The sequence below is a fragment of the Meriones unguiculatus genome (assembly GCF_030254825.1).
Source record: "Meriones unguiculatus strain TT.TT164.6M chromosome 13 unlocalized genomic scaffold, Bangor_MerUng_6.1 Chr13_unordered_Scaffold_41, whole genome shotgun sequence".
NCBI classification, from domain to species: Eukaryota; Metazoa; Chordata; class Mammalia; order Rodentia; family Muridae; genus Meriones; species Meriones unguiculatus.
The window spans coordinates 33866-178044 of NW_026843650.1; the positions used below are offsets into that span (position 1 = coordinate 33866).

Genomic DNA, 144179 nt, shown 5'->3' on the forward strand with positions numbered 1-144179 from the left:
GAACACAGGGGTGGTTCAATATACAGAAAACCATCAATGTAATCCACAGTATATAAAAAAAAAACAGAAGGAAAAAATGACAACACATGATCATCTTAGATGCTGAAAAAGCATTTGACAACATCCAACATCAATGTTTAAAATTTGAAGAGATCAGGGATAAAAGGCACATACCTAAACAGTAAATGCAATACACAGCAAGCCTATACCCAACATCAAACTAAATGGAAAGAAACTTAAATCAATCCCACTGAAATCAGGGAAATGCAAGGCTGCCCACTATCTTAATATCTCTCCAACATAGTACTTGAAAGACCTCAACATAAAACTAGACACACTACATCTGTAAGAAGACAAAGTGGGAAAAGGCCTTGGAATCATTGGCACAGGAGACAAATTTCCTGAAAAGAACACCAACTGCACAGGCTCTAGGATAAACAATTAATAAATGGGATCTCATGAAACTGAAAAGCTTCTGTAAAGCAAAAAAACACTATTTTCAGGACATAAAAGCCTACAGATTGGGAAAGGATCTTCAATAACCCTCTATCTGACAGAGGGTTGGTACCCAAAATACATAAAGAATTTAAGAATTTAAACACCAACAAACCAAGTAATCCAGTTTAAAATGGGGTACAGAACTAAACAGTGAATTCTCAACAGAGGAATATTGAATGGCAGAGAAACATTTCTAAAGTGCTCAAAATCTTTAGTTATCAGAGAAATGAAAACCAAAACAACCCTGAGATTTCACCTTGTAACCATCAGAATGGCAAAGATCAAAAACTCAAGTGACAACACATGCTGGAGAGGATGTGGAGAAATGGGAACCCTCCTCCATTTCTGGTGGTAATGTAAACTTGTACAACCACTTTAGAAATCAATCTTGTGCTTTCTCAGAAAATTAGAAATAGTGTTACCTCAAGATCCGGCTATACATATCCTAGGCCTATATATAAATTATTCTCAACTATACAACAAGGATATTTGCTCAACCATGTTCTTAGCAGCTCTATTCATAATATCCAGAAGCTGGAAAAAAAAAACTAGATTTCACTTAATGGAGGATAGATACAGAAATTGTCGTATATTTACACAATGGAATACCACTCAGCAAGCAAAAACAAGGAAATCATGAAATTTGACGGCAAAAATGGCGGGAACTAGAAAGATCATCTTGAGTTACGTAACCCAGAGGAAGAAAGACACACATGACATATACGCACTCATTAGTGGTTATTAGACCTATAATATAGAATAAACATACTAAAATCTAAACTCCTAAGAAAGCTAAACAAGAAGGAAGACCCTAGGGAATATGCTCAATCCTCCTTCAGAAGAACAAATTTGACAGGCATTGGAAGCAGGAGAAGACAGGGAACATGACAGGAGTCTATCACCTAGGGACTCTGAAAGACTCTACTGATTGAGGTATCAAAGCAGAAGCTGAGAGTCATAGCCAAACTTTGAGCAGAGTGCAGGTAATCTTAGGAAAATTAGAGAATACTTCATGAAGTGTTTATTTATTCAATTAGAGTAAATAAATTTGAAACACAATACAATGAAATAATCTTCTCATCCACCATTTATAAAAGAAAATTCACATCTATTAAAGTAAAATTTTGAGATAATTGGTAGAACAATGTTGACAATGACTGTCATCAGAACTCACTTCTGCTAGACTCTGAAAAAAACCTTACAACTTTATTAAATTTTCTGAGAAAAGTGGAGCTGGGAAATACAACTGGGGCACCAGTTAAAAGAACAGTCTGGAGATGAAGAAAGATCAGTGGATACAGAAGGGCAGATACCAAAGGTGTACTTCTCTGTTAAATGAATGCAGGCCAGATACACGCTAGACCTCCATGATAGGATTTAAAGGACACTGAATGGACATTCTGACTGTGTACAAAGACTGCAATTCATGGAGATATAGAACTTAGTTATAAGGCTGAAGACAGGAGTGGAAAAATGTTCTCACTATCAAGATACAGTTAGAGATGGAACCATTTTCACTGTAAATATACAGAATGGTCAAAATGTATAAAACTTTCCAGGATTATTTTTACACTCACTTATAGAATATTCTAGAAAACTCACACACACACATAAACACACACACACATATCCACAAAAAATACTACAAACTGCTGTATATATAGTTAGAAAAACTGCTGTATATATACTTAGAAAAATGTTTTGGATAAAGAGTTTGATGATATTTTATAATAAAAATATTGTTTTCCTTTGTGAACTGCTTTGATTTTATTCTGACTATATAAAATCAAATACCTTTTACAGGTTACAATCCTTTCATTCATCATTTACAAGCAAGACACTCACAGGTCATGTAACTGAAAGTAAACTCTTTTCACATATTGACTTGTTGGTGTGCAATATTGAGAAAAGCACATAGAGATGTACACTGGGGCCTGACCTGCTGAAAGTAGAGAGCAGGGAAAAAGGAAAGTAATAATGGGTGTTAGTTATGATGAAGTAAAAGGGCTCCACCAAACATCCCAAGTCCCCAGTATTCTAAGCCTATGAGACAGATTTGTGATTTTATTTGAGAGAAAATATGACCCTTAAGAAATTATTTTCCTTGAATTGCTGATTATAATTACTGAGTTAAAAATTATTGCATTTACATATAAAATTTTGAATTTATGGCCATCTATGATGTGTTTGTTTCAAACTAAATGTGTCATCACCCCCATATATCTGATAATTTTTCACATCTGATCATATATCTTACTTCACTGTCCTTGATTTTTTACTTAACATCCCACCAAGGTTTTAATAAATATGTAATGTCACACTGAGCATAATTCACCTTCATAACTATATATAATATTGTAAATATCTACCTATTGTCTTTCTACCAAAATTCTCATACAAGTTCTATTGCTCTATTTAAGTGTCTTTTTAATTTACCCATAGAGATTTGTGATATCTGTAATAAGCACCCTTTATTTCCTCTATAAAGAGATACAATTGAATATTTGTGTAGGGAAATGTGACTTCTGACATTATTATTCCTTAAACTTGCATAGTTCTGAAAAGCTACAGTAAAAACAGTCTTAAGTGGCCACTCTCACATAATGAGCAATTATATGGTATACAACCATATAATTGAACCAAAGCATTGGAAACATATGGCAAACAGGTAAACATTTTTAAATCTGTCTGAGAATAAAAAAAATAGCAAGGAAACACTGAGATGCAAAACAAAGAATATGAGATAGAAAAAGTTATATTTTGAAAAAAAAAGTACTCCCAAATTAATGGTGACAAACATGTTGTAAAATCAACTATATAACATAGAGAATAATTGTCACTTTAGCAACATTACAGGCACTCAGGAGTCTCTACATTCAATGGCATCATCTCTTTTTACAAGAGCATATCTGGACTTAAAGAAAGCCCAGAAGCATCATGTCATACTTAGGTAAAATCCATATTCTGAAAACATATCACTGAAAATATTCAAATTATTTGCCATTACAAGCATGATAAAGAAAAATCATGAAATTCCAATAGAATATGAGGAAAGCAAAATGAATAATATGAAAATTATCATTTGAAAGAGGAAAATTAGTACACATGAACCTATACTTGAACATACTTGATAATGGAAAAGAGTGATTGTGGAAAACACAAGGAAGTTTTAATCCATACATCATTTAAGTCAGAAGAATTCTGAACTTTTAAAATGAATAATTTTACTTACTGTAGGGTAGCATCATGGAAATGGGTATCCTTTAGACTGGTTTTGGTTGTATAAACAATATGAAGAGGGAAAAAAGCACCAAGCTTCACATCTTCTTCACGGTGAAAATCTTCCTTGATTTTTCCATAGCATTCATGGTTAGTAAAGGCACACACAAAATTGGGAAAATACAGGAGACCAAAAATAAAAATCCAGATCATCCTATTAACATGTGCATATGCTCAGCCATATGACTGGTGGATACAGCTGTAACTATGTCCAGCATGTATACATTAAGCTCAAGTGTTTGGGAACACGTGTGTTTTTCACTTTGTTATTGAGTGCAGCTGTTACACTAATCAGCCCAAGTTCTTCCTGACTCTTCCTCCACTGCCATTGAGAGTTCTGAAACTCTGCCCTTTGGCTTTGCATCTGAGGTCCTGTGTTCTGGTTGAAAACAAGTTGGAAAATGTGTTTTGAATCTTCTCTAGCCACAGGCACCATGATTTCAGCAAAGAAAATAGACAGCAAGAGCTCAGGGATCAACTTCCTAATTGGAGTGTTTTGGCCAAGTTTGAAGCAAGAAACTTTTCCTATGACAAGTTTGGGTGAAGGCATCCTAGATCAGAGGAAGGCCTGAAAATACACATATTGTGCCTACACAGCAAAATAAGAGGATCATGCTTTTCCAAATCCAAAGACAGCCAGTGGAATTGACTCTTCCTACTAAGTATAAGTCTTTCAGATATTCTTCCATGATACATACATCTGTATCTGAAAATGACTGTGATGTCTGCACCCAACACAATAAGCTCATTTCTCACTCTGGAAAAGCCAATAGTCCTGCTGCTTTCTTCACTTCTAAATCATTTACTTCATTTCAGTGCAGAAATCAAGTCCCCTGTTTACATTCTGAGATTTGAACTTCCATAGTTCTACACTACTCTTTTATCCTGGGTTAGTCACTGTGTAGAGGTGTCTTCCATTCCTGCATTTTGAGCAGTGTGTTCATCCACTGCTTACCCTGATTTGAAAAAAAAATAGCGTGTATGTGAGAAATACTACTCAGTTCTGTAAAATATACACTAATTTAAAGCCATCACAGTTGGTATTTTAACATACTATACTGATGAAAGTTATTCTGTCCAGGGATCTATTCCCTAGCCCCTAGAAGTTTAGGTTAATAAATGTACTGTGTATTATGATATGGTAAGGACAGCAGGACCTCTAAAATAAATTGACTTCACTAAGAAAGGCTGGTTGAGTTTTCAGTGAACAGAAGCTCAAATGACAGCAATTTGAAAAGAACTACAATAAATGTTAGCAGGCCATACTGTAGCTTGTCATGACTTCTTTTCTGTGTCAGATTAACAATTTGCAATGACTACATAAGAGATAGAACCAATCCATTATAAGACTATATGCAATAAAAAGGCACAGGGAAACTTGCTTCCCAGTAAACCACAGTTCAGTGCAATTCTGCATAATAGCTCAAACCTATGTCTCAATCAACTCAAAGGTGATACTCGCTTAGAGCACTAACTGTGTATAATATGGAGTTCACTGACAAATTCTTCAAGAAGATTCCTTGATGCAGAATAACCATGAGACTTAAACTCATGGATTTGAGGGAATGTCCTGGTAGATGGAGTGGGCATTTATTAAGCCTTTTTGTTCTAGAGATTTTCTGACAAAAAATCATTGTTACAAGACAGGAAGAGAGTGATTTTGAAAATGTAATCGCTTTATTACTCATACAGATATCATAGTCCAAGAAGAACATAAGATACAGCAAACTAGATTCTCACAAGTATTTAGAGATGATGATTGAAGAGAAATAAGTTCTTTCGTAAACAGATGGGACTGACTCTGAAAGATGGGCTCATTTCCTGACTTTTAAGGTACAACAGTGCAGCACTGAGCACCATGTCCTCATCAGAAGTTAGGAGAGCAGGCTATGTTAAAACTAATCTTACTTTCATATCTGTCAAATTCAAGTATGAGAGTAAAGTTAAAACATTTTCATTTATACTTTTTCTCAATCTGTATTCCTCTGGGTGTCACTCAACTTTTCATATAACCACAGACACTTTAAAACTATACCTGGCAGACCCAGGGAATCTATAGGAACCACACATCACCCAGAGTCATATATACCTAAAATATGTCTTACTGTAGGAAATTCTTTGTTGATTCATTTTCCTAACCATTGGAAGCACTGTACTGTAGCCATGAAAAAGGAGACCTGAATGAAGGCTGTATCCCAAAGATCAGACAGAGTAAATCAAGGCACCAACATTGTTGTTGGAGAGATGGTTCAGAATTTAAAATTAATGGTAAGACTTCCACAATTCAGGAAGTTGTCTCCTGGGCCAATGAGTTCTAGGCTCTTCTCAAATTTTTCTTCTAACTGATTTAGTTGATCCACTTGGACTTTAGTTTTATTCAGGTTGATAAATATGGATCTATTACCATTTTTCTACATTTGGACATCCAGTTAGACCAGCACCATTTGTTGAAGATGCTTTCTTTTTTCCATTGTATGGTTTTAGTTTCTTTTGTCAAAAAAATTAAGTCTCTATAGATATGTGGGTTTATTTCTGGCTCTTCGGTTTGATTCCATTGACCCAACATTCTGTTTCTATGCCAGTACCCTGCAGTTTTTATTACTACTGTTCTGTAGTACATCTTGAGATCAGGGATGTTGTACAGGATAATTTTGGCAATTCTGGATTTTTTTGTTTTTCCATATGAAGTTGAGACTTTTTCTTTGAATTTCTGTAAAGAATTGTGTTGGTATTTTGATAGGAATTGCATTGAATCTGTAGATTGCTTTTGGCAGGATGCCCATTATCACTATGTTAATCCTACCAATCCATGAGCATGGGAGATCTTTCCAATCTGCTGAACACCAACAGCACAGGCTCTAATATCAACAAACAATAAATTGGACCTCAGGAAACAGAAAAAGCTTCTGTAAAGCAAAGGACACTGTCCTCAGAACAAAATGACAGCCTACATACAGGGAAAGGATCTTCACCAACCCTAATAGCCGGAACCTGGGAACAACCTAGATGTCCCTAAACTGAGGAATGGATACAGAAATTGTGGTACATTTATACAGCAGAACACTACTCAGCAATTAAAAACAAGGAAATCCTGAAATTTGCAGGCAAATGGTGGGAACTAGAAAAGATCAACCTGAGTGAGGTATCCCAGAAGCAGAAAGACACACATGGTATATACTCACTTATAAGTGGATACTAGACATATAATATAGGATACACCTACAAAAATCTGTGCACCTAAAGAAGCTAATCAAGAAGGAGGACCCTGGGTAACAGGACCCTCACTCAGAAAGACAAACAAGATGGACATTGAAAGAGGAAGAAAACAGGAAACAGGACAGGAACCTACCACAGAGGGCCTCTGAAAGACTCTACCTAGCAGTGTATCAAAGCAGATGCTGAGACTCATAGCTAAATTTTGGGTAAAGTGCAGGTAATCTTATTAAAGAAGGCAGAGACAGTAACACCTGGAGAGGACAGGAGCTCCACAAGGAGAGCAACAGAACCAAAATATCTGGGCACAGGGGTCTTTTCTGAGACTTATACTTCAATCAAGGTCCATTCATGTATATAACTTAGAACCCCTGCTCAGATGTAGCCCATAGCAGCTCAGCACCCAAGTGGGTACCCTAGTAAGGGGAACAGGGACTGTCTCTGACATGAAATCAGTGGCTGGTTCTTTGACCACCTCCCCCCTAAGGGGGAAGCAGCCTTACAAGTCCACAGAGGAGGACAATGCAGCTAGTCCTGATGAGACCTGATAAACTAGGGTCAGATGGAAGGGGAGGAGGACCTCCCCAATCAGTGGACTTGGAAGGGGCATGGGAGGAGATGAGGGAGGGAGGGTGGGATTTTTAGGGAATGAGGGAGGGGACTACAACTAAGATACTATGTGTATAAGCTGTAATTAATATAAAAATAAAAATTAACAAAAGGCTTCCACAATTCTAGCGATTTATTCCCAGTACTGACATAGTAGTTCACAACTTTTGATAGGCATATTTTCAGTAATTCCTTACCTATTTCTGGCCTCTGCAGGCAATAGACAACCATGTCATACAAAAAAACACATGTGGGAATAGACAAAACATATCTAAAATAGTAAAACTTTTAAATGTTGAAAGATTGCTATGACTTGCCCTATTTTGAACACTGTGAACACTTCTAGTGAAATACCAAAGGTGGTTTGAAAAAAAAAATGTTGCAAACAAGCTAACTCAGGGTGTGAAAATCCCAATGAAGAAGTTTCTTAACTAATAATTAACCAATTTTAAATACATGAAAACCCCTGGTAACGTCATCTCCACAAATTTCAGATCCCATGTACATAACACCATGTTAAAAAGAAGTGGAAGAAATTTCAAAGAATCCAAAAGCATGACTATAAGTAAGGTCAAAATACTTAAAAACACAAAGACAAAGGAAACTATATAAGGAGATCAATCCATGACATAAATATAGCTTGGACTTTTCATGAAAACTCAAAATGAAACAATGCTAAAAAAGAAAACCCAATGAAATAATTGCAAACTTCAGTGTAAATCCACACTAACAAAAAGTATCATTTTGAAAATAGAGTTGAGGAAAGAAGGCTAAATAGAGGAATTGAAACACTCAATAACAGAAAATGAGAAACTTTTTTTTAACAAGAAATGTTTATTGCCTCATGGCTGTAGAGGTCAGAAGTAATACATCAGTGTGATATAAGAGCAGTTTGCTTTATTTTTAACTTATTTTTCTTCCTTTAATTCATTTTTTATTAATTACAATTTATTCACTTTTTAAATTTTTATTTTTATATTAATTACAGTTTACTCATTTTGTATCCCAGCTGTAGTACCCCCATTCATTTCCTCCCAATCCTACCCTCCCTCATCTCCACCCATGCCCCTCTCCAAATCCACCAATAGGGGAGGCCCTCCTCCCCTTCCATCTGGCCCTAGATTATCAGGATTGGCTGCATTGTCCTCCTCTGTGCCCAGGCTTGGGGATGAGCAAAGAGGCAGCTCTCAGAGACAGTCCCTGTTCCCCTTATAGGTAATAAACTTGGATACTGAGCAGCCATGGGCTACATCTGAGCAGGGGTTCTAGGATATCTCCATTCATGGTCCTTGGTGGGAGTGTCAATCTCAGAAAAGACCCCTGTGCCAAGATATTTTGGTTCTGTTGCTCTACTTGAGGAGTTCCTGTCCCCTCCAGGTCTTACTATCTCTACCTTCTTTCATAAGATTCCCTGCACTCTGCCCAAATTTGGCTATGAGTTTCAATATCTGCCTCAATACCCTGCAGGGTACAGTCTTTCAGAGGCCTTCTGTGGTAGGGTCCTGTCTTGTTTCCTCTAATGCCCATCCCATTTGTCTTTCTGAGTGAGGATTGATCATCTTAGCCAGGGTCCTCTTTCTTGCTTAGATTCTTTAGATGTACACATTTTAGTATGTTTATCCTATATTATATAAGTAATATCCACTTATAAGTGAGTATATATTGTGTGTATCTTTCTGCTTCTGGGATATCTCAGGATGATCTTTTCTAGATACCACCATTTAGCTGAAAATTTCATGATTTCCTTGTTTTTAATTGCTGAGTAGTATTCCATTGTATAAGTGAATCACATTTTCCATATCCATTCCTCCTTTGAGGGGTGTCTGGGTTGTTTCCAGGTTCTGGCTATTACAAATAAAGCTGTTACAAACACGGTTGAGTAAATGTCTTTGTGTACTTGAGCATCTTTTGGATATATGCTAGGAGTGGTATAGCTGGATCTTGAGGAAGCACTATTCCTAATTGTCTGAGAAAAGGCCAGATTGATTTCCAAAGTGGTTGTAAATGTTTACATTCTCACCAGCAATGGAGAAGGGTTCCCCTTTCTCCACATCCTCTCCAGCATATATTGTCATTTGAGATTTTTATCTTAGCCATTCTGATGGGTGTAATGTGAAATCTCTGGGTCGTTTTGATTTGCATTTCCCTGATGAGTAAGGATATTGCATAAGGATGTTGAGTGTTTCTCTGCAATTGGGTATTCCTCAATTAAGAATGCTCTGTTTAGCTTTGCATCCCATTTTTAAATCAGATTACTTGATTTGTTGCTTTTTAACACCTTGAGTTCTTTATATATTCATGATATTAGCCCTCTGTCAGATCTATGTTAGGTGAAAATCCTTTCCCAGTCTGTAAACTGTCGTTTTGTTCTGGCAATACTGTCCTTTGCTTTACAGAAGCTTTTCAGTTTCATGAGGTCACATCTAAGAAATGTTAATCTTGGAGCCTGTGCTGTTGTTGTTCTGTTCAGGAAGTTGTAATTTATTCACATTTTAACCCAACTGGAGAACCTGTGCTTGTCCCCTCCCAATCCCACCTTTCCTCCCTCTTCTACTCCCATGCCACTCTCCTATTCCACTGGTAGGGGCAGTATTCTCCCCCTCCCTCTAATCATAGGCAATTATGTATCATCAAAACTGTCTGTATTGTTTTCCTCTGTGGCCTGGTAAGGTTTCTCCTCTCTCAGGGGGAAGTGATAGAAGAACCAGGTACTGAGCTCATGTCAGAAACAGCCCTGGTTCCCCTTACTAGAGTACCTACTTGGAGACTGAGCTGCCATGTGTTACATATGTGCATGGGTTCTAGGTTATCTCCATGCATTGTCCTTGGTTAGATTATCAGTCTCAGAGATGACCCTTGTGCCTAGAATTTTTGGTTCCGTTGCTCTCCTTGTGGAGCTCCTATTCCCTACAGGGCTTTCTAACTCCCCCTTCTTTCATAAGATTCCCTGCACTTTGCCCAAAGGTTGACTATGGGGCTCAGCATCTGCTTTTATACCCAGGAGATACTAAAGATCTCCCATGCTCATGGATTGGTAGGATTAACATAGTAAAAATGGCCATCCTGTCAAAAGCAATCTACAGATTCAATGCAATTCCCATCAAAATACCAGCACAATTCTTTACAGAACTTGAAAGAACAATTCTCAACTTCATGTGGAAAAACAAAACAAACAAACAAAAAAATTGATTTGCTAAAATAATCCTGTACAGCAACAGATCATTTGGAGGTATCTCCTTCTCTGATCTCAAGCTGTACTACAGAGCAGAATTAATAAAAACTGCGTTGTATTGGCATAGAAACAGAATGTTGGATCAATATAATTGAATAGAATACCCAGAAAGAAACCCACACACATACATATATGTGATTTTTGAGAAAGAAGTCAAAACCACACAATGGAGGAAAGACAGCATCTTAAACAAATAGTGCTGCACCAACTGGATGTCTACACTAAATGCAAGTAGATCCATATTATCACCCTGCACAAAAGTAAAGTCCAAGTGTATCAAAGACCTCAACAATAAACCAGACACACTATAACAGAAAAAGTGTTACCAGAAAAAGTGGGGAAGATCCTTGAATTTATTGGCACAAGATACAACTTCCTGAACAGAAGAGCAACTACATAGATTCTGTGATCAAAAATCAATAAATGGGACCTCATGAAACTTAAAAGTTTCTACAAAATTAATTTAAAATGACAATAGATTTTGTTTTTACTTGACAATGTTGTTATTGAAGATTCACTGCTGTGTAGGTGGATTAGTTCTTGATTATGGAATTCCTGATTTGATTCAAACAATTTTAAGGTTATATTGCTTTAGAACTTCCAAATCAATTTTAGCAAGTTTATGACTGCTATAAATACCTTTGTGCACTATGCAATAGGTATGAGGCATATCTGTGACCTCAGATAGACTTTACTCCAGATGATACCATGATTTCTGGTATACAACATAAATGTAGGTATGTTGGTTTATACTTTCCATAAACCCCAAATAAAATGGGGCTACCCATGAAATGTCTAAAATAAGAACAAATATTAAGGTCTTGAAATACAATCTATATTGTTTTAATTCCTCATACATTGTCAAGTAAAAACAAAATCTATTGTCATTTTAAATTAATTTTGTTTGTTAGAATGAAAGACAGAAAAAATTATTGTCCTGAACTCATTGTAAAATAGAGATAGCTGAAAATGTGTAGCCAGGGCAGTCCTAATTGAGAAGAAATATTCTTGTAACTTTTAGACCCTTTTCACCCTTTGTCATTCTTTTTTTTAATTTTATTTTTCTTTTTAGTTACATTTTGTTAACTCTGTGTCCCAGCTGTATCCCGCTCCCTCATTCCCTCCCCAACCCCACACTCCCTCCCAGGTCTCCTCCCTGCCCCTTTCCAAGTCCACTGATAGGGGAGGACCTCCTCCCCTTTCATTTGACCCTGTTTTTATCAGGTATCTTCAGGGCTGGCTGCATAGTCCTCCTCTGTGGCCTAACAGGACTGCTCCTCCCCTGGGGGGGGGGAGTCAAGGAGCCTGACCTTGAGATGCTGTTAGAAATAGTCCTTGTTCCCATTACTTTGGAAAATTACTTGGTTACTGAGCTACCACGGGCCACATCCGAGCAGAAGTTCTAGGTTATATCCATAGATGGTCCTTGGTTGAATGTCAGTCTCAGAAAAGACCCTGTGCCCAGATATATTTGGTCCTTGTAGAGCTCCTATCCTTTCCATATCATACTAACTCCCCTTCTTTCATATGATTCCCTGCACTCTGCCGAAGGTTTGGTAATGAGTCTTAGTGTCTGCTTTGAAACACTGATAGGTAGAGTCTTTCAAATGCCTTTTGCGGTAGACTCCTGTCATACGTTCAATGCACATCCCATTTGTCTTTCTAAATGAGGATTGATCGTCTTTGCCCGTGTCTGCTTTCTTGATTATCTTCTTTAGGTGTGTAGATTTCATTATGTTTATCATATCTTGTAGGTCTATATAAGTGAGTATATACCATGTTTGTCTTTCTCCTTCTAGGATACTTCACTCAGAATGATCTTTTCTAGATCCCACCATTTGCCTACAAACTTCATGATTTCCTCCTTTTTGATTGCTGAGTAGTATTCCATCGTATAAAAATACCACAATTGGTGTATCTATTCCTCCGTTGATGGACATCTGGGTTGTTTCCAGTTTTTTGGCTATTACAAATAAAGCTTCTACAAACATGGTTAAACAAATGTCCTTATTGTGTACTTGAGCAAATTTTGGGTATATACCTAGGAGTGGTATAGCTGGGTCTTGAGGTAGCACTACTCCTAATTGTCTGAGAAAGTGCCAGATTGACTTCCAAAGTCATTGTACCAGTTTTGCAGGTAGATAAATATGATCTATATGCATTTTTTCTGCATGTAGAGATACAGTGAGACCAGCATCATTTGTTGAAGATGCTGTCTTTTTTTAATTGTGCAGTTTTGGCTTCTTTGTAAAAAATCAGTTGACCAAAGGTATTTGGGTTTATTTTTGGGTCTTTGATTCAATTCTGTTGATCAACCAGTCTATCTCTATGCCAGTACCATGAAGTTTTTATTACTATTGCTCTGTAGTAGAGTTTGAAATCAGGGATGGAGATAACTCCAGAGGATCTTTTACTGTGTAGTATTGTTTAACCTATTCTGTTTTTTTTTTTTTCTATATGAAATTTAGAATTGTTCTTTCAAGGTTTGTATAGATCTGTGATAGGATTTTGATGGTGATTGCCTTTGGTGAGGTGGCCATTCTTACTGTGTTAATTCTACAGTTCCAGGAGAATGGGAGATTTTTCTCTTTTCTGATATCTTCTTCAGTTTCTTTCTTCAGATACAAATTTCATTTCATACAGGTCTTTCACTTGTTTGGTTAGAGTCACATCAAGATACATTATAATATTTGTGGCTATTATGAATGGTGCAGTTTCCTTAATTTCTTTCTCTGCACATTTGTTCCTTTCGTACAGGAGGGCTATTGATTTTTAAAAATCACTCCTGTGTCCAACTACTTTGCTGAAACTATCATGTCTGGGAGTTCTCTGGTGGACTGTTTTTGGTCACTTACATACACTACCATCTCATCTGCCAATAGCAGTAGTTTGGCTTCTTCCTTACTGATTTTTATACCCTTGATCTCCCTTTGTTGTCTTATTGCTCTAGGTAGACCTTAAAGTACTATATTGAAGAGGTATGGAGAGAGTGGTCATCCTAATCCTGTCCCAGATTTTAGTGGAACTGCTTTGAATTTTTCTGCATTTAGTTTGATGCTTGCAATAAGCTTGATGTATATAGCCTTAATTATGTTTGAGTATTGTCTTTGTATCCTTGATCTCTCTAAGATTTTCATCATGGTGGGGTGGTTGTATTTGGTCAAAGCCATTTTCTGCATCTAATGAGATGATCATGTAATATTTTACTTTGAGTTTGTTAAAATGGTGGATTACATTGATGATGTTTTGTATGTTGATCCATCCCTGCATCTCTGGAATGATGTATATGATGTGTTCTTGGATTCAGTTTTATTTTATTGAGTTTTATTGCATCAAAGTTCATGCATGAAATTGGTCTGGAATTCTCTTTCTTTGTTGGGTCTTTGTGTGGTTTAGGTGTCAAGGTGACTGTGGCCTCATAGAATGAATTTGGCAATGTTCCTTCTGTTTCTATTTTGTGGAAGAGTTTGAAGAATGTTCACATTAGCTCTTCTTTGAATGTCTGGCAGAACTCTGTACTAAAACCATCCAGACCAGAGCAGTCTTCACTTATCTATCTATCTATCTATCTATCTATCTATCTATCTATCTATCTATCTATCTATGTTGGGAGATTTTTGATGATTCCTTCTATTTTCTTAGTGGTTATTAGACTGTTTAAACTTTTTTCGGATCTTGATTTATCTTCGGTAGGTGAAATCTATCTAGAAAATCATTTGTTTACTTTAGATTTTTTAATTTTGTGGAATACAGGCTTTTGAAGTAAAACCTAATAATTTTTTTTAATTCCACATTGTCTGTAGTTATGTCACCCTTTTTGTTTCTGTTGTTGATCTAAATAATCTCCCTCTGCCTTTCATTTAGTGTTTCTAAGTGTTTGTTTATCTTGTTGAGTTTCTCAAAGAACCAGTTTTTTGTTTCATTGATTCTTTGTATCAATCTCTTTGTTTCCAACATATTGATTTGAGACCCAAGTTTAAATATTTGCTGTCATCTACTCCATATTGGTGTATTTACCTCTATCTGTTAGAGCTTTCATGTGTGCTGCTAAATTACTATTATGGGACCTCTCCAATTTCTTTATGAAGGCACTTCATTTTTTTTAAATGCTGTGAGCTTTTCTCTTAGCACTGCTTTCATTGTGCTTCGTAATTTTGTGTATGTTGTGCCTTCATTTTCATTAAAAACTAGAAATTATTTAATTTCTTTCTTTGTTTCTTCCCTGCCCCAGTGGTGTTTCTCTTGTTGACAGGAAAACCTCAAGGAGACCAACAAAAACAGAAAATTTGAACACATGGGTCTTTCCAGAGATTCATACTCCAACCAAGGAGTATGAGTTTTGGGTTATAAAGATAACCTAGAACCCCTGCACAGATGTAGCCCATGGCACTTCAGTGTTCAAGTGGGTTACATAGTAATGGGAAGAGGAACTGCCTGTGACATAAACAGATTAGCCTGCTCTTTGATCACTTCCTCCTGAAAGGGGAGCAGCCTTACGAGGCCACAGGATATGACAATGCAGCCACTCCTGATGAGATCTGATAGACTAAGATCAGAAGGAAGGAGAGGGGGACCTCCACTATCAGTGGACTTTGGGAAGGACATGAGTGAAGAAGAGGAAGGGAAGGTGGGATTAAGAGGGGGAAATAGAGGGGTTTATGGGGGGATACAAAGTGAATAAAGTGTAATTGATAAAATTAAAAATAAATTAATTAAGCTATGTAAAAACTAGAAATAAAAAAAAAACTGAAGAGGTCAAGCAAAAACTCAAGTGATAAGCCTCACCAATACAGTCCAAAACATGAAAAAAACATTCTCAAGACTATAAAAAATGCTATTGTGTTTAGAAAGTCTTTTTTTTTTCAGGGAGTGAGTTCAAGGCTGTTCTTAATTTCTCATCCATTCTCTGTTTACTGAGTTTACTGAGGTCTTCAACCTATTTTCGGTGAGTTTTGTGCAGAGTGATAAGTAGGGATCTATTTGAATTATTTTACATGCATACTTCCAGTTTGACCACAACAATGTGTTGAAGATGCTGTCTTTATTCCACTGTTTATTTCAAGATTTCTTATTTTAAAAATATCAGGTGTTCATAAGTATGTGAATTTCTACCTGGGTCTTCAATGTCATAATTGAGCAAAGTGTTTGTATCTCTTCCAATACCATGCTGTTTCTACTATAGTTTTTAGTTCAATTCAATCTTGGATGGGTGATCCCTCTAGCCATTCTTTTTAGGATTGTTTTAGCTGTCATAGTTTATTTGTGCTTTTATTTGAAGCTGAAAATTGTCCTTTGTTTGGAATTTTGATGAAGATTGCACTGAATGTTGATGTTGAATGTTTTTCTTGGGATGGAGAGTTTTACTCTATAAATCTTATCTATGAGCAGTGGAGAGCTTCCTAGCCCTTGCCCAGGCATAAAGATAAACAGTCTTCAGAAATACAGCAGAAAGCTGAAAATCTTCTGCATAACAAAGGACTGCCATCATTCTGAAAATGTAGCAGTGTACAGAAAACTAAAATACTTTTACTATCTACACACCCAAATAAAGGCTAATATTGAAATGCATAAATAAGTCAAAAGAAAATTTAGATATTAAGAAAATTTACAATCTAAATAAAACACACCTACAATTCTAAATAAATAATTTTTTTTATTTTTATTAATTACAGTTTATTCACTTTGGTTCCCAGCTGTAGACTCCTCCTCCAACCCCTCCCAATCCTACCCCCTCCTTCTTATTCTCCTATGACCCTCCCCCAGTCCAATGATAGGGTAGGACCCCCCTCCCCTTCACTTTGACCCTAGACTATCAGGTCTCATCAAGACTGGCTTCTTTGTATTCCTCTCTTGACTGGTAAGGCTGCTATCCCCTCAGGTGGAGGTGATCAAAGGGCCAGTCCATGAATTCATGTCAGGTCACTATTTGCAGTTGTTATGATAGTATACATGAGTGACCCCAAAAATTCTACCAGGGAACTCCTACAGCTGATAAACTCCTTCAGCCAAGTGGCTAGATACAAAATCAACTCACAAAAAATAGCAGCACTCCTGTATACAAAAGACGAAAGGGCTGAGAAAGAAATTAGGGAAACAACACCCTTCACAATAGCCACAAAGGACATAAAATACCTTGGTGTAACTAACCAGGCAAGTCAAAGACTTGCATGGAAAACAAAAACTTTCAGTCTCTGAAGAAAGAAATAGAACAAGATATCAGAAGAGAATTCTTAAAAAAATAATTCAAATGGCTGAGAAACATTTAAAGATATGTGCAAGGTCCATAGTCATCAGGGAAATGAAAACCATTTGTGATGTGGTGTGGTTTGCGATATGGTCTAAAGAAAGTCATAGGGCTAAGAATGTTCAGACATTACTAGTAGGAGTACAAACATGTTTAGCCACTAAGGACATCTCTGTGGCTCTTCCTCAGCAATAAGGGAATTGTTCTGCCTCAAGAACTAACTATAGTACTCTTGGTCATATATCCAAAAAATGTTTCATCTTTCCATGGAGACATTTTTACAAAGATGTTTATGACTGCTCTACTCAACACTTCCCAAAATTGGATATAACCCTGACATCCATCAACAGAAGAATAGATAAAGAAAATGTGGACATTTACACAACAAAATATTACTCAGTCATTTAAAAAAGTAAATCATGAAATTTCAATGGAAATGCATATCTATAGGTAAACTAGAAAAAATCAGTCTGAGTATATAGTAACACAAGTTCAAAAATACAAATATGGCATGCATCTACTTACATGATATTATTACTTGTAAAGGGAATAATAAGCAACCTACAGTACATAAAACCATGTAGGATACACAAAGAATAAGGGACTAGTGTTTGAGAAGAAGTAAATAGATCTCCCTAGGATAGGGTAATAAAATAGTTATTTATAGATTGAAGAAGGGCTCATAAAGAAGACTTGGTTGGAAGTGGGGAAGAAAGAAGACATTAAGGAAAGTACTATGAAGAGAGACAGCCAAAATTAAATGTCAGTTGAATGTCACTGTAGCAAACTAACACAGTAGAAGCTTCCTGCAATATATACATAGCTGAAGGTGATCCAAATGAAATAATATGAGAGTCCCAACAGGATGTCACTTGTCATCAAATGAAGACTGGGTTATATCTACTTGAGGTGGTGGCCAAAGGAGTCTCATTGGAATCCCCAAACAATGCACACCTTTGTCAATATTATAATTTGCCCTCCATAAATTCACTGCAAGTCTCCATTGCTGAATACAACACTTACTTAACTCACTGAATATAGAGAAATTAAGCTTGTGCCTATATAGAAATTTCACTATATAGTTATATTTATAGATAGATAGATAGATAGATAGATAGATGATAGGTAGATAGACAGACAGATGATAGATAGATAGGTAGATAGATTTGTTTGTGTATAATTAATCTGTATATATTTTTTAAATTCCATTAACCAAAATTTTGTAATATTATACATAGGAGACATCAATTAATTATTTCATTTGCTTATATATAAGAATTAACATTACACCTTTTTTTCACTTTTCTTCCTTCAAAGCCTCTTGCAGGTTTAGCTCTTTTGAAATTTCATGCCTGCGTTTTCATGAATGAATTTTACCTAAGTTAGATATCAAAATTTGATTTGCATTATATTGTATATATTATAACAATAATATATAATAATACCATGACATTTTATCAGCAGTAATTATGATAAATAGTGTTACACTAAACTAGAAAAAAGTATAGAGATGAAGTATTTTCCTTTTTGGTTGTTGTTCTGAATCCAGCCATCTCAGGACTTCTGCTGCCAGGTTCAAAACTGAATTCATATTCACAGGTCCTAAAGCCTATTCCTATCCTGATTCAGGAACCACAAAAGTAAGCATCACCAACAGAATACAAGAGATGGAAGAGAGAATCTCTGGAGCTGAAGACACACTTGCAGAAATGGATACTTCTCTCAAAGAAAAAGTAAAATCAGAAAAGTTCCAATCACAAAATATCCAAGAAATCAAGGATGCTATGAAAAGACAAAATCTAAGAATAATAGGAATTCACGAAAAAGAAGACTCCAGACTCCAAGGTCCAGAAAATATTTTCAGGAAAATCATAGAAGAAAATTTTCCCAACTTAAAGAAAGAGATGTCCATAAATATACAAGAGGCCTACAGAACTCCAAATAGACTAGACCAGAAAAGAAACACATCACGTCACATCATAGTCAAAACATTAAATCTACAGAACAAAGAAACGATATTAAAAGCAGCAAGGGAAAAAGGCCAAGTAACATATGAAGGTAGACCTATCAGAATCACACCGGACTTCTCATCAGAAACTATGAAAGCCAGAAGGGCCTGGGCAAGTATCATGGAGGCTCTAAGAGATCACAAATGTCAACCCAGACTACTATACCCTGCAAAGCTTTCAATCAACATAGATGGAGAAAACAAAATATTCCATGACAAAACTAAATTAACACAATATCTACACAGCAAACCATCCCTACAGAAGATACTAGAAGGAAAACTCCAATCCAATGAAAACAAATTCACCCAAGAAAACAGGGCATACAGATAATATCCCAACAAAAATGAAAAGACAACAAGCAATGAAACAGGGTTAGATCACCGACTCCATTACAAAAGGAACTAACATGCATTGGTCACTATTATCTATCAATATCAATGGACTCAACTCACCAATAAAAAGACACAGGCTAACAGAATGGTTACGGAAACAGGATCCAACATTCTGTTGCATCCAAGAAACACACCTATGCAACAAAGATAAACACTACCTCAGAGTAAAAGGCTGGAAAACTGTTTTTCAAGCAAATGGTTCCAGTAAACAAGCTGGAGTAGCCATCCTAATATCTAATAAAATAGACTTTCAACCCAAGTTAATCAAAAGAGATAAGGAGGGCCACTATATTCTCATCAAAGGAAAAATCCACCAAGAGGACATCACAATCTTGAATATCTATGCCCCAAATACAAGAGCACCGACATTTGTAAATGAAACATTATTAAAGCTTAAATCCTACATTGATCCTAATACCTTAATAGAGGGAGACTTCAACACTCCACTCTCACCAAGGGAGAGATCAACTAGACAGACACCAAATAGGGAAATAAAAGCACTCACAGAATCCCTAAATCAAATGGACCTACTAGACATCTACAGATCGTTTTACCCAAACTCAAAAGAGTACACCTTCTTTTCAGCACTGCATGGAACCTTCTCCAAAATAGACCATATAGTGGGTCACAAAGCAAGCCTCAACAGATACAAAAGGATTGAAACAATCCCTTGTATAATATCTGACCACCATGGACTAAAGCTAGACATCAACAACAACAGAAACAACAAAAAGCCAACACGTACATGGAAACTGAACAACTTACTACTCAATGACAGCTGGGTTAAGGAAGAAATAAAGAAATTAAATACTTCCTAGAATTCAATGAAAAGGAAGGCACAACATACCCAAATTTATGGGACACATTGAAAGCAGTGCTCAGAGGAAAATTTATAGCACTAAGTGCTTGCAAGAAGAAATTCATAACATCACATACAAACAACTTAATGGCCCAACTGAAAAACCTGGAAAAAAAAGAAGCAGATACACCCAAGAGGAGCAGACGGCTGGAAATAATCAAACTAAGGGCTGAAATGACCAAACCTTTGGCAGAGTACAGGGAATCATAAGAAAGAAGGGGAGTTAGTCTGATGGGGAAAGGATAGGAGCTCCACAAGGACCAAATATATCTGGGCACAGGGTCTTTTCTGAGACTGACATTCAACCAAGGACCATGTATGGATATAACCTAGAACTTCCACTCAGATGTAGCCTGTGGTAGCTCAGTAACCAATTGGTTTCCCAAAGTGAGGGGAACAGGGACTATTTCTAACAGGAACTCAATGACTGGCTCTTTGGTCTCCCCACCCCTGAAGGGAGGAGCAGTCCTGTTAGGCCACAGAGGAGGGCTTTGCAGCCAGTCCTGAAGATACCTGATAAAACAGGATCAGATGAATGGGGAGGAGGTCCCCCCTATCAGTGGACTTGGAAAGGGGCACGGTGGAGATGAGGGAGGGAGGGAGGGAGGGACTGGGAGGGAATGAGGGATCGGGACATGGCTGGGATACAGAGTTAATAAAATGTAACTGATAAAAATAAAATAAAATAAAAAAAAAACTATCCCAAGAATCAATGAAACAAAAAGCTGGTTCTTTGAGAAAATCAACAAGATAGGCAAACCCTTAGCAAAACTAACTAAAAAGCAGAGAGAAACTATCCAGATCAGCAAAATCAGAAATGAAAATGGGGACATAACCACAGACACTGAGGAAATCCAAACAATTATTAGGTCATACTACAAAAGCCTATATGCAACAAAATTTGAAAATCTAAATGAAATGGATAATTTTCTTGAAAGATTCCATCTACCAAAACTAAGTCAATATCAGGTAGAAAGACTGAATAGCCCTATATCTCCCAAGGAAATTGAAGCAGTCATTAACAGTCTCCCCTCCAAAAAAAGCCCTGCACCAGATGACTTCAGCGCAGAATTCTACAAGACCTTCAAAGAAGTGCTAACTCCAATTCTCCTCAAGCTATTCCACAAAATAGAAACAGAAGGAACACTACCAAACTCATTCTATGAAGCCAGGGTCACCTTAATACCTAAACCACACAAAGACCCAACAAAAAAAGAGAACTTCAGGCCTATCTCTGTTATGAACATTGATGCAAAAATACTCAATAAAATATTTGCAAACTGAATCCAAGAACATATCAAAGATATCATCCACCATGACCAAATAGGCTTCATCCCAGGCATGCAAGGGTGGTTCAACATACGGAAATCCATCAATGTAATGCACTACATAAACAAACTGAAGGAGAAAAACCACATGATCATCTCCTTAGATGCCGAAAACGCATTTGACAAAGTCCAACACCCATTCATGTTTAAAGTCTTGGAGAGATCAGGGATACAAGGCACATACCTAAAGATAGTAAAGGCAATATACAGCAAGCCTATAGCTAACATCAAACTCAATGGAGAGAAACTTAAATCAATCCCACTGAAATCAGGGACAAGACAAGGTTGCCCATTGTCTCCATATCTCTTCAACATAGTACTTGAAGTCCTAGCCAGAGTAATAAGACAACTAAAGGAGATCAAGGAGATACAAATCAGAAAGGAAGAGGTCAAAGTGTCACTATTCACAGATGATATGATAGTATACATGAGCGACCCCAAAAATTCAACCAGAGAACTCTTCAGCTGATAAGCACCTTCAGCAAAGTGGCAGGATACAAAATCAACTCAAAAAAAATTAGAAGCCCTCCTGTATACCAAAGAAAAAAGGCTGAGAAAGAAATTAGGGAAACAACACCCTTCACAATAGCCACTAATAACATAAAGTACCTTGGTGTGACTCTAATCAAGCAAGTGAAAGACCTGTTTGAGAAAAACTTCAAGTCTCTGAAGAAAGAAATCGAAGAAGATATCAGAAGATGGAAAGATCTCCAGTGCTCATGAATTGGTAGGATTAACATTGTGAAAATGGCCATCCTGACAAAAGCAATCTACAGATTCAATGCAATTCCCATCAAAATACCAACTCAATTCTTTACAGACCTTGAAAAAAAGATTCTCAACTTCATATGGAGAAACAAAAAACCCAGAATCTCCAAAACGATCCTGTACAACAACAGATCATCTGGAGGTATGTCCATTCCTGATCTCAAGCTGTACTACAGGGCAACAGTAATAAAAACTGCATGGTATTGGCATAGAAACAGAAAGGAGGATCAATGGAACCACATAGAAGACCTAGAAATGAACCCACACATCTATGAATACTCGATATTTGACAAAGAAGCCAAATCCATTCAATGGAAAAAAGACAGCATCTTCAACAAATGGTGCTGGACCAACTGGATGTCTACATGCAGAAAAATGAAAATAGATCCATATTTATCACCCTGCACAAAACTAAAGTCAAAGTGGATCAAGGACCTCAACACAAAACCAGATACTCTAAATCAATTGGAAAAAAAAGTGGGGAACAGCCTAGAAATCATTGGCACAGGAGACAACTTCCTGAACAGAACACCAACAGCACAGGCTCTAAGAGCAACAATCAATAAATGGGACCTCATGAAACTGAAAAATTTCTGTAAAGCAAAGGACACTGTCATCAAAACAAAACAACTGCCTACAGATTGGGAAATAATCTTCACTAACCCTTTATCTGACAGAGGACTAATATCTAGTATATACAAAGAACTAAAGAAGCTGAAAAGCAGCAAACCAAGTAATCCAAGTAAAAAATGGGGAACAGAGCTAAACAGAGAATTCTTGACAGAGGAATATCGAATGGCAGAGAAACACTTAAAGAAATGCTCATCCTCATTAGCCATCAGGGAAATGCAAATCAAAACGACCCTGAGATATCACCTTACACCCATCAGAATGGCCAAGATGAAAAGCTCAAGCGACAACACATGCTGGAGAGGTTGTGGAGAAAGGAGAACCCTCCTCCACTGCTGGTGGGAATGTAAACTGGTACAACCACTCTGGAAAGCTATCTGGCGCTTTCTAAGACAAATAGGAATAGTGCTTCCTCCAGACCCAGCTATACCACTGCTAGGTATATACCCAAAGTTTGTTCAAGTACACAAAAAGGACACTTGCTCAACCATGTTTATAGCAGCTCTATTTGTAATAGCTAGAACCTGGAAACAACCCAGATGTCCATCAACGGTGGAATGGGTACAGAAATTGTGGTATTTTTATACAATGGAATACTACTCAGCAATCAAAAAGGAGGAAATCATGAAATTTGCAGGCAAATGGTGGGATCTAGAAAAGATCATTCTGAGTGAAATATCCCAGAAGGAGAAAGACAAACATGGGATATACTCACTTATATAGACCTATAAGATATGATAAACATAATGAAATCTATACACCTAAAAAAGATAAGCAATTGAGTGGACATGGGGTAAGATGATCAATCCTCATTTAGAAAGACAGAGGGGATGTGCATTGAACATATGACAGGAGTCTACTGAGCGCATCTGAAAGACTCTAACTAGCAGTGTTTTCAAAGCAAAGACTCATGACCAAACCTTTGGCAGAGTACAGGGAATCATAAGAAAGAAGGGGAGTTAGTCTGATGGGGAAAGGATAGGAGCTCCACAAGGACCAAATATATCTGGGCACAGGGTCTTTTCTGAGACTGACATTCAACCAAGGACCATGTATGGATATAACCTAGAACCTCCACTCAGATGTAGCCTGTGTTAGCTCAGTAACCAATTGGTTTCCCAAAGTGAGGGGAACAAGGACTATTTCTAACAGGAACTCAATGACTGGCTCTTTGGTCTCCCCACCCCCGAAGGGAGGAGCAGTCCTGTTAGGCCACAGAGGAGGGCTTTGCAGCCAGTCCTGAAGATACCTGATAAAACAGGATCAGATGAATGGGGAGGAGGTCCCCCTTATCAGCGGACTTGGAAAGGGGCAAGGTGGAGATGAGGGAGGGAGGGAGAGAGGGAGGGACTGGGAGGGAATGAGGGATCGGGACACGGCTGGGATACAGAGTTAATAAAATGTAACTGATAATAATAAAATAAAAGAAAAAAAAAGATTTAAAGTACAGGTTCCAGTACCATGCCACTTTTTATTACTACTGCCCTATAGTACTACTTGAGGTCTGGGATGAAGATGCCTTCAGAAAATCTCTTATTGTAAAGGCATGTTTATTTTTATCTATTCTGCATTTTTTGTTTTTCTATATGAAACTGAGAATTGTTCTTTCAAAGTCTGTACAGAGTTGTGTTGATATTTTGATTGGAAATGCATTGAGTCTGTAGATTTCTTTTCATAGAGTGGCCATTTTTCCTATGTTAATCCTATCAATCCTGGAGTATGGGAGATCTTTCCATCCTCTGATATCTTCCTTGAAGTTTTTTTTTTTTCATACAAGTCTCTCATTTACTTGATTAGAGTCACACCAAGGTAAATTATGTTATTTGTGGCAATTGTGAAGGGGTGTTGTTTCCCTGATTTCTTTCTGAGCCTGTTTGTCTTTTGTATACAGGAGGGCTTCATATTTTTTAATTAATTTTGTATCCAGCCACTTTGCTGAAGATGTTTATCATCTGTAGAGTTCCTTGGTTGAATTTTTAGGGTCATTCATGTGTACTATCACATCATCTGCAACACAAGCTGGACTGGATGTGGAGAAAAAGGAACACGCTTCATTGCTGGTGGGAATGTAAACTTGTACAACCACTTTGGAAATTAATCTGGTGCTTTCTCAAAAAAAATTATGAACAGTGTTTCTTCAAGATTCAGCTATACAACCCCTGGGCATATATTCAGAAGATGCTCAACCATACAACAAGGACTTTTTTTCAACTATACTCATAGCAGCTTTTCTCATAATAGCCAGAATCTGGAACCAACCTAGATGTCCCACAATTGAGGAATGGATTCAGAAATTGAGATATATTTATGTTGGGCCTGATAAGACCTGCCTCATATACCTGAGCCTAGCTCAAGTTTGGAGACCTGCCTTTATCTTCTGATTTAAGAGGTGCCACTTCTGGACAAAAGCGATTTAGCATATCCACCTTAAAATTAACCCTGCCTGTTAACTGTTATATGGAGTTTTGTCACTGGCCCACCTCTCCTTGCACCACTTATCCTCACTCTCTACTTCACTTACTTAATCCTGCACCTTGACCAAAACTTATAAAAAAGACCACTAAATTCAATAAACCGAGATCCTGGTTCTACAGATCTCCCAGCTCAGTAGTGTTTTATTCCCTGGGACATCTGGGGAGATTCAGGCCATTGACATTCATCATCCACGGAGGTCATTCAGCTGGACTGGCCACCCTCCTCTCAGCTCTACCTGCCAGATACTGACCCAGCACATGGGGCCCCCTGTGAGTATTCTGCTCGAGGGAAGAATGCTGACAGGCCAACTGGTCTGCGGGTGAGTGTAACCCCATTGAATATGGGGCAGTCCTCTGGAATCTTTACAACTTTTGCTTAAAAGTAGGGGTTTCAATATGGTTTGTACTCAAGCCCTTCAAGTATGGAAGTGTTATAAAGGTTGCTCCATGGCTGCAGATGAGGGCGCCCTGTTTGACTGGATACCTGGGAAAGAGTAGAAAGGGTGGTCAACAGAGCACAGGTTCAGTATGGGGACATCCCCCTCTGGGAGTCATTCCTCTAGTCACAGCCCTTAAGGACTGCTTTCCTCTGAAACTGCCCAAAGAACATAAAGATAAAGGTACAAAACAAGAAAGTGAACCTTGAGGAGGAACTTCCCCCCCAAAAAAGGAGGAAGGTGCTGGAGCCAAAAGCAGCATTAAGTCAGATGATGAGCCCACTCCCCAGAGACAGAATATATATCCTTCTTTAGATCCATTTGAGAATGGTCCCTGGCCAGCTCCTACCCCTCCGGCTGTACCACTGAAACAGGGCTCGCTTACTAACCCCTTCCCTGACTCCTCTATACCCCCTCCATATTTGGAGTGACCCATGGAACGTTTTCTTGTCACCACCGCTCCTGAGGATGCATAATATGGAGATAGGTAAGTGCATTGTCACCACTCAAGATGTAGGGACCACCTCCTTTTAGGCTAGGGCAATGGCTACCGCCATGCCAGGAGGAAGTGACTGTCTTAGTCAACACCCTTCAGCAGGTCACAAGGACTCAGGGTCAGACATGCTTTGGCTGTGGACATAACAGCCATTTTAAATGAGAATGCCTCAACAGTTCTCAAAATGCTCCTGGTGCCAGCACAGCAGGCACCTTACCAGGCAATCCCTGTCCCAAGTGCAAAAAGGGTTTTCACTGGGCCAAGGATTATAGATCCCGATTTAACCTTAAAGGTGAACCTTTACACTCCTCTTGGGGCCATCCCCAGCCCCATTAAATAAGGAGAAGAGAAGGAGCAAAGTTTATTGGACTGTCGCACTGGTTCCTGGTATGAGAACTAAAATGACACTCACAATCGGGGACAGGAGCTTTCAATTCCTAATTGATATGGGGGCAGACTGTACTGTGAGAAGAAAGGAGACCCCTCATTCCTGGCAGCTTGTCCATGGCCCTTCCCTAATGGGTGTGGGCGGACAATCAAGTCATAGGAGACTGTCCACTGGTGGCCTTGGGTGGATCCTGATGGCAACCAAGGAGAAGCCCCAAGGTGGTTCCTGGTCTTACTCCTAACCTTTTGGGGCAGGGTGTTCTTGGTGAAGTCAAGGCCTATATTACCACTGATCATAAGGCCCTCTACCAAGACATATTAGACCATGAAGAATATGAACAGCAATTTGAGCAGGGACGAAATGTTCATTCTAACTACCGGGATGATCCTTATCTTGAGCAACTAAGAAACAAACATTCTCGGGTTCACCCCCAATTCTAAAGGCCACTGCTTGCCCTTCTGTCCCAAAAATCTGATGGACCCCTGGGGACCCAGTCTGGGTTGAGCAGTGGCCTCTACCTTTTGCTAAGATAATGCAACAGCAACTCAATGTGGGACATATAAGGCCCTCTACTAGCCCTTGGAATTCACCTGTTTTTGTGATTAAAAAAAGGCCAAAGGCTCTTGGAGACTTTTCATGATCTAAGAAAGATTAATGGGAAGATGCTATCCTTTGGGACTCCTCAAAGGGGATTGCTCTGGACACCTGCCATTCCTTGTGGTCTCCATTTGACTGGAATTGATATTAAGAATTGTTTCTTCTTTATCCCAAGGATACAGAAAAGTTTGACTTTTCATTACCCTCAATAAATTTTCAGAGCCCAGATCAGAGGTTTGAGTGGACAGTGTTGCCTCAGAGCATCGCCAATAGTCCTGCTATGTGCCAATATTATATGCTGCACCTTTTTACTCCTTTAATAAATCAAACAGATGCCTTATTTTATATCTATATCGACGATATTATTTCTGGGAGTTCCAGCCCTGCCGGGTTGCAAGACTTGATGACTAAGTGTCTTACTATCCTTAAAGACAGTAACTTTAAGGTGGACCCTGAAAAAATTCAGACACTCTCTCCCCTTTTAAGATCTTGGGATCCACATTGTTTCTTGAGGGGGTTTCCCTGATGAAGCCACAGTTACATTTTCAAGATTCTTACTCCTTAACTCAATTCCAAAAATTGAGAGATTAATTGGATGCGGCCATGGATTCCCATTTCCACAGAGGACCTGTCCCCACTTTTTAACATTTTAACGGGCTCTGATCTTACTACAAAATTTGTTTTATCCTCATGACATCAACAAATTTTGTGAAAGGTTCAATAAGCTATAGATATGGCAACTTTAAAGAGGTTTGAGTCTGACATTCCTGTCACCCTGTATCTTTTTCTCGGGGTCACACTGCACTGCTTTATTAGCCCAAGCTGGAAAACCCATCAATTGGATTCATATTTCAGTTGGAGGGACCCCACAGGTTTATCCCATGACTCACCAAATAGCAGATTACATTATTAAAGGAAGAGATATTTCAGTAAGAGTGTTTGGCATGGAACCACTCTCTGACAATTCCCTACAAAATAGCTGACTTTACATGGCTTCAGAGAAACAATCCCAGGATTGCCTTAGTCTTGGAAGGGTTGGGGGTACTATTAATTGTCACTATGGTCACCATAAGTGTATGAGCTCCTTTTCACGTTTATCCTGGAGACCACCAAGACTTTTTCTCCCCCAACCTAATCCCAAATTTCTAACAATATTTATGGATGGTGGAAATAGGGGAGCCTCATTAGTGGTTTATCCATCCCATGGGCCCAATGTCAAAATGACTCCTGTCCAAGCCATTTCCCAGGAAGTTGAATGCTCGGCCCAGTTCAAGGAGCTTATCCTGACAGTCAAGTACTTGCCTTGGATAAGGTATGGGAGCCCTTTAATTTGTTTTCAGATAGACTTTATATTGTAAATCTGCTACCTTCCTTAGCTGAGGCCCATATTAAATTAGATGCAAATCCCATAACTCCTCTTTTGATTCAGGCCCATTTTGTGCTCCAACAGTGAGCTTACTCCCTATACCTACAACATCTCAGAGGACATCAAAACCTTCCCAAATTCCTGTCAGAGGGAAATGAGCAGCTGATAGTTTGGCACCTGGGACACAACTAAATACAGTGACTGAGGCTTCAGACTTCCATTCTTGACTCATACTAATTGAAGAGGCCTCAAAAATAAATTCACACAAGTCCCTGTTAAAGATCTTAAAAAGATTATCAGAACTTGCAGGTCATGCCAACCCTTCCTTCAATTGCCACCCCTGCAAAAGTCAGGTATCAATCCTAGAGGATTGTGTCCCAATAATCATGGCAGATAGATGTGACTAACTATTCCCCATTTGGCAAAATAAAATACATTTTTCTTTTAGTGGATACATTCTCCCATACATGTTGGGCCTCAGCTCATGCTGGAGAGAAGTCCAAACATGCTGTTAGTCATATGCTTCAGTGTTTTGTCACCTTGGGTCTACCTGACAATATTAAGAGAGACAATGGTCCATGCTTTATAAGCAAACCATTTCTGGAATTCTTGCAAACATGGAAAATTTCTCATACTACTGACATTCCTTATAACCCAAAGGGCCAAACCATAACAAAAAGTGATAATCATACTTTAAAGATTCAACTACAAAAACAAAAGGGGGAATCATTACCCCCTCACAATCAATTGAAAAATGCATTATTTACTTTAAATATTTTAAAATTTTCAAAAGATAATCAGTCACCATTTGAAAAACATTGGTCTATATCTACTCCATATAGTTCCATAAGAGCCAGATGGAGAGATTCATTGACAGGAGCTTGGAGAGGACCCAACCCTCTTCTCACAGCAGGAAGAGGATTTTGATGTATATTCCCCAAAGATGAGAAGAGGCTCATATGGGTTCCAGCCAGAAATATAAAATATTTGCCACCACTAAAAGATGAGGATGACAATGATGACCCCTCCAGGGGGCTATCTACCCCTGAGAAGCATTCTTTTATTCCCCCAGAAACCAATGAAAATGTGGAAAACAATCCTTTTCCTGGTGACCCTTATGATCAGTGAAGGGGGATTAGGAGATCTTGCCAAGGCCCAAGAGATTATAGAAGAATGGGGCCTAGATCAGTCTCCCTGCTTTGGCATGGAAGGACAGAGGGTCTGTTAGAACTATGAGGCCCCCATTGGCTATACAGACGGTGAGGGTATTCAAGACTTAATTACCATTCACTGGTTTTATTTGAACATTTAATATTAAATATTTTAAATGTTTTAAATATTTAACATATTTTAAATTACTCCCCTGTTCCCTTTTCCCCAACCCTTCCACAGGGGACTGCTTTCAGGTACTACCTCATCCTGATAACGGCAGCATTGATGTTGGGAGTGTCCACCCCTCCCACTGTCACTCCAACTCCTTCCTGGAGAAATTCCTTCCTTGCCTCCCCACCCCTCAATGATGTTTTGCTGTGGGGAAGGAATGGCCTTTAGACTACCTGTCAGAGGTTGGTAGTGCTTCAAAACAGAAGGGGTTTGGACCCACTAACTGCCAAAAAAGGTGACATCTACTTATTTTTGCAGGAAAAATGCTGCTTCTACGCCAACAAATGGGGCATTGTCAGAGATCAAATAAAAATCCTCCAAGAAGACTTGGACAGATGACGCTGAGAACATCAAGAAAAACCCCTGTGGATTGGCTTTCATGGCTTCCTGCCTTATATTCTTCCTCTACTTGGACTCTTATTTTTTCTCCTTCTCCTACTTACCCTTCGGCCATGCATTTTTAACAAGCTCGTGCAGTTTATCCAGACAGTCAAGTCTACCTGAAGGCCCTGATTGGCCAATTTGTCTTGAGTGATATGAACACTTTTGTTAGGGTTAGAATATTCTGAAGGTACATAGCCTATTGGTTCCTGATTCAGGTTATCCTTTACAGGGACAAAACATTTCTAGGTATGCAGAGATTTGTAATTCAATAACATTTGGTGCCTTATCTAATAGCCTTCCTGTTTGTCTTTCCATCCAGTCCAGGGAGTACCCACTACTATACCTAGTGATGCACACCATCCTGTGCCTCCCATCTGTGAACAATGACCCTCCCATCACCATTTGGGGCCTTCGGAATGTCCTCGAGCTTGCCTCAAAATCTGTGGTGTACACTCTCAAATCTCAGAACACTGGGGCTTTCAAGCTTGCTCAGAAACAGAGCAGAACCTAGAGTGCTGCCTCTAGAAGGACCTGCCTTCTCTTCTGCATGGAGGCCCTGATTGGCCCTTTAATCTTGAGTGATATTAACACCTCTGTTAGGGTTAAAATGTGCTTAAGGTACATAGCATATTGGTTCTTGGTTCAGGCTTCCTATCCAAGGACAAAACTTTTCCAGGTCACCCACGAATACTTCCCCTTCTTCTTACTGGAATCAAGGTGGATAACTAGTATAATGAAATTGAAGTGGAGTTATCAGTCTGTCCCACAATTACAGAAAGAGAGTTTAGGAAACAAGGGTTTGAGTTTTTTCTTATGTTGGGTTCAGGTAAACTGCAGCTACTTTTTAAATGGTAGGCATGAGACAAACCTAACAGAATAGCAAGAAAGTAATGATAAACACTGAAGTTCATTATTGTTAGCCTGCACATCTTCCTCAGTGAGGAATGGAAAATGAAACAGATATACACATATATATCCTTTAACGTTCCATAGATGAACAGAACTCATAGAATAAATCTCTATGTATATAGAAAGTTTATTCATTTGAATATCTCACAAGCTGTAGTCCAACTAGTCCAAACAATGGCTGACTATCAATGGAAAGTTGAAGAAGCAAATAGTTATTCAGTGCAGGTAGCTGAATATCTCAGATGGTCTTCAGTATATAACAGAATTCCAAGGAGTAGCAAAAAAATGAACTGGGTCGCCAGAGGTAGGGCAAGCAGAAAAAGAGAAAAAGCTAATACTTTCAATGTCCTTTACATAGACAGGATATAATCAGACTAGACAGAGCTGTGGATGAGACTAAAGGTGAATTTTATCACCTTAAAACACTCAGATTAAAGAAAGGTTTTTCCACTTCAAAAGCTGTATGAAAAATTCCCCACAGTACCCAACTCTTTGTGTTTGCCGTAGGTCCAGATATAGTCAAAATGACTGCCTAGACTAGCCAACACACTAGGCAATGCAGAAGAACTGAGAAAGAGTTTTTTGCTGGGGCAGGCAATAAGAGCATGTGAGCCATTTCCAAAGCAATGGTTTTCTTCAACAAAGCAAGCACTGGGATTTCACTTTGGGAATATGGATAGGACCAAATGTGGGTTCAACTACTCTGAGCCATGCTAAATAATATCTATGCTAAAGTAAATCCTATTCTGAATGTAATCACAATGTAAAATCAGAGCTTTAAGGGCACTTTTTGCACAAAATCATGCTGAAATATATGCAATTTCAAAGAATGATGGACAGAAATGCCTTTGGAACTTTTATTTTGGACCACAATTTCTTACCTGAAAATCAAGTAAATGACTCCACTAAAGTAGATTGCTCAGGAGGTAATGCCTTTTAGTAATCATGATTTCTGATCTATCAGATTGATGTTTTAATGCAACATTTCCCACTTATACAAAGGACAGAGAGCACCAATTCAGAAAACTTCAATTCAAAATACATCTGTCAGCACTGTAGACAGTATCCTTGAGGGGAAACAAACCTATAAATTGCAATATACTGTTTATTTTTAAAATCATTTTGATACATGATACTTCCACGTAGCAATGGATATTTTAGAATTTGATCTGTGGATATTGGCATGGCGGCACACACCAACAATAACAGCACTCAGGAAGAATGAGGCCCAAATTTGCTGCCAACCCAGTCTACAAATTGAGAACAGGACAGCCAAGGCTAGACAAGAAAATTCTGTCTGAAAAACAAACAAACAAGCAAACAAAAGAATTCACTCTGTGGACCAAGCTGACCACAATCTCAGAGAGATTAGCCTACCATGGACTCCCAGGTCTAGAATGACAGGGATGCACTTCTGAGCCAAATGGAGATATGTTTATAAAATGACCTATCCTTGAATCAAGGAACAAAATGATAAAATAAGATGTACAAAGGAACCATTTTTCTTTTAATGAACAGTACTAAATCTTCAAATGCTAGAATTATTTACACCTGAAAAACATTTCTGTCATCAATAAGTGGTTTTTTGCTTTAATATTATCTATTTAAAAATGTTTGTGTGTATACAACTATGCTACGGTATATATGTGCCAGTGAGAAGACAACTTGTTATTTATTATCTACATCCCATATGTGAGTTCTCAAAATGGAACCCAAAGAGTCTTAGCCAGTGACCACAATGGCCCTCATTTAGGTTGAAAAAAATTATGTATGTGCTAGTGTGTGAGTTTGCATATACAGCAGCAAACTGTAAAATTTATAATTAAAAATTATAAATTTTTTAATATTTATACAAATATTAAAAAAAATTGTAGGAGTGATAATTGCTACCCAGAGGTTGAGCTCAAATCATCAAGGTTAGCAACAACCAACTTTACCCACTAAGACAATTCTCTGACATTCACTTGTAGTTCTGAGAAAGTGTTAAGAATTAGTATTTACTGCAAAGAATGAAGTAACACATTTCAAACCAGGAAATTAGTAAATTATTTTCATTTGTTAAGAGCATTTATTATTCAAATCACATCATTTTCTTCCATCCTCAGATGACAATTTGTTTATAATCTGAATAGAAGATAATATTGTATGAATATACTGTTTCAACTAAGTTTGAGTACCAATGAGTTCAGGGGGAAAGTTTGTGGTATGTAAAACTGGCAAAGTAACCTTGAAGATCATGTAACAATGACAAAAATAATCCCCAGTGTCACACACCCTTCATATATCTGCCATGACCTAAGATCCCTTACTTACATTACAGACACATAACATGCTTTTTTTTGAAATAAATCTCGTTTCTGTTACATTATCTAATATCTCTAGATAATTCTCTTAGAAGGCAGTTCTTCAAGATGTGACATCTAGTAAATATGGGAACATAAAGAAACATGGGACGTCAAACAATATGTACATACATAAACACATACTATTGAACATTTTAACATTAATTAATTACTGACATTTAAGCAAGGCTGAAAGCAAAGGAATTTATGAAAACATTAAAAAAGTACCACGCTTTCTCAGAGACCCTTCCTTGAAAACTATGATCACACACTACCCAACAGAAATAAGCAATGGACCACATAGATGATGATGGAGATCCCATTCTATACATTCCAGCAGAAAAATACCTATCACGAAGTAAATGCATTAGAACATGAACAGCCGCCACAGAAAGAATACCAGAACAACCTAATAAACTTCTGTGAATGGATTTGCTACACATACAAAAAACTTCAATACCTACTCCAATGTCTCAAATTACTAACTATAACCACTGTTGGTGATCTCCTCCATTACATTTAAGCGAACATGGTAAATCATTTAATTCCTCCAAGGCTATTGTAAAAACAAATTTAAAAGTTTATTTTCTCAAAATTGAATACATTTACTAAATCCAAAGTCATCAAATCTTATATACAAATAGGGTCGCTCTCTTCTATGAGTTCTTTTCTACTTCTCGATCTCAAGATATATAAAGATTTAAGATATTTACAATACTAGAGACATGGCTTGTCAGTGAAGTTCATTCCCAGAACCTAGGTCAGGTTTTTACAATGTTCTATAATTCCTGTTACAAGAAGTTCATAAGGTCTGTTCTTCATGGAAACCAGAATGGACAGGAACATAAACTCAAAAAGACATACTGAGATCACATAACAGAAATTAAAGCAAATTCTTAAACTAATATGTTTACTCATGAGTGTGTTGTGTAGGCATTCATTCCTGGAACTCAGGTGTTGAGGCATCTACAAGTTTCTACAGAGTTTTTCTTCATAAAGTCCTTCATGTAATAGAAATCAAACATGTAGTTTTGAAGTCAGAGAAATGAATCCTCATTGTTGGAATCATTTGTGAATGTTTAGGAAAAGCAGCACTCTTGAAGAAGTATGTTACTTGGCATGGGATTGATAGTTTCAACTGCATAGCATCTATAATTCCCACTCTCTGCTTCATGCTGCAGGTTGAGGATGTGAGCTCTGAGCTTCCTGCTTTAGCCACCATGTATGACACTTGTGATTCCCATTTCACAGAGATCCCATATCCCACTGGAACCGTAAGGCAAAACCAACACATTTGGAAGTTGACATTGTGTTTTGTTACAGAAATAGCACTAATACACACACATAAATTTTATAACTGGATGATTTATTTCAAGTAATTGAAGAGAATTGAGAAATCTAAGAAGGTTACCTTACGGTTTGAATTCCTAGGCCTTTTTTCCATATTGACTTTTAATTGGAAACAAAAGAAGGATGGAATGTCATAATGCATGAATACATTGTTGACACTTGTTAGAATTTTCCTCCCAAAAATAATCTCCTGTAATTGAATGCAAGTTAGTTGATCAAAGACCTTCACAAATCTTTTATCCTAACAGATTTTCTTGAGAATGAGTTCTTTCAGGTTCTCAAAGACTACTGTGATATGCAAAGGCCTTAAGAGGTTGCTCACACACCAAAACTTTTACTCTTCTATAATGGTACAATGAAGTGCAAAAGTGTACCATACTGACTACGTTCATAAGGTTTCTCTAGAGCATGACTTTTTCTTCTGATTTCAAAGACAACTCCATGAAAAGGATTTACCACATTGCTTATCCAGAGGGTCTTAGTGCAGTATGTGTTCTTCTATGTATGTGGAGATAACTGCATTAAGAAAAGGTTTTATCACATTGCTTACATGTGTAAGGTTTCTCTCTACTATCCCTTTATAGACTTTGACTTTCAAGTTGACTTTGACATGCAAAACATGCAAAATTAATTTGCATGTTGGAACATGGTAAAAAAATTAATTCCTATTTATTGCTTTTTAGGTACCAGCCTCCACTAAATTTTAGAGTGACATTTTACATCAGGTGACACCTTCAATGACATAAACAAATCCAATATCCCTAAATCATGACTGATTAAAAAATTAGTTGTAAAACAGCACAGATATTATGATTTTCAAGCTCAGAACCTCTATAACTTTCTGGTTCACTGGGTGGGTATGTATCACAGATCAGTTCCCAAGAGTGTTATGTTACTAATCATTAAGTAGTTACTGGTGACAATAAATTTTTGTTATTTGCATTGAGCTAGTGTTTGAGTTATTTTGGATTCAGCAGACCAAAGTATACAAAGGCCTTACCATATTTCTTATATTTTGAGAATTTCTCTCCAGTATAAACTTATGATAATGAAGAATGTAGATATGTACAAAACCCTCATATTTTAACACATTTATAATGTTTCTCTCGAGTAGGAATTCTTTCATGATGAAGAGTATACAAATGTGGAATAGCTTCACCATGTTAAACGCACTCATAGTCTTTCTGTCCAATATCAATTCTTTCATGAATTTCAAGATGATTTTGAAGAGCAAGTTTTACCACATTGGTTACATTTGTAAGGCTTCTTCCCAGTATGTGTTCTTTATCTTATAGGACATTAATATTACATCGAAAGGCTTTATCACATTGGTTTCTCTCCAGTGTTTACTCTCCAATGTACATGAATATTATTATGGCATTTAAAGGCTTGACACATTAGTTACATTAATAGGGTTTCACTGCATGAGGTGTTCTTGTTCAAGATGACTCTTACATGAAAAGCCTTTATGATATTGGTTATATTCATAGAGATTTCCTGCAACATGCATTTTTTATACTTAAGAGATGACTATGTTGTACAAAGGAGATGCCACACTGATTACATTAATAAAGTGTTTTTTTTTTTTTTCTCCAGGGTAAGTTATGTTTTCATAAATTACTCTGAAATGCATACACATTATCACGTTATGTAATTCAAAAAATTTCTCTCCAATATGTGTTCTTTTATGGACTACCAGATGACTGTTCAGTGCAAAGGCTTTACCACGTTGGTTACGTTCAAAAGGTTTCTTTCCAGTGTGGGTTCCTTTAAGTATTAGGAGATCACTGTTACGTGCAAAGGCTTTACCACATCATTTATGTTCATAAGTTTTCTCTCCAGTATGAGTTCTTTTATGTACTAAGAGATGACTCTTACCTGCAAAGCCTTTACCACATTGGTTACATTCATAAGGTTTCTCTCTAGTGTGAGTTCTTTTATGTAATAGGAGATTACTGGTAGCTGCAAAGGCTTTACCACATTGGTTACATTCATAGGGTTTTTCTCCAGTGTGAGTTCTGTTATGTAATAGGAGAGCACTCCTCTGTGCAAAGGCTTTACCACACTGGTTACATTCATAAGGTTTCTCTCCAGTGTGAGTTCTTTTATGTATTAGAAGAACACTGTTATTTGCAAAGGCTTTACCACACTGGTTACATTCATAAGGTTTCTCTCTAGTGTGAGATCTTTTATGTCTTAAGAGATGACTGTTATTTGCAAAGGCTTTACAACACTGGTTACATTTATAAGGTTTCTCTCCAGTGTGAGTTCTTTTATGAATTATGAAAACATTCTTGTATGCAAAGGTTTTACCACACTGGTTACATTCATAGGGTTTTTCTCCAGTGTGAGTTCTGTTATGTGATAGGAGAGTACTCCTCTGTGCAAAGGCTTTACCACATTGGTCACATTCATGCGGTTTCTCTCCCATGTGAGTTCTTTTATGTAGATGGAGATTACCGTTAGTTGAAAACGCTTTACCACATTCATTGCATTCATAAGATTTCTCTCCCGTGTGAGTTCTTTTGTGTTTTTGAAGATTACTATTACATGCAAAGGCTTTTCCACATCGTTTACATTCATAAGGTTTCTCTCCAGTGTGACTTCTTTTATGTATTAAGAGATCACTACTATGTGCACAGGCTTTACCACACTGGTTACATTCATGGGGTTTTTCTCCAGTGTGAGTTCTGTTATGTAATAGGAGACCACTCCTCCGTGCAAAGGCTTTATCACACTGGTTACATTCATAAGGTTTCTCTCCAGTGTGAGTTCTTTTATGTCTTAGGAGATGACTGTTGTGTGCAAAGGCTTTATCGCACTGGTTACATTCATAAGGTTTCTCTCCCGTGTGAGTTCTTTTATGTATTAGAAGAACACTGTTATCTGCAAAGGCTTTACCACACTGGTTACATTCATAAGGTTTCTCTCTAGTGTGAGATCTTTTATGTCTTAAGAGATGACTGTTATTTGCAAAGGCTTTACAACACTGGTTACATTTATAAGGTTTCTCTCCAGTGTGAGTTCTTTTATGAATTATGAAAACATTCTTGTATGCAAAGGCTTTACCACACTGGTTACATTCATAGGGTTTTTCTCCAGTGTGAGTTCTGTCATGTGATAGGAGAGTACTCCTCTGTGCAAAGGCTTTACCACATTGGTCACATTCATGCGATTTCTCTCCCGTGTGAGTTCTTTTATGTCTTAGGAGATGACTGTTGTGTGCAAAGGCTTTACCACACTGGTTACATTTATGGGGTTTGTCCTCTATATGTGACCTTTTATGTCTTAGGAGATAACTGTTATTTGCAAAAGCGTTACCATATTGTTTTGATTCATAGCAATCCTCACCAGTATGCATACTTTCATATGTGTGGGCATTCCTGTGATGTGTAAAGACTTCATCATATTGAGTATCTTCAGGGGGTTTGTGTCCACTATGACTGTTTTCATACCTGCAAAGATAATTGGCACATATGAAAGCTTTACCACATTCATTACACTGATGAATCTAATTGTCCATGTCACATAATTTTACATTTTGGTTTAAAGGTAAATAGGAATTACATCTTGAGTTTTCATCATTATTTTTACGTTCATGGTGTTCTCCTTCTCTAGGGATTGTTTTGCATATTTGAAAATACTTGTTATGGTAAAAATATTCACCTGGCTCACATTTATATCATACTATTTTCTATAAGATATTTTTCCACAGATTTGTAGAAAACTGCAAGACCTCAAAGCTTTAACACAGTGGCTAGATTAATAAATTTCCCTATACTGTGCACCATGGTAAATTGGCAAAGATAAATGTGACAAGCAGAATTTTATATTCTTAAAACTACATTTTCTGAAGTGTGATTTTGTGAGAATTCCTAATGAAGTTGAATGACTAGTTAATTGATGTTGGTGTATATTGTGTGAAAATGTGTCAGTGTGTGTGAATGCTGATTGCTGAGTCAGCAGAGAGCTAAGTGCTTACCAGATTGCAGAATTGCTCTTTTTATGGCTCATCACCTGCCCTATATTTTGTAGATATTTGTCCATCCTTACTTATCTTTTTAAATAATAAAGAGCTGATAACTGATAGCAGGGCACAAAATGGAGGCCAGAGCTTCTGAGAGAGGATTGCTGGGAAGAAGAAATCAAATGACAGGTGATTCACCGGCAGGGCACTGAGTGTAACAGATGGACATGAAATTGAACAAAGAGGTACAGCTGGACATGTATTGGGACACTGTGCTAGGTTCATTTGAGTTAGGGAAAAAGAGGGTTCAGAATCTGCCTAAATTGCCTAAGCTGTAAAATATTAAAAAAGCCTCTGTGTCATTATTTGTACTGCTTGCATCTCTGAATATCCCATATAAAGCATAATAGGTATCACCTTATAAACAGCTACTCAAAATGGGGAATACTATATATTTTATTTGTTCTTGGTGGTACATTGTTTCTTTCAATAAGCCTATACTAATATGACTTGTATTCAGTGTGATATATAATAGACCTATTAAAAGAAAATTAATAAATGACATGGTTGTATGTTGCATTTACACATTTGATTTTTGTTTATTATAGACATGTGCTATAGGGATTATGGTTTTTCCACAATATTCTTGACTCTAAAAAAAACTGCACTTCTCACAAAACTTAGCAACATTACTATAAGTACATGAGTAATCCCAGCTTTACTATGGACTAGTTTATTAGTATAATGTTTTGGACATACTTTCATCACCTATTTAATGTGAATACCTTTGGCAATATCTAAGTTATAGGAGATTAAACAAATTGCAGATTGTACCTTACAGCGCTAACAGGTCTATGATTTAAACATTGATCTTGCATAAGGTATGATTTCCTTGTATTCTTTGTTAGAGGAGTGCCTTGCAAACACACATCAAATACCTAACATGAAGGTACATGGTTTAGTAACAAGTTAGTAATCCTCAATATATGCACTTAAAGCAGTTCATTGACACTGTTCCTTCTCTTTCAAATATGTCTTCCAGGACATATTAAAATTTTCACAGAACCATATTCACATCAGTTTACAGATGAAAATTACCTTGAATGTCTTCTAGAACTTTGACAATGCTCTTCAACATTATGACCTTCCCAATTATAACCTAAAATAGAGTAAAAGAAAATGTATAATTTATTATTGGAAATAAGGCTAAATTTAGGTCATGGTATTGGTTCAATCAAAGAACCATTGACCTCCTTCTTCATCCCTCCTTTCTTCATTCAGAAGAAATTACAGACGCGTACCAATAATGAATAAAGAGTTTCCCCATATATTAAAAAGTAAAGAAAATTCATTGTTCTACCTATAGCAGTGAGGTTCCTGTACGTCTCCAGCATCACATCTTTGTAGAGACTCCTTTGGGAAGGATCCAGCAAAGCCCACTCTTCTCGAGTGAAGTTCACATACACATCATTGTAGGTCAATGTACTCTGAAATATCCATACATGTGTACAACAGAAAGCATGATACTTAGAATACTGAAAACGTATACTTCATTTACAACATTTTCACGGAATCCTGGTGTTTCTTCTGCTTATTTTCTGACACACAGTTTCTAATGTGTGTCTAATACCTAACTCCATTCAGTAGGAAACTGTATAATGAGGTTCACCTCTCTAATTTCTGCATCCTTTAATAAGGATATATATTTTCAAGAAAAATGCCAATTAAGAAAGAGAGAGAGCATAAAGATCAACAGTAGTAGGCCCACATAAGAGAAAGAGTATAAATGATTCCTGACTCTAAAAATAATGAACAAGCTGGGTGTATTTTCTGATGTCTTTAATCACAAAATCACTTAGGAGACAGAGGCAGCGTTATCTCATAAAGCTAGATGCTAGCCTGCTTTATGCAATAAGTTCCAGGACACTCAGAGGTACATAATAAGACCCTGAATATTATGCAAAAATTGATCAAACAAAAAAGAAAGAACTTAAAAATCTTTCTCAAGTTTCTACAAAGTTATACATTCTTTCCAGTTCAGTATATATGTCTAGAAACCTGAAGTGCCTCATTTTAAACTGTAACATTAGTATGATCTTGCTAAAATGAAATATATCTTTGAACACTTACAAAGGACAGATGAAAATTTTAGCAATGTAAATGTTGGTAATAATAAGCAACATGGGGGATGGAGGTATGGCTCAGTGATTAAGAACACTGTCTGCTCTTCCAGAGGACCCAGAGTAAATTCCCAGCACCCACGTGACAGCTCATAGCTGTTTGTAACACAAATATACTCAATAAAATACTAAAAAAACAAATCCAAGAACAGATTAAAGATATATACGATGAACCAATAGGCTTTATCTCAGGGATATAGGGATGGTTCAACATTCATGGTTCCATCAATGTAATCCACCATATAAACAAAGTGAAAGTATCAAAATCATATCATCTCATTAGATGAGAAAAAGCCTTTGCAAAAATCCAACATTCCTTCCTGTTAAAAGACTTGGAGAAATCAGACATACAAGGAATCAGGCACATACATAACATAACAAAGGCAGTAAAATGCAAGCTGATATTCAACATCAAATTATTTGAAGAGAAACTTTAATAACTCCACTCATAGGAGGTACAGGACAAGGATGCATACCCTCTCTTTATCTCTTTCATATATTCCTTAATTCCTAGTTAGAGCAATAAGACAACTGAAGGTTATCAAGGAGATGCAAAGCAGAAAGAAAGAAGTATCACTATTGAAAGATGATTTACTTTAAATACATAGGTGACCCAAGAAATTCTACCAGAGAATTCTTACTGTTGATATACACTTTCCACAAAGTGGCTGAGAACACAATAAACTAAAATTTCACTAGCCCTTCTGTATACAAATGGAAAAAAAAATGGACTGAGAATGAAATTTGGGAAACAACACCCTGAACAGTAGCCACAAACAGTATAAAATATTTTGTTGTAACTCTAACCAAGCAAGTGAAAGTCTTCTATGACTAGAATTTCAAGTATTTAAAGAAAGAAACTGAAGATATCAGAAGATGGTAAGATCTCCCAAAATCATGGATATATAGGATTAACATAGTAAAAGAGCATTCTTTAAAAAACTGCGGTCTACAGGTTCAATCCATTTCCCAAAAACATTCCAACATAATTCTTTACAGACCTTGAAAAAGCAAACCAACTTCATATGGAAAAATAAAATACCCTTGATAGCAGACCAATCCTGTAAAACTGGAATAAGGACACGGAAATAAACCCACATTCCTACTGGAACTTTACTTTCAACAAAGATAAAATCATACAATGGGAAAAAAAAGACAGCATCTTCAACAAATGGTGGTGGTACAACTATATGTCTACATGTAGAAAAATGAAAATAGACCCTTTGTATCACTCTGCAGAAACTCAAGTCCAAGGGGATCAAAGACCTTGACGTAAAACCAGAAACTCTAAATCATTTAGAAGACAAGGTGGAGAAAAATTTGGAACTCATTAACACAGGAGATAATAGAACAAGAACAGCACAAGATCTAAGATCAACAATTAATAAATGGGATCTCAAGAAACTGAAAAGCTTCTATAAGTCAAAGGACACTATCACTCAAACAAACAGCAGTCAACAGTTAGGGAAAATATCTACACCAACCCTACATCAGACAGAAAGGTAATGTCAAATATATACAAAGAACTTAGGATATTAAACACCAACAAATCAAATAATCCAATTTAAAAATGGGGTTCAGAGCTAAACTGAGAAGCCACAAGAGAGGAATCTCAAAAGGCATAGAAGCACTTAAAAAATGATTGAAGTCCTTGGACATCACACAAATGGAAATCAAAATGACTCTAAGATTCCATCTTACACCACTCAAATGACTAAGATAAAAAACTCAAGTAACAACACATTCTGGTGAGGATGTGGAGAAAAGGGAACAAAAAAGGGAACTTTTCTCCACTGCTGATGGGAGTGTAAACTTGTACAACTTCTCTGAAATCAATCTGGTGTATTCTCAGAAAGCTGGGAGGAGTTCTACCTCAATACCCAGCTATACCACTCCAGGGAATATATTCAAAAGATGGCCCATTATAGAACAAGGACATTTGTTCTACTATGGTCAGACCTGTTTTATTGATAACAGTCAGAAACTAAGGAATGGATAAAGAAGTTCTAGTACATTTACACATGGAATACTACTCTGGTATTAAAAATAAGAAATCATGGAAATTGCAGGCAAATGGATTGAACTAGAAAAGATCATCCTGAGATAGTTAACCTAGACATAGAAACACATAGTTTATAAACTGATATTAGACCTATAGTACAGGATAACAATACTACAATCCATCCACCCGAAGAAGCTAAGAAACAAGAAGGGTCCATGGTAGGTTGCCAGAATGTCACTCAGAATAGAAAACAGAAGAGACAGCAGAAGGGGATAAAAAGAGAGAACTCGGCAGAAGTTGAAATGGGGAGGGAAACAAATGTGGGCATCAGATGTAGGGAGAATTGTAGTAGGAGGTGAGAGGGCTGAGAACAAGAAGGGAAACTGAGAGGGGCATCTCTTTGACAAGCTGGAGTCATTTGACAGGGAAGGTTCCTGAGAGGATATTGGTGTGACTCTCACTGAGACTCCTAATGGAGGGGCGGAGGAAAGAGACATGGAAACTGAAGTAACCACCTGCTAGCAGACAGGACTAGTGGAGAGAGGAAACAAAAACTGAATCACAAAAATCGTGATCCAAAAATTACCCTGCCTACAAGAAGTTTAGGGTGGGGAGAAAGAAGGATGAGGGTGGGCTGAGAGGAGAGGAAGGAGGGATTACCCTATGGATGTGAAGTCAAAAAACAAAGTAATTTCTTAAAAAAATTAATACAGTCGGAGAGGGACAGTGGGCTTGAGAGGGGATAAGGGAGGGGGCTATAGCTGGGATATAAAATGAAAGTAATAAATAAAAGAGAAAAAAAATATTTACACATTCTCTGAAAAATGCAGTGAAAACTGGCAACATGAACTTGACCATCAAATTAGAATGTTCAAAATGAACCCCCAAAAGTGTCATCACGTCTTCATATATGTCACAGCCTAAGAAAAATATTACACACTTACATGTTTTTTTAAAAATAAATTTCATTGTTGTTGCATTATCTAGAACCTGTAGAAAATTCTCTCACAAGGCAGACCTTCAGCATGATGTGCCATATAGTAACAAATGAGGACATAAAGACGCATGTAACTTCAAACCATACATGCATACATAAATTGTATTGAGCATTTTAATATTAACATTGGTAAAATATGCTGACAAAACAGAACACATTGGGGGTACATCTTCCATCCATGCACTTGTACTCAGAAAGCTGACACATGTAGCCTTGACTAATTATTAACATCCAAACCAGGTTTGAAAACAAACATCACCATCTAAGAAATCAGTCCCGAATTTTTAATTCTACCTTACTTAATTTTTTAGATCATGAGCAGGATAAGAAATATCTGAGGCCAAATTACAACACAAATGACCTCTAGCTTAATTTTTCATAGAGCCTATTTTCCATTGAAATCCTATCACCTCCACTTCCTATGTATGTACATAGGCATAATTTTTTTTCTCCTAACCTACTACTGTGTTGCTGTGATTGAATACCCTAACCACCAACATCTCCAGTCATGAATGAGTTTACTTGTTTGGTCCTGTCAGACCACAGTCCATCATTTTGGAAACCTAGGATAGAAACTGAAGTTTCAAGAAAACTTAAGCAAAAACCATGGCAAATATTGTTTCCTGCCTTGCTCTCTTGTTTCTTCATCGTCTCATGCTCAGCTAGCTTTTTTGTCGAGCTAAGGGCTGCCTGCTTAAGGATACTGCCACCCTCAATTGACTATCCTTCTATAAAAATCATGAGTCAACACAGTCTCTCACTTTCATAGAAACCAACCATTTTCTCATTACTTTATTTATTTTTTCACTTTATATCCTTCTTACAGCTCGTAGTCCTCTTTTCCAGGTATCATCCTCCCACCCACTTCGCCTACTCCTCCTCCCTTTCTTCTCAGGCAAGGGAAGCCTCCCCACACCAACTCTACTCATCACGTCAAGTTGCATGCAAAATAAGTGCATCTTCTTCCACTGAAGCCAGACAACACAGCCCAACTAGGGCAAAGTGATTCATAAACAGACAACTGTGTCCATGTCACACACAGTGCCCATTTCAAATGCTAGGTGACAGACATGAACACAAAGCTGCCCATCAGCTAAATATGTGTAGGGTGCCTAGGTCCAGTCCATGCATGCTCTTTGGATGCCATTTTATGATGGCATGCTGCCAACTGAATTTACCATGTGAAAAAAATTCAGAATTCTCAGCAGAATTATGAAGATGTATTTAACACAGAGACAAAATATGACTTCTGTACTTACTTTACAATGACAATAATGCAAATTGTGTACAATTTTGTGAAAGAATTAAGCAAAAATGACAAGAACATGAGCCCAAAAATATAGTCAAGATTTCATCAAGATACCTAAGGAAACTCAACCAAGAAAAAAATGTGAAGTAGGCCAATGTTACCTATGATTGTAAACACACAGAAATTAAATAAACAGAAACATCACCACTCCCACAAAATAATTCAAAGTGACCCCTACACTGTTCAAATTACCTTCTAGATACAACTGATTCTTTTTCAAAGAAAGTCCCCATGCTCTAGACCTCTCTCTGTAAATGGAGGTCACCATAAAGGTGGGCTATGGGGCTGTAGTTCATGGCCCCCTAGTGATTGAAGGTAAACCCAGTCCTACTGATTCCCATAAACAAAACAATGTGAAATAATAATTTTATGTCTCGTTCTTGCCACATGTATTCCAGCACAAGACATGAAATATGTACTGTGTAACTGCATAACAGCATGTACATTTGAGACATCTAACACCATGTATACTTGAGACATCTCTGCAACTCAGAAACTCCTTTTAACCCTGGAATTGAGTTCCTTAATTCACATCACTGTGGTTTCTCTTAGTAGAAAGAAAAAAGGATGATAATCAAATATTGCTGAAGTCTGATCCACATTTCTTCCTTGACACCATTTTGTACCCTATTTTTAAACTTGTAACATTTATCACAAAACAACTGAATAAGGAAACAAGGTTTAAAACTTCCAGAAACCTGACCTTCATTTTTTTCAAGCTGTCTTCCTACTGCACACACAATAGACAAATCATGATATGTCTCAAATGAGTAATTTTTAAAACTCTGCTGTGTATAGCCTTTAACTTGAGAATTTAGGAATTTTAAGCAAGAGGAAAGCAAAGCCATGCATCTGGAGAACAATAGATTGTGATCAATGTGACTTGAGCCAACCACACTTGTCTCAAATATTTTTCTAAAAGAATGAAGAAGCAACTATTCTAGAATTAATATCCACCACCAGGAAGAACATATGCCACACACAACTAAATGGTTAATTAAAAAAGTTTCTTTAATAGTACCATGTATCTAGTTCTAGTTAATGCTATAAGAGAAGATAGCTTAAAACTGATTTTGTACTCCATACATGCAGTCCTCCTTAAGTCTCTACTATGCTCCAGGTTATATATGAAACAATTTCAATATAGATTGCAGAGTTCAAGTAGCCAGTGAGCCACTTGGGAGATTTACACAATAAACATATTCCTAGAATGATTTATGTACTCCACTCTCCTAATACAGCAGGTCATTACTCGGTGACATGGTATAAGTGAGAGGTCTCAGAGGTTTCAAATGTTCAGAAAAGTAGAAGGAAGAAAATGTAAAAGCTAGGATGGGAAAGTTTTGCATAAGCTATGTCTTATCCTAAGTAAGCTTCTTAATAAGAATAGCATATTGCACACTTCTTCTTGGGGAAAAATGGAAGGAAATGAGAAATATCTATGAGTTGATCAGAAACGCTCATAACAATGGTATAAAACCATGAGGAATCTAATAAAACAAACTGCACAAGGGGAACACAGGATCTCAAGAACATTATTTACCAAGACCACAGTGACTTTGGAACTGATGAGGGTATCTCCATGTGTTGCATAGAGTTGGGTTCTTAGAATCAGAGGCAAGCCCTCCTCAAATGCCCTGACCCTGCTGGTTTTAGAAAAAACAAACAAACAAACAAAAACAACAACAACAACAAAAAAAAACCCACTGCTTTATTTTAAGTACCTCAGAATCTGGGGGCAATCTCCCAAAGCCTAGGCCACAGGTTGTACTGGCACTGCCAAGCGTATTTGAGGAGTTTGAGAAGAAGTTAGGTGATTCTTACAAACATGAGGGTCTTGGGGAAAGCTTTATTTAATAAGGGCATCCTTCAACACAATAGGGCTTTCCCTGTTCAATTGGTTTTCACTAAATGTCTTCCACATATGACAGAGCTATGCATTTTTTTTTCAAGAACAAAACTGCAACTTTATGGTACACCAGTCTTTAATTGCCCCAGGCCGACCCAGTCGGGAGTCACTCACCTGCAGGATAAGCAGGCGTTCAGGTATCAGGTTAGACATAGGTAGGCAAAATGACAGAGACCACACCAGGTAGTGTTGGTTTGGATCTACTTCGCTTTACGAAAGTCAAGCCAACACTTATATAGTGATTACATAAAGAAGCACCTGAAGTTAACATATTTCCCGGAGCATTCAGACTTTTTACCAACAATACAAAGTTTACATTTTAACTGAAAGAATAACCTGGTAGAAGCAGTGTCTACAAAAAATCTTGGCCTAAAAGCTTTTAATCAAAGCAAATACAAAACCTTAAACTAGTGGTGTTTACGCAGTTTACTGCTACTAATTAGTGAGTGGAAGGCCAGGGGCTGTCATTGCTCTCCAAACCAAGTTGGCTAAAGATTTACAACACCCCTAGAGTTAAGCACTGAGGGGAATTCCTCCTGTTTGTCTGCTAAGGATTTACAATCTTTCCTTAGAGATAAGATGCTGGAGCTAGCCTATCCGCAAAACTCATAGTATAATATAAAACTCTCTGACCTCCTATGTTTGCCTATCTTCTTTTTGCCTCATCATAAACACCTGTGTTTGGTAATGGTGTTGTAGTAGTTTTACTGCAGTGGGAATATCCAGAGCATTTATCCTAACACATCCTGATTAAACATTTTCTTTAGAAAGCCCTAAAACTCTTGTCCTTTTACTACCTACATTTGGTTTTTCCAAGAGCAATTCCTGATGCTGAATCTGATTTATTACCTCTCCTAAAATTTTATTTTCCTTCTACTCTTATTTGCTAAAGCTTTCAGTAATCTAGTAGAAATGTTTTCTTGAATACATAATTGTCCTGTTCCAAGAATCATAGAGAAACAGCAAAAAGGCTCATCGATCCAATCTTGCAACCGCATAAGCGTGGGACTTTCAGAATACGTCTTTTTGGCTTAGATGGCCATGTTAGGGTTCTTGCTAGGGACCTCCAGGGGGCATATTTCCAAAGAAAAGTTATCTCCCGCCTAGTAGCACAATCTATTGATATGCTACACAGACGACACTGGAGAGGGTGTAGCATTTAATGTTGGCTGTGAGTATGTAGTGGCAATTAAACAAGTTGTTAGATGCTTTGACATGGAGATGGGCCAATGGTTGGTACAAATCAGGGCTGAATTCTTGGTTATGGCTGGAGACAAATTTGTTGAGTATTCACTTGAGCAAATATGTGTTTTCTAGCATCCTAATCTCTAACAGTCCTGCTTGGCATAGTACTTATCTACTTAGCCCTTTGCTAAACTCTATGTGGTATGATTTCCTGTTACCTAAATATTGGCAAATCACTTACTTCAACAATTCTACTCATTTACATCACAGCTTTACAATGAAGTGCTACTCAACACATGTTATTTACAACCTCCATAAAATTAACTCCAAAGGAATCTTATACCTGAATGTTAAATGCCAAGGTCAGAACTTGTAATAGATACTAGAATCTAGGCCTCTCTGAGTTTTCACACTACCAAGGACATTTATATGATCAAGCCCCTGCTGCAAATATTTTGTGAACATGCAACCCCATAGTGTGTAAGGAGGCAGCCTCCAGAGCCCCAGCCCTCTCCAAGCAGCTCTTCCATTTTACTAGCAAGATTAAACTAACTACACATTCCCAAGCTTGCAACGCCATCTCCCACTCAACCCCTTGAAACATTTTCCTAATTATCAGTTAAGTGGTAAAACTTGCTGTTCCCTTAACCAATGTGCCTAAATTGCAAAAATATATCACTTACAAAGCCCTGCCTTATTACGGACAGAGCACTCATGTCTTTGTTTCTTTATCACCTTGAGCTCCAGAACACATGTCAAGGGATATAAATGAAGGGCCTTGGAATCCAGACCAAATGTCTTGGAAAACAGTTAAAGACCTTGAGCCCAGTGACCTGGATCAACACACCCTCCAACAGAAACTCCCTTGCCTAACCCACAATGTTAAAATTTGATTGGATGACCCCAGGACTCACCAAGGTGCCCTCCCCTTGTGGATTTAACTCGTTAAATATACAATAAAGCTTAATCTGGGTCACCGTTCAGATCCTGAACTGGCTGCCTCCCTGAGCTCAGAAAATAAAGATTTCATTTTAACCTTCTGTTCCGGAAATGAGTTTTCTCTGCTCCCAACAAATATAGTCAAGATATTCAGATGCTCTGCTCTGTTCAGGGCTAGGAAAAGGAACATCTCCCATGGCTGATTCTGGCTGCTGGTTCCCACCCAGCCTAATGAAAGACCCTAAACAGCAGCTCCTGTTGTTCAGCCTCCTGCTCCACCAGGATGGGGGCACTGACGACAAACTCACCACGTTGCATCTTTGGAAATTGTCTGAAATCCCCTCACAGCACACAGCAGCTACGCTCATAACAGAGCCCACCAGCCATTCAATTCAGCTCAGCTATAGAGAGAACATGTGCCATGGCGCCAGGAAGAACCAGCCTTTTCCTCAAATGGAGCGATGGAAGATCCTGATTGGCCAGTGAGTCTTGAGTGACATGAGCACCTCCCATAGGTTTAGACTGTACTGAAGGGACAAGGCTTAGTGATCTATGGCTCAGGCTTTCCTTTCAGTACCAAATCTTCAGATCTACAGAGATTTGCATTTCATCATCATTTGTGTCTGTCCTCCCCTAGCTTACCCTATGTCTTCCAGCACTCAGGATGCAATATCCCTCTTCCTGCTGGAATCAAGGTGGATATTGCACAACTGTTATTCAACCTGTAGCAGAATGAACAGTCTGTCCCACAGGTGGAAGGGTGCCAAGAGTATTAAGAATTAGAGAGAGATTTTAGAAAATGCAAGGAGATTTTTGTTCTGTGAATTCATGCTGGGGTTAGGTAAACTGCAGCCACTTTTTTCCTGGAAGATAAGAGACAACACAGGAGAAAAGAAAGAAGGAAAAACCTGACACATTGGAGTATTAGTATCAGGTAAAAATTCTTCAATGGGAAGATGAAGAAAACAGAAAGCTGTACTAGTGAAGGCTCTACGCATAAAAAGAACTGACAGAATAAATTTCTCTGTGTATGTATACAGCTAATACACACACACACACACACACACACACAGAGAGAGAGAGAGAGATATTATGATTTGATACTTTGAGACAGGGATTCTATTTTAGCCTTTGCTGTCTTGGACTAGATCTGTAGACTAGGCTGACCTTGAACTCACAGACTGGCCAGCTTCTTCCTGCCAGAGGACTGGGATTCAAGGCCTGTGCCACCAAATCCGTCTCAGATTTTTTGTTATATTTTTTTAAGACCGAGTTTCATTATGTAGGCCTGTCTGTGTTGGACTCTCTTTGTCAACCAGGCCAACATTGAACCCACAGAGAAAAGCCTGTGTCTGCCTTTCATGTGCCTAGATTATAGGCTTGCCCAAGCATGGCTGGCAAGACCTTAGGCTTTTAAGTATTTGTTTAAGGGAGGGTTTCTTATGTAATTAACTTTTTATGAGATTTCTGAGGGGGTGGATGAGGGGACCTCTGATTATTATTATCTGTGTGTATCTGCGTGCACAGTCATTAAATCAGACATTGTTGCCATCCTCACAGACCTTAGATCAGAGCTTTTATTCTTATGCTTAAGAAATTTTATTTTATTTCTTTAGAAAAACATCTTCCAAGGCAGTGAGTTCTGTGCTGAGCATCACTTGCACTGTGGGTCTGGTCCTCTGAGGACAAGGAATCATATGAAAAAAAAAGAGAGTATTACCTGGAGATTTGATCACAAGGACCAAATACATCTGGGCACAGGGGTCTTTTATGAGACTGTATCTCCAATCAAGGACCATGTATGGATCTAACCTAGAACCCCTGCTCAGATGGAGCCCATGGTAGCTTAGTATCTAAGTGTGTTCTCTAGTAAAGAGTACAGGGACTATTTCTGACATGAACTCAATGGCTGGCTCTTTGAACACCCCCCACACCCCCCCCCCCGAGGGAGGAGCAGCCTTGCTGGACCTCAAAGGTGGACATTGCAGCCAGTACTTAAGATACCTGATAAGCTAAGGTCAGATGGAAGGGGAGGAAGACCTCCCTTATTGGTGGACTTGGAAAGGTGCATGGAGGAGATGAGGGATGGTGGGATTGGAAGGGAATGAGGGAGCAGGCTACAGCTGAGATAAAAAGTTGATAAACTATAAATAATATTAAAAAATAATATAAATAAAATAAAAAAAACAGATTGTAGATCTCAACAGAGAATTCTCAACAGGAGAATCTCAGATGGCTGAGAAACAGTGGTTCAGCATCCTTAGCATTTAAGGAAATGCAAATGAAACTACTTTGAGCTTTAATTTTACACATCAGAATGGTGAAGTTTAACAGGACAAGAGACAGCTCACTCATACTGACAAGGGTATTGGAGAAGGGGATAACTCCTCCGCTGCTGGTTGGAGGGCAAAGAAATACACCCAACATTGTATTTTCTCAAGCAACTTGGTTGTTGTCCCAGAAGGTCGTATGGAGATGCCTAAAAGCCCAGGCTTATGTTAGGCAGAGCCTTGCTCTCTGAAAAATAACAGGGCCAACTGGGGAGGAGAGCTCACACACAGTGCTTTGAAGGTTGAGAGGTGGACCAAATGCAGGCTGAAAGACTTCTTCCTTATGTTTTATTCTCTTTGGGGTGAGAGTATTGTACAGGCTACAGAAAGAGAAATCTAGACATGAACCCAGGATAAAAACCCTTCCACCTAAAATCTGTACTGCTTGCAAGATGTAAAGGGGGCATGGTGGCACCAAACTTGCTTGAGTGGTGGCAAGCATTTGTATGCATGTGTCAGCACCAGGTCCTCTGCTGAGATGTCATGGCTTTTAGCTCACTACTTCTGTGGGACTCCTAACATTAGGAACAAGTGTAGCTTTGACTCTCTCACCTGCTCTTGAGATTCTTTTTCCCCTATTAAGTTCCATTTCCATCCTCAGTGTGAGGTCTGTTTGTCTTGTCTTTTTTGTATCTTGTTTGGTCTTGTTTGGCAGTCCTATTTTGGAAGCCTGTTCTTTTCTGAAAAGGATGCAGAGGTGAGGGAGTGGATCTGGGGAAGAAAGGAGGTATGCCGGAAGTGGGAGAAGTAGAGGGAGGGAAAACAGTGGTCAGACTATATTATATGAAGGAATAATCCTTTTCAATTAAAAAGCATTAAATCACTTTTCCTACCTAAAAATGCAAAGAAGAGAAGCAATCAAAGAGAAGTGAAATAGTGACGACAAGGAAAACACGATCATGACATACAGTTATTGTTCTGTGTGCATAGAGGGAAAGCATCACTCAGGAATTTAACACGCTTATTCTTTAGTCCAATCTAGATCTGTGAAATCAGAAATTTTGCTCTCACCAATGTGAAATATATATCATGCATGTGAAAAAAAAAGGTAATTTTCTGTTGTCATGTGGAATTACAAGGTTCCCTGCTCATTTAATTCCAAAAGAGTACTCTTTCTTCTCTATAATAAAAACCAAAGATTGCAGCTGGAGAGATAGCTAGGCAGATAAGTACACTCTGTTTCTTCAGAGGTCCTGAGTTCAATTCCCAGCAACCACATGGTGGCTCACAACTATCTATACTGAGATCTGTTGCCCTCTTTTGGCATGCAGGCACAAATGCAGAGAGAACATTAATTAAATCAATAAAATATTTTGAAAAAACAAAAAAACAACAACAAAGTTTGTATAATATTCACAATAATAGAAATAAATACATAATGTTATACACTATACATTAACTATATAATACATTAAGTATATACAAACTGATATTTTAAAATGTTAAGTGTTTAAACATGTTTTACCAATAAAAATAAAAGTGTTACCATCTAAGGTAGGTTAGCTGATCAGAACAAAACTATGAAAAGTGTCACTTGTCTAAAACTATTACATTTTTATTCAACTATAATTTATTGTCATTATTTCAATCCAAACAAAACAAGTCTGTCTGTTTCTTAACTCATTTTCACTTCATGCAGCATGACTCATTGGCAGAAAGCTCTCATACCATCAAAATAAACCACCTGCTGCATTTTTATAGTATGCAATTAAAGCACATTTGCTTTTTATTCCTATAACAACTTTTTCTCTAAAAAGCCTGATATTTGATATCCCTTCTCCACATACCAACTAAACATATGTTTAAAAAATTCAGATAGGTTGTGTTGTTTCTGCCTTTCATTTTCTATTGTGAACTTTAAGGCAGACAAGATGACTGAAAGTCTCCTACCCAATGGACAAAAAGGAATCAGCAAGAGTGAAACCAGAGAGAGGTTTGTTGATTTGACACTGCTTACGCTGTAATTATACACTGTTTCATGACCAATAATACAGCACTGACTGTGAAAGTCTTTTATATGTGTGTAATGCTTTAACCATTGATATTGTTTTCATTCATTTATCATACTGTCCTTCTGAGGCATCAAGCGTGACTTCAAAAAATAAGGAATTAGTTTATTTTAAAAGTTGTGCCACCAGGAATATAAATGCAATAAGCATGAGAATTCAGATACTTCCTTAAAAGTAATACAAAGTACATGAAAAACTACTGAGAAGACTGTTGGGATCCATAGCAATTCTGTCATTTTATGAGAGCTCCATGCAATGGAGGCACACATAAACATAGATGCAATGAGAATGTGTGAAAACATGGTTTATTTTGTTGTTTTTGGTAATGAGAGGGTGTGGGTGTAGGTATTATCTGCAAATGCATCAGATTACACACACTAAATACTTGCAGTTTTACATGAACTATAACAACACAACGTAATGTTACCTAATTTTAGTTTGTATTTGTGGGAAATCCCAAATTCTTCTATCAAGAGATTATTTTGTATGCTAATACACGATCCCATATCACATTCAAATTTATTGTTCAATTCTGGACCATTTTTTATTTTCACATTTTGTCTTCTCAATTATACTTAGTGGGAGAGCTTTCATGACCATAATAATGTATTTTGTGTCAGTAAACTCTATTCTGAAGTCTTCTTTCTATGGCTCTGTAAATTATTTCATATCACTTTCAATTTTATATACTAACTGCAGTTTGCTAAACAAATAGTCATGTAGGATATCATTTACCTTTTTATACTCAACAACACCAATGGAATGATGTATTTAAAAAAAAAAAAAACTAAGACGTTGGCTATTTTCTATTTCAACATGAATTTAACAGAATCTAAAGAAAATTTCTATGAATTTCTAAGAGGAAAGCTGATTCCAAAGCTATGTGCAATGAAAAACAACACAGAATTCCCAATAGGATTATGAAATAAGAGTACACACATGGGCAGCTGTGACCTCAGAATGTATCTCAGAGCTACAACTATCAAGAATGTGTAAAACAGTTGTGACAAAATTGGGAGATGAAGAGAAAAAGCCAAAATCGTAAGCCTAAAAAGATATTCAAATTTTCCTCAAAATACCCAAGTAAACTCTGCCAAGAAAAATGTGTACTTGACCAAGGTTACCTATAGTTATATATATATAGAAATTACATAAACAGACTTCAAAATTCATACAAAAGCAACTCAAACTGACCTCTAAAGTATAATACTGACTCACCAGCTACTTCCAAAAGGAGAGACCACATGCTCTATGCTCTGGAGCGCTCTGTGGAAAAAACTGATCAAAAAGTGAGCTATGATTCTACAGCCCCTACAGCTTTCTTGTGGTTTCAGGCAAATCCAGCCCTACTACTGAAAGCCACACATTAACCAATGTGTTGAGTGTTTTCCTGTTTGCTTACTTCCACATGGATTGTGCCACAAGATGTGGAAACTGCCTTATCTACTTACCCAACCCCATGCACACCTTAAAAACCTCTGCATCTCAGAAATCCCTTTTGTGTCCTGAAATTAAATTTTCCTGAAACACATCACTGTGGTTGAAAGTTGCGCAGATAAAGTTTCTAAACAAAAATGGCTGAAGAATGTACTTTGCCCCATTTCTATCAGCTTCAAAACTATTTATAAAAATTGCCACACAAACCTGAATGTGGAATGCAAGGTTCAGAACTTCTAGGGAGCAGACCATCAGTTTTCCAATCTGTCTTCCCACCACACACCAAAAGCAATGTGCATGTGGACACTGGACAGTGATATTTTAAGCATCACAGCTTTAAACTGCCAGGGCTACAGAGGAATTCTACCAGCCCACCACCAACCACCCCTAAGGAATCCACACTCAAGGGAGAATCAGCAACCAAGGACTGCTCCCCAAGCCACCACATAGATCAACAGAACGACAGTTGACCCTCGGTCTCAGCACCAACATATCAGACTCTGAGATCTTAGCAGACCTGTTCCTCCTGGTTTTGGGAGAGTGATTCACATACTCAGCATTGCATGCTTTGTGGTACCCCTCACAGTTCTCTTCAGATGCATCAGAGAAGAATCCTGGAAAGAAACTATGAGCTACCTCACACTGGTGCTACTGATTGGCAGGTCTGCCCAGGGTCCCTCATTCCCTCATTTCCTTTGACCACCCAGCTGTGCTTAAGGACACTAGCAGCTACTCTACTGGGGGATCAGATAAAATGACTCAGGCAGCTGAGACCTTCCCAGCTGGGCCCACACCTTAGGCACACACAGGGCCCTACTCTAAGAAATCTGTATTTTAGTACAACGTTCTAGTCTCCAAGACACAAGGAGACAGTTCCTCATCCAAGTCACAGGGTCCTTTGTGTGCACATTCCAACACACAATCAATGTTCAGTGCAGCAATCTCTACCTCATAGCTGAGAAGTCCTGAAGCCAAACCAAAGTAAAAGAGTAACAACAATTAAAGCAAAAAGTGACCATGAATTTGAAAGTGAGGAGTGGTAACTGGGAAATGTATGAAAAAAAAAAAAAAGGAAAGGACATAGATGATTCTCGGTATGAGAGGGTAGAAAGTTTATTATACATAAAAGGGACAGAATAGCCAGAGGCAGGGACATCAGGGAGAGTCTAGAGGGTACATGACTGTGAGCCTTATGAGGAAAGGGAGGAGGGGACAGGGTAAAGTCAGACCAAGCGTCCAGGATAGTAAATGATACATGAAAAAGACCAGGTAACCAAAATGGCCTGTTAGGCTTGGCCACACCAGTTTGTCCAGAACTGTGTTTGTTGAACCAATGTAACTACAGAAATTTGGTTTCTAGAAATGAGTTTAGTTCCTCTTCCAGAATCTTGATTGACTTGGTCTGTGAACTCCAACTATTGCTAGTTTGTACTTTTCCTAACCATCTAAAATTGAATAATTGACACTTCCTGTCCAAGCAGGAAAGCTCTCAACATCCTTCTTCTCCATCCCTTTCTGTGTTTTGATGACATCAACTTCGAAGTTGGTCAGTGAACCCGATTCATACACAGATCCCTCTTTGTTTGTAATTGCCCACCCTAGGAAAGCCAGGGATTTTTGAGGAATCTCATTCACTGGTCTCTTTTCACTGACCAGGTTAAGGTCCAGCCTGAAATGAGTGGCAAGACATTGGGACACAGAGGCAAGATTAGGTATTCAAAGAAAGGCATCTGGAAAGATATGCCCCAGGTCCGGCCAAAAGCCCTGACTGGACAGAGAGTCTTGAGTGACAGGAGTGACAGGAGCCCCTTACTTAGGGTTAGGGTATCTCCCTTAGGTTAGAGTGTGCAGAAGGGACACAGCCAGTTAGTCCCTGACCCTGGCTCCCAGGCCAGGACCGTGCCTTCTCCAGATCTGCAAAGGTTCACATTTCAGCAGTGCTAGTGCCTGTCGTCCCATAGCCTATGTCTGCCTTCACACCCAGTCTCGGGACCGCCCAGCCCTCCCACTCTGGCTGCTCAGGGACTTGCTGCTCCCCTCTGTTGGAAGGGGCCCTAGGCTCCCCAACTCAAAAACTCAGGGCATGCCTAAGCTCCCCCACAGCACTCAGTAGGCAGTTCTACTTCTTCCTCCTGGTGGATCAGGCTTCCACAGCCCATTACTCAACTGCAGTGGAGTTACCCATCTGTTCCACAAATGGAAGGGATCCTAGAATAATAACAAGTAAGGAGAATGTTTTAATTATTCATACATTTTATAATTAAAGAACAAACTACAAATTAAGCTGACTTCTCTATTAAATTAGCATGGTGTTTAAATGCTTTAGCAGTAATATGCATATATGTATATAATATAAAATATAAAAGGTAGGAATCACATACTCCAAAAAGCCCATTCCTGTGAGATGATTAACATGTCTAGAGAACATATTTAGTACAATCAAACAATACTGATGAAATGATTGCAGGATTCTTAATTTAGGCTAAATCATATTCATCTTTGGAGGAATGTCAAGTTATTTATAAGTTATTTACAAGTATTTCAGAGGAATTTGTTAAATTTTATAAATGACTCTCACAGGAGTTATATACTCTTCTAAAAGAACAATAGGCACTGTATTTTGCAATAAATGCAAAATGCACTCTTGGCAAAAAGTATAAAAGCTGCTAACAGAATTTTGATTGGGACTGTGTGTTCCTTATACATTTCATTTCTGAATATTATGATTTTCTTTTAATTTTATTTTTTATATTAATTAAAGTTTATTCACTTTGTATCCCAGCTGTAGCCCCCTTCCTCATTCCCTCACAATCTCACCCATGCTCCCTCATTTCCATCCATGCCCCTCTATGTCTCTTTTGAGACTGATACTCCAACCAAGGACTATGCATGGAGATAACTTAGAACCCCTGCACAGATTTAGCCCATGGCAACTAAGTATACAGTAGATTTCCTAGTAAGGAGAACAGGGTCTCTCTCTGACATGAACTCAGTGTCTGGCTCTTTGATCACCTACCCCTAAGGGGTAATCAGCCTGACCAGGCTACAGAGGAAAACAATGCAGCCAGTCCTGATAAGACCTGATAGGCTAGTGTCAGATGAAAGGAGAGGAGGAACTCCCTATTAGAGAAATTTCAAGAAACAAGATTTTTGTTTTGTGGCTTCATGCTTGGTTCAGATAATTGCACCTACATTTCACCGGGTACCTGTGAAAACCTTGGGAGAAAAAGCAGTTAACAGATGACAAACCCTGTGGAACACTGTTTTTAGCAGCCACATCTTCCCAAATGGGAAGGTAAACAAAACAAAAACAAAATAAAACAAAACATCTGTATTAGTAAAGATTCTCTAGATGAACAGAACTGATAGAATGAATGCACATGTGTAGAAAGTGGGTTTATTAGAATGGTTCACACGATGTGTTCCAACTATTCCAACAATGACTGTCTAGCAATGGAAAGTTGAAGAATCCACGCTGAAGGATTATTTGATCATACTGTGAACCCTGAGATGGTGTCCTGGAAAAATCTGTCTCTAGTTGTGATATGGCTCAGCGCAAGCCCACACCTTTAATTCATGAAAGCTCTATTAAAACAGGCTTAAATAAACTCAACCATAGGTCAAGAGACCAAGCAAGGTTGAGTAAGAAGGTAGGCTGGGTGCTTTCTATGCCTTTCTGAGCTAGTAAGTTTTCACCTAGGCATCTGACTCCAGCATCTTTATTGGTGACATCAAATGTTTTAGATTCTGCTTAAAAACAAAACAAAACAAAACAAAACAAAAAGCCAGTAATGGTTCAGCCAGTGTGGCTGGATGTCTCAGCTTAATGCCAGTTTTAATAAAATTAGCTTGCCAGCCAGAGGTAGGGCCAGCAAAGAGAAAGAGCTACCATCTCCAATATCATATGTTATCATCAGAGACTGTGGCCAAGATTAAAGGTGGATTTTATCACATCAAAAATCTAGATTGAAGAAAGAGTTTTTCCACTTTCCCAACAGTTTGGGTTTTAGTTAATTCCAGACATATAGTCAATTTGGCTGCCTAGAATAGCCATCATAACAGAAGAGAAAACAGCAGAGCTGAGAAAGACTTTTTTTTTTCCTGTCACAGGCAAGGAGAGCATGGGAGTCTTTTCTAAAGCATGATTTTCTTCAACAAAGGAAGCTTTGGGGTTTTACTTAGGGAATCTGGGTAAGTTCAAATATAGGTTTGCCTACTTTAAAGCATGCTAAGTTAAATTCTTTTCTTAACATGGTAATAGTGTACAAGGAGAGATATTTAAATGCATCTTAGCTCAAAGTCATGCAGAAACATATGTAAATTATAAAAGTAATGGACAGAAATGCCTTGTAATGTTCATCTTGTACCACAAGGTCTTAGATGAAAATAAGGAACGCTAAAAATCATTTGCATGCAGCCTGTACTTTCAATCATGTTGTATGATTTCACAGATATACGTATCAAGACCATTTTCTCACACATACAAAGATAGAGAATACAAATTCAGAAAACATCAAGAAAATCACTTATCAGCACCATGGATACTATTCTTAGTGGAACAGCTTTGTTGAGCTAGACTAACCTCACAATGAGCCTGTTTTTGCCTATGAGATGGTTGGTTCAGAGGAATGCTGCAGCTACTTTCATACAGGAGCAGAAAGAGTTCATTTTAAGTAGCCCTGGCTGCTGTCTGTCTCACTGCTGTGATATCCCTGTAGAGATTACTACAATTTTAAGCTTTACTTTTATTTCATATACATGGGTGTTTGCCTCCATGTGTCTATGTTCAGTAACAACAGAAGCTAGAAGATTGCAGTAGATGCCATGGACTGGAATTAGAGCAAATGGTTAGCTACCATGTGGTTTCTGGAGATGGAAACTGTATTTTCTGTATCAATATCCATTGTTCTTAACTGCTAAACTATCTCCCTAGCCACGTTTTAATTTAAAATGTATAACATTTTAATTAAAGTATATTACATTGCTTTCCCCATTTTTTGTCCTCTTCTTTTTTTATTTTTATTTCATTTTATTATTTTTCCCCAAAGACTCATGCCTGACCCTCCCCGGGCACAACCCTGTGACCTGGTTCATTTACACACATGTCCACCCCAGATGGTGACCAGCTCGACCCTATCCACTTCGTCCTCCTGAGGAGACTAGGATTGAGGGAGGTGACAGGAAATGGCTCTGCCGGATGCCCCTGTTGTAGTCATGGCTATGATAAGGGATCTCTCTGTAGCTGCATCTGGCTGTAGGTTCCCACCCAGCCCCAGGAAGGACCCACCACAGCAGGTCCTGCTGTTTAGTCACTTCCTCCACCAGGCTGGGGGAAGCAGCTGCAAACTCACCATATTGCAACTTTGGACCTGGCCTGAAATCCCGTCACAGCACACAGCAGCTGTGCTTAGACCACATCACACCAACCCTTAACCTCTTCTCAGTTACAGAACTGCAGCAAGGTGGTGGGAAGAACCTTCCTCTTCCTTTGACTGAAGGGAAGGAGGGTTCTGATTGGACAGTGAATCTTGAGTGACATGAGCACCTCCCTTAGGCTTACAGTGTACTGAAATGAAAAAGTACAGTGATTCCTGGCCCAGGCTTCCATTTCAGATTTTTCCATATCTGCAGAGATTTGTATTTCATCATGATTTGTGCCTGTCCTCTCCTTGCCTACCTTCTGTCTTCCAGTACACAGTAGGCACTTTCCCTCTTCCTCTTAGAATCAAGACAGATAGCTGTACAGTCCATTATTCAACCTGCAGGGAGTAAACAAACTTTCCCATGGGTGAAAGGGTGCCAAAATGTTAAGAATTGAGAGATTTTAAAAAATGCAGAGAGATATTTGTTCTGTGTTTTCATGCTAGGGTTAAATGAACTGCAGCTATTTTTTCAATGCTAAAACCAATGATGTAGAAACAAAGGCAACAATACAAAGAATCATTGTAACTAAGAGCTGTTTGTTTTTTATTTTGTTTTTTGAAAAAAAATCAACAAGATAGACAAACTTTTAGCCATAAGAAAAAGACAGACAGACAGTATCCAAAGAACCAAAATCAGAAATGAAAAGGTGGACATAACAATAGACCCTGTGGAAATCCAAATAATTATTAGGCCTTATTTCAAAATACTATAGTTAACAAAATTGAAAAATCTGAAGAAAATTGATGTTTTTCCTGATAAATTTCACTTATCAAAGTTATCAGGGAAGCATGTCAAACAGTCTTATCATCCCAAAGAAAATAGAAGCAGTCATCAGAAGTCTTTCAACCAAGAAAAAAAAAGGAAGAGTGAAAAACACTCATTCTGTGAAGCCACAGTCACACTGATACCTAAACTGCACAAAGACCCAACAAAAAAAAAAACAAAATTTTAGACCCATTTTCCTTATGGATATTGATGCAACAAAATACTCAATGAGATACTGGAAAACTGAGTCCAAGAAATCATCAAATACACCATTCACCATGATCAAGTAGGCTTCCTCTCAGGGGTGCAGGGATGGTTCAGCATACTTGCTCCATCACTGTGTTACACCATTTAAACACAGAAAAATATCACATGGTCATCTCATTAGATGCAGAGAAATCCTTTGATAAAACCTAGCATCACTTTATGGTAAAATCATGGAGAGATCAGGGATACAAGGCCCATACCTAAACATAATAAAGGCAATATATAAAAAGTTGACAACCAAAATCAAATAATATAGGGAGAAATTTAAAGCAATTTCACTAAAATCGAGGATAAAACAAGGCTGCCCACTCTCTCCATATCTTTTCAATGTAGTACTGGAAGTTCTAGCTAGAGCAATTAGAAAACTAAAGGAGATCAAGGAATGGAGACAGAAATTGAGGTATATTTATACAACTGAATACTATTCAGCAATTAAAAAGAAGGAAATCGTGTAATTTACAGGAAAATTATGGAAAAGATCATCCTGAATGAGGTAACCCTGAAGGAGAAAGACATACATGATATACACTCACTTATAAGTGATTACTAGCTATATAATATAGGATAAACATATTAAAATCTATAGCCCTAAAGAAGCTAGGAAAGAGGCTGAAACCTCACTCAGAAGGGAAAACTGGATAGGCATCAGAAGTAGGAGAAGACAAGGAACAAGACAGGAGCCTGCCACAGTGTGCCTCTGAAAGACTCTACCCATCAGGGTATTGAATGAGATGCCTAGAACCATAACCACACTTTTGTAGAGTGCAGGAAACCTTATGGAAAAAGAGGGAGATAGAAAGACTAGAAGGAGACAGGGACTCCACAAGGAGACCAACAGAGCAAATAAACCTGGGTCCAGCGGGTCTGCAGAGACTGATAATCCAGCCAAGGACCTTGCATGGAGACGACCTATCCCTTAGATAGGCTGCCAAAAAAGTTCCCCAGTAAGGGGAGAAGGGCTGTTTCTGACATGGAATCAGTGGCTGGTTCTGTGATCATCTCCCCCTGGGCAGAGTGGTGCGGCCCTGGCATGCCTCAGAGCAAGATGAGTAGCTAGCCCTGATAGGCTTTGGTCAAATAGACGAGGAGGAGGTCCTCCCCTATTAGGGACTAGGTAAGTGGCATAGGGGGAGAAGAGGGAGGGTGGGACTGGGAGGAGACAAGGAAGGAGGCTACAGACAAGATATAAAGTGAATAAATTGTAATTTAAAAAAAGAAAAATAGATCTGCCATAGCATTCTTCATATCGTACCACAATACAATTTCTTTTTGTGAAAAAAAGAACTTACTAACATCAACTGTTCAACCAAAGTGTATAAATTGCAAAGGTTATGAAAGTCTATTCATGATAACAGAAAAGGTCTTAGAGATGAATGTTTGAATTTCTTTGTTTCTTTCTTTCTTTTTTCCTTCCTTCCTTCCTTCCTTCCTTCCTTCCTTCCTTCCTTCCTTCCTTCCTTCCTTTCACTTTTTTCTTTCCTCCTTTAGTGATTTTTCTTGTGTTTTTTAAATATATCTGAGTAGTATTCCATGTGTAAATGCAAAACAATCTCTTTATCCTTTCTTCCGTTGAAGGACATCCAGGTTGTTTCCAGATTCTGGCTATTACAAATAAATATTAAATGATGGAGAAACACTTAAAGAAATATTCAACATCCTTTGTCATCAGGGAACTGCAAATCAGAACAACTCTAAGATTCCATCTTACACCCATCAAAACGGCTAAGATCAAAAATTCAAGTGACAACACATGCTGGAGAGGATGTGGAAAAAGGAAAACCCTTCTCATTTTTGCTAGAGAGTGCAAACTTATACAACCACTATGGAAATCAATCTATCACTTTCTCAAAAAATAGAAAATAGCCCTACCTCAAGACCCAATTATACCACTTCTGGGCATATATCAAAAAGGTGCTCAACCATACAACAAGGACATTTGCTTAACCATGTATATTTCCTCTTTCAAATCACTTATAAGCTTCTATATCCTATTGCTCACACAATTACATTCTCACTGTAGGAATTGTTCCTTTTTACATTTCTGGTTTTTGCAGTTACTGCAGGATATGGACTCGCTACTGAATGCAAATCTACACAAATTTGTAGCTATAAACTTTGAAGAGAGATGGAATATGCAAAGTTTTATCACTCTGTGTCTGGATTACAAAGACAACATTTTTTGTAGGTCCATCCATTTACCTGAATATTTTAATTTTTTAAAGTACTGAACAGTAATTCACTTAAAAATCATGAATCTAATGAGCTAATATGTAGTTCAATTTTGAGATTATAATATAATTATGATATTTTACTCCCTCCAACCATTCCCAAATTCCCCTTCGATCTCTATATCAAATTCATGGTTTGCTCAAAACGTTGTCTCCTGTGTCAATGAGTTCAAGGCTCTTCCCCACTTCTACTTCTACCTTTTCTTAGTGTGTCTGGATTTATCTTAAGGTCTTTGATCCGCTTGGACTTTAGTTTTGTGCAGGGTGATAAATATGGATCTATTTGCATTTTTGTACATGTAGACATCCAGATAGTCCAATACGTTTTTTGAACATACTCTTCTTTTTTCCATTGTATGGTTTTGACCTTTTGGTCAAAAATCAAGTGTGCAGGATTGGGCATGACAAATTTACCCTAATGGCTGTTAGCATCCCTGTACCCCATACAGACAAAATCACTTGGAAATCTGATGAAGCTGTTTGGGTTGACCAATGGCCTTTAACCTCAGAAAAGTTAGCAGTGGCTATGGCGTTAGTACATTCACAACTTGCCACTGGTCACACTGAACCTACTACTTCTCCTTGGAACACGCCTATTTTTGTTATTAGAAAAAGGTATGGCAAATGGAGATTATTACAAGACCTAAGAGAAGTTAATAAAACTGTGCTTACCATGGGTGCTTTACAACCAGGACTGCCTACCCTTGTAGCCATCCCTGCTGGCTTTTATAAGATAGTTATAGATCTTAAAGACTGTTCTTTTACCATCCACCTGCACCCCGAGGATAAAAAGCACTTTGCCTTTATCCTGCCAGTAACAAACGTCAAAGGGCCTATGCCTTGTTTCCAATGTAAAGTTTTGCCCCAAGGCATGGTTAATAGTCCAACTCTGTGTAAAAAGTTTGTAGCTCAGATTATTGATCCTTTTATTATATGAATGATATCCTTTTAGCTGGACCTGATGGCTCATTGTTGCTTCATTGCTGTCAAAAGCTTTCACAAAAACTAATAGATTATGGTTTACAAATTGCACCAGATAAAATTCAATTAAAAGACCCATCTTTTTATTTAGGATTTGAGCTCCATCATCAAAAAATTACTACACAAAAAAAAATCCAGTTAAAAACTAGCCATTTAAAGACTACAAATGATTTTCAAAAGCTCCTAGGAGATATCAACTGGGTAAGACCTTATCTTAAACTCACCACAGGGGACCTTAAACCTCTCTTTGACATTCTCAAGGGAGACTCTAACCCCTCCTCCCGTCGCTCATTAACCCCTGCAGTGACACAGGCCCTTCAGATTGTGGAAACAGCTATCCAAAATCAGGGAGTTACATTTATTTCCTATAAAGAACCCCTTCTCTTTGTTGTGTGTACCTCATTCCATACACCTACTGGAGTGTTTTGGCAACATAATCCCCTTCTGTGGACTCATCTCTCCACCTCTCCCACTAAGGTTCTTGCCCCCTATACTACCTTGGTTGCACAGCTCATCCTTTTGGGGCACAAACAAAGCTGCGACACACTTGGCATTCCCCATTTCAGTAAACCCTGTTGAGCAGGCCAGAAAAAAAACATGCCCTGCATCATTTAAATGCCCAAACACTTTGACTACTTTTTAAAATCACTGGGGAGTAGGCACGCCAAATTGTCAAACAATGTCCTGCCTGTGTCACTCTCCTGCCCACTCCCCATTTGGGAGTTAATCTCAGAGACCTGGTCCCAAATGACATCTGGCAAATGGATGTTACTCACTTACCTGAATTTGGCAATCTGAAATATCTTCATGTAACTATAGATACCTTTAGTGGATTCATTTTTGCCAGTTTACATACAGGAGAAGCCTCAAAAAAATGTTATAGCTCATGTTTTAAATTGCCTCTTGGTTATGGGCAAACCTAAGATTTTAAAAAGTGTCCATAGGTGTGGGGATTTATTACTGGGTCTTCTATTTGATTCCATTGATCTACCAGTCAGCTTCTATGCCAGTACCATGGAGTTTTTATTATTGTTGCTCTGTATTACAGCTTGAGATCTGGGATAGAGATACCTCCAGACAATCTATTGCTACACAGGATTGTTTTAGCAGTTCTGTTTTTCTTTGTTCATTTTTCCATATGAAGTTGAAAATACTTCTTTCAAGGTCTGTAAAGAATTGTGTTGGTATTTTGATGGGAATTGCATTGAATCTGTAGATTATTTTGTTAGGATAGCAATTTTCCTCCTGGGCATATATCCAAACGATGCCCCACCATTCAACAAGGACATTTGCTCTACTATGTTCATAACAGATTTATTTATCATATCCAGAATCTGAAAACAATCTAGATGTCCCTGAAGTAAAGAATGGAAACAGAAAGTGTGGTGCATTTACATGATGGAATATTACTCAGCAATTACAAAACAAAGAAGTCATGAAATTTTCAGACAAATGGCAGAAACTAGAAAAGATCATCCTGAGTGTGGTAATCCAGAAGCAGAAAGACACACATGGTCATATATATATACATATACTCATAAGTGGATGTTACACATATAATATAGGAAAAACACACTAAAGTAGCTAAACAACAAGGAGGACCCTAGGGAAGAGGCTGAAACCACACTCAGAAGGGAAAAGAGGATAGAAATCAAAAGTGGGAGAAGACAAGGAAAAGGACAGGAGCCTTCCACAGGAGTCCTCTGAAAGACTACCCCACAAGCGTTTTGACAGAGATCCTGAGACTCATACCCAAACTTTAGGCAGAGGGCAGGAAACCTTATGGAAGATGGGGTAGATAGAAAGAACTGGAAGGGACAGGATCTCCACAAAGAGACCAACAGAGCCAAAAAACCTGGGGCTAGAGGTGTTTTCTGAGACTGATATTCCACCTAAGGACCATGAATAGAGATAACATAGGACCTCTGCTCAGATAAAGTGCCGGGAGTCAAGGCTATTTACTGAAGACAAAGTCAACTAGTGAGCCAAAGCTATCTAGTGGAGACAAAGCTGTTTACTGAAGCCAAAAAATATAAGATCCTGATGCTTCCCTTGCTTATGAGTGAGGCTTACCTGGCATGGAAGAAGCCAGTCCATGTTTCTGTCTTCTTTAGGTCGCATTTCAATCAGGGTTTTATGGAGGGCATGGGACACTGCATACACTGCATTCCATATGGAAGAGCTGGGCTCAGAAATGGTCACCACATAATTTTCTTCTGGTTTAATCTCTAGAAATTGGGTATGGGTCATGATTTTCACACAGGAAAGCAGAAGGTGAGCAATCAAACCTGTCAGTCCAGAATTTATGGAAGTAAAAATATCCTGGGTACTGGGAGGCTGTAGGAGACTAGAGACAGTTCATTAAGCCAGGGATAGCTCTTGTTTTTGAATATGAGAAGCTTCCTCTGAAAAAGTTCATCAAGTCATTCCTATTTGACACGGACTCTAAAATAAATGTGTTGGTTTGCCATATTCTACACCTTCCTTCTGGTTGAAAATAATTTATTTACCATGTGGAAAAACTTCAGTTACTTATATGACTACCTGCACATTTACCTGTGTATGTTGGTTCAAATTCAGCAAATCAACACCAAATAGTACCCAAGTTTCAATTCGCTGGCTGTTTTTCTGCAGAGCCAGAAAGATTTCTTTCTTTCCTTCTTTCCTTCCTTCCTTTTCTTTCTTTCTTCTCTCTCTCTCTTTCCTTCCTTCCCTCTTCTTCCTCCTCCATCTCTTACTTTTTCTCTTTGCCCATATGTATATGCCTTTAGAACAGCAGAGGTAGCCAGATCCTTCTGTACTGAGTCTCCAGCAACTAAGCCCAGTACACCTTACCTACTCAACCCCCAGGCCCCTAAACATTATTTATAGGATCCTCCCTGCTCGTGTACCCTCAGGCCAGCAGAGGGCGCCAGAACAACCAATACAAGGTCGTGCACAGCCTCACCCAGGACGGGATGCACCCATCTCCCCCAGGAAGCATGCAGGAATGGTGGGAGCAGAGGACTGTGCCTCCTCTCTTCCCGCCATCCCCTGCCTGCAGTTCTGCACGAGCCCCTCGGGGACTCCAGGCAAATAGATGGAAGGCGAGGGGTGGACAAGGGAGGGAAGCGGGGAACCCCAAAATCCCCCCTACTCCCCTTCCTCCCCGGCCCCACCCCACGTGTGAGCAGGACTATGAATTCATAACTGCTTGGGATAAGAAGATTGCAGACCTGGGAAAACCGTTCCGGGTAGAAGCGCGTCTCTGGCGGAAGTCCCGCCCCTTACGGCTTCGCTTCCAGATCCGCCCCGCAGAGAGCAGAGACTTCCGGGCTCGGAGGCACCGAGGCCGCCCTACCATCTCCCTGGCCTCCGCCACGGGGCTGTAAACACAAACCCTCTATTCACAGACATACCTTTATCCCTTCGTTTCTCACTTCGGAGCTCTTGCTGGTCACGGAAGTCCCAACGGTCCAAGATACATCACCTCAGAGACCCACTGGCCTGAGAACTACAAACGTGGCTTCGGAGCAAGGACTTCCGGGATTGTATCGGAGAACTACAAAAATGACGTCCACGTGGCGCGATGCATTCTGGGATTGCTCGTAGTTCCGAGTTTGATTCCTTCCCTGTCCGTTGCTGGACCGTGGACACTGAGTCGCCTACAAATCCCAGAATCCCATGCGCGCTTTTTCCAGCATTATAAACGCTGGGAGGCAGAGATGCACATGGAGAGACCCATGACAGGCCCGGCTTCTGTATCCCTCTGTCCGGAGTAGGCGTGGGTTGATGACGCACTTCCGGCCTGGTTTGTTTTTCTCCCGCTGGCGCGCTGGCCGGGGTCGTGAGCAGTGGTGGCTGTGTTTCGGAGGAGACGGTGGCCGCGCGCCCCGCTTTCCGGAAATCTCATCGGGGTCTCGGGGTCCCGGAGGCTGCGATGGCGGCGGCCTGCGCGATGGTGCTGGCACTGAAAGCAGAAGCGGAGGAGGAAGAGAAGGACCCCGGGGACTGGCGGGACCCCGACACCTCCCGGAGACGCTTCCGGCGGCTGCGCCCCGGGGACGTGTCCGGCCCGGAGGAGGCGTTGAGCCGCCGGCGGGAGCTGTGCCGCCGCTGGCTGCGGCCCGAGCTGCGCTCCAAGGAGCAGATGCTGGAGCTGCTGGTCCTCGAGCAGTTCCTCAGCCTCCTCGCGCGCCGGCTGCGGGACCCTGTGCGCCACTGGCGCCCCGAGAGCGGGGAGGAGGCAGCGGCCTGGGCGCGCGCCCTGCATCCGGTCTCCCCGCAGGTGAGGACCCCCCAAACCCCGAGACCGCAGGCGAATGAATTTTCCCACCGCCCTGTCAAGGGCTCCGAGAAGGAAGGGCGCATTTTGGGGTGTCAGGGCTGGACAAGAGCCACAGTGCAGGGCCAGGACGGTGCAGCAGGGGTGGGGCTGGTCCCCTTGTTTCTCAATTAGCAGTGAGGAGGTGGTGGACGCTGGCGCTCCCCTTGTCTCCATTCCGCACATTCAGCCCAGTCAAAGCTGCCGGGAGATGCTGGCTAGTTCAGGCTATGCCCGAAGCCGTGTTTCAGGGGTCCCTGAGTCCAGTCGAGGTGACGTGGGTCGCTTTGTTATCCTGCCACTCGGCTCACCAGCTCCTTGCTACTCAGCAGAGAAAGCGAGCAGTAACTGAGGTCTTGCGCCCCTCCAGGGCACCCCGACTTTCAAGGCCGAGGCTGAATATCCGACCCAGGGAGAATGGCAGCAGCTGGCCGTGGATCCCCAGAACGGCTCGTGCAAAGAGAGCGCGGAAGACTAAGGGAGCACGACCGTGCCGGGTGAGTGAGGCTCCTCTCTGACGCCCTGTGGTCCGCATGGCTCTGGTGAGCCAGGGTCTCCTCCTGGATGCTGTGATAAAGCATCCTTCCCAGAATACCCCAGTTCCTGTCCTTCCTCTGGAACCCCTCTTCTTCCCAGAATCCCCCAGTTCCCACCCCCCCCACCTCCCTCTCCCTAAGTGCCCAGGGGAACAGTTCTTATAGATTGACCCCCTGACCCCACCGAGACCTTGGGTTCTAACACTGACATTGGAGTCCCGGGCTGGGCCCATTCTCTCTCTGCTCACATTCTCCCGTTTCAGGCCTGGAGAACCAAGATGCCTGAAACCTAACCTGATCCCAAAGCAGTAGGAGGACTACAAGGAGGAGACCAAGCCTGTCCAGGCCTGGGTACAAGGTGCGCCCCCCTCTCCCTGGGGATGGACTTCGAAAGGGAAGAGAAACCACCTAAAGATGCTGTTCTGCCACCGCCACAGCCCCAGGGTGCTCCAGGAGAGTCAGGGCACACAGCCACCTCTTGCGTCCCTTGTGCACCCAAGGAGGAAGGGCTTTGGAGAAGTGGAGAGCCAGGCGCACGGCCACTTCATAAGTCCTCTGCAGAGCCAAGGAGGAGGGGCTTTGGAGAAGTGACAACCTTGAGGAGTTTGCCACCACCCCTGCCCTTGCTCAGGATTAGCCGTGCCACTTTTGTGAAGTAGCCCCCACTGGAGAACAAGTTTGCTATGGCGAGTGGATTCCAGCTCATCTCCTCTGTCTGCTACTTTGAGTCTGGAAATGACTGGTGAGCCATGCTAATCTCTCTTCCCTTTCTTCCTCTACTTCCTCCTTCATCTCTTCATCTCTGTCCTTCCCTTTCCAGCCCCCGACTCTTCTTAATTCATGTAGGAAGCATTTTCTCCTGACTGCCTTGGAGCAGTTGACTGTATGTTTGCAGAGAGGTTGTAGGTGGACTGGACCTTACTGTGGTCACAGATGTAGTCCCTGAACGTGAGCTGTACATCAGTCCCTCAGGCCAGTGTGGTGCACAGGCCTGAAATTCTAGCTTGATTTTGAGACCTGTGTGGGGTTCACAGCAATTCAGAGACAGCCTGAACTGTGTATAGGAAGCTCTTCCCTGACAGGGCAAGCCAGCCTTCAGCAGGAGCAGCTGTGCACTGTAGGGAGCCCATGAAAATACTCAAGCTTAAGTCAAAGGACAGCCTTATAACTTTAAAAGTGATGGTGCGTACATGAGTTACCTTTATAAATGTAGCTAATGTCTGTCGATTTCAGAATTGAAGTGGTTTTTATAAACATATAGATCAGTTTTATTTGGAGGGGGTTTATGGGGCAGCTTGGAAAATGCTGCTATTTTTGTCTGTGAGGACAGTGTAAACTAGGTTTTTTCCTTCCTCAGGTGGGTGAGCAAGCACATTAAGAAGCCGATTCGCTCCACAGTCTTCAGCTTGGGCTGGCACCTCAACAACATTTGGCTGGCTGCAGGGTCATGTGACTTCAAATGCAGGTGAGGATAAATGGGCACTGCCTGTTGCTCAGCACTGACAGGTACCTGTTGGGCTCCTTTATTTGCAAAGTACAGTACCCTCTGAGCAGCTCGGTGATAAAGGGAACTTCCTAGTCTAGAAAAGGAGCTGGGGCTGGGATGTGGCTCAGCAGGAGGAGAACTTGCTGAGCTTCTCTCTCCTGTATCCCTCTTCTTCCCCTTTCCCTTACTTCTCCATTCCCTCTCTCTCCTCTCTCCCTTTCCTGCTCCCTTCCCCTTTCTCCCTCCCCCTCCTCCCTCCTCTCTCCTCTCTCTCTCCCTTCCTCTCTCTGCCTCTCTCCTTCTTTCTCCCTGTCTCCCCCTCTCTCCCTCTCTTTTCTCCCTTTCCCTCTCTCTCACTCCCTCTCTCCCACTCTCTCTGTTCCTGTCTCTCTTCCTCTCTCCCTCCCTTTCTCTCCTTCTCTCTCTCTCCATCCCTCTCCCTCCCTCTCTACCTCCCTCCTTTTTCCTCTCCCTCTCCTCTGACACCAGATGGCTGTGAGTGCTGGGACTCGAACTCTGGACCTCTGGAAAAGCAGCCAGCACTCTCAACCTCTGAGCCATCCCTGAAGCCACCCTGACCTTGAACTTGTAGCCTTCTGGCCTCCACTTTCAGGTGGCTAGGGCTCCACACAAGCATCAGTACCCAGTGTATGGCTTTGGGTATCTGGCGAGGGCCTGATGTAGTCTTACCAGCTGGGCCACATCCCGGGTGAGTGAGCCCTCCCACTCTAGGACAGGATCTTGTCGTGTGGCCCTGAGGGATTGGGAGCCTAGTGCACCCCGAGCCATCTGTCTGTGCAGGGCTTGGGAGAATGGCCTCACTCCCTCCATAGACATCATGGTCTCGCTCTTCTTTTAGCCAGGTGTCCATTTACGAGGTGGACCAACAGGACTGTCGCAAATTCTGTACCACTGGCATCAACGGGGCCATGATGATCTGGGATTTCAACGTATGTCTCTCCAGTGGCAGTTGGCAGCGCTGGTGTGCAGCCCGGGCCATGCATGAACTATCCACTGAGCCGCCCTGCCACAGTGCCTGCTAGAAGAGCTGACCCCAGAGTCCCTAAGACAAGGGGAGCACAGCCACCGGCAGGTGGGTGGGTGGTGGCTCCGAGCCACCCTCGTCCTCAGGAAAGCTTGGTGCTGTGTTGAAGCCAGCAGCCCACACAGCTGTGCACAGACACAGCTTCACAGTTTACACAGTTGGCCGTGGGCTCAGTCCTAGAATGCCCAGGCTTGGGAGGCTGAAGCAGAGGGATTGCTCTGAGTTTGGTGCCAGCCTGAGCTAGATGATACAACCTTACCCCCACACACACCAAAAAATAATGCAATGAGCCGAGAAGATAGAACATGCACACAACACACAAACACACACACACAAACATGCAACAAGTGTGATAATACAAAAAGTAGTATAGGGCCTGGAGTGATGGCTTAGCAGTTAAGAGCACTCGCCTAGGCCTCAGGATTTGGTTCCCGACACCCCCTTGGCAGCTCACGACCAGGCCCATGAAATCTGATGCTCTTCCACCTTCCACAGACACCAGGCACACATGTGATGTATGCAAAAATACGAACATACATACATACATACATGCTTACATGCATATATACATAAATTAGCTGGGTGGTATAGCACACCTGTGACACCAATACTCAGGGAGGCGGAGGTAGGGGCATCTCTGTGAGTTCAGGGCCAGCCTGGTCTACAGAGCAAGTCCAGGACAGCCAGGGCTACGTAGAGAGACCCTGTCTCAAAAAAAAAAAAGACATAAATAAATACTGAAATAAAGGTCCAGACTTAAGGACACATGTCTTTAATTCCAGGAGTCAGATGAAGATTGGTCTCCATGGAGTTGGAGGCAGCCTGGTATACAGAGTTCCAGACCAGCCAGGCCAGGCAGTGGGGGGAAGAAGAAGTGGGAGGGGAGGAAAGGGAGGAATGAAGGAAAGGAGGGAAGGATGGAAGGAAGGAAGGAGTGAGGGAAGGAAGGAATGGAGGGAAGGAAGGAGGGAGGGAGGAAAGGAGGAAGGCTGTGTAGCCAGAGGTGATGTGAGCTCTTGGGGGAAGAGATTACATGCCCTGAAGCCAGGGAGTACAGCAATGTGGCGGAGAGCCAAGGTCTCCAGGGCTGACAGAGCTCTGCTTTCTCCAGACCCTGGAGTCATCCATCTAGGGCCTCCTCAGCATGTGAGGAGGAGCCACCCACACTAGGACCGGGGCTCCTTAAACAAAGTAACATGTCTTGGACATAGTGATACTCACTTAATAAAATATATACTTTAAATATTCAAACTGTATGAGCAGGGACAGCAGAGAAACCAGCAAAATATCATCGGGTCCATTATTACAATGAGTAATTTTTTATGGATGAGAGAGGAAAAATGTTCAGAGGCACATGGAAGAATTCAGATCAGAGAGAAAAAGAAGCAGACTTGATATGACCAAGACTGTCTCAAAGAAAATAGAGAATATTAGGAGAAAAGTAGAGGTAGCTTAGATAGAGACAAAGTATGTTTTCATCAATGCACAGGCTGGACCTAGGGCCCCCCTCACTTAAGTAGCGGGTGTGCAGCTTGGGCAACATGTGGGTCCCTTAACAATTGGACTGAGAGCTTTCACTGACTCTGATGCTTGCCCTTAATTCCCTTCCCCCTAGCGAGATGCTCTTAGTCCTGCCTCATGTAATATGTCAGGGTGGGTTGGTACACATAGTGAGCCTCTTTGAAGAGAATGAGGTCATGGGGAGTGAATAATGATGGTAGGACTGTGAGGAGAGAAGGGATGGGGGCCTGTGATGAAGGTATGAAATTAATTAATTAATTGGTGGAAAGAAAGACAGGGTAATTTCTAGAATATTTAGAAAATTGTGATAGTGCAGAAAGAGATGAGGCTGTTTGGGAAGGCACAGGAATCTAGATGGGTGTTTTGAGGTGTGTAACAAGTACATTTACTCCCCCTTCAGGCAACCTGGAAGCCACCATGGGTGTTAATATCCTGATAGGAGCCACAGGTCAGTAGAGAGCAGTATGTTCCTTTTGTCACAGCAAGAAAAATGGTTATTTTGCTGGACAAGGACTATTTCACTAATTCTGGATGAATACTGTTTTTGGTATATGTATTTATTTGTTTGTCTGTTTTTGTTGTTGTTTGTTTCTAATCACCAGAATTCCTTTGATACTGCATGTTGAGCATTTTTGGATAATTGCACTTCGTGGGACCTAACAAGTTTAAACTTGTTTTTTAAATTATTTAAATTAAATAGTGTCATCAGGAAAGCCTGATTAAACTATTCCCACCTATTATGTCCTTTTAAAAAGTAATGGGTTTAGTTATCACATGCCACTTTAGAGATTTCCTTATGATGTGTTTTTATTTCCCATACTCAAATGTGTCATATTTTTAAAATTATAATTATTTGGCAGAACATCTTTATGAAGAATCTCACAGTCTGGTAGAATTTTGCTATCTTAAAGAGAACTGTATAATTAAATGTATTAATGAAATTATACACTTTGCAGAAGTCTAAAATCATTACTATCACCAAATACAATCACCATACAGACAGGTAATTCTAATTTTTAATGGTTTGTTCATGGTTGTTATATGTCCAAAGTATACTACATATTTTATTACTAAATGTACAGAGCATCTCCCATGTTTCAGTTACAATTCTTTGTGTATCTAGGATTAATATATAAAATTTACTGTATACTAATAAGCATGTGTACTCCTCTCCTTCAAGCTTTCTGACTTCTCTGTGCATGAAGCTTTCTGACCATATCTCAATAAAGCGCATTCATCTTTCAAGTATTCTATGATTTTTGCATGTGTTAGACTCTAAGTTTCAGAGTTTTAATGATTTTGCATGCTGCCTTTTTTTACCTGGGCCTTTAACAGGTAAAAAAATTAGGAATTAATAATCTTTGGAGATGAATATAAATTTCCCGATATTTTTACATTACTGTCTTTTAAATATTATTATTATTATTATTATTATTTATTTCAAGTTATTCAAATTATATTGTGGCTGTGGCCCTCTCCCTCATCTCAGATCCCACCCTCTTTCCCTCTTCTCCCCCTGCACCCCTCCCCTAGTCCACTGTTAGGGAAGGTTGTCCTCCCCTTTTATTTGACCCTGTACAAGTATTCCCCCTATTTGACCCTATAGAAGTATTCCTCCTATTGTTGTGCTGATAGCATTATAGTTATCTATCCTTCTATCTAACATCTATCCTTTGTCTATTGTCTATATCATATATCTATTACACACGCATACACACACACAGTTTTGAATATTTCTTCAAAACACATGTGGCTCAATTTTTTTTTAAATCAATGTCTTAAAGTCAAAATTTGAAATGCATGCGTCACTTTGTGAGTTATGGCCTGAGCCTTGGAATGTTGACATCACAGTGGTTTCTCCCCCTGACTACTACAGAATGTTTACACTTCAGGGGTTTGTCTACAAACTGCTGTAGCCATTTTGGTTAGTGCCAGGTAAGAAAAGGCTAATTTTTTGCCCAGTGAAAGGTTCTCCATTCCAGGCTCCGATGTAAAGGTATTTTAAAATGCTCATTATGATTTTCATGCTAGACTAATGGTCTCAGGAAGTGTTCTGTCTTGAGTTCTCTAGAACCTGTGACCTAATTCTTAACAGTTTTTTTTTTTCATGAAAAGCTACTCCTGTTAGCAATAATCTTTACCATTCCCCCAAAGAAACAAAGTTATCATGACAGAGAGTAATGCTTTGAGATATTACAAGGAATGATAGTCATGTACCTTCAAAACTATATGCCCAAGATATGAGAGATTATTTTCTCTTCATCTAGTTGTATTACCCATTGTGCCAACAAAGTTTTGTTGGAAACTGCTCAAATTTCAGCCCCAAATTCAACAACCTTCTAGTTTCAAACATATATTTCTCAATATGTGAACATTGATTCTAGTAGATAAGAATGACTTTCCAGACATACTCATTTAATTTCAATTTTATAATGAAATTGCATTGGCAATATTTTATAAAATACCTTTACATTATTGCCAGATGCATTTGATGACAACCTTGGCTGATGTCTCTCTTTGACTGTTCAATTCACAGGGATCTTTAATCCTTCCCAAGTAAAAACTATGGCTTGTCAGTACATATTCCTTGAATGAAATGAAATGACTTAGGCATAGTAATATTCACTTAATAAAATATATATGTTAAATATTCCAACTGTATGAGCAGGAACAACAGAGAAACCATTAAAATTGTAGCCACTCCATTATTACAGGGAATAATTTTATTATGGGTCAGAGAGGAAAAATGTTCAGAGGCACCTGGAAGAGTTCATAGCACAGAGAAAAAGAAGCAGACTTGATATGACCAAGACTGTCTAGAAGAGAATGGAGAATATTAGGAGAAAAGTAGAGATAGCTTAGACAGAGACAAACTATGCTTCATAAATGTACAGGCTGGACTTAGGTCCACCTACACATATGTAACAGATGTGCATCTTGGTCAGCATGTGGGACCCCTAACAATTGAACTGAAGGCTATCTCTGACTCTGTTGCTTGCCCTTAGTTTCCTTTCCCCTAGCTGGGCTGTCTTGCCTGTCCTTAGTGAGAGAGGAAGTCCTACCTCATGTTATGTGTCAGGGTGGGTTGTTACACACAGTGAGCCTCTCTGAAGAGAAAGAGGGAATGGGGGAGGGAAGAATGATGGTGGGACTGTGAAGAGAGAAGGGACGGGGCCTGGGATGAAGATATGAAATTTATAAATAAATTAATTTGTGTAAAAAAAATCAGGGTATTTCTAGACTATGCAGAAAATTAGAATAGTGCAGAAAGAGATGAGGCTCTTTGGGAAGGCACAGGAATCTAGACGTGTGTTTAGAGATATATAACAAGTCCATTTACTTCCCCTTCAAGGAACCTGGAGGCCACCATGGGTGTTGATATCCTCATAGGAGCTACAGGTCAATAGAGAGCGATTTGTCCCTTTTGTTGGAGCAAGGAAAATGGCTATTTTGCTGGACCAGAACTTTTGCACAAATTCTTGATGAATGCTATTTTTGGTATGTGTGTTTATTTGTTTGTTTTTTGGTTGTTTCTTTCTAATCACCAGAATTCCTTTGAAAATGCATGTTGAGTAGGTCCAGGACTGGCATGTTTGGATAATTGCACTCCCTGGGACCTAAATAGTTTATGCTATTAGGAAAGCCCGATTACTTTCTTTACACGTATTTATTACTATTTTGAAAATAATGGGGTTGGTTACCACGTGACACTATAGAGATTTCCTTCTGATGTGTTTTTATTTCCCATACTCAAATGTGTTATATTTTTAAAATCATAATTATTCAGCAGAATATCTTCATGAAGAACCTAACAGTCTGGTAGAGTTTTGCTATCTTAATTAGAAGTATATAATTACACATATTAATGAAATTGCACACTGTGCAGAAGGCAAAAATTATTACTATCACCGAAATACAATCATTTTAAAGACAGGCATTCTAATTTTGAATGATTTGTCCATGACCATTATATGTCCAGTGTATACTACATTTCTTTATTATGAAACTTACAGAGTATCTCTCATGTTTCAGTCACAATTCTTTGTTTCAACAGACTTTCATTGTTTCTGACATATTTTACGTTCTTTGAAACCTAAATCTCAATATTTTGATACAGGTTCAGACTAGACAAGAACTGTTTTCCAAACATGCTCTTTTACTTTCAATTCTGTTATCATGAAATGGAATTGGTACTATTTTTAACATAACCCTTTACATTACATACGTTTCATTTATGTGTGTATTGAAGACCATTGGCTGCTATCTTTCTTTTGATACTTTCATTCATTTCATTAAGTGTTTTCTAACTAAAAGCTATTGGATCTCTGTATACATTACTTGTTTTTAGCAGAGTAATAGTCACTTAAGTACAGATACATTTTAAATGTTCAATTTAAATGATCTGGATAACAGGGAAAAAAAACACCAAATCTTAGATGATTATAGGAAAGAATTTTGTTATGGATAAAAGATGAAAAATGTTCAGAGGATTCTAGAAAACTTCAGACCTGGGGGGAGGAAAAAAAAATTTCATGTGACCAAGCTGTCTATGAGAAAAGAAACAATATTAAGACAGGAAAGTGGAGATAGCTCAGACAAGTAAAGAAACTGTCTTTATAAAATATTTTGATTGAATATTTTGGGAGTTAGCAGAGTGTAGGCTTGTTTGGGAAGTAACAAGAATACAGGTGTGGGTTCTGAGATGTATAATAAGTACTTTTACTTCCCCTTCAGTTGACCTGGAGGCCAGCATTGGTGGCTGATATCCTGATATCACAGGTTGGTAGAGTGCCATATGTCGCTTTTGCCAGAGGCGAGGAAAATGACTTCTCTTGCAAATTGAGTCCATGTTTTAAAACTATGCACCCTTTGAAATTTAGTATGGATATCAGTCTTGTAATTATCCACTGAATATCTGTTCTGTTAGGTTGAGACCTGTCCCAGGAGAATCTATCTTTACCCACATGGAAGCCTATGAGGAGTTCACCAACGATGGAGTATACTGGACCTTGCTATGCCAAGGCTCCAGGAAACTCAGAAGAGACAGAATAAGGAAAAAAAAATACATCTCTCCTTGTTTAATGATGTTTTGGTTGTGACTAATAACCTATGGGTATGTCCCTCATGCCTGCCATAGTATTAGAGGCTACACTTTGATTAGGCTTTACTGTACAAAAATAAAATAGTTTTTTGTTCTGTTTTGCTTTATAATCACTTCATTATTTCCCTATTTTATTTCTTATTACACATCCTCCCATGTTTCCTTACTTGGTCTCTTTTAAAATCATAGCTTCTTTTTTAATTAATAATTGTTACACAGATACATATGTGTTAAGGTACGTATATGTGTGTGGATATATATATATATATATATATATATATATATATTCGTAACTACATAATCAGCTCAGTCAGTATAATATTAATTGTATATATATTTTTCAGGACTGACCATTTGGTATTGATAGCCAATTAGTCTGCTATTCCTATGAGAGGTATTTCTCTTACTCTCAAAATTGCACAGCGGCACAGACTTTTTGAAGTAGAGTTGAAGCTTAGTGGACTTTCTTCTGTACACATTTTCACTTTGTTATCACAAATGTTTCAGTCATATTTTAAAAAATGAATTATTTAAAGTGTGATTCTGCTGTTTGAATTGAGAAAAAAATAGCAAAAATCATGAAAAGGAGAGAGATATCAGCAATTATAGTTATTTTGAAGCTGACTTATGAGTATTGGAAGTTTGTGGACTACACTAAAATTTTTCTCAAAAACTGTTTAAAATATGAAAGATAATATCACTGGTTATATTGGTTGCTCAAAGGGGATCATATATGTAAGCCTCTGAACTCATAACTTCCAAATTAGTGTGAAGAGATGAGAAGCAGACACTATCCCTACACTCATCAGGGGAACTGCTGGTACCAAGTAGGTCCTGCTTGGTGATCCTGCAGATGCTAAGGACTGCTGTGATTGGAGCATAGAGGTGTTTTTTAGGACCACATCACATATAATCTCTAGGGGCCATGATCATAGCCTTCATATTATTCTGAGAGAAATAAAATTGGTCCTGACCTCCTCAAGTACATATTTTAAGGAGTATTCTTATAAGTATGTAAATAGATTTTAGGACAGACATCAATAAAACAGTCTCAGTTTGGGGCGTAAATTTTCCAGTTATTGAGTAATATTCCTGAAGATCCATTTCATAAATTGTGAAAAAAATGAAAGGAGAGAGTTCTTCTATACATTATAGAGACAACCAAATGCATACATTTTTCTCTCAACCCTGAGAGAAAACTCAACCCTCAACATTTTTCTCTCACTGTAAGCTCCCACCCTAGATAAGGGTGACTTAGTGTCTGACCAGTGTAGGCCTAAACTAAGTGAATGGCCCAGCTGTCTGTCCATCTTTGTCATTTCTCCTCAGCTCCAATTTAGTCCACAATTGGAAATCCTAATTTTATTTTGAAAGATAGTAATCAACTCATTTAAAATAAAAAGAAAATACTGATCATTTTCCATCAGTGTGTTTGTGAAACTGGTGAATTTCACTTTGACTTTTGAAGATAATGGAAACTAAAAAATGTTTGATTTTCTTAAAAGAAAATCTATTTTGTTCCTCTTTGAAAACTCTTTTGTTCCTCTGTGGTTGAATTGGAATAGTAATTAAAAATGTTTTGAGATCATCATTTATATTATAAAAAGAGGATTATCAAGCTTATGGGATGGTTATCATTTTTCCATTTTCAATGTAGATTATTTCTAATGAGAAATACTAGAATTAGAAGTTACAGGTTTCATGAAGCATTACTTCCCAATTTTGGTTCATATATGTATATGTATATGTATGTATATATATTATGTATATACATATATGTATATATACATTCATACATATATGCATAAATTCACAAGTCTTGAGGGTGGAAAGCAAATGTAAATATGAATATTTCATATATTTGAGGTGTTTGTGTGTATATGTGTATCCTGAAGTACGTTACATGATATGCTTGTATTTTCACTATAGGATGTTATGTTAGATGGGTGGGAAATCTTTATTTCTTCACATTTTGGATTTTAGAAATATTTACGTGTAGGATTTTTGAATCAGGTTTATACTTGTGACCTAATTTCTCCTGAATCTGAGAGAGTCAGAGTCATTATCTTCAGTCCACCAGTATCCAATGAAGAATTCCAAATTCAGGTTTACATAACAAATGCCCCAGAAAATTTTCAGTCTGTCATAAAAATAATGCAAAAGAATCACAAATGTGGGAAGGAGAACTCTCAGGAGATAGGAGAAAGTGAGAAAAATTAATCAGAACACATTACATATGTGTATGAAATTCTTAACCAACTTCATATAAAAAGTGTAAAGAAAGAATGAGACTTAGGCTCCCACATAATTGTTTTTCAAGAACACTTTTGATAACATCAGAATGCTTGATAAGATGCCATTTGTAATCAATGGATGAGGTTATTGGAAAAAAGAATCCTCTGTGTTACTTGCACATCGTGGGTTCACTGAAGGAGCAACAGCAGTAGGCTGGCATGACTAAGTAAATTGTCCTTTACTTAGTACAGGGTAAAGGACAATGGAATGTGAATATTATGTCAGACAGTATTTCTATAGTATTTATTTTGAAAAGGTTATCACAATTATTTAATAAAAAATCTTAACCAATTTTAATATGAAATTATGGAAATAAACAATGCAAAAAAGGTTAGTATTTAATTAAATGGGGGGGGTTGAAATATTGAGATAGCTTTTAAAAATGCTATGCCCTTAAAATCCATAGTATACCTATACTACAAAACACTCACTAATCAGAAAAAGACCAGTCTACGGGTATTTGTGACCATCAAAAAGTGTGTACTCAGTGACTTCCTTCAACACTAACTTTGTTGTTGTCTGTGTACCATGGCATAAGCTGTGCCTTGATCATAGAGAGGTATGAGTCCTCCTCTGCTTTGGGACAGGAAGAACTGGGTCTTACTACAAGCAATTCCAACTATAATGAAAAGCAAATTAACAAATACTTGATTCTCCTTCTAGGGGAAGAAAGGTTTAAAATAAGAGTCCATTTCACTGAGTTACTTAGGGATAGATGACTTTGTGGACATATTCAGGACAGACAGCAGCTCTGCTTGCAAGTCCATTCACCTGTTCTGTCCCAAGAAACATCTTGTTGCCACTTTTTTATAAGACCTACAGCTTGGACCTGTGTTCAGAAAAAGGATGGCTGTAGAAATTGTGGGTCAGAATAATGCTAACTCACATAGAAAATATAAATCTCTTCACCAGAATATTTACTAAATAAGAATTTATTAGTGTAATTGTATGCAAGCTACCAACTCAAGTTTTCCACTTCTATGAATACTGAGTATGTCTGTACACACATTTCTATATATAAGTACGTTCCTTAAGATTTTGATCTGTGATATTCATCACGACTCTACAAAATCCTTGGGGTGAAAATGAAGTGCATTGTGTCATATGAAGAACGTGACAGGACCAGGCCTTACCTCATTCTTCACATTCCTCACTGAAAAATGACCTGGTATTTTCTGTGTTTTTAAAGTATACAAATTGATCTCTCCTCAGTGATATTGTGTAGTATAATTGATTTTGAAAAAACTACCTCCTATACCCTCAAGTTAATTTCCTAAAAGTTGTATTTGATTGTACACATAAAAATAATTACCCTTAGACTGCAAAAGGTCTTAAATGTCTGTGCAGCAGAATATCACTGGTGTCTATATTCAACAGATGAGGACCAGTGTCATTATACCATCGGAATCACTGATTTGTGCACTGCAGGTAAATTTCAAATTCACATTCTGATCTTTCAAGAGAAGATGTGATCATGGTATACTGAGAATATCTTGAATATGAAGGTTGGAATCACAGGGATTATGTAGTGTAAACCTTCTGTTCCATGCAAGTATACACCAGAATTCATGTCTTTTCCACATTAAAATTTCATCACAGGCAACCCCCTTCATTCCTCTGTCCATATATCTAGTCTCATCACAGAGTTGACTTAATTAACATAAGTGCTTGCAAGTGTATAAACTTCTGGGTTCTGTGACTTTACTCTTTACCTGGAAAAGCATTTCCATACACTTGAATAAGAAGATCATCTTTGTGTTGTTCTCTCAATATTTTCTGTCATTTTGTAATATATCTGAAGATTTTCTATGTTAATTTTTGGTGTTTCTCCCATCTAGAATATGAGAAGATACTGTGTCTAGGGATATATGAAGTATTTACTGACATTTCCATTAAACTTTTCTTTTTATGACTGAGTGAAATTTGGAAGTCAAATTGACACTAAGTGCACATTCAATTAAATATGCACCAGGCATTTTCAATAATGCATATAACCAAATTCATTTGATGTTTCTATCTATGCCACCTTTTAATTTGGTGATATTAGATGTATTATCTGTTTACACATGCATATTGAGGGCCACAAACATAATCCATCCTTCTGATAAGAATGGTTTCAGGCAGAATATAAAGTGGGTGAGCAGTTAATAGTGGAAACATGAAAGGTGAGAGTCTCTTGTGAAGAATCAGTCACAGAATTTCATTATGGATATGCAGCTCCATTTATGTATGTAGAACCATGGCAAAAGAGAAGTGAAATGTATCTGAATGTTCCTGGCAACAAGGATCGCAATTTTCAGAAATTTGAAATAACTCACACTTTAGCTTATGAATGAAAAACAGTACCTGGCATAAGTCTATAAAATAGTAGAATTAAGAAGAGTGGAATGAGTCTTTCAGAGGCCCTGTGTGGTAGGATTCTTTCCTGTTCCCTGTTTTCTCCCTCTTCCAATGTCTGTCCCATTTGCATTTGTGAATGAGAATTGAGCATCTTACCCAGGGTCATCCTTACTTAGCTTCTTTAGGTATACAGATTTTAGTATGTTTACCCTATATATTATGTCTAATATCCACTTACAAGTGAGTATATACTATGTGTATCTTTCTACTTCTGGGATAACTTAGGATGATCTTTCCTAGTTCCTACTATTTGCCTACAAATTTCATGATATCCTTGTTTTTATTGCTGAGTAGTAGTCCATTGTGTAAATGTACCACAATTTCTGTATCCATTCCTCAATTGAGGAACATCTTGGTTCTTTGGAGATTCTGTCTATTATGAATAAAGTTGCTATGGACATGGTTGAGCAAATTTCCTTGTATATTTGAGGATATTTTGGATATATGCCTAGGAGTTGTAAAGCTGGATCTTGCGAAGGAGATGCTGAGACTCATAGCCAAACTTTGGGCAAAGTGCATGGAACCTTATGAAAGAAGGGGGAGACCTGGAGCGGGACAGGAGCTCCACAAGGAGAGCAACAGAACCAAAAAAATCTGGGCCCAGGTATCTTTTCTGAGACTGATTCTCCAAGGAAGGACCGTATGTGCAGATAGTCTAGAATCGCTGCACAGATGTAGCCCATGGCAGCTCAGTGTCCCAGTGGGTTCCCTAGTATGTAGAACAGGAGCTGTCCCTGAGATGAACTCAGTGGCTGGCTCTTTGTTCAACTCCCTCTGAGGGGTTGTGGGCAGCCTTATGAAGCCACAGAAGAAGACAATGCAGCCAATCCTGATGAGACCTGATAGGCTAGAGTCAGATGGAAGGGCAGGAGTTCCTTTTCACTGGAACTCTGGAAAGTGTAGGGGAAGAGAAGAAGGAGGGAGGGCATGATTGGGAGGAGAGAAGGGAGAAATTACAAGTATACAAAGTGAATAAGTTATAAAGTAAATTAAAAAAGATTGTAGAAAAGAATAGCGCGATGGGTAAGGGTTGTACTTTGGATAAAAAAAATGTTCATCAACAAAATAATGTTGATGTGATAAGACCTTTTGAATATGTCCAATATAACTGTTGTCTAACTCATTCAACATAATACTTTTCACTTTATGAAATCTTAGTGTGCCACATTCATCTTAAACCATTTTATATTTGAGTGTTACATGCTACAATTAAATACAGGTGGGCTCATTATTAATTAGCACCAAAGGAATTGATCTTATGTTTCACCCAAAATACGTAAAACATTTGATCATGTGAAGGTATAGGGGAATATGTGTTTGGTTTTGTTTTTTGTTTTTTGTTTTTTTTTTTTTGTTTTTGTTTTTTTGCATATATTCATTGTACTCAAAGAAAAATTGAGTGAAACCACATTGTGTGTTTAGCTTGAAAGATCTTGCTGGGACAGATAAGCTGTGGAAAAAGAGTAAAAGTGTGGTCTGAACTGGCCTTCTGGGTCTTGTTCCATCCACCAAGGTGTATGTATGTCCGGTGGTTTGGACCACACTCTTTGGAATTTGTTTCATCTGAAAAGATGTATGTGTATGTATGTATGTATGTAAGGTTAAGGTTGGGATGGAGCTTGCTCTTTTGTGTTTGTTCCATCCATCATGATGTATGCATATGTAGGTAAGGTGGTTTGGTGCTTGCTCTTTGGAGTTTGTTCCATCCACCTATATGTATGTATGTAAGGTGGTTTGGAACTTACTCTTGCAAACAAACAAAAAATCATTTGAGTGCTTTATCACATCCCAGAAGAGAGCCTCAGATGCCAGTGTAGATAGTTGTAAGCTGCCTTTGTGGGTGCTGGGAAATGAACTCAGGACCTCTGGAAGAGCAGCTGGTGCTCTTAACCACTGAGCCATCTCTGCAGCCCCCAAGTGCTTATCTCTTATACTGCTCAGAATGCCCTGCCTCGGGAATACCACTGCCCACTAGGGCCTAGGTCTTCCTTTATCAATTAACAGTCGCCGTTTCTGAATTTCAGTAACCTGATAATTACTAACTGACCATCTTCACACCTAATGGACTAGCTTTGATAGCTCAGCATGGCCAAATTCCATGTTGTATGATTGGCTTTCCTTTGTGATCCCGTGGCTGGGAGCTGCAGCCCTGGCCAGTGTCGCAGGAAGGAGGGTCATCTGCCACTTTCTTTGTGGCTAGATTGTAATTGTTGGTTCCACCATATGTGTGCACTTTGATCTCTAGTATATACATTATAATGTCTCTCTGTCTCCCTCTCTTCCTCCCTCTCTATCTCTCTATTTTTAATTTTTTTAAAGACATGGTTTCTCTGTGTAGCTCTGGCTGTCCTGGAACGCCTCTATAGACCAGGCTGGCATCAAACTCAGACATCCACCTGCCTCTGTTTTCCAAGTGCTGGGGTCAAAGGTGTGTGCCCCCTCTACCAAGCTCCATGTGGTTCTCAAAGTTTCCTTCAGAAAGTTATTCTCAAAGACCCTCCATGGTTCTTCAGACTGTTCACTGAAGGGATGTATAGTTGCTGTACAGATCTGTTGGGGATGAAACCAGTGGTGGCCAGTGCCTTCACCATGTGGCTTCACCTTCTTCTAAACCCATTTTAATTGTTACCTTGAGACATAGGAATCTCATCTGAGAGGAAATCTTCCATGGGGCAATTAACTAGATTTTATTGGCCTTGGGGCATATCTATGGAAAATTGTCTTGGTTACTGACTGATTCAGGAGTACCCAGCCAATTTCGGGTGGCACTGTGGCAACTCCAGTAATCTTGGGCAGTATAAGAAGGCTAGGTAAGTGTGAGCCTGTGAGCAAGCAAGCCACCAAGCACGGTTGTTATTACATGGGTCCTTTCATGATTTCTCTCATAGATGGATTGTGACCTGGAAGTGTTAAGTCAAATCATTTTCTCTGCCAGTTGCTTCTGGATTTAAAGTTTTATCAGCACAGCCACAAAGTGAAACCAGAACAGCACCCTCCTTGGGAAGAGATAATGAGGAGTATCAGTCTCATAAAAAGATCCCTAGGCCCAGATTTCTTGGTTCTGTTGCTCTCCTTGTAGAGCTCCAGACCCTTCCAAGTCTTTATATCTCCCCCTTCTTCATAAGTTTCCCTCCACTCTGCCCTAACTTTGCTATGAGTCTTAGCATCCACTTTGATACCCTTCAGGGTAGAGTCTTTCAGAGGCTCTGTCTTGTTCATTATTTTCACCTTCTTCTAATGTCCATCTTCTTTGCCTTTCTGAATGAAGATTGAGCATCTTACCCAGGGGCCTCCTTTTTACTTAGCTTCCTTAGGTGTACAGATTTTAGTACGATTATCCTATATTATATGTCTAATATCCACTTATAATTGAGCCTATACCATGCATGTCTTTCTTCGTCTAGGATAACTCACTAAGAATGATTTTTTTTCTAGTTCCCACACAGTGTCTGTAAATTTCATGATTTTCTTATTTTTAATTGCTGGGTAGTATTACATTGTGTAAATGTACCACGATTTCTGTATCCATTCCTCAGTTGAGGGTCATCTGGGTTATTTATGATTTTGTCTGACATGAACTCAGTGACTGGCTCTTTGATCACCTCCCTGTGAGGGGGAAACAGCCTGAACAGGCCACAAAGGAAGACTATGAAAGACAGTCCTGATGAGATCTAATAGTTTAAGGTCAGATGGGAGGGGGGATAGGTCTTTCACTATCAGTGGACTGGGGAAGGGTCATGGGAGGAAGGGAGGGAATTGGGAGGACATGAGGGGAGGGCTACAGCTGGGATACAAAATGAGTAAATTGTAATAAATAAAAGTTATATTTAAAAAGAAATGACAGTAGTTGGATTTATCCATTATGAAAACCTGTATGCAATGAAATATAATTGTACACACCAAAAGAACTGATGAAGAAGGGCAGACTGTCTTCCAGCTGATATTGGAGGTTCCTGAAAGCTAATTAGCCTGCCATTTTCCTCCCAAGAGTGGCCTGGAGTTCACGGAGGGAACTTTAAACTGAAGAATGAGAGAGGGCAGGAGGTGAGGAAATGGTCAGTCAGTACAGTCCCAATGAGCCCCAAAATATCCCCACTGATATCCAATTAGATCAGCACTTCCTCCTAAAATTCTCCCAGCAGGCAGAGTGCATGGAGAAATGAAAGGGTCATGTTAGGAGATCTAGACATGGTTCAGTTGATTGAGAATGTCTGAGTCCCACCCTCACCACTGCTTGAACTAGGGTGTGGTGCTGCACACCTGGAATCTCAGCACCCAGGAGGTAGAGCCAAGAGGATCAGAAGATCAAGATCATTTTAGTTTATATATAATTTTTAAAGACAATACAAATGGGAGACCCTGTCACATATTTACACAAAATCAACTTCTAGCCTCTCCTCTCTCTTTCTCTCCCTTTGTTTACAGATGAATGTAGGTGCTCTCAGAGCCAGAAGAGGGTGTCAGATCACTTGGATCTGGAGTTAGAAACAGTTGTGAGTAGCCCCACATGATTGCTGGAACTAAATTTAGTTCCCCTGGCAGAGGAGCAAGTCCTTTTAACTGCTGAGCCATCCCTCCAGTCCCTATTTTTAGCCTCTAATTTGTGACACTCATTTTCCTGTGGAATTTGTGAAAACATACTCCAGTCAAAACAGGCAACATGTAAGGGAACACTCATCAGAGTTCCGCAATAGAAGACATTTATGCCTCCGGCAGAATCTTACATCTTAACTTTGGTGATCAGGCATTCTATTGGGTATGTATCATGTGTGTGTGACATCGTAGTTACTTTTCTACTTCTGTGATTGAAGAGTTTAAATTAGCCTGGGTGACTCCATTTTGAAATGAGAAGCCATCTTGATCAGGAGCTGAACTCGGGTACCACAAAATATCACAGAATGTGCACTTGGCAGAAAACAAAGTTAACTCTCCTAGCAACAGCCTCCAGGAAATATCACAGAATAAATACTTGGTAGAAAACAGAGACCTTCTCCCCGGCAACAATCAATGAGAATTGGTTGGGCAAATTCTCCCCAATGTTCCAGATGTAGTTTAAAAGAATTCCAATTGTGATTATGTGCCTCAGCTAGAGGGTTACCTCACTATGACTTTTACCCAATCCTGTAATGCGAAGGCATGAATCTCCCTGCTTGCTCTCATGAACACCCCCTGATTTCAGTTTTTTCCTTTAAAAACCCTGTTCACCCAGTGCTCGGGGTCCCCCTTCTCTACTGCTGCATCAGTTAGACTTCGGTCCCGAGTCTGATCGTTCTCATAAAGCTCTCTTCCTTTTACATCATGTAGTCTCCTGGTGGTTTCTAAGGATCTTGTGATGCTGGCATAACACACACAGTCCTTCTTAGATAAAAGGTTTTATTGTTATGATTAAGAAATTTTATTTTTAGAAAACTGCCTCGCCTTCCTGTGTGTGACGTTGTGAGATCTGCTGGAAGTGGATTCAGAACAGTGGTAGGTGTTGGGAATTGAGCCTAGTACCATCTGGAGCAGCAGGCACCTCCAGCAGTTTGTTATGTAATTTAAAAAAAAAAAGCATTAATCACTGTCAAACAAAATCCCTACAACTGATCTGATACTGGGATTTTGGGGTGAAGAAAACTCAAGAGACCCTCCTGTCACTGCCTGCAGGAATGCTAGGATGACAGACGTGTGCTGCCATACCCAGCCTTTATATATTTGGAAGAGATTTATTTCCTGTGTCTGACTCCTTATGACGTAATCAAATGTGCAGAGACCCAAGGATCCCTTCTCCAGCTCCCAGGCACTGGACATTTTATACTGTAGCAGCAGCTTCCAAGACATGGGGCGGGGCGATGACGTCACAAAGCAACTGTCCAATCGTGACCCAACGACAGAATGGCATGGCAGGGAGATTTGCAGGCACTTGGAATGGCCATGCAGGCTCTGAAAACTAGTAGCAGCAGCGTGAAGAGTCCCCCGTGCCTACTTCCTCCGTAAGGGAAGGTGAGGGACGCCGGCACGATTTGGTGGGAACAGCATGTCGGCCATTCTGGGATTTGTAGGCGTCCCCCGGCCCTGGTACATGCTGCTTAACGGGAGAGAAACATAGATGGGACTGCAAACAATCCCAGAAGGCATTGCGCCGCCCAGACGCCATTTTGGTAGTACTCAGATACAATCCCAGAAGTCCTTGCCTTGACGCCATGTTTGTAGTTTTCAGGCAGGTGGGTCTCTTCCGCAAAGCATCGTGTTACTGTTGTTACTTCCCTGACCAGCGAGCGCTCGCTCAGAAGTGGGGAAAAAGGATGAAGGTCCGTCTGTGACTAGGTTTGTGTTTACATCCCTGTGGCGGGGGACAGGGAGATGGCGGGGCGGCCTCGGAGCGTCTGCACCCGGAAGTCTCAGCAGGGCAGATCCAGAAGCGAAGCCCAAAGGGAGGGACTTCCGCTAGAGGCGCGCCGCTACCCAGACCTGTTGTCCCCTGTCAGCAGTCTTATCCCAAGCAGTAATAAACTCATAGTCCTGCTCACACGAGGGGGCGGGGAGGGGAAGAATCTTGGGGCTCGCCGCCTCCCGCACCTGTCCATCGCCCGCCGTCCGTCCTGGAGTCCCCGAGCGGCTCCTGCGTGGGGCAAGGGGGATGGCGGGAAGAGAAGAAGCCCAGTCCTTCTCTCCCACCAGGCCTGTGTGCTTCCTGGGGGAGATGGGTGCATGCCGCCCTGGGTGAGGTTGTGCACGACCTTGTATATGTTGTTTTGGCGCCCTCTGCTGGCCTGCGTGTGCATGAGCAGGGAGGACCCTATAAACGATGTTTTGGGGGTTGAGTAGGTAAGGTTCACTGGGCTTAGTTGTTAGGGTGCTGGGGACTCAGTACAGAAGGATCTGGGGCAAAGAGAAAAAGGAAGCGGTGGAGAAGAAAGAAGAGGAAGGAAGGAAAGAGAGAACAAAGGAAGAAAGAAATCTGGTTTTTACAGAAAAAAGTCAGCTAATTGAAACTTGGGTACTATTTGGCGTTGGTTTGCTGAATTTAAGCCAACATACACAGGTAAATGTGCAGGTATTCTGTAGTGATAAAAGTAATTGACATTTTTCCACATGGTAAATAAATTATTTTCAGCCAGAACGGAGGTGTAGAACGTGGCAAACCAACACATTTTATTTAGAGTCCGTATCAAATAGGAATGACTTGGTGAACTTTTTCAGAGGAAGCTTCTCATATTCAAACACAAGAGCTATCCCTGGCTGAATGAACTTTCTCTAGTCACCTACACCCTCCTAGTACCCAGGAGATTCTTACTTCCATAAATTCTGGATTGACAGGTTTGATTGCTCACCTCCTGCTTTGTTATGTGAAAATCATGACCCATACCCAATTTCTATAGAGATTAAACCAGAAGAAAATGATGTGGTGACTGTTTCTGAGCTATTCCATATGGAATGCAGTGTATTCAGTGGCCCATGCCCTCCATTAAACGCTTTTGAGCAAAATTGAAATGGAATCTAAAGACAGAAATCCTGACTGGCTTCTACCATGCCAGGTAAGCCTCACTCATAAGCAAGGGAAGCATCAAGATCTTATATTATTGGTAAGTAATTCACTGTCATCAAGCCAGTAAAACGTTTTCATTTTATCATTGAAAGTACAAATTAAAATGGAAAAAAGATTTTGTCAAAATGTATGTGTATATATCTGTATCTTACATGATTTGGGGACTGAAAACACTCATTTGAAGACATTAAATTTGAATGTCTTTCAACGAATATTTTCCTAGTGTGAGATGAGATTCTGTAAGATATATGTGTAAATACTATAAAAATATAGCAAGTTCAAGAACAAAAATTTTTATGATTTCATGGAATATGTCCAATGACATAAGACTAGGGCATCATATCCAAAGCAACCATTTCATCTAAAATACAATCTATATTCATGACAAGAGACCATAAGAAGATCTTTTTGTGGACAATAAATAACTTGTACTAGAGTAGGCAGTAACTGAAACATAATTGCTTTCACAGATCATTTAATATTAATACAGTATGATGAAGGTGAAACCAAAACTGTGCTCCCATTATTAGATTTTAAAATACAGACAGTGCTCATGAGCTGGGGCCGTATCTCAACATGTTAGTGATAAGTGTAATGTGTGGGTTCTAAACCAACAAGATATAAACTAGGACTCATTTACACTTATGACCCTTGGAGATCACCTTCAAATAGGGTATCATGAAGAAGATTGTTGAGCAAGTCAATTAAACTTTTCATTCAGTCAACGTTAGGCAAATAAAAGATGAAATGTGAATGTTTGTATACTATATAATTTAGTATTATAGGAATCAGTAATGTTTGACATTGATATTGACATAGTCTGTAGTCATGGCTTCCAGTCATAAAATAGGTAAGTATGTCTCTTGTACAGATAACTAAGTACCTATATAGAAGTTCTTTATAACACAAGTTATTAATTAGTTAACACAATATCAGGTTGTGTTATTTTTAAAAGTTGATTTTTTTTTGTAATCAAGATAATACTGGTGTCTTTACAAAAATATAGAAGTTTTTCTTCTTTTTCCCTTTTGTGGAATACTTTGAGGAGTATTGCAGTGAGTTATTTGAGACTCTTGTAGAATTCATGGTGAATCACTATACCTAGGCTTGCTTTCTTTTTTCTTTTAATTAAGAGATTTTTAAATTATCATTTCTATCTTGGTTGTTATGTGTCTGTTTTAATAATTTACTTCTTCTTGATTTAATGTTGTTAGATTTTATACATCTAGAAGTCTACCCATTTATTATTATTTTTTTTTACATTTAAATGCTTAGTTGAATGAAGACTTTTAAAATATGAACCTATCATTCTCTGCTTTCCTTAGTACATATTGTAGTATCTTTTAGACCAGGATTGATACAGTTGACATGGTCTTAAAAGAGAACAGACAGGCATTTCCAAAAGCAGGATTTTTCTCTCAGACAAAACACTGATATGCTATTCTTTTGCGGGGGGAAGTGGAGATTCTGTGCTGTAGTACCAGGGGCTGGAGGTCTTAAGTAGCTTGATGGGGAGGACATACTGTGGGGGTTCAATGTATAAATTTCTGGCCTTAGTCCTGCCTTCTGTAGGTGTGTGGGTTTATTTCTGAGTATTCGATTCAATTCCATTGACACTCCAAGTCTGTTTCTCTGCCAGTACTTTGTATGCTGTTATTATTACTATTGCTCTATAGTATAGCTTTAGATCATGGATGGAAATAACTTCAGAAGTTCTTTATTATACTGGGTTTGTTTTTTTAATATGATGTTGAGAATTGTTCTTTCAAGGTCTGTAAGGAATAGTGTTGGTATTTTGATGGGAATTGTGTTAATCTCTTGATTTCTTTTGGTAGGATGACCATTTTTGCTGTTATTCTTACTGATCCATAAGCATGGAAAATCTTTTAATTTTCTGATATCTTCTTCAATTTCTTTCTTCAGAGGCTTGAAGGGTTTTTGTTTGTTTGTTTGTTTGTTTTTCATACAGATCTTTCCTTTGCTTGGTAAGAGTTGAACTGATGTACTTTATGTTATTTGTGACTATTGGAAGGTTGTTGTTTCCCCAATTTCTTTCTCAGCTCACTTGTCTTTTGTATACAGGAAGACATCAGATTTTTTTTTGAGTTAATTTTATATCCAGCGATTTTGCTGAAGGTGTTTGTCAGCTGTAGGAGTTCTCTGGTATAATTTTTAGGGCCACTCATGTATACTATCATATCATCTGTGAATATTGATACTTTGACTTCTTCCTTTCTAATTTGTATCCCTTTGATCTCCTTTAGTTGTCTTACTGCTCTATGGACAGGGAGGATGATATGTTTAATGTGTTCTTGGATTTGGTTTGCAAGTATTTTATTGAGTATTTTTGCATCGATGTTCATAAGAAAGATAGGTCTGAAGTTCTCTTTTTTGATTGGGTCTTTGTGGGGTTTTGGTATCAAGGTGACTGTGGCTTCCTCGAATGAGTTTGGTTGCTTCTGTATCTATTTTGTGGAATAGTTTGAAAAGAATTGGAGTTAGGTCTTCTTTGAAGGTCTGGTAGAATTCTGTGCTGAAACCATCTGGCCCTGGGCTTTTTTTTTTTTTTTTTTTTTTTTGGCATGAGACTTGTGATGACTGATTCTAGTTCCTTGGGAGATATAGGACTATTCAATTTATTTACCCAATCTAGATTTAATTTTGGTAGATGGAATCTCTCAAGAAAATTGTCCATTTCATTTAGATTTTCAAATTGTGTGGCATATAGACTTTTCTAGTGGGACCTAATGATTGTTTGGATTTCCTCAGTGTCTGTTGTTATGTCCCACTTTTCGTTTCTGATTTTGCTGATTTGGATAATTTCTTTCTCCCCTTTACTTATATTGGCTAAGGATTTGTCTAGCTTGTTGATTTTCTCCAAGAACCAGCTCTTAGTCTTCTAGATTCTTTGAATTGTTTTCTTTGTTTCTAATTCATTCATCTCAGCTCTGAGTTTCATTATTTCTAGTTGTCTACTCCTCTTGGGTGTGCCTCTTCCTTTTTTTCCTAGGGCTTTTAGGTGTGTCATTAAATTGCTTGTATGAGATGAACTACTCTCTGGAGGCACTTAGTGCTATGAACTTTCCTTTTAGCAGTGCTTTCATTGTGTCCCACAAGTTTGGGTAAGTTGTGCCGTCATTTCCATTGAATTTTAGGAAGTCTCTAATTTCTTTTTCCATTTCTTCCCTGACAAAGCTGTCATTGAGTAGAGAGTTGCTTAGTTTCCATGTGTATGTAGGCTTTTTGTTATTTCTGTTGTTGTTGAAGTCTAGTTTTAATCCATGTTGGTCTGATAGGATACAAGGGATTATTTCGATCTTCTTGTATATTTTGAGGCTTGCTTTGTGCCTGATTATATGGTCAATTTTTGAGAAGGTTCCATGAAGTGCTGAAAATAAGGTATACTCTTTTGTGTTTGGGCGAAAAGTTCTGTAGACATCTGTTAGGTCCATTTTATTTAGGACCTCTGTAATTGTTATTTCCTTATTTTGCTTCTGTCTAGATGATCTGTCCCTTGGTAAGAGTGTAGTGTTGAAGTCTCCTACTATTAAGTTGTTGGGATCGATGTGTGATTTAAGCTTTAATCATGTATCATTTATCATCAAATTCAGCTTCTGAATTTGGGGCCTAGATGTTCAGGTTTATGATGTCCTTCTGGTATATTTTTCCTTTGATGAGAATGAATTGCCCTTCCTCATCTTTTTTTCATTAATTTTGGTTGAAAGTCTATTTTTATCAAGAGTATTGGCCTGTGGGTTGTGTGTGTGTGTGTGTGTGTGTGTGTGTGCATGTGTGTGTGATTTTAATTAGTTTGCTTATGACAGGAATGCTGGATTTCTAGAAAGAGTTTTGAAGTGCTTCTTCTGTTTCTTTTCCTTTTTTTCTTTTCTTGATAGTTTAGGAAGGATTATTATAGCTCCTTTTTGAATGTCTGGTAGAATTCTGGTGTGACTTCATCTTAAGCAGACATACTCAAGTGGAGTAAATGATTAGAAATAATCAAATTCAGAGGTGAAATCTCATTCTATTAAGCCACAGTCACCTTGACACCTAAAGTCCCAAAAGACCCAACAAAAAAAGACAACTTCAGACCTACCTCTCTTATGAACATTGATGCAACATTACTCAATAAAATACTTGCCAACTGAATCCAAGAAAACATCAAAGATATCTACCATGACCAAGTGGGCTTCATCCCTGCATGCAGGGGAGGTTCAGTATATGGAAATCTATCAATATAATCCACCACATAAACAAACTGAAGGAGAAAAAGCACATGATCTTCTTAGATCCTGAAAACGCATTTGATAAAATCCAACACCCTTTCTTGTTTAAAGTCTTGGACAAATGAGAGGTATAAGGCACATACCTAAACATAGTAAAGACAATATACAGCAAGTCTTTAGCCAACATCAAACTAAATGGAGAGAAACTTAAATCAATCCCAGTAAACCTCAGGGAAAAGGCATGGCTGCTCACTCTCTCAGTATCTCTTCAACATAGTACTTGAAGTCCTCACTAGAGCAGTAAGATAACTAAAGCAGATCAAGAGGATACAAATCAGAAAGGAAGAAGTCAAAGTATCGTATTTGAAGATGATATAATATACATAAGTAACTGCAGAAATTGAACTAGAAAAAGCCTTCAGCTGCTAAACACCTTCAACAAAGTGGCTGGATACAAAATTAACTGAAAAAAATCAGTAGCCCTTATGTGTACAAAAGACAAAAGGGCTGAGAAAGAAATTAGGGAAACTACACCCTTCACATTAGCCAGTAATAAGTACCTTGGTGTGACTCTAACCGAACATGTGAAACACCTGTTTGAAAAAAATGTCAAGGCTCTGAAAAAAGAAATTGAAGAAGGTATCAGAAGAAGGAACGATCTCCCATGCTCATGGACTAGTAGGATTAACATAGTGAAAATGGCCATCCTGCCAAAAGCAATCAATGGATTTCATGCAGTTCCCATCAAAATACCAACACAATTCTTTATAGATCTTGAAAGAACAATTCTTTACTTCACATGGAACAACAAAAATCCCCAGAACTAAAACTATCTTGTACAACAACAGATCGTGTGGAGGCATCTCCATTCCTGATCTCAAGCAATACTATAAAGCAACTGCATAATACTGACATATAAACAGAATGGTGGATCAATGGAACTGAATAGAAGATGTAGAAATAAACCCATACACCTATGGATACTTGTTTTTTGACAAAGAAGCCAAAACCATACAATGGAAAAAGCCTGCATCTTCAACAAATGGTGCTGGTCTAACTGGATGTCTGCTTGTAGGAAAAAATGCAAAAAGATCCATATTCATCACCTTACACAAAACTAAAGTCCAAAGTGGATCAAAGATCTCAACATAAAACCAGACATAGTAAACCTTTTAAAAGAAATATTGGTGAGGAGCCTTGAACTCATTGGCATAGGAGAATACTTCCTGAACTGAACACCAATAGCTCAGGCTCTGAGATCAAAAATTAATAAATGGGGTCTCATGAAACTGAAAAGTTTCTGTAAACAAAGGACTCTGTCATCAAAATGAAACGACAGCCTACAGATTGAGAAAGTATAGCCCTATAGCTGACAGAGGGCTAATCCAGAATATATAAAGTACTCAAGAAGTTAAACAGCAATAAAACAAGTAGTCCAATTAAAAATGTGGTATAGAGCTAAATAGAGAATTCTCAGTGGAGGAATATTGAATTGCAGAGAAACAGTTAAAGCAATGTTCAGCATCCTTAATCATTAGGGAAATGCTGATCAAAACAACCCTGAGATTTCATCTTACAGCCATCAAAATGGCTAAAGCTCAAGTGACAACACATGCTGGAGGAGATGTCCAGAAAGGGCAACCCTCCTCCATTTCTGGTAGGAATATAAACTTGTACAGCCACTTTGGAAATCAATCTGGCACTTTCTCAGAGAAATAGGAATATTGTTTCCTCAGGATCCAGCTATAGCACTCCTAGCTAGGCATATATCCAAAACATGCTCAAGTATACAACAGGGGCATTTGCTCAACTCTGTTCATAGCAGCTTTATTTGTAATAGCCAGATCTGGAAACAATCCAGATGTCCCTCAAATGAAGAATGGATACAGAAATTGTGGTACATTTACACAATGGTATACTGCTTAGATATTAAAAACAGGAAAATCATAAAAATTGCAGGCAAATGGTGGGAACTAGAAATGCTCATCTTGACTGAGGTATCCCAGAAGTTGAAACAAACACATGGTATATACTCATAAGTGGATTTTTAGACATATGTAGGGCAAACATTCTAAAATATGTTCACCTCTAGAAGGTAAACAAGGAGGACCCTGGTTACATGATCAGTCCTCACTCAGAATGACAAATGGGACAGATATTGGAAGTGGGAGATACCAGGCAATAGGACAGGAACTGACCACTGAGGGCCTCTGAAGACTCTACCCCACAGGGTATCAAAGTAGATGCTGACATTCATAGCCAAACTTTGGGCAGAGTGCAGGTAATCTTATGAAAGAAGGGGAGATGAGAGGACCTGGAGGGGACAACATCTCCACAAGGAGAACAATAGATCCAAGAAATCTAGGCATAGGGGTGCCAGAGCCCACCAGCAGAGTTGAATGGTTCTTGAGTCGGGAGTGAGGATTGAAATTAATGAAAAAACAAACAAACAAACAAACAAAAAAACCCAAATACACAGCATACAGGAAACTTTTTTAAAGAGGCTCCGGACTGCAGCAGCCGCAGTCACAAGTAGCAAACAGATGTAGCAGCAGCAGCAAGCCACACGCCTTAGCCACAACAGCCTGACTTTTTTTGTAGAGAGCTTTTAAGCCACAGTAAAAACAGCTCAGAACAATGGGTTAAATTTCCACAAGGAGCTGGAGCAAGAGGTATGATCTTCACAAGCTATCTCACCTGCTGTCACAAACAAAAGGTGATGGACTTGCAAATTCTTCCCTGACTTCAGTGAAGTCCTGGTAAAAGCAGTCTTTCCACTGAGATATAAATATCAAAGCAGCTGACAGAGCCACGGCTCCCAACTTAAAGGTCTTTTCTGAGACTGCTACTCCAATCAAGAACCATGCATGGAGATAACATAGAATCTTTAATAGCTCTACACAGTTGTAGCCCATGGCAGCTCCAAGTGGGTTCTGTAGAAAGGGGAACAGTGACTGCCTCTGACATGAACTCAGTGACTGGCTCTTTGATCACCTTCCCCTGATGGGGCTCCAGCCTTACCAGGCCACAAAGGAAGACAATGCAGCTAGTCCTGATGAGACCTGATAGGCTAGGTTCAGGTGGATGGGGAGGAATACCTTCCATATCAGTCATCTTGTGGTGGGGCATGGTAGGACATGAGGGAGGTAGGATTGGGAGGCAATAATGGAGTGAGATACAGTGGGGATACAAAGTGAATAAACTAATTTATTTAAAAATAAATAAAAATAGACTCAAAAGTCTAATAAAATTTCTCTGAAGAGAATACAGACATACATCAAAACTATTATCCACTATGAATGACTTGCTTATCCCTGATATGGCACAACATAAGTCAATAAATATAAAAACTACATAAATGATGTATAAACAGAAATCACATGAACATCTCAATAGCTTAAACAAAAACCCAAAAACGTCTTTAAAAAAATCCAACGTGCCTTTATCATATAAGTTTCAAAAGTTGTAAGGCCAGAAGCAATACCTCTCAACACAATAAAATCTATAGATGAGAAACCTGCATCCACAATCATCCCTAATAGAGAAAAGGTTTAGGCAAGTATACTCAGGTCAGAAGTTTGTCATCTATGTTCACCACTCTCACTTTTTTCAATATTTTGCTCAAAGTGCTTGTTTAAGCAATAAAGAAAGATAAAGGAATATAAATAGGGAAAGTAGAATTCAAACTATCACTCTTTGCAGATGATGTAATAATATGCATTACAGTTCCCCAAAATTCTATCACAAAAAATTATGAAATGATTAACAATATAGCTATGTGACAGGATACAGAATTAACTTGCAGAAATCTATTTACTTTTGTATATACCAACATCAAACATTCAAAGGAGATCTTGAACACACTCCCATTCAGAAATGTCTGAAAGAAAATAAAGTATCTAGTAATAAACAGATGAAAGAAAAAAGCACACCCACAATGAGAACTTCAAACACCTGAAGAAATCAAGAAAGACACTGGAAAATGAAGAGACATCCCATGTTCCTGGATTGATGATGGTAAAATTTTGAAAATGACTGTTCTACCAAAAGCTATTCACAAATTCAATGCAAATGCAATGAAAAGCATAATATCATTCTTCACGAACAGAAAAAAAAAAATTCTGCCCAGTTTCTTCATCCATTTATGTTGTCTATTCTATTTTCTATTCTGAGTGAGACTGGCACCCTCCTGTGGACCCTTGTTATTTCGCTTCTTTGGGTCTGTGGATTGTGGTATGATTATCCTGTAATGTAGGTTTAATATCCGCTCATAAGTGAGTACATAGTATGTGTTTCTATCTATGTCTGTGTTACCTCACTCAGGATGATTTTTTTTCTAGTTTGATCCTTTTGCCTGCAGTTTCCATGATTTCTTATTTTTAATAACTGATTAGTATCCCATTGTGTAAATGTACCAGAAGTGCTTTTATACATTCTTCTAGATTTGAGGGACATCTAGGTTGTTTCCAGTTTCTAGCTTTTATGAATAAAACAGCTATGAACATAGTAGAACAAATGTCCTTGTCCTATAATGGAACATCTTTTGAATATGTTCCCTCGAGTGGTATAGCTGGGTTTTGAGGCAGAACTATTCCCAGTTTTCTGAGAATGCACCAGATTGATTTCCAGAGAAGTTGTACAAGTCTGCATTCCCATCAGCATGGGAGGAATATTCCCTTTTCTCCACATCCTCACCAGCATGTGTTGTCACTTGAGTTTTTGATCTTAGCCATTTGAGTGGTATAAGATGGAATCTTAGAGTCATTTTGATTTCCATTTGTCTGATGGCTAAGGACTTTGATGATTTTCTTTAGTGCTTCTCATCCATTCAAGATTCCTCTGTTGTGAATTCTCAGTTTAAATCTGAACCCTATTTTTAAAATTGGTTTAGTTGATTTGTTGGTGTTTAATTTCTTAAGTTCTTTGTATATTTTGGATTTTACCGCTCTGTCTGATGTAGGGTTGGTGTTAGTATTTTCCCAATCTGTTGGCTGCCATTTTGTTCTATTGATAATGTCCTTTGACTTACGGAAGCTTTTCCATTTCCTGAGATCCCACTTATTAGTTGTTGATCTCTGAGCCTGTGCTGTTGTTTTTTTATTGTGTCCTATGTTAAGGAGTTCCAGACTTTTCTTCACCTTGTCTTATCTAAATATATCTCTGGTTTTATGTCAAGGTCTTTGATCCACTTGGACTTGAGTTTCTGCATAGTGATACAAAGGGGTCTATTTGCATTTTTCTACAGGCAGACACCTAGTTAGACCACAACCATTTGTTGAAGATGCTGTCATTTTTCCATTGTATGGTTTTATCTTTGTTGAAAGTAAAATTCCAGTAGGAGCGTGGGTTTATTTCTGTGTCCTTATTCCTGACCTTATTTGTAGAGGATCGGTCTGCTCTCAAGGGTGTTTTATTTTTCCATATGAAGTGCTTGCTCTTTCAAGGTCTGTAAAGAACTATGTTGGAATGTTGGTGGGAAATGGATTGAATCTGTAGTTTGCATTTGTTAGGAATGCTGTTTTACTATGTTAAGCCTACATATCCATGATTTTGGGAGATCTTTCCATCTTCTGATATCTTCTTCAGTTTTTTTTCTGTAAAGACATGAAATTCTAGTAATAGAGGTCTTTCACTTCTTGGTTAGAGTTACAACAAAATATTTTATATTGTTTGTGGCTACTGCACAGGGTGTTATTTACCAAATTTCATTCTCAGCCCATTTTTCATTTGTATACAGAAGGGCTAATGAACTTTTTGGTAAACTGTGTTCCCAGCTATTTTGTGAAAAGTATATATCAATTGTAGGAATGCTCTGGTAGAATTTCTTGGGTCACTTATGTATACTAGTATATCATCTGCAAATAGTGATAATTTGACTTCTTCCTTTCCAATGTGTATCTTCTTGATCACCTTCAGTTTTTTTTATTGTTCTAGCTAGGACTTAAGTAGTATATTGAAGAGATGTGGGGAGGATAGGCATCCCATCCTTGTCATGTATCTCATATGAGTGGAATTTAAGTTTCTCTCCAAGTAATTTGATGCTGGCTCTCAGCTTGCTTTTTACTGCCTTTATTATGTTAAGTATGTGCCTGATTCCTTGTATGCTTGATTTCTCCAAGTCTTTTAACATGAAGGGGTGTTGGATTTTGTGAAAGGCTTTATCTCGTCTAATGAGGTGATCATGTGATTTTGTTCTTTCACTTTGTTTATATGGTGGATTACATTGATGGATTTTCATATGTTGAACCATCCTGGTATCCCTGAGATAAAACCTATGCGTTCATTGTGTTTATCTTTGATGTATTTTTGGATTTGGTTTTCGACTGTTTTATTGAGTGTATTTATATCTATGTTCATAAGTGAGAATGGTCTGAAATTCTCTTTCTTTGTTGAGACTTTGGTTTGTGTATCAGGGTGACAGCCATCAGAATGAGTTTGGCAATGTTTCTTCTGTTTGTATTTTTGGAATAGTTTGATAAGTATTGGTATTTACTCTTGTTTGAAAATCGGGTATGATTCTGTGCTAAAGCCATCTGACCCAGGGCGTGTGTGTGTGTGTGTGTGTGTGTGTGTGTGTGTGTTTGGCAGAATTTTTAATGACTGCTTCCATTTTCTAAGGTGTTATTGGCTTTGTTGTTTCATTTTATTAATTTTATTGTTTTTGTTTTTGAAGAAAAAGTTTCTGTTGTCTTGTGTGTCCTGTAAGTAGGTATGTGAATCACATGGGCCTCAGACTTAGAGATCCACCTGAATCTGGATCATGGATTGTATGTGGGCCCACATGCCTGTCTTTGTAGTGTTGTTTTGTTTTCTTTTTATATTATTGGCTAATAGACCTGAAATTTGTTCATATCAAACCCGTTGTTTACTTGATCTTTACTCACATCTTGAATTTTGAAATTTTTCAGAGCACATTTCTCTTTTGGCAACTTCAGGCTCATTAACCAATGCTGTTACATTATGGCCACACCCATAAAATTCCAGGAGCCTCCCTTGACCCAGAAACTCACCCAGATTTCTATTTTTTCTCCTTGTTACCTTCCTCCCTCTACTCTCCCCATACCTGATGCCCATCCCCATTACCCTACCCACTCCCTCTCCCACTCTGTACCTTTCCTCTATTTAATTCAGATACATATCTCATTTTCTCTTCAGAGTGAGTTTACTACATCCTGCCTTTACTCTCCTTGACTCTCTGGGTGTGTGGATTGTTCCCTGGTTATCCTGTAATGTATGGTTAATTTCTACTTATAAGTAAGTAGGTACCATGTGGGTCTTTCTGGGTCTCAGTTATCTCACTCAGAAAGATCTTTCCTAGTTCCACCCATTCTCTTGCTGATTGCATGAAGTCTTTTTTATTAATAGCTAATTGGTATTCCATTGTGCAACTGTATCACATTCTCTTTATTCATTCTTCAGTGGAAGGAAGTCTAGGCTGTTTCCAGTTTGTGTTTATTACAAATGAATATGCTGTGAACATAGTTAAGCAAGTGTTCTTCTGGTGTAGTAGGGCATCTTTTGGGTATATTACCCTAAGTGGTATAGCTATTAAGGTATGTAGGAATTGACATTTGTCTATTCTAAATTTTTTGAGACATATCTAAATGGATTTCCAAAGAGGTTTTTCAAGTTTTCATTCTCACCATCACTGGAGGTGTGTTCTCTTTACTCCACATTCCTCACCACCGTGTGCTGTCACTTGAGTTTCGTGATCTGAGCTATTCTGACAAGTGTAAGATTGAAATGAAGAATCCTTCAATTTACATTTCCTTGATGACTAAAGACACTGAACAGTTCTTTAAGTACCTCTCATCCATTAGCACTTCCTCTGCTTAGAGTTCTCTGTTTAACTCTGTATGGCATTATTTATTTGGGTTATTTGGTTTGTTTGTGTCTAATTTGTTCAATTCTTTAATTTGAATATTATCCTTTAGTCAGATGTAGGGTTCATAAAGGTCCTCTCCAAGTCTGTGTGCTGCCATTTGTACTATTGATAGAGTTGTTTAACTTCCAGATACTTTTCACTTTTATGCATCCCTTTTGTTAATTGTTAATCTTAGTGTCTGAGCTGTTGGTGTACTATTCACAGAGGTGTCTCCTGTACCAATGAGTTCAAGGCTATTCCCCACTCTCTCTTCTATTGTGTTTAGTATATCCAGTTTTATGTTACAGTCTTTGATCCAATTGGACTTGAGGTTTGTGCAGGGTGGTAAATATGGCTGTATTTGCATGTGTCTACATGCAGACATCAAGTTAGAGAAACACCAATTGCTGAAGATGCTTTCTATTTTTCCTTTGTATCTTTTTGACTTTGTCAAATATCAAATTCCTGTAGGAATGTGTGTTTATTTCTCGGTCTTTAATCTGGTTCCATTATCAATCTGCCAGTTTCTATGCCAATACCATGAAGTTTTAATTACCATTGCTCTGTAATATAGCTTGAAATTATGGCTGCTGGTACCACCAGAAATTCTTTTACAGTATAGAAATATTTTATCTATATTGCATTTTCTTTCCTATGAAGTTAATGGTTGCTCTTTCAAAGTCTATGAATAATTGTGTTGGAATTTTGATTGGAATTGCTTTGAACCTATCAATTGCATTTGGTAAGACGGCCATTTTTTACAATGCTAATTGTATGATCCTTGAGTTTGGGAGATCTTTCCGTCTTCTGGTATCTTCTTCAGTTTCTTCCTTCAGGGACTTGAATTTCTAGTCATACAGATCTTTCACTTGCTTGGTTAGAATTATACCAAAACTATTTTATATTGTTTGTGACTATTATTCAGGGTGTTGTTTCCCTAAATTCATCCTAAGTCTATTTACTGTCTGTATACAGAAGGGTTATTGATGTTTTTAGTAAATTTTGTTCTGCGCCACTTTGTGGCAAGTGTTTGTCATTGTAGGAGTTCTTTTTTAGAATTTTTAGACTCGCTTATGTATTCTACTATATCATCTTCGTATAGTGATTCTTTGGCATCTTCCTTTCCAATCTGTCTCCTTGAACATGTTCCGTTGTTTTATTGCTCTAGCCTGGAATTTGGTGGAATTGCTTCAATTTTTTAAAAATTTAATTTGATGTAGTCTATAGGCTTGCACTTCGTTGCCTTTATTATATTTAGGTTTGAACCTTGTGTGCATGATCTCTACATTCTTTTAAGATGAATGGCTGTTAGATTTTTTGTCAAAGGCCTTTTCAGCATCTGATGAGATGACCATGTGTTTTTTTCTATCAGATTATTTATAAGGTGAATTAAATTGATGGATTTACATATATTGAACCATCCCTGCATCACTGAGATGGAGGCTACCTCCTCTTGGTGGGCAATATTAATGATGTGTTTTTGGATTCAGTTTCTGAGTATTATATTGAGTATTTTTAGATCGCTTTCATAAATGAGATTTTCTGAAATTCTTTTTTTCTGTTGTATCTTTATTTTATTTAGTTATAGGGTGATTGTGATCCTATAGAATGATTTTGGCAATGTTCCTTCTTTTTCTGTATTTTGTGGAATAGTTTAAGGAGTATTTGTATTAGCTTTTCTTTGAAAGCCTGTCAGAATTCTGTGCAAAAACCTGCTGGCTCAGAGCTTTTTATTTTATTTTGGAGACTTAATGACTGCTTCTTTTTCCTTAGTGTATGTAGGTCATGTTTATTTTTTTGTTTTGTGGTGTTTGTTTGTTCTTTTTGTTTTTGAAGTTATTTCCTTTTTGTAGTCCTGACTGTCCTGTAAGTAGGTATGTAGATCAGGCAGGGTTCAACTTAGAGATCCACTTTAAAGTGTCTCTAGAGTGCTGGGATTAGTTGTGGGCCCACATGCCTGGCTTTTTTGTTTCTTTGTTATATTATTATGTGATAGGCCTGGAATGTGCATATTGTATATGTCAAACATATGCTCTTCATTAGGATATTAATACTGTTTGAACCTCTGAATCATACGATTGCTTGTTTTAAAATTTTTTGAATGAATATGACTATTTTTCCTGTTTATGTGAATAAATATCTCATGTGTGCCTGGTCCTCACAAGATTCAGAACTCTTGAACTTAGAATAATAGATAGGTGTGAGCCCCTATGTGTTGGGTCAAGGTAAGCCTTTAAGAGGCCCATACGGAATGGCAAGTAAAGCTTCAGGAACTCCTGTTTCTCCTTAAAAGGTTCTGATCCAATGCACACTGTTGCTTTACTAGTGACTCCTAGCACACTAGTGAAGTCTCAAAGGGATCCAAGGCTAGTGCGGTGCTGCTTCCCCTTTCCATATAGGTATATGGAAATCTATACCACAAAACTAAGTTGTGGTGTGGCAACTCTCACATTCCTTACAGTTGCACCAACCTGATTGATTGTTACTAGTATTTGAGGCTAGTATGGGATGGTCTGATTGGGCTTTCAGTCATTTAAAGGCTGTAACGCTGTAACAAAGTTTGATCTGCACCTTTGAATGTTGTCTCTGGAGTTTGATTATCAGGTTTCTGTGTGGACCCTGTCACCCCTAACCCACCTACCCCATGGTACCTGATCCCCATCTATGTAAGTACTGGCAATCAGGCCCAAATATCTGCAAGACCAACAAGATCTCTTCACAGCTGAGCCATCTCTCATGTCCTATGTTGCCTATTTCATTTATTTATTCATTCATTTTTTATTTCTAATAATTTAATTTAAATTTGTGTGCATTGATGTGAGGATGTCAGATTGAATTGGAGTTACAGATAACTATGAGCTGTCATGTGGGTGCTGGGAATTGAACCCCTGTCCTCTGGAAGAACAGACAGTGTTCTTAACCACTGAACCATACCTCCATCCCCCATGTTGCCTATTTATGATCAACATTTACATTCCTAATATTTGCATCTGTCTTTTTGTAATTGTTCAAGTTTTCATTTCATTTTAGCAAGATCGTATTAATGTTACAATTTAAGTGAGGCACTTCAGGTTTCTAGACATGTATACAGTACTGGATAGAATATATAACTCTTTGTAGAAACTTGAGAATGATCTTTCAGTTCTTTCCATGTTTTTAGTTTGATTGATTTTTTTGCAGATTATTCAGGTTCTTATTATGTACCCCTGACTGTCCTGGAACTTATTGCAGAGAGCAGGCTAGCATCCAGCTCTATGAGGTACACCATCCTCTGTCTCCTGAGTGATTTTGAAATTAAAGACATCAGAAAATACACCCAGTTTGCCCATTGTTATTATAGTCAGGAATCTTTTATACTATTTCTCTCATATGGGCTCAGTACTATTGATATGTTTACTCTCTCTGTCTCTTCGTTAATTGGCATTTCTCTTGCAAATCTATATCCTAAATAAAGGATGTAAAAATTAGAAAGGTAACTCTCACTATTCAGTTTCCTCCTAAAAGGAGTTGGTTATTACATTAGAACTTGTGTATGAGAAATAAATAGAAGAAACACCAGAATTCTTTGAAAATATTGTAAATGAAGGATACATTTTCAGTATTCTAAGTATCATGCTTTCTGATGTACATGTGCATGGATATTTTAGAGTGCATTGACCTACAATGATGTGCATGTGAACTTCACTCGAGAAGAGTGGGCTTTGCTGGATCCTTCCCAGAGGAGTCTATACAAAGAGGTAATGCTGGAGACCTACAGGAACCTCACTGCTATAGGTAGGACAGTGAATTTTCTTTACTTTTTAAAATATGGGAGACTCTTTATTCATTTTTTATCCACTTCTGTAATTTTTCTTGAGGATGAAGAAGGATGAGGTGAATGGTTCTTTGAGCATACATCATGACCTAAATTTTGCCTTATTTCCAATTACAAATTATACATTTCTTTTCCTGTATTTTAGGATACAATTTGGAATATCATAATATTGAAGAGAATTGTCAAAGTTTTAGAAAACATGCAAGGTAATTTTCATATGTAAGCGGGTATGAAAGTGATTCTGAAAAAAAATTGATTAGTCATTAGCGCTATGAGGTAGAACTGCAATTTGTTTAGTCTCCTACAACTCAGATATTGCCAAAGGTATTCATAGTAAATAGTTAATGAAAGTATGTCCAAAACATTATACTGATCAATATAGTCCATAGTAAAGCTGGGGTTAATTATTTACTTGTAGTAATGTTGCTAAGTTTTGTGAGAAGGTCAGTTTTTTAGAGTAAAGAATGTTGTTGTGGAAAAACCATAATCCCTATAGCACATGTCTCTGATGAAAAAAAAAATCAAATCTGTGAATGCAACGTGAAACCATGTCATTTATTTTTTTTCTTTTAACAGTTATATCATATATCACAATGAATACAAATCATGTTACTATAGGTATATTGAAAGAAACAATGGACCACCCAGAACAACTAAAATAAATAGTAGTCCCCATTTTGAATAGATGTTTAAAAGGTGATACCTGTTATGCTTTATATGGGCTATTCAGAGATGCAAGCAATACAACTAATGACACAGAGGCTTTGTAATATTTTAAAGTTTAGTCAATTTAACTGGTCAGATTCTGAACCCTCTTTTTCTCTAACACAAATAAACCTTAACACAGTGTCCCACTTTTTGGCCAGCTCTACCTCTTTGTTCCTGTTCATGTCCATTTGATGACCTCACTGTCCTGCTGGTGAATCGCTTGATTTTTTTTCTTTTTCCCAGCAACCCTCTCTCACTCAGAAGTTCTGCCCTCCATTTTTGCCCTACTATCAGTTGTCAGCTTTTATTTCCAATAGATAAGTAAGGAATGACAAATGTTTACAAAATATAGGACAGGTGATAATGGGCCATAGAGAGAACAATACTACAATCTTGTCAGCACTTAGTTCTCTGCTGGCTCAGCAATCAGCATTTACTTATACTGACACACTTTCACAAAATATACACCAACATCAATTAACAGGTTCCTTAACTTCATTAGTAATTCTCACAAAATCACACTGCAGAAAATATAAGTTTTAGGAATATATAAATGTTTCTGTTTGTCACAGTTATCTTCGCAAATTTAGGATGGCACACAGTATAGGGAAATTTATTCATCCAGTCACTGTGTTAAAGCTCTGAGGTCTTGGAGTTTTCTACAAATACATGGAAAACCATCTTATAGAAGAAAGTATAGTGTAAGTGTGAGCCAGGTAACAAATGTTTTTACCATCACATGTATTTTCAAATATGCAAACCCTAGAGAGAAGGAGAACACTATGAATGTAAAAATAATGATGAAAATTTAAGATTTAATTCCTCTTTACATTTTACACCAAATTGTAAAACTAAGTGACGTGGACAAAAAGATTCATTAGTGTAATGAATGTGGTAAAGCTTTCATATGTGTCATTCATCTTTGCAGGTTTGAAAATAGTCATAGTGGAGAGAAAGCTTCTGAAGATACTCGATATGACGAAGTCTTTACATGTCACATTAGTCCCCACACATATAAAAGTATGCATATTGGTGAGGATCGCTATGAATGTAACCGAAATGGTAATGCCTTTGCACATAACAGTCACCTCCTAACACATAAAAGGACACATATTGGAGAGAAACCTTATGAATGTAACCAACGTGGTAAAGCCTGTGCACGTAACAGTAATCTAATACACGAAAAAAATCACAATGGAGAGAAACCTTATGAATGTAACGAATGTGGAAAAGCCTTTGCACGTAAAAGTACTCTCATAGTACATGAAAGAACTCACTCTGGAGAGAAACCTTATGAATGTAACCAATGTGGTAAAGCCTTTGCATGTAACAGTAGTCTCCAAATACATAAAAGAACTCACACTGGAGAGAAACCATATGAATGTAACAAATGTGGTAAAGCCTTTGCACGTAACAGTACTCTCCTAGTACATGAAAGAACTCACACTGGAGAGAAACCATATGAATGTAACCAATGTGGTAAAGCCTTTGCACATAACTGTCATCTGGTAGTACATAAAAGAACTCACACTGGAGAGAAACCTTATGAATGTAACCAATGCAGTAAAGCCTTTGCACGGAGCAGTCATCTGGTAGTACATAAAAGGACTCACCCTGAAGAGAAGCCTTATGAATGTATCCAATGTGGTAAGGCCTTTAAACATAACAGTAATCTCCTGATACATAAAAGAACTCACACTGGACAGAAATCTTATGAATGTAACCAATGCGGTAAGGCCTTTGCACGGAACAGTCATCTGGTAGCACATAAAAGAACTCACACTGGAGACAAACCTTATGAATGTAACCAATGTGGTAAAGCCTTTAAACATAACAGTAGTCTCCTGCTACATAAAAGCACTCACACTGGACAGAAACCTTATGAATGTAACCAATGTGGTAAAGCCTTTGCACGGAACAGTCATCTGGTAGTACATAAAAGAACTCACACTGGAGAGAAACCTTATGAATGCAACCAATGTGCTAAAGCCTTTGCATGTTACAGTGCTCTCCTAAAACATAAAAAAACTCACACCTGAGAGAAACCTTATGAATATAACGAAAGTTGCAAAGACTTTGCATGTAACAGTAATTTCCTAATACAGAAAAGAACTCCCACTGGATATAAACCTTATGAATGTAACCAATGTGGTAAAGTCTTTGCACAGAATAGTCATCTGGAAGTACCTAAAAGAACTTACATTGGAGAGAAATCTTATGAATGTACCTCATATGATAAAGTGTATGCATTTCAGAGTAGTCTCTGAAAACCTAAAAGAACACAACTTGAAGAAAAAAACCTTATGAATGTAATCTGTTTGGCATCATCTTTGTACAACACAGTCATCTCCTACTACATAAAAATGCATGTTGCAGAAAATTCTTATGAAAATAACCAATGTCATAAAAGCTTTTCATGTAAGAGTCATCTTGAACAAGAACACTTACTGGAGTGAAACCCTATGACTGTAATCAATGTGTTAAAGCCTTTGCATGTCATAATAATCTCCATGTACATAGAAGAATACACACTGGAGGAAAACTATGAATTTAACTAATGTGATAAAGCTTCTTGACGTAATAGTAATATCATATGACAGAAAGAACATATACTGGAGAGAAACCTTATGAATGTAACCAATGTTCTAAAAGTTGCTCTTCACACTCATCTTCAAAGTCATGAAAGAATTCATATTGGACTGAAAGACTATGAGTGCATTTAGCATGGTGAAGCTCTTCCACATTTGTATAGTCATCATCATTAAAGAATTCATACTGCAGAGACATTAATGAATGTTTTAAAATGTGAGGGCTTTGCATATATCTATATTTTTCATCATTATAAAGGTTTCATAATGGAGAGGAATTCCAAGAAAAAACATTTTTAAGAGGTGCAGCTGAGAGGCACTGTGGTTATGTGGACTAGATATGCAAAATATTTCAAGTGTTTCACATCTTTCTTCTTCACATGTTCTCTTTACAAAATAATTAGAACCCTGTGTCTCTCCACACCCCTGCCCTGTGGATCTTCTGTACTTTCTCCTGCCTTCTTTGATTTCTTTTGTTTTCAACCCATTAAGAATTTCTTGTAATGGAGACTTAAAAAATGAAATAAAATGAATTTTCAAATCTTTTTTCAATCTGCTATTTTATCTGTGTACCTTCCTTGTGAAAAGAACCCAGTAATGTGCCATCAGGCCTGGCTCAGATTTTTTGTTTTATTATTATTATTATGGTTTTTTTTGAGACAGGGTTTCTCTATATAGCCCTGGCTATTCAGTCCTTTCTTCTACAGACATCCACCTGCCTCTGCCTCCCAAGTGCTGCGATTAAGGGTGTGTGCCACCATACTTGGCAGGACTCTCTTATAGCCTGGTTGAAGTCATATTTTGTGACTTAGGAAATGTCCAGATAAGTGAGTGTGAAGAGCTGGCCAGGGGAGCCTAGGAGAACTGTCATCAGAGACTAGAGAGACTTCCTCCAGAAAATGATGGGAATAGATGTAGATTCCCACAAACAAATGCAAGGTACAAGTGTGGAGTTCTTGAGGAAGGGAAGAATCAAAGGAACCAGGGGTATCAGAGATACCATGAGAACACTGACCACAAAATCAGCTGTCTATGACTCATCCGTGTTAGCACAGATGAGGCCTGGAGGACTCTTCGGGAAGACTTTTTGCACGTGTAGGGAGGGATTAGAGGAGTGTCAGTGGGAGGTGTCAAGAAATCAGGTGACAGAGAAGGGAAGAAGCCAGAGAGGAAGAACCAGAGGGGGTCACATGATGTGAGTGGAGCCAGGAAGGGGCCAGAAGTATCACATGAGAGGTTGGATTGGCCAGGGAGATTAGGGGTGGAGCTGAAGACCCACCTGACATGCAAGGGGCTGGGGGAGGGCCAAGGATGCGGCCAGCGTTTCAAGTGTCACAACCTCCTAAATAGTGATATAATGTACTGTGTAATATTCTATATTATTTTCTGCCTTTTGTCTCAGGTCTCAGGTGTTGAGTCCTGATGTCTCCTTGTTGGGTCACAGGCAGCTGAAGTATGTCTAAGCTACTGCTACAAGACATGATGATGGCATTGACTACTACATAAGGATAACAGAGGGGCCAAGGATTAGGGCTTAGGGCTTAAGCCTGAGGCTTCAGGGCTCAGGCATCAGTGACTAGTGATCAGGAGTTAAAATTGTGTTTATAGGGTCTGATCTAGGCCCCTCATTCACTTTCATCTCTAAATGATCCACATTCATAAGACCTGGGTCTGCTCCTCTCGAATCTACATATCTCAGGAAACTTTCTTCTTGGATTATTACCAGAAAAAATAAATTATCTTTAGGGACCATTTGTCAACAGTCCTTTAGGAAATGAGCTGATCTTACCCAATCAGAACAATGTACATTTTGAACATACAAATCTTTTGAAATTGTTTGTTCAACCACAACCAAATTGTTAGCTTTACACTTAATATCTATAGTAGTTTTAAGGCATTCAGAAAAAGGTGCAGATGTAGAGCTTGAAGGTCTAATAGCCCTTTTCCATTCAGCATTCACACACTCATCAGCTAAAGGTACAAGTAAATTTCTCTAGCTTCTGGATCTGATATTGCTCTATCTAAATCCCAAGTAAATCTTTGTAAAAAGTCAGTGAAAGATTTGTGTGAACTCTGGTTTACCTTTCTGAATGACTCAAAATATTTTTCTCGTTCTTCAGTCTTGCCCCAAGCATTTAAACTTATTGTACTACATTGTTCTGAGATGTCATCATTCAACATAATTAGTATTCCTTTTTTCCCTGCTGTTTTATTATTTTCATTTATTACAATTTATTTAATTTGTATCCCTGCTGTGGCCCCCTCCATCTTCTCCTCACAATCTTACCCTCCATTCCTCTTGACTCTATGTCCCTCCCTTACTCCACTGATAGCATAGGACCTCCTCCCCTTCCACCTGATCCTAGCCTGTCAGGTCTCATCAGGACTGGCTGCATAGGCTTTCTCTGTGACCTCACATGGCTGTATTCCTCTTTCCAATTTGTATTTTCTTTACGTTTATGTGCTATAAGCCCTAATGGTGCCTCTCTCTCAACTCCTCCCAATTTTTCCTTCCTCTTCTTCCCCTTCTCCTCCCCCTTTCTGCCCAGAAAAGGAGAGCTTCCCTCCCTCCCATATCAGCCCTGTGATTTATTAAAGTGTTCATTGTATATTTTCCATTTAAAGTACTTTTTATACTTATGCATGGACTTACATGTATTATAGCTATTTTATGTAGATAATTTATAGGATGTTTATGATGTTCACATGTGTTTATTGTTATTTCACACTCTTCCTTCTTTTACATTTATCCACCTTTGTATTTAGAGTACTTCCCCCATATTATCCAAATCAGATCAATTGCACCCTGCTTTTTGTACTGTAATGTACAAAATGCATTGCTTCCCCACCATGTTTCCTGGTTTCTACAGTTATTCCATGGTAAATACTCACATCTGAAGATTTTGAGTTAGCTGCCTCAGAGTATAGAGAATGAGTGATATTTGTCTTTCTGGATCTGTGTTACCTAAATCAATATAATTTTTCTAGTTTCATCTATTTATATGTATGACATATGTGTTCTGTATGTATTTCTATGTATGTTTGTGTGTATATGTATTTATATTTATGTCTGACTTATGTGTTTAGATGTTTCAGTTTCCTATCCATGAGAAGAGAATAGCAAGAAACATGGCTGATCAATTATTTCTGTAGTGATATATCAAGTACTTTGTGCATATGTCAAGGTATAAATCAGCTGGGTCGTATGGTACATTTATTATTACATATTTGAGAATTCTACACAATGATTTCTGCAATGGCTGAATCTGTTTAAAAGTTGCTCAACAAACTTAAGTTGTTTTACAGAGAAATGGTACCTATGGTCTGAGGAACCCTCTGTTGACCAAATGCTTAGCAACCACAATAAAATCTGAGTCCCATCTTCACCACTGCTTGAACTGAGGTATGGTGCTGCACACCTGGAATCCAAGCACCCAGGATTTAGAGGCAAGATGATTGGATCAAGGTCATTTTAGTTTATATGTGATTTTAAAAGACAATACAGATGGGAGATCCTGTCACACACACACACACACACACACAACTAGCCTTTCCCCCTCTCACTTTCCATTTTCTCTCTCTCTCTCTCTCTTTCTCTCTCTCTCTCTCTCTCTCTCTCTCTCTCTCTCTCTCTCTCTCTGTGTGTGTGTGTGTGTTTAGAGAGGAATGTGGGTCCTCACTTGGATCTGGTGTTACAGACCATTGGAAGTAGCCCAATGTGAATGCTGGAAACTAAATTCAGTTCCCCTGGCAGGACAGCAAGTCCTCTTAACTGCTGAGTCATCCCTCTAGTCCCGATTTTTAGCCTGTAATTTGTGACACTCATTTTCTTGTGGAGTTTGTGAAAACATACTCCAGTCAAAACAGAAGATACAGAAGGGAAACGCTAGTCACAGATTGGCAGTAGAATACATTTATGTCTCCAGCAGAATCTTACATTTTAACTTTGGGTGTATATATACATATATCATGTGTGCATGGTATCTTAGTTACTTTTCTACTTATGTGATTGAAGAGTTTAAGTTAGCTTGGGTGACTCCATTTTGAAAGGAGAAGCCACAGAGGGAGACAATGCAGCCACTCCTGATGAAACCTAATAGACTAGGATCAGAAGGAAAGAAAAGAAGACCTCCCTTATCAGTGGACTTGGGGAGGGGCATGGGTGGAGAAGGGGGAGGAAGGGAGGAATTGGGAGGGGAGGGCGGAAGGAGCTACATGGGGGATACAAAATGAATAGTGTAATTAATAAAAAAAATTAAAAAAGTCCCCCTCCAAAAGAAAGCTGAGTGGTATTCATGTAAAAAAAAAGATTTATTGTCTGTGTCTGACTCCCAGTGACATAATCAAAGGTGCAGAGACCCAAGGACCAGCTACCAGGGACAGGACTTTTTACTGTAGTAGCAGGAGCAGCTGCTGTGTGTTTGACTTCGTGGACAAGGGGCAGGGCGGTGACGTCACAAAGCACCTGATCCCAACGACAGTATGGCGTGGCAGAGAGATTTACAGACACGGAGAGCAGGGAAAAGGCTGTGTGGGGTCTGAGGACAAGGAGGTTTCCTGCGCCTACTTCCATGCTCCTCGCCAAGCCAACTGGTGGTAATCTAAGGAACGCATGCAAACGATGCTGGCAACAGCACCCAGTGGATTCTGGGATTTGTAGGCGACTCTGGGGCCACGGTCCAGGCAACAGAGAGGGAGAGACGGAAAAAAAAAGGGAAGAATGTTAGCATTTAGGTAGCCTGCTTCTCAGTTGCCTAGCTACCTATGATGTCATCATGTGTCACTGACCAAGTAGCTCACCTGGCAGGCATGGTTATGTGTTGTTCCTTAAGAGGTTCAACCCACCACTTTGTCTCTCTTGCCCTCTTACCCTCTTACCATCTCCCCTTTTCTGTTGAGGCATCCCCTCCCTTCCCCCATCCTGTCTCCCTGTCTCCTTCTCTTTCTCTCTTCATATCAATCCAATAAACCTTTCATATAAAATCTGCTGTGCACATCATCATTTTTTGGGTCCTAACAATCCTGGACTCTGTTAACCAGGCTGACATTGAACTCACAGAGACAGCCTGTGTCTGCCTCTCATGTGCCTGGATTAAAGGCTTGTGCAACCATGCCTGGCAAAACCTTAGATTTTTAAGGATTTGATTAAGGGAGGGTTTCGTATATCCCAATCTTTTTATAAGATTTCAGAGTGGCTGAATGAGGGGACCTCTATTATTATCTCTCTCTCTCTCTCTCTCTCTCTCTCTCTCTCTCTCTCTGTGTGTGTGTGTGTTTGTAGTTATCAGGCAGGTGGACTTCTGTTGCTATAAATCTTGTAATGGTTGGTACTTCCCTGACCAGGGAACACTGCGAAGTGAGACCTGAAAGGATAGAGGTCTGTCTGTGACTAGAAACTTTGTGTTTACATCCCAGGAGCAGAGGCCAGGCCAGAGAGTTCGTGGGTTAGCCTCCGGAGCCTCTGAGCTCCATAGTGTCTGCCCCCATCAGGGTGGATCTGGAAGCAAAGCCTGAAGGGGCAGGACTTCCGCTAACCTGCGTCACTGTCCGGACTGGTTTTCCCTTGTCAGCATCCTTCTTATTCCAAGCTGTTTGCCTAAACTCTTTGAGTCCCACTCACATGGGGAGACTGTCCATTATTCTGTCTCCCTGAAGTCCATGAGCGGCTTGTGCATGAGGCTACCACCATGTCTGCATGCATCCTGTAGGAGGTAGGTGCATGATGCCAGGGGTTCAGGCTATGCACAAGCTTGTATAGGTTATATAGGTGCTCTCTGCTGTCCTGCAGGTAACCGAGCAGGCAGGACAGTATCAATAATTTTAGGGTGCTGGAGATTGATTAGGTAAGGTGCTCTGCTCTTAGTGGTTAAGGTGCTTGGTCTCAGTACATAAGCATCTGGCCACATCTGTTGACCTGAAGGCATACACACATGCTGAACAATGAATAAATAGTGTTTAGGGTGCAGGGGGGCTGAGTAGCTAAGGTGCTCTGTGCTTACTGGTTAGGATTCTCTCAACTCAGTACATAAGGATCCTGCCACCTCTGCTGGCCTGAAGGCATACATACATGGACAAAGAAAAAAGGAGGAGGATAAAGAAGAGGAAAGGGAGGAAGAAAAGTAAGAAAGATATCTGTGTGGTTTTTACATGTTTCAATTGAAACATGGATAATATTTGGTGTTGATTTGCTTTATTTGAACCAACATACACAGTTAAGTGTGCAGGTATTCTATAGTAATCTGAATAATTGATGTTTTTCTGCACTGTAAATAAAATATTTTCAAACAGATGGAAGGTGTGGAACATGGCAAAACAACACATTATATTTAGAGTCTGTATCAAATAAGAATGGTTTCGTAAACTTTTTCAGAGAAAGCTTCTCATATTCAAAGACAAGAACTATCACTGGCTTAAAGCATTTTCTCGAGGCACCTATATTCTCCCAGTACCCAGAAGAGTCATAATTCCATAAATTCTGGATTGGCAATTTTGATTGCTCACTTCCTGCTATGTTATCTGAAAATCATAAACCATATCCAGAAAATATTTCTATAAAGATTAAACCAGAAAAAAATGATGTGATGACCATTTTGTGAGTCCAAACCACAACATATGGGATGCAGTGTATGCAGTGGCCTATGCCTTCTGTAAAATGCTATTGAGCAAAACAGAAATGGGTCTATAAAAGACTAAAACAATCAGGGGCTTCTACCATGGCAGGGAAGCCTCACTCATAAGCACGGGAACTGTTAGGATCTAACATCATTGGTAAGTAATTTACTGTGGTCAAGCCAATACAACATTTTTTCTTATAATTAAATTTATAATTTTAAATGAGAAAGGTTCTATCACAGACTATTTGTCTATGTCGATAATTATCTGACATGATTTTGGGACTGAAAGCACTGATTTGAAGACATTAAATTTAAATATATTTCAGGAAATGTTTTCCTAGGATGAGATGAACTTCGGTCTCTGACATGAACTCAGTGGCAGGTTCCTTGAACACCCCCCCCCTAAGTAGCCTGACCAGGCCACAGAGGAAGACAATACAGCCAGTCCTGATGAGACCTGATAGGCTAGGGGCAGAAGGAAGGGGAAGAGGACCTCACCTATCAGTGCACTTAGAGAAGTGGTTGGGAGGAGATGAGGGAGGACACTACAGATGGGATTCAAAGGGAATAAACTGTAATAATATAAAAAAATTAATAAAAATGACAAAGAAGTCATAAAAAGATGTATGGGTAATCAATGTAAAAATATAACAAGTTAAAAAAATTAAATTTTTATAATTTCATCCAATATGTCCAATACCATAAGATACAGACAAAGGGATCATATCCAAAGCAGCCATTTCACCTAAAATACAATCTATATTTATGACACAAAACTTTAATAAGATCCTTTTGTGGATGATAAATAGCTTGTTCTACAGTCAGCAGTAATTGAAAAGTAAATGCTTTCACATGTTATATAAGGTAAGTTGAAGGTGAAACTAAAACTGTGTTTCCATTATTAAATTTTAGAACACAGACAGTGCTCATGAGCCCAGGCCATATCTCAAGATGTTAGTGATAAGTATAATGTTTGGGTTTCAAACCAACAAGATATAAACTTAGGACTCATTTAAACGTACATTAAGCCTTCAAGGAGAGTATCATTGAGAAGATGGCTGAGCAAGTCAATTGAACTTTTCATTCAGTCAATGGTAAGTAAATAAAAGAACTGTGAATGTTTAGTATACTATGTATTTTTTAGTATTATGGGAATCAGTAATATTTGACATTGATATTGACATAGTCTGTAATCACGGCTTCTAGTCATAGTATATTAGGTAAGTTAGTACATCTCTTGTACACATAACTGTGTACCTATATAGAAGTTCTTTAACACAAGTTATTAATTAGTTAACAATATTAGGTTGCATTATTAATTTTCAGAAGTTTATTTTTTTGTTATCAAGATAATACTGGTATCTCAACAAAAATTTGGAATATCTTTCCTTTAATTTATCCTTTTCCCTTCTGTGGAATACTTTCAGGAGTATTGCAGTGAGTACTTTGAGACCCCTGTAAAATTCATGCTGAATATCTGGAGCTAGGCTTGCTTTCTTTTATTTTTACATTTAATTGAGAGATTTAAATTACTGTTTCTATCGTGTTTGTGATGTGTCTGTTTAAATAATTTACTTCATCTTGATTTAATGTTGTTAGATTTTATAACTGTAGAAGTCTACTTTTTTACAATTTAAAGTTTAGTTGAATGAAGACATTTAAAATATGAACCTATGATTCTCTGCTTCCCTCACTGCACATTGTAGTGTCTGTTAAATCAGGATTGTTGCAGTTGACATGGAATTAAAAGAGAGAAGATGGGTATTTCCAGGTGGAGGATTTTTCTCTCAAACAGAACACTGACGCATTAGACTTTTGAGGGGGGAGTGGAGATTCTGTACTGTAGTACCATGGGCTGCAGGTTTTAAGTGGCTTGATGGGGAGAAGAACATATTGTGGTGGTTCAGTGTCTAAATTTCTGGCCTTAGTCCTGCCTCTGAGGTTTCATTAATGAATTGTGTATGGTGGCAGTTATTCTTGAGCATGGGGTAGTTTGGGGGGAAGCATTTTATAGTCTGAGATTTTTTTTCTTTGTTAATGTTTCTATTGCTATGATCCAACATTGTGTGTGTGTGTGTGTGTGTGTGTGTAATAACAATGAAAAAAAGACACCATAATTTTACAAAAGAGCAATGAGGAATGGGAGTGTTTGGAAAGAGGAATGAGGAGAGGTAATGACGAAGTTATATTATGCTTAAAGTTATATCAGAATTGAAAAATAATAGAAATAAAAATAATAAATCAAATCACTATCATTGATGTATTAAACTTTCTTGAAGGCAGCAAAAATTCTAATTGATTTTTTTTGTTTAACAATCTTTGCCACTTTGTTGTAGAATTGAGTCTGTTACTACTGAGGTTTTACTGGAACATGTTTATAAATTCCCATTATTTTGTTGATTTTGGTGTTATCCTTAGATTTTCAAAAAATGATTATGATTGGTTGCTTTCATTCTTATATTTAACCATAATTTAACTACAATCACTTAGAATATTCAGTTTACTAATAAAAGGATATATATTGTTCAGCCCTGAAAACATACATACAGATTGCATTATAAAAAATCATCAGTTTATATTTCAAAATACATGTATATAACACATGAAATAACAATGAATAAAGAAGCCGTGAATTTGAAGGTGAGCAGTTGGGAACATGTGGGAAGGCCTGGAGGGAGAAAATGGAAGGAAGAAATTTTGTAATGAAATTATAGCCTTAAAATAATTTGTAACTGTTAATATCCAGAAGTCAATACCCAGGGTGGAAAAAGTGAGGCAGGTAAATTCATGGTCAGGGACTGATATTTGTATCTTACTCTATACCAAAATTTAATTTATTTGGGCACTTTGATGAGGAAATAAATAGTTTTATTTAGGTGTGAACCCCCAACCTCCATTCTTGGAGCCTGCTGCTTTAGCAATTGAGCTACTTAAGGCTTTCTGCTCACTCTGCCACCAAAATCACTCTTTCCCTAATGTCCTCATTGTTTAACAACAGATGATCTTAATTAGACTGACAAAGAGCTCCAGGCTTGTTTAATCAGAGACTTTCTTCAGGCCTCTATGGGATCAGTGGCAATCCTCTGTCCTCTCTCTGAGGTAAGCTCAGAGGACTGATAGAGGTTTAGGGGCCCATTTACCCTCTGCAATTGAAAGAGAAATGGAGATAAAGAGAGAAGTCTCAGGCACATAAGCTCACTGAATAAAAGTAGATGGAACAAGAAATTTAACTAAGAAATTCCCACAAGCTTACATATGATGATGATGATGATGATTTCAGCTAGCATCTCCCCTGCTGAAACTGTAGCATAGTAAGGCTGCCCTTGGGGAAAATATCTTCGACCAGCTGTTATGGCTTACACATAGACAAATAGTCATGCTTACACATAAACAAATGATCAGACATATAAACCTGTGTATACTCATGCATATATTGCATGGGTGATAAAAAGGAGCTCCTTGTAGCTAGGGAATTGACATACATTCAAAAACATGTACAAAAAAAGACATATTTCATGCAAACATATCAATATACATATTTACAATTCACAGATGAAGCAAATCCCTATGGGCTTCAATGCTTCTATTGTCTTTTCATAGCTTTTATATTTCTGAAACAAAGGAATTACTTCATAGTCAAAAATGTTTACAGATAAAGATGAATTTGAAAATGCAACAGATTACATGTATTTTCATTAAAACTAAACATTTCATATTTGGGTGTCCATTATAGAAGTTCATAGTGACAAAGGTTGACAAGTATTAAAGGTTAACAGGGTCGAAGAGGTTGCAAGGAGATATATGTCCCCATTATATTTTGGGTTTGTTGACCAGTAAACATCCCTATATTTATGGTGTGTACAAGAATTAATGGAGCCATCCCTAGAGTGAGAACTTCTCTGAAGCCACAAATCTATCTCAATCCTATTGAGGCATTGGGAGGCATCCAGAAAGGTATTTATTGCTACCATAAAATTGTAAAATTGTTTTAGAACAAGTTAACTTCTAAGATTGTTTTAGTCAAATCAGGAATTCCATAATCAGGAATTAATTCATGTGAACAGCATTGCATCTTCATAAAGATCCCATAGAAAGTTATCCAATCAGAGATTGTAAAAACCCAAAAAGTGAGTGTTCATGCCAAGCCAGAAATTTTGAGACACAGTAGCACAGAATAAAGGAGTGTCAGTGTCTGGAGCAATTCTGGGTGCATTGGGATTCAGACCTTATGAAATACCAGCTCTCCCTTCCAGAAAGTTCACATGCCTTTTGAACTTCCCCAAATGAATGGCTCTTAGTCTCAAAAATTAAACAAATAAAATAAAAATTTCAAAGAAGTAATCATGGTCTAAGAAAGCACTGCAAATGGAGAGCACACTAAATTAATCTTCCAGCTCCTCAATTTTACAAAGAGAGGGACTATATTTTGCCCTTTCTTTTCCTTGAATTTTATTCAATCCCATCAACTATATAAGCAAAGAAAATATAAGCAAAGAAACATTGGTGATTTTATTTATTCTTTTGATTATTTCCTATATTTATCAGTTATAATTTCATAATTACCCCTACTTTTTCTTCCAAACACTCCCATACACATATATTTTCCAGTGTAACAATAGCTATAATGAGGAAATAAAATCTTATATCAAAATGCCTGATCCTCTGTCTCTTAAATGTTTGTACTCCTTCCTTCTCCATTACAAAAAAAAGTTTCTAAAATTTCTGATAAAGATCACACTTATCTGTGAATATAATGATAGATATTTAGGATGAGGTTAGGAATTTTTTAGGTTGGTTATTGCCAAGATATGTGTGTCTTTACTTCATCCTTAGGATTATCATGTGATGCCGATCATTGTTGTGGTTCATCAGCATCACAGCAATGTAGGACTGTTGTTTGACAATCCTTATTGATATTTTACTATCCTCTCTTTTGTATTTCTCTCAATCTCACCTCCCTGATTATTATAACGCCCTCATATTTTTCCCATTTCCTCTTTGAAATCAGTTATACCCTGCTGTATTCTACTGCCTCCAGTGCAGCACCATTCTCACCTTGGAAACGGTCCCTTTTTAATTCCTAGTTTTTGCAGTAACTGCCAGATATAGACTCATATCTGAGTACATACATACTCAGGTTTCAGCTATGTTTTTCTCTTAGAAGAGAAAATATGTGAAGTTTGTCTTTCTGAGGTTGAATTACCTCGGATAACATGCTTTTTTACTAGTTCCACCCATTTTGGTGCAAATTTTATTTTCTCAACTATTGAATAGTAATTCATTTTAAAATCATGAACTAATGAACCAATATGTACTTCATTTTTGAGGTTATAATATAATTACATAATTTTATGCCTTCTCTTTACTTCCCTCCAAATATTCCCAAATACCTCTCCTGTCTTTCTTTCAAATTCATGATCTTTTTTCATGAATTCATATTATGTCAATATATGTTTGATATAGACTTCTAATTCTAAGTGGTTTAGTCTAATAATGTGACTTCTATGCATGTTTTCAGGGCTGGTTGTTTGCTTTTGGATAAGTAACTGATTTTATGCCCTTTCCTGCGAAGAATATTTATCCCACTGTCAGCCTTTATTAGTTCCCTATAAATTTTTGCATAGGATTGAGGCCACTGGTTTCTTCCTGGAGCATGTTCATATGTCTATTAGCATTTTTCAATGTTTAGTTCACATTTATTCAGGTATATTAGTAAGCCTTTTTCTTTATTTTTTTTATTGGTAAGTCTTCTGGGTGTAGCTTCTAGTATTACTAGGAGACACACTACCAAAACATACTCTGATCCTCTGCCTTATATAATTTTTTTCATCACCTGTTCTGCATGATCACTGAGCCTTAGATGTGGGAATTATTTTGTAGATGTATCAGGTGTGAGTGTTCTCCAGAATTCTGCCTTGTGATTGGTTGTGGTCTTCAGTCATGACCGTTGTTGCAAAGAAAAGATTATTTGGTCAGTGGTGAACTATATTTATCTGTGTGCATTATTAAAATTATTTAGGTTGTAACATGTTTATATTCATGCATGGACTTACATGTATTATGGTAATTTTATGTAAATAATTCACAGTATGATTGCTTAAAATTCTTTCATAAATATTTATTGTTATTTCACTTACTTCATTCTTAAATATTTATCCACCTTCATATTTAGAATAACTTACAAGCAGATCAGTTTTTCTCTGCCATTGTATCATTTGCCCAAAATGTTTTCTTGTTTCTACAGTTATTCCGTGGTGAATACTCACATCTGAACATTTGGAGATAGATGCCCCAGAGTAGAGAAGGAGAGATATTTGTCTTCTTGGTATTGGTTACCTAAATTATAATTTTTCTACTTACATGTATTTATGTGTATGATATTTTTTTTATCCATTTATCATGTTAAAGATATTTATGAGTTTCCATTTCTTACCTATTGAGAATAAAATAGCAATGAAGGTGACTGAGCAAGTATTTCTAGAGTGGGATGTTGAGTTATTTTTACATATGTCTAGGAAAAGAGAGCAGGGTCAGATGGTAGATTTATTTTTTCCCTTTTAGAAAATCCTCTACACTTTTTTCTGGAATGGCTTAGCCTGTTTAAAAGCTCCCTCCCCCTCCCAGAGACCAATTTTCTTACCTGTTCTATAGAAGAATCTCAAACACCACCCAAAGCCCTGCTATACTCCCAAGAATAACAAAGAGAACAAGTATTTAGTTCATGTACTATTTTTCTCACTTACTATCATATAATTACATTTTGAATACGAAAAGTGTCCACAATCAATAATTAACATGCATAACTTACTAAAATATGTTTTCAATAGCAGCTTCTATTCTGAAATACAATTCTATGAGTGTGAGACAAAGTGAGGTGCTCTTATTCTTGTTTAAATATATATTTCAGAAAAAGTTTCTTAAAAGTAGGTGAAAATTTTAATTTTAGTATACTAATGGGTATATTAGAAAACTAATACATCAAAAAGATCAATTTTTATTTGCTATTTTTTGTTTTTTACTAAATCTCAAAGAGTTCTTATCAGGTCTTAAGAGAATAATGTAGCACTTTTGGAAAAAGGTGCACCCCAGCAGCCCTGCACTGGAGGCCAGCATGGAGAAGACCTCCACAGCCACCATGGCCTTGCCCTTGGTGCTCTGGTAGACAGGGATGAAGGTGACCCAGACACTAAGGAACACTAGCATGCTGAATATCAGGAACTTGGCCTCATTGAATATGTCAGGCAGGTTCCTTACCAGGAAAGCCATAGTGAAGCTCCCTAGGGCCAGGGTCCCTAAGTATGCCAGCACAGAATAGAAAGCAGTAACCGAGCCCTTGTTGCATAAAATGATGACATGAGGGAGTTCAGAGTGTACATCTGTGTCAATATAAGGAGGTGAGGTTCCCAGCCAGACTCCAGAGAGAATAAGTTGAAGCAGGACACAGACGGGGATGACAGCATTATAGATGCCTGAGACAAACAACCTTCTCATTGTTCTTCCTGGTTTCATGACTCTAAAGGCCAGAATTACAGTTATAGTTTTTGCCAAAACAGTGGAAATAGCCAACGTGAACACAAGTGCAAATGTTATTTGTTGCAGTATGCAGGAGACAGTGTTTGGGCGTCCAATGAAAAAAAAAAGGAGCAGAAGAAGCAGAGGAGGATGGAGACAAGCAGGATATAGCTGAGAGTCCTGTTATTGGCCTTAACAATGGCTGATTCTCGGTGTTTAAAGAAGATCCCCCAAACTATAAATGTGCTGACCGAGAAGAACAGAGCTGTGCAGGCCAGAGCCATGCCCAGAGGATCCTCAAAGGATAGGAAGGTAGCTGCCTTGGGTAAACACTGGTTTCTCTCAGGGTTTGGGTAGTCTTGACTTAGGCAAACACTGCACTCCTGCTGATGTGTGTGGAGGAAATGAATCAACATTTCAGCTTATACATGTATTTACACATTGCACATTTAATTCATAAGAGTTCTTTTCAATGATTCGTATGGCCTGGCATATTCTGCTTCATGATAGTGCCAAGATCATGAACTCTTTATAAATCCCAATTCTATTGTTTTCCATGATACTTAATAATAAGTTTCATTTAAAGAGTTTATTACTGTTTGTCTAAGGCAATTAAAGTGAAATCTATATTACTCATATTCAGAGAAGGTAAAACTTCAAGTGTATTTTTTTAATTAAGTGATTTAAATTTCTAAGTATAGTGTTTTGATCATATCAGTGTATACAAATGCACTTCTCTGATTCCACTATCATGGGTTCTTCTCATTTTTCTTGTTACTCACAGTTTCAGTAGATATTTATTACCTCAATTCTATATATTTTTCCAAAGTAACATGCGAAGAAGTTAGATACCACATCCATGGTCTATGAAACAATTCTGATTTGTTGGTAAGCATACAACACTTGCATCAACAAATTGCAGCTCTAAGCTCAAATTAACCGGTACCTATCTCAGCTGTAGAAGTTGCAAATAAATTTCTACAGTCTTTGGCATTCTTTGACTCAGGACAGGATTCTTTGTCCTTTCATTATAATTCAAGAGTAATCCTTGGAATTGTTCTAATTTTCACAAATGTTCTTCTAGTAATCTTCTGAAGACTAAAAAAAAATTCCTATATGTTACACAAGAGGTCTATAAATCTTTAAATCAAAAAGGAGAAAATGGCACAGTAATATTCACTGGAGTTGGTGAGAGTCATCCACTTTGCTTGATGGAATTCCAGCAAAGCTGAGCAGATTGTTAAAATCACTGTTCTTCTAACATTTTGAATATTTTTTTTCTACAAAAATTTATGTTTGAGTCTTTTTATGAAAATCCAAAACTTAACTTTATGTGTCCACTGTTTGGAAATCTTTCTGCCTAGGACATCATTAAGCACAGATAAGCAGATTAGAGGTGAGGCCATTATTTCAGAAGTTTTCTTGGGGTATCTTCCCCTAAACAGTATTTTGGCACAGAGTAAACAAGGCATTATGCAAACCCTGAGATCCAGGAGATTCAAGATTTAAGACTTCCTTTCATTATAGGTTTAGAGCTCCCTGAAAATGTATTTTAAAAATAGGAGATCATAGAGGATACACCTCTGATGGAATAGAACTCAGTAAATAGGATAGATTGACTAAAATAAACTTTTTCTACTTAATAACATGATGATGATGCATATAGTAAAAGGAGTTATTTATTAGTATTTGCTATTCATACAAAGACCTGTTAAAGTATTTTCTGTTTTTCTGGACTGCACTCATACTACAAACACTGCCAGTCTAAAAGCAAACTGTCATACATTAAAAATGTTTTCTTTGCAGGAGACATTTTTAGATTCCTTAGAGTCATGGGGCTAATAATAATATCTTTTCTGTTTGTATTTTTTAATTGTTGCTGAACTTGTAATCCTGGATAAGTAATGAAAAAAAATCAAGCACCCACTCTGTACCACTTGTATCATCATTAGTCTGTGTTTGAACTGTGAAACTTGTATAAATAAAGAAGCACCTTGTTGGTAGTATATCAGAGCTACAGAAATGTCTGAATTTTAAATGTCAACTGAGAGATTCCTCTGACCACTGCACCTGACTCACTCCCTTCCCTTACTGACCCGTCATCTACTCTGTGGAGCACCCTGTTTGCAAACATACTCCAACTCTCTTTTTCATGGTGAGGATGGCCCCACAGAAAGGCTCCTGGTACAGGCTCACAGAGAACGAACTGCCAACAAGAAAGCATGTATGGGACAGATTGGTGCTCTCTGTACATATGTAATAATTGTGCAGCTTCGCCCTCGTGGGACTTCTAACAGCACACGTATAACAATTGTGCAGCTTGGTCTTCATGGGAGGCACCTATCAGCAACATCAAAGCTGTATCTGACTTTTGCCTGCCATTGGATATCTTTTTCATAATTAGACTGCTTGTGTAGCCTCAATAGCAGAAGTTGTGCATAGTCTTATTGCAGCTTTATATGCCAAGGCTGGTTGATATCCTAGGGAGGCTTCTTTTTTTCTGAAAAGAAAGAGAGAAAGGGCACATGGGTTGGCAAGTGAGGTGACAGAGAGGGACTAGGAGGAAAAGTATGATTAGATGCTGCAGTAGTACATAAACAAATTATTTAATAATCCAGCATGCCCTTCCACATACTCCAGTGAGTTTGGACCCGCAGGATCTCTCAGCTATAGCAACCTGACCTCAGATTCTTCCTGCTCCCCTGAGGTCAACATCAGGATTACTGGGACAGCATCCCAGCCACCAAGCCACAGTTCCTCTGGTCAACCTGTGGACACCAGGGGAACAAGAGAAACACAGGGATCCCAGATCCAATATGGCAGAGCAGAGAGGAATCTGCATACAAGGAACACAGTTTTAGGCAGGCCTATAAGCTGCAGCCCAGCTTTCTTCTGATTAACCCCCACTGTTGTCACCTTGGCCTGAAGCCCTTTGGGGCACCTGCATATGCTCAATGTTTATGACCAGCAGCAGCACCTGCACCCCAAACATCAGGGCTCCCATGCATGCACACTCCCTGACCTTCAATTCACCTGCCCCCATCTGTTTTTTTTGCTCACTACCTGGCCTGTTCACTGCCCTTCAAGACACTGTCATCTGAATTGCCAGCACCCATTCTTGAGCCACTGCAAATTCCTCATATTCCTGAATGCTACACTAGACTCCAAAGACAGGCTGGTACAGTCTTTGGTGCAGGTTCCCGGAACAAACAGCTAAGGCTACAGAAAACCACATGGCAAAAGTCTAGCATAAAATAACAGTCAACAAAAACCAGGACACCATGGCTCCACCAAAACCCCCCAAAACAATGGATATACTAATGTAGCTGTAACACAAGAAAATGACCTTAAATCTATGCTTATTCATTTATTTGTGGCATATGAAGAGGAAAACAACTAATCTCTCAAAGAAATACAGGCAAATACAATCAAACAGAGTCCATCATAGACAGGAAACCACAATCAAACATGTGAAGGTTATAAAATTATTCATGACCTAGGAAAATTAGAATTAATAAAGAAACCAGAAACAAAGAAAACTGGGGATGGAACACTTAGAAAAGTGATCAAGTACTATAGAGATAAGCATCAACAACAGAATACAAGAAATTGGGGAGAGAATCTCAGGCATTGAAGATGTAGTTGAAGTAACTGGTAAATCTCTCAAAGGAAATAAAAAGGATAGTTTCTGATGCAAAGCATTCAAGACATCCAGGACCATGAAAAGATGAAACCTAAGAATAATAGCAATAAAATAAACAAATTATTCCAGGCTCCAAGGTCCAGAATCTATTTTCAATAAAATCATAGAAGTTTCACCAACCTTAAGAAAGAGATAGCCTTAAAAATAAAAGTGGCTTACAGAACACAACATATTTTAGACCAGACAAGAAAATACTTGTGCAACATAATAATCAAAACACTAAATCTACCCAATGAAAAAAATAAATAAAAGCAGCAAGGAAAAAGGCCAAATAAGATATAAAGGCAGACCTATCAGAATCACACCAGACTTCCCATCAGAGACTATGAAAGCCAGAAGGGCCTCAGTGGATGTCATGCAGACACTAAGAGACCATAGATGCCAGCAAAAGTGACCCAGCAAAAGTTATAGTCAACATAGATGGAGGAAACAAGATATTCCATGACAAAACTAAATTTAAACAATATATTTGCAGCATCCAGACCTAGAGAAGCTACTAGAAGGAAAACTCCAACCAATGAGATAATCTAAACCCAAGAAGCACAGGATATAGATGACATCATAAAAAAAATCAAGAGAATACAAGCACACAACATACTATTAGCACCAACTCCACAATAACAAGAACTAACATTCATTGGTTTTTAATATCTACCAACATCAATGGACTCAACAGTACAAGAAAAAGACACATTCTAACAGAATGGTTACACAAACAGGATCCAACATTCTGCTGCAAACATGAAACACTTCAGCCATAAAGATAGACACTACCTTTGATTAAAGTGCTAGAATGAGCAAGTGGCACTAGCATCCTAATATCTAATCAAACAGACTTCTATACAATATTAATCAAAAAAGATTGGGAAGGATACTTCAATTTCATCAAAGAAAAATCCACCTTTAGGACACCAATATCTTGAAAAACTATGCCTCATATACAAGGGCATCTGCATTGTAAAAGAAACATTCAAGCTGAAATCACACATCAGTCCCAACTTAGTAATAGTGGGAGACTTCACCACCATGCTCTCACCAATTGACATATCATTGAAACAGAAGCTAAATAGTGATAAGCATTACAGAGGTCATGAATCAGATGGATCTAAGGGATTTCTACAGAAATTTTCACCTAGACACAAACAAATATGCTTTCTTCTCTGCACATCATGGATCCTTCTCCAAAACTGACCACAAAATCAGGAACAAAGCAAGTCTCAACAGAAATGAGAAGACTGAAATAACCCCTTGTATCCAATTACACTGCCATGTTCTAGAAATGGACCTCGGCTATGACAAAATGAGCAAAACACCTGCACATATATCAACGCTGAACAACTCTCTACTCAATGACAGGTGTGTCATGGAAGAAATAAAGAATGAAAATAAAGATGTTCAAGAATTAATTGAAAATGAAGGCAAAACATACCCGAACTCCTATGACAAAATGAAAGCCGTGCTAAGAGGAAAGTTCATAGTGTTCAGTGCCTTCATAAAGAAACTTGGGACATCTCATACAATCAATTTAACGACACACCTGAAAGATCCAGAAAATAACAAAAAGATACAGACACACCCAAGAGGAGTAGATGGCTTTAATTAATCAAACTCAGTGCTGAGATCAATATACTAAAAACAAAATGATTCAAAGAATCAACAAAACCATGAGCTGGTTCTTAGAGAAAATCAACAAAATAGACAATCTCTTAGCTAAAGTAACTAAAAGGTAGAAAGACACTATCAAAATGAACAACATAAAAAATGAAAACATGTATGTAAAGACACACACCAAGAAAATCAAAAGAAAAGTCTTACTTCAAAAGCATATATGTCACAAAATTTTTAAATCTATATGGAATGCACAATTTTCTTGATAGAGTCCACTTGCCAAAGTTAAATCAAGATCAGGTAAATAAAGTAAATAGTCCTATCTCTCCTAAGATAATAGAAGCTGTAATAAAAAAAAATCCCCATCATAAAAAGCCCAGGTCCAGATGGTTTCAGCACAGAATTCTACCAGACCTTCAAAGAAGAGGAAATAAGAATATTCTCCAAACTATTCCACAAAATAGAAACAAAAGGAACATTACCAACCTCATTGTATGAGGCCACAGTCACATTGATACCTAAACCACACAAAGACCCTACAAAGAAATGAACCTCAGACCAATATTGCTTATGAACATTGGTGCAAAACTACTTGCAACCTAAATCGAAGAACACAACAAAAATCTCATCCACCATAACCAAGTAGGCTTCATCCCAGATATACTGGAGTGGTTCAGTCTACAGAAATCTATCAATGTAATCCACCACATAAAGAAACTGAAGAGAAAAACAAAACAAAACACATGATCATTTCCTTACATGCCAAAAAAAGCATTTGACAGAATCCAACACCCATTCATGTTAAAAATTTCTGAGGAATCAGAAATAGAAGGCACATACCTAAAGATAGTAAAAATAACATACAGCAAGCCTATAGCCAACATCAAACTAAACAGAGAGGAACTTAAATCTATCCCACTGAAATCAGGTGCAAGGCATGACTGCCTGCTCTCTCCATATCTCTTCAACATAGTATGTGAAGTCATATATCACACTGCAAAGAATTTAACCTATGGTAGCAGTAGATCTCAGAATATAAAGAATATTTATTTAATCTTTCAACATTTTATTGTTTTCAATAAAACATAAAAAGTTTTGTTTGTTATCGAGTTGTCTAAGGGTTGGCCTTTTGAATATGATAAAAAAATAGTAGATTCTCATCATTATATTAATGTATTTTCATTTTGACTTTTTATTTTCTTATAAAAATTTTCATTTTTAAAAATAACATAATTATCTCACTATACCTCTTCTTGTTCTTTGCCAAGAACATCTTCTCAAGCCACTTTATATCTATTCTCTCTCAAATTCATGGCATCTTATTTATTATATGTTTATTTGTGTGTGTTTGTTTGTATTAAATATACAACCTGCACATGCCATATGAAGTTATTTATGTTGTCTATGTTATCACACATTTGACCATAACCCTAAACAGGTAACCATATTTTTATTTACATCAACTTGCTTTTTCTACTATTGTTGATACTGAAGATGACAAATGTAAGTGTTGTAAATGCAATTCAATTTCTCATGCATTCAAGAAACAATCACACATGTACTTTTCCTGGAGTTATCTTCAGGCAAAAATTATTAGGTTTGTTTATTGCAGAAATAAAAATCAATTCTGGACAAGTCGGGATCTCACATTTAATGGGGAACCTATACCATGGAGATAGCCATGTCATGCACCAAGAGGCAAGGTTTTTTTTAGTAGTTTTCATATGACACAATAGGATGAGAATTGCCACTCAAATCTTCACACACTTTGTGGCATCAGCAGTGATTACTAATGGATTCAGGGATGAGGGAAAGAGACATGGAGAACAACATTGCATTATGACACCATAGTCACTTCATAACTTTCCCCTACTACATTCCCAAGCAGTTAAGGACAGGTATTATTTTTCTACCTGTCTGGTTGGAAATGTGCCACTCTGGACAAAATACACAAGAAGAACAGCAGATCGGTCTTTCTTCTTGTAGAACTTTCCAGAATCCTGGATTACAGCTCTGTGTACATACAGATTGAGGAGTCTGAAGGCAACACAGAAAAACTGGTCATAATATTGAACATTAACTTAAAATACTTTAGGCTAAATAACTTAAATGTACATATTGTGTGTGTTTAATTTTTTTTATAATTTTTATTTTTTTATATTAATCACAAGCTCAGTATCCAAGTGGGTTACCCTAGTAAGAGGAACAGCGACTATTACTGACATGAACTCAATGACTGGCTTTTTTACCTCCCCTTCCCTCTGTGGGAGGAGCAGCCTTGGTAGGTGAATTTTGCTTACTATGTGCAATAAAGTTTTGTATATCATATGTTTCAATAATATTCTTGTTCTCATCAAAGCTTATTTCATTTCCAGCAGCATTTGTTACTTTAATTTTCCTCAAAAATGGATGCAGCTGAAGAGAGACAAAATTTTATATGAGTGGCCCACACAGATTACTGGTTGATCTTTAAGAGAAATTCATTTTCCCTCTCTCTGATATGCATTTCTTTTTGAGGGTGCTTAGTTTGTTTAGGTGTCTCCCCAGTTATGTAGCGAGATTAAAATTATTCCCCTTGGAATAATGCTAGAGCTACTAAACACAAATAGAAATATCATCTATAAGATGGAAGATAGTATAGTGTGTAGCGTGTCCTTAGTTAGAAAATGGTCCTGTGTCTTTCTCCAGCACCAGAAAAAAAAAATATTTCCATTTAAAAGATGGAGATTTGGAAATGCAAAGAGGATGGACATCAGAAGAAGAAGAAAACAGGAAACAACCTAGGAACCTACCACAGAGGGCCTCTGAAAGCCTCTGCCCTTCCGACTATCAAAGCAGATGCTGAGCCTAAGGGGCAACTGTTGGGCAGAGTGAATGGAATTTTAGGTAAGAACTGGGAAATAGTAAGAGCTGGAGAGGACAGGGTCTCCACAAGGAGAGCAACAGAACAAGAAAATTTGAACACAGGGGTCTTCCCAGAGACTCATACTCCAACCAAGGACTATTCATGGAGATAACCCAGAACCCCTGCACAGATGTAGCCCAGGGCAGTTCAGAGTCCAATTGGGTTACATAGTAATGTGAAGAGGGACTGCCTCTGACGTAATCTGATTGGCCTGCTCTTTGATCACCTCCCCCTGGGGGGGAGCAGCCTTACCAGGCCATAGTAGAGTACAATGCAGCCACTTTTGATGTGAACTGATAGACTAAGATTAGAAAGGAGAGGAGAACCTCCCCTATCAGTGGACTTGGGGAGTGGCATTCAAGCAGAGGGAGGAGGGAGGGTGGGAGTGGGAGGGGAGGAGGGAGGGGCTTATGGGGGGATGCAGAATGAATAAAGTGTAATTGATGAAAAATTAAAAAAAAAATGGAAATTTGAAGAGGATTCAAAATGGTGGTGCCCAGTGCACATGGTTACTGAGTGCTAGGACTCTAGTGACTGCACAGTAAGTAAGAGGCTATGCTGTGGACCCCAAAACACCAATGTCTATGCTTCTCAGCGTTAAGGTATACTAGAAGGAAAACCCCAAGCAAAGAAAGTTAACCACACCCAAGAAAACAAATAAGATATAAAAAAACACCTTGCTGCAAAACCAAAAGGAGAGAAACACAGAAACTCACTACAGCCAGAAAAATCAAAATTACCAGCACTAGCAAACATTAGTTATTAATATCACTCAACATCAATGGATTCAATTCCTCAAAACAAAACAAAACACAGACTAACAGAATAGATGCATAAATAGGACTGCTACATACAAGAAACACATCTTAACAAAAAAGGAAGACATTACCTCAGAATGAAGGGCTGGAAATAGCTTTTTCAAGGAAATGGACCCAAGAAGCAAATTGAAAGAAGCCATCCTAATATCTAATAAAATAAACTTTTAACCGAATTTATTCAAAAGATATGGGAAAGGATACATATCATAGTAAAAGGATACATATCATATCAAAAATCCACCAACATGATGTCTCAATTCTGAATATTTTGCTTCAAATACAAGGGCACCTACATTTGTAAAAGAAGCATTACTAAAGCTTAAATAATACACTAATATATCCACAGTAATAGTGGAAGACTTCAAAACCCCACACTCACCAAAAGACAAGTCATGAAAACAGAAACTAGATAGAGAAACAATTAAACTAACTGATGCTCAAATCAAATGGATCCAACAGATATCTACAGAATTTTCACCCAGACAAAAATGGATATATCATCTTATTAGCACATCTCAGAAACTTCTTCAAGATTGCCCATTGAATTGGTCAGAAAGCAAGCCTCAACAAGTATAAGAAATTTGTAATAACCCCTTGTATCTTATCAGACCACCATGGATTAAAGCTAGAGTTCAATAACAATGGAAACAATAGAAAATCTATAAAACTAATGGAAACTGAATGACTCAGTGATCATTGGGTGAGGGAAGAAATAAAGAAAGAAAATATAGATTTTCTAGAATTCAATTAAAATAAAGGGACAACATACCTAAACTTCTGGGACACAATGAAAGCAGTGCTAAGGAGAAGGTTCATCGCATTAAGTGCCTTTCTAAAAAGAATTAAGGAATACTCATAGTAGCAATTTAAAAATACATGTAAAAGCTCTAGAACAGACTGAAGTAAACACCTAAGAGGAGTAGACAGGAGGAAATAATCAAACTCATAGCTGAAGTTAGTGTCATAGAAAAAATGGGAACAATACAAAGAATCAGTGAAACCAAGAGCTGTTGATGTTTTAAAAAAACAAAAAGGGAGAGAGATAGTATCCAAATAAACAAAATCAGATAGGAAAGGGGAGTGTAACTCCAAAGAATCATTAGGTCTTATTTCAAAAGACTGTATTCCACAAATTTGAAAAATCTAAAGGAAATGGAAGATTTTCCTGATATATGTCACTTGCCATCATTAAATCAAGATCAGGTAAGCAGGTTAAACAGTCCTATAACCTCTAAGAAAATAGAAGCTGTTATCAGAAGTCTCCCAATCAAAAAAATCACAGAGCCAGATGGTTGTAGTGTGGAATTCTACCAGACTTCCAAAGATGGACCCTACAGGATGGACACAGAAAGTTATTCATAAAATTCATGTAACCTAAGGAATGTATAATATGATCCCACTGCAGTTTTAATTTACTTACCCAAATAACTGCTTAGGCACAGTGTCTGTAGAGATGTCGTGTATGTTACCTTCTGCTCACTCAGATGAGTTTTATACACTATTCTTAATTTTCCCATTGTCTTTTTATTCTTCAGTTACTTGTTGATTGTACTTTTTTTTCAAAAGAATTGTCCTAAACGGTGACATTTTTACTGTTGTTATAAATTCATTTTTAAAGAAAAAAAAAAGAGCACCTCATTCCAACATTCTGAAACTATTCCACAAAATATAACAGAAGGAGTATTTCCAAATTCATTCTATGGGGCTACAGTCACTCTAACACCTTAAACCACACAAAGACCCAACAAAGAAAGAAAATTTCAGAGCCATTTCCCTTATGGACCTATCAGCATGGGAGAGGAGAGTGTAAAAAGCCCCCTTCTAGCCAGGAAGGACCTATAGTGGTGGGAGGGAAATACCAATCTACCTAAAAACCTTCCAAACAAAATTTATCCTAACTACATGATGGACAAAGATGAAGATACAGTAGGTCTGATGGAATGAACAATAAATACCTGTCCCAACCTGACACCCACCCCATGGGAGAGAGCCAATCTTTGACACTATTAATGATATGTTCTATGTTTACCAACAGGAGTCTAACTTAACAGAGCCCTCTCACCCTCAGCAGTTAATCAAATCACATGCTGAGACTCACAGCCCAACATCACACAGAGCTTGAAGCATCTCATGGAAGAGTGGTTGGGAAGGATATAAGGAGCCCAAGTGCACTAGAATGTTGCAAGAATACAGAATAAACTGACCTAGATCTACGGGGGCTTCATACATGGAGTGGAACTAGGTCCAATATATATATGTAAATGATAGGATGTTGGATCTTCGTGGGTACCTTAGTAAGTTGAGATGCTGTACCTTAATAAGTTGTGAGCAACCATGTATGTGCTAACAACCACACTTGGGTCCTCTGTATGGGCAGCAAGTATGTGTCATCCTGCAGCATGATTCAATTGCATATCTAACTTAATACAGTGGGTAAACAGTTCAACTACTGAGACATGACAGTGTGTTACCTAATTAACAGTGTGTGTTATAAAGGTTGCTTAGGTGCTAAGTTATTTGTACACAGGACATACTAACTTAGATAATATCACATCTCTAGAAAGCTGTGTTCACAAACTATGTCAGTGTTTATGTCAAACATTATTGTTTTACATGATACTCTAAATTATACAGTACACTCTATGTTCAGAATTCATTTTTATTTATTTTTGAATGGATTTAAAGTTCAATTGACTTGTTCAAAAAACTTCTTCATGGCACCCTATTTGAATGTGATCATCAAGGCTCATATATATAAATGAATCCCATGTTTATATCTTGTTGGTTTAAAACCCAAACACGTTCAATGCACATCCCATCTGTCTTTCTAAATGAGGATTGATCATCTTACCCCATGTCCGCTCAATTGATTATCTTTTTTAGGTGTATAGATTTCATTATGTTTATCATATCTTATAGGTCTATATAAGTGAGTATATCCCATGTTTGTCTTTCTCTTTCTGGGATATTTCATTCAGAATGATCTTTCCCAAAGTGAGGGGAACAGGGACTATTTCTAACAGGAACTCAATGACTGGCTCTTTGGTCTCCCCACCCCCGAAGGGAGGAGCAGCCCTGTTAGGCCACAGAGGTGGGCTTTGCAGCCAGTCCTGAAGATACCTGATAAAACAGGATCAGATGAATGGGGAGGAGGTCCCCCCTATCAGTGGACTTGGAAAGGGGCATGGTGGAGATGAGGGAGGGAGGGAGGGACTGGGAGGGAATGAGGGATCGGGACATGGCTGGGATACAGAGTTAATAAAATGTAACTGATAAAAAAAATAAAAAAAAGAAAAAAAAACCCAAACACATCCATCTATCACTAATATACAGAGATAGTGCCTAAGCGTATGAGCACTGTGTTCTAACATTTAATAATAGAAGAACAGTCTTGGTTTTTCCTTCATTTTAAGTAATTAAGAATGAAGAAAGTATAAAAGCCATTACTTTTCATTTACTTATGTCACTTGCACAGGCTATTAATTTTATGGTCTTTTGTCATTAAATATAGATTGAATTTTATGTGAAATAGCATCTTTGGATATGGTCATTATGTCTAAAGCTTATTTCAATGGGCATATTCCAAGAAAATATAAATTTTGATTATTGAACTTGCATCTTTGGATATGGTCATTATGTCTAAAGCTTATTTCAATGGGCATATTCCAAGAAAATGTAAATTTTGATTATTGAACTTGCTGTATTTTGACATGAATCGCATATTTATATTTCAGAATTTCATGTTAGGTTAGGAAACATTTGTTGAAACACATTTTAATTTAATGTCTTCAAATCTGTGCTTTCAGGTCCAAAATCATGTCAGATAATTATAGACATATATAGATATACTATGACAAACCTTTTGCCTTTTAAAATATTCTTTTAATTATAAGAAGAAAATGCTTTCTTGGTTAACCACAGTAAATTGCTTACCAATAATATATGATCCTGGTGATTCCCTTGCTTATGAATGAGGGTTACCTGCCATGGTAGAATATCACCCTTGTTTCTGTCATCCATAGGTCCCATTTTAGTTTTGGTCAACAGCATTTTATGGATGGCATGGGCCACTGTATATACTGCATTCCATATGGAATAGCTGGGCCCAGAAGTAGTCATCACATCATTTATTTCATCCCCAGTCTTTAGGGAAATATTCGCTGGACAGGGTTTAAAATTTTCACATAGAAAACCAAGAGGTGAACAATCAAAATTGTCAGCCCAGAATTTAGAGAAGTAAGAATCTCCTAGGTACTGGGAGGGTTTAAGTGCTTCAAGAAAGTGCTTGAAGCCAGGAATACTTCTCCTTTTTGAAAATGAGAAGCTTCCTCTGAAAACATATATCCAAAAATTCCTGTCATTGAATGTAGACTCTAAATATGTCAGGTGTTGCTTTGCCATGATTCACACCTTTCTTGTTAAAAATTTTTTAATGTATGGGAGGGAGATCACCAAGTCATCTATATTACCATAGAATAAAATCACATTTACTTGTATATGTTGGTACAATTTCAGCAATCCATAATCATATATTATTCTAAATTTTGAGTTATGAGACAGTTTTTCTGTAAAAGCCACACAGATATCTTCTGATATAATTTTTACTGTCAGGTCTGAGAGAAACTCCCTTCCTCTCCCATCATCAGACACAATGAGCCCCAGCCACCTCCAGCCAAAGTGGAGCAATAAAGAGATCAACCCTTGGGTTAGAGCTCTGTCCTTAGGAGACATCTGATAAAGGGTTGGAAATGTATCTTTGTCACTTAGAATCACCTTTTTTTCCCTTTGCTTCTTCAGGTCACATATGGTCCCTTTGATTCCATGCTAAGTTTTATGTATTTGGAATCATCACCTAGAGGGAGGAAGTGAGTTTATTCTTTGCATATGAGAATCAAAGGACTGAGTATTGGTGAGGAGGATGTCTTCTCTGAGATTAGCTTGTCTCTCTGATCACATGATGGAATATGTCTTTTTTTTCAAGTACCATGACCTCCAACTTTACTAAGATATCTGAAGTAAACAATATTCTGTTCACTCTCTTTGAAAGACCTGATAGATCTCCCTTGTTGCAATAACAATGCAACAGAGCATCTGATGTAGTGAAAGACTGCAGAAAGCATTACTAAGTACTTTCTGGTCACATAACACCATATTTCCCAGAACCATCAGCTTTAGGAAAGCAAATACAGAAAGAGATTAACAAAGTTTTTAGAGATTCAGTTACCTAAGTTAAAATGGTGCACGTTGTGAAGATGTGAAATCACATTGCCAGGGGTTATTGCATCATCCCTGTCTAATGATAGATTTGGCTGAGACAAAACTCTGAAACAGATGTAAATTATTGTGTGTTTCATTTTTTTCTTACATTAGGATAAAATACATTTATGAATTGTTTAACTGAGTGATAACAATCAGAGTTACACTATAGGTTTTATAATCTTGATTATTTCTGACCCTTGTGCTCACAAAGTATTTTCTCTACATGTGGTAATGCCTGCTGATGGATGCCTTTTTTCAGTGTATCCTGGAAAGAGTCAATTGTGGCAATCTATTTAAGTGGTTGGTCTCTATAGGTGCTATTCTGCAATCTACTTTTCTGCATGAGATCGTTAATTCATCAGTGATGACCTTGAAGATTGTCTTAAATTTAGTTACATGTCCCAGACTTTCTTTTTTCATACATCAGTATTGAGAACTGCAGGAATTCTGAGATGGTTATATGCTTTCTTTGGTGCTTTGGTATCTTTGTTGTACAATTTGGCTTATGATAAAATGCAGCCTTACTATCCACAGTACATCTTCCAGTGTTTGACAATAGAGTCATGGTTTCCACTAAGTGATCTGCTTAGAAATTTTCAGAATGTACTGAGCATGATTTTTACCACACTCTTGCTACTGTTAACCATTGTCATATCAAAGAATTTCATTCACTGCTCTTTTAAATCTGCCTATACTAAACATAAAACACTTCTCTGTTTTCTTTCATTTGTTTTGTTTTTGTCAGTTTTGACCTGTGATTATGCACAAAAATACTTTTCTAACTTACTTGTGGGACTTTGTAGAGCTCTAAAAGTGTTCCAATTGCAGCAGAAAATTCTGACGTGGTTCTTGAAATGATTCCTAGAGCTTTGTGTTGTGTTTTGCATTTGTAGTTAGGAACATACTTAGTTCTTCCAGACATTGACATCAGAGGGCCTTCCAGGGTTTTTTGTTAGAATTAAAGACATTTTAGACATGGAAACCCAAGGTCACATTGTGAAGCAGTTGTGAGTCCTTATTGATCTGATCAATGGCAAAGTATAAGGTCAGCAAATATAGTTTCTCCATTTCTGTTTAAACCAGAAGAACAGAATGATGAGTGTCATCAGACCATTTTGTCAGAAACTTTTTATCAAACTCAGGAACCTAGAAGTGTTAAGCCTTGACTTTTACTGTGACATGTACAGCTTTTGTGAATAAGCCCCTGATGAATCAGGAACATTATGGAATGGTTCCTAAACTCTCAGAAATTGAACTAATAATGGTTTCCTTACTGAAGATTTTGTGGATAAAGATTTTGTGTCACTTTTTTTATGTCCTGTGAATGCTGACTATATAGGTGTTTATGGTGTTTCTCTTCATGGAAACATTGGAATACAGAGGAGTCACTAAGGTGTTCACTAGGAATGTAAATAAGAGCTTCATATCCTTTTGTTTTGCAATTATTCATTTCATACTCATTTACAAAAATTCTAACAACTTTGTACGCATTCTTAGTGTTAAAGTGTTGCTTTGAAGGATAGATAGACATCCAGGCATCTGGGCACATTGACCTCTTTTGTACAAAGAAAAGCATCAGTCTCAGTGCCTACAGAATGTCCTAGAACCATCTGTAGCTTTATGGCATGATATCCCTTTTGGAATTTAAGAGCACCAGGCATACATGTTGTATTCACACAAGAAGGCAAGCACTCAAGTACATGAATTAAAAATAAATACACCTGTGTAAAATAGTGTTTGGGGACTCCAGAAGTGACTGTGATGTTATGAGTACTTGATGCACTTGTGAAGGACTCTGATTCAGTCACAGTAGCCACTTTTTGGATTACCATACCATTTAACACCAGTTCTAGAGGTCTTCCTCTCTTCTCTGCACACACCAAGCATACCTGTGATACACAAACAAACATGTAGGCAAAACACTAATAAACACAAAATAAAAATACAAAAAAAAGTTATAAAAAGGTAAAAAGTAATAACTAAAGGAGAAGTGTTTCTATAAATTTTCAGACAAAATCACTGACTAGAGTTTCCTGGGTAAGTAAGGCAGTGAAATAAAAGAGTAAGTTAAACTAGCATAAGAATAAAAAGGAAAACACAAGTCTGATCAGCAGTAAAAAAATTACTCATTATAGGAGGAAATGGAATTTTGGTGCAGGTAGTTGGGCTGAACTGTCTCACTCATAGACTTCCATGTTTGGGGATGGGTTTTCAGATGCTTCTTTCCAAACTCCTGGTAGGTGAGAGCCTGCCTGGCCCCAATAGAGGCAGAGTAACAGAAATCATTAGCCTGAAGTCCACTGGTTTCTACTGAAGGAAAGATTCTGCCTTCATTCTTGCCATCACTAAGTAGAAATTCTATTTGGTTGCAATATATTAAATTGACGTCTATGGCTAGATGCTGTAAAGAGAATCTATTGGTCTAAACCATGCAATTAGCAACCATTGACAGAGGGAGGATTAGTCTTTCCCAGGAATTACTCAATACCAAATATTCAACTCTGTTAATGTGTACATGTATGAATGATAACTCCTGGAAAGAGCTATGTCTGCAAAGACTGGCTATAAAACTTCATTGATGATTTTAACTTCTGGCTACCTGAGGTCTGACTTTGGATCCTAGTCCCTTAGCTGGGCTGCATTGTCTGTCCTCAGTGGGAAAGGATGATCCTGGTCTTGTAGAAACTTAATATGCCAGGTTGATACCCATGTGGAACCTTCCCCTGCTGTGAAGAGAGAAGGGAAAATAGGGGAAAGAGTGTGTGAAAGGAGGTACTGGAGGATAATGGGAGGGCTTCTATCAAAATGTAAAATTAATAAATATATAAATTAATGGAGAAAAACTTGTAGCTTCTATATAAAATTTATTTCAAGATTTCTAAGAATATTTTGTATACATTCTATAACTCAGGATTTGTAAAATCATCAACAAAATGTCAGGTTAAAATTGTAAGAAAAAAGGGGGGATCCAAGATGGCAGTGCTGGGAGAACACCACGTCTGAGAAGCAGGACCGCACTCTCTGTGCAGAGACCAAGAGACTGAACTCGGGGCCCTGAAACTACATCGATCGTATTTCCCAGGTGAGGGGAGGCTCCCATGGCGTGGGAATTGGTCGGGTCCACTCACAGCTACCCAGCAAGAACTCGGAAGAAATCCCAGGTAACATGGGCTTTGTGTCTCCGGGCTGGAGCCACAAGAGTGCGTGTCTCAATCACTTACCCAGGCTGATCTGTGGGCAAAAGGGTGCCTGAGACTGAGAGTCCCAGTCACGGGGGGACCCCACGGGGAAGCAAGGTTGCGGGTCTGATCGCAGGTCACCCAGTCTTTCCCCGGAAGGTCTCTGCCACCATCACAGATGAACCCCTGCTGCATGCAGAGAACTGCGAGCTCAGCTCAGTGGTACAAACAAGCTGCGTGCCCCAGTACAACAGGGACTGGGAACCCCTGTCCAGATAGGACCCCACAGAGAAGGAAGAAACCGTGCTGCTGGGGTCACCTAGGGAAAGTCTAGCAGACTGCAGATCGCAAACAGGTGAGTACGGCCAGCCATCACAGATCTGGGCCCAAACAGGGAGCACAGAGTGATTGGAAACTCAGCTCCCACAGAGTAGCAGGTGGGTGCACGCTCCGCCAGCCCAGAGGCCTGCTTTGTACCAACTACTCCTTACAGACAGAACTGTGTGCCCCAAGACACCAGAGCAGTACTCACCCGCCACAGATTACCTCTTGGGCTCTGGGGCACAGAGCCCCAACCTCAGACCTACAAAAGACTGGGAACCCTGAGATCAACCTCCAGATACTGCTCCAAGGGGCAACCAGTTATCCCTAACAAAACCGACCAAACCATGGGACACACAGGTTACAGCAGCTGATCACTAAATTTACAGCAAGAAACCCAGAAGGAGGGCAGCTGTCTCCAGGACTTCTCCCAGTAAGAGGAGAGCCCTCTTGACTAATCAGGACCACAGTTACCACCCAGGTCTCTATGCCTGAGGTGAGCTGTAGCAACTCCTGAAAAACACTGGACATCCAGGGACTATACCCAAAAAGCTGGGAAGGCTTCCTTCAGGAAAATCCATCTTCCTACCAAAGGGATTCTCTCCACTACAAGAGTCCAGGAAGAACCAGAAACTAAATTCAAACAACTAAGATAGCCCAATGGGTAGAGGACAGCGTAAAAGTTCAACCAACAAAATCCAGAGCATTATGGCATCTCCAGAACCCAGTTATCCAGGGGCAAATAGCCCTAGACACCCCAGAATAAATGAAATTCAAGGAGATGACCTAACATCTATGCTCATGAAGATGATAACAGAGGAAACAAATAAAATACGAAAAGAAATAGAAGAAGCTGCAGCCAAACAGTTTGTGGCCTTTAGAGAAGAAATGCTTAAATCACTGAATGAAATAAAAGAAACAGTGGATTGTTCAAACAAACAGCTGAAGGAATTGATGGAAAAACATGAAAATACAGTCAGACAGGGGAAGGAAACCAACAAAATAGCTCAAGACCTGAAGATAGAATTGGAAAAATTAAAAAAAAAAACAAATGGAAGAAATTGTGGAGAGAAAGAACTTAGGGAAGAAAGCAGGAACCACAGAGGTTAGCATAATCAATAGGTACAAGAAATGGAAGAAAGAAACTCAGGTGTGGAAGATACAATGGAAAAAATAGATGTATCTGTCAAAGAAAATGTGAAATCTAAAAAATTCCTGACACAGACCATCCAAGAAATTCAAGACAACATAAAAAGACAAAACCTAAGAATAATAGGAATAGAGGAAAAAGAAGATTCCCTGCACCAAGGCCCAGAAAATATTTTCAACAAAATCTTGAAGAAAATTTCCCCAACTTAAAGGAGAGGCCAATAAGAATACAAGAGGCCTATAGAACACCTAATAAATTAGACCAGAAAAGAAAATCCTCCCACCACATAATAATCAAAACTGTAAGTATAAAGAACAAAGAAAAAATACTAAAAGCTGCAAGAGAAAAAGGCCAAGTAACATATAATGGCAAACCCATTAGAATTACACCTGACTTTTCAACAGAGACTATGAAAGCTAGAAGGGCCTGGACGGATATCATGCTGACCCTAAGAGAACACAGATGTCAGCCCAGGCTACTATACCCTGCAAAACTCTCAGTCCTCATAGACGGAGAAAACAAGATATTCAATGAAAAAAACAAATTTCAACAATACCTACAAACAAATCCAGCATTACA

At 38.4% G+C, this 144179-nt stretch overlaps 3 protein-coding genes and 1 long non-coding RNA gene across 8 annotated transcripts; 3 read left to right on the forward strand and 1 right to left on the reverse strand.

Annotated features, from left to right (window-relative positions):
• Positions 1 to 15695: 15695 nt before the first annotated feature.
• LOC132651195 (uncharacterized) lies at positions 15696 to 30906 on the forward strand. The gene is made up of 4 exons (XR_009589022.1): positions 15696 to 15776; positions 24953 to 25855; positions 30212 to 30384; positions 30461 to 30906. It is a non-coding gene; the product is annotated as an uncharacterized LOC132651195 (long non-coding RNA).
• Positions 30907 to 36273: 5367 nt separating this feature from the next.
• LOC132651194 (zinc finger protein 431-like) lies at positions 36274 to 68631 on the reverse strand. The gene is made up of 5 exons (XM_060376447.1): positions 68515 to 68631; positions 67190 to 67344; positions 40515 to 40641; positions 40253 to 40313; positions 36274 to 38642 (listed from the first exon to the last, which is right to left on the reverse strand). The coding sequence occupies exons 2-5, from the start codon at positions 67235 to 67237 to the stop codon at positions 37001 to 37003; spliced, it is 1878 nt and encodes a 625-aa protein (XP_060232430.1). The 5' UTR covers positions 67238 to 67344; positions 68515 to 68631; the 3' UTR covers positions 36274 to 37000.
• Positions 68632 to 68912: 281 nt separating this feature from the next.
• LOC110541937 (uncharacterized) lies at positions 68913 to 111034 on the forward strand. Its single transcript, XM_060376453.1, has 10 exons — positions 68913 to 69474; positions 69555 to 69916; positions 70615 to 70697; positions 71313 to 71420; positions 72301 to 72391; positions 90110 to 90505; positions 90615 to 90827; positions 107069 to 107195; positions 107381 to 107441; positions 108872 to 111034. The coding sequence occupies exons 1-10, from the start codon at positions 69036 to 69038 to the stop codon at positions 109980 to 109982; spliced, it is 2991 nt and encodes a 996-aa protein (XP_060232436.1). The 5' UTR covers positions 68913 to 69035; the 3' UTR covers positions 109983 to 111034.
• LOC132651246 (actin-related protein 2/3 complex subunit 1A-like) lies at positions 70224 to 80835 on the forward strand. Of its 5 annotated transcripts, none has more exons than XR_009589036.1 (7): positions 70224 to 70697; positions 71313 to 71420; positions 72301 to 72534; positions 74408 to 74455; positions 74964 to 77505; positions 78742 to 78786; positions 78935 to 80835. XR_009589036.1 is itself a non-coding variant. In XM_060376489.1 (4 exons), exons 1-3 carry the CDS (start codon positions 70639 to 70641, stop codon positions 72482 to 72484), a joined length of 351 nt encoding a protein of 116 aa, XP_060232472.1. In that variant the 5' UTR covers positions 70224 to 70638; the 3' UTR covers positions 72485 to 72534; positions 74408 to 75255. The 5 variants fall into 5 exon arrangements, 1 of the variants encoding a protein (XP_060232472.1); XR_009589037.1 differs by having other exon boundaries at positions 77360 to 77505; XR_009589035.1 differs by lacking the exon at positions 74964 to 77505.
• Positions 111035 to 144179: the final 33145 nt, after the last annotated feature.

Excerpts from the sequence above, each read along its gene's own strand:
- LOC132651194 (XM_060376447.1), bottom strand. The coding sequence starts at position 67,237 with ATGCGACCTAAAGAAGACAGAAACATGGACTGGCTTCTTCCATGCCAG. Across the intron at positions 40,642-67,189 it reads ACTGGCTTCTTCCATGCCAG|AGTACATTGACCTACAATGA; the intron begins GTAAGCCTCACT and ends TGGATATTTCAG. Across the intron at positions 38,643-40,252 it reads AGTTCTAGAAGACATTCAAG|GTATGAAAACAGTCATAGTG; the intron begins GTAATTTTCATC and ends TTATCTTTGCAG.
- LOC110541937 (XM_060376453.1), top strand. The coding sequence starts at position 69,036 with ATGGCGGCGGCCTGCGCGATGGTGCTGGCACTGAAAGCAGAAGCGGAG. Across the intron at positions 71,421-72,300 it reads TCATGTGACTTCAAATGCAG|CCAGGTGTCCATTTACGAGG; the intron begins GTGAGGATAAAT and ends CTCTTCTTTTAG. Across the intron at positions 90,506-90,614 it reads ATGGGTGCATGCCGCCCTGG|GGTTCACTGGGCTTAGTTGT; the intron begins GTGAGGTTGTGC and ends TTGAGTAGGTAA.
- LOC132651246 (XM_060376489.1), top strand. The coding sequence starts at position 70,639 with ATGGCGAGTGGATTCCAGCTCATCTCCTCTGTCTGCTACTTTGAGTCT. Across the intron at positions 70,698-71,312 it reads TTTGAGTCTGGAAATGACTG|GTGGGTGAGCAAGCACATTA; the intron begins GTGAGCCATGCT and ends TTCCTTCCTCAG. Across the intron at positions 71,421-72,300 it reads TCATGTGACTTCAAATGCAG|CCAGGTGTCCATTTACGAGG; the intron begins GTGAGGATAAAT and ends CTCTTCTTTTAG.